At 46.8% G+C, this 144,179-nt stretch overlaps 1 protein-coding gene across 1 annotated transcript; it reads left to right on the forward strand.

Moving 5' to 3' along the window:
* The first annotated feature begins 9,556 nt into the window (after positions 1-9,556).
* Positions 9,557-102,455, forward strand: tusc3 (tumor suppressor candidate 3). Its single transcript, XM_071407891.1, has 10 exons — positions 9,557-9,702; positions 41,657-41,826; positions 44,682-44,799; positions 49,487-49,627; positions 51,132-51,272; positions 53,430-53,519; positions 82,092-82,155; positions 86,783-86,857; positions 101,141-101,231; positions 102,285-102,455. The coding sequence occupies exons 1-10, from the start codon at positions 9,598-9,600 to the stop codon at positions 102,298-102,300; spliced, it is 1,011 nt and encodes a 336-aa protein (XP_071263992.1). The 5' UTR covers positions 9,557-9,597; the 3' UTR covers positions 102,301-102,455.
* The last annotated feature ends 41,724 nt before the right edge of the window (positions 102,456-144,179 follow it).

The following is a 144,179-nucleotide window of genomic DNA, read 5'->3' on the forward strand; positions in this document are numbered from 1 at the left end:
CACTGGAAATGACGTGGAGCTTGTTTTACTGAATGGGATTATAGCCTTTGGGATGCAATACAAGTTAGGTATTTATGATCAAATGCATACGTTAATACATCGTTTTTATTACCGTAATTCACAGAAACATAAGCAATGCTATGGCCTTATAAACGTTGATTGATTCTGTGAATTTTTTGTTATATTTCAGGTTTAGCATATATTGTACATTGCCTCAATCACTCTCAAAATGCTACATAATTGTGAGGTATTTCTCTAGAAGAGTAAGCTATGTTTACCCTATGTTAGTCTGTTTCGTCCAGTCATCCATTCATCCCCCATCTATCTCCCCATTATCCAGCAGATTCCTTGAAATCAGAGTCAGTGTCGCCTTCTGTATGTATGCTCAATTCAACACGGTCCTCCATCGGTAGACAGCGGAACAGCTACCCGGAAATATTTACACGTTGGAGAGGGAATAGTAACCGAATGAATCGTGACTGGTTAGTGTCTGTAGGCTATATGTCGTTATCAATGTCACTGCAATTAATGGGATGGTAAAAGTAATGTTCAAAATAATTCGACAATGCAGACTACTTTTGAAGTGGCGATTCCCTATGAAACGCCTCTCGCTTCGTCTCTTCCTCACTGTCTCTCTTCTCTTCTCAAATGTTATTTGTCACATGCTTTTTAAACAACAGGTGCAGACTAACAGTCAAATAATTACTTACGGCCACCCAAGAATGCAGGAAGATAAATATAGAAAAAAGAATAACACTAAGAATAAATACTCAATGAGTAACGATAACTTGGTTATATACACAAGGCTGGGTACCAGTACTGAGTCAATGTGCAGGGGTACAAGGTAATTGAGGTAGATACGTGCCTACAGGTAGGGGTGAAGTGATTAGTCAACAGGATAGATAATAAACAGTAGCAACAGCGTACGTGATGAGCAGTGGTGGAAAAAATACTAAATTGTCATACCCGAGTAAAAGTAAAGATGCCTTAATAGAAAATAACTCAAGTAAAAGTGAAATTCACACAGTAAAATACCACTTAAGTAAAAGTCTAAAAGTATCTGGTTTTAAATATACTTAAGTATCAAAAGTAAATGTAATTGCTAAAATATTCTGAAGTACCAAAAGTAAAAGTATAAATCATTTCAAATTCCTTATATTAAGCAAACCAGACATTTTATTTCATTTATTTTATTTATAGATAGCCAGGGCACACTAAAACACTCAGACATAATTTAAAAAGGAAGCATTTGGTTTAGTGAGTCCACCAGATCAGAGGCAGTAGAGATGACCAGGGATGCTCTCTTGATAAGTGTGTGAATTGGACCATTTTCCTGTCCTGCTAAGCATTCAACATGTAACTAGTACTATTGGTTGTCAGGGAAAGTGTATGGAGTAAAAAGTACATTCTTTTCTTTAGGAATGTAGTGAAGTAAAAGTAAAAGTTGTCCAAAATATAAATAGTTAATTATTAAGTAAAGTACACATACACCAAAAAATGATTTAAGTAGTACTTTAAAATATTTTTACTTAAGTACTTTACACCACTGGTGATGAGCCAGAATAGTTAGTGCAAAGAGGGTCAATGTAGATAGTCTGGGTAGCTATTTGGTTAACTATTTAGTACTTATGGCTTGGGGGTAGAAGCTGTTCAGGGTCCTGTTGGTTCCAGACTGGATGCATCGGTACCGCTTGCTGTGCGGTAGCAGAGAAAACAGTTTGTGACTTGGATGGCTGGAGTCTGACAATTTTTAGGGCCTTCCTCTTACACCGCCTGGTACAGAGGTCCTGGATGTCAGGGAGCATTGCGGTCAGATGCGGTCGGATGCCAAGCAGTTGCCATACCAAGCAGTAATGCAGCCAGTCAAGATGCTCTCAATGGTGTAGCCTTAGAACTTTTTGAGGACCTGAGGGCCCATGACAAATATTTTCAGCCTGCTGGGGGGGAACAGGCATTGTTGAGCCTTCTTCACAACTGTGTTGGTGTGTGTGGACCATGTTAATTCCTTAGTGATATGGACACCAAAGAACTTGAAGCTCTCGACCCGCTCCTCTTCAGCCCCATCGATGTGGATGGCGTGGTCGGCCCTCCGTTTCCTGTAGTCCACGATCAGCTTCTTTGTCTTGATGAAGTTGAGGGAGAGGTTGTTGTCCTGGCACCACACTGATAGGTCTCTGACCTCCTCTATATAGGCTGGCTCATCGTTGTCGGTGAACAGATCCAGTTGCAAAGGGAGGTGTTCTGTCCCAGGGTCCTGAGAGGCAATAGAGATTGCGTCACCTGTGGATCTGTTGAGGCGGTATGCGAATTGGAGTAGGTTCACAGTGTCTGGGATGATGGTGTTGAAGTGAGCCATGACCAGCCTTTAAAAGCATTTCATGGCTACAGATGTGAGTGCTACGGTGTGATAGTCATGTAGACAGGTTACCTAGGTGTTCTTGGGCACAGGGGCTATGGTGATCTGCTTGAAACATGTAGGTATTACAGACTCGATTAGGGAAGACACCCGCCAGCTGGTCAGCGGCGCATGATCTGAGTGCACGTCCTGGTAATCCGTCTGGCGTCGCGGCCTTGTGAATGCTAACCATGTTTAAAGGTCCTACTCACATCAACTACGAAGAGCAAGATCACACAGTCATCCAAAACTGCATCCATCACATGCAAGTAAAACTAAATGCATGCTCTTCAACCGATTGCTGCCCGCACCTGCCCGCCCGTCCAGCATCACTACTCTGGACGGTTCTGACTTAGAATACGGTTCTGACTTAGAATACTACAAATACCTAGGTGTCTGGCTAGACTGTAAACTCTCCTTCCAGACTCACATTAAGCATCTCCAATCCAAAATTAAATCTAGAATATGCTTCGTATTTCGCAACAAAGCATACTTCACTCATGCTGCCAAACATACCCTCTTAAAACTGACCATCCTACCGATCCTCGACTTCGGCGATGTCATTTACAAAATAGCATCCAACACTACCCAACAAATTGGATGCAGTCTATCACAGTGCCATCCGTTTTGTCACCAAAGCCCCATATACTACCCACCATTGCGACTGTACGCTCTCGTTGGCTGGCCCTCGCTTTATACTCGTCGCCAAACCCACTAGCTTCAGGTCATCTACAAGTCTCTGCTAGGTAAAGCTCCGCCTTATCTCAGCTCACTGGTCACCATAGCAGCACCCACCCGTAGCACGCGCTCCAGTAGGTATATTTCACTGGTCACCCCCAAAGCCAGTTCCTACTTTGGCCGCCATTCCTTCCAGTTCTCTGCTGCCAATGACTGGAACGAACTGCAAAAATCACTAAAGCTGGAGACTCATATCTCCCTCACTAGCTTTAAGCACCAGATGTCAGAGCAGCTCATAGATCACTGCACCTGTACATAGCACATCTGTAATATAGCCCATCCAACTACCTCCTCCCCATACTGTATTTATTTTATTTATTTTGCTCTTTTGCACCCCAGTATCTCTACTTGCACATTCATCTTCTGCACATCAATCACTACAGTGTTTAGTTGGTATATTGTAATTACTTCGCCACTATGGCCTATTTATTGCCTTACCTCCCTTATCTTACCCCATTTGCACACACTGTATATAGATTTTTTTTATACTGTATTATTGACTGTATGTTTGTTTATTCCATGTGTAACTCTGTGTTGTTGTATGTGTCGAACTGCTTTGCTTTATTCTTGGCCAGGTCACAGTTGTAAATGAGAACTTGTTCTCAACTAGCCAAACTGGTTCAATAAAGGTGAAATGAAATAAAAAATAAAACCTTGCAGCGAGCATGGAAAGCATTTAGCTCCTCTAGTAGGCTCTCATCACTGGATATGTATTTAAGTATCAGCTAAGCACATTATGGTTGCGTTCCCTGCTCATACGTTGCATGCATCAACCAATGGTTGAGTGCCACGTCATCGACTCTGTCATCAACTGACCGATTGCTATAACATATGATGTGGTTAGCTGATACCTAAAATACCTATCCAGGCGTTGTAAGATCTGGCAGCAATGCCTGGGCAGAGGAACACGCCCCATATGTTATATGTCAGTCGATGACACAGTCAACGACGTACCACACAACCATTGGTTGATCCATGAAACGTCTGAGCAGGGGACCGCGGCCAACATGTAGGTCGCTTTCCACTGCTTAGACGTTGCCAGATTTTACAACGCCTGGGTAGTTTTTTTAACCTATCAGCTAACCACACCATACTGTATGTTATAGCAATCTGTCAGTCGATGACACAGTCGGCGAAGCGGCACGTAACCATTGGTTGTTGCGTCCACTTCGCCTTAGCTGTGGAATGCGCCCTAAATGAGCACATAAGCAGGCCAAATGGATCCTACAGTTAGGCTTAAGTTAAGTGTCCACATCACCAACAAACTATCATGGTCCAAACATACCAAGACAGTCGTGAAAAGGGCACGACAAAACCTTTTCCCCCTCAGGAGGCTGAAAAGATTTGGCATGGGTTCCCAGATCCTCAAAAGGTTCTACAGCTGCACCATCGAGAACATCCTGACCAGTTGCATCACCGCCTGGTATGGCAACTGATCGGCATCTGACCGTAAGTCGCTACAGAGGGTAGTGCGATCGGCCCAATACATCACTGGGGCCAAGCATCCAGGACCTATATAATAGTCAATGTCAGAGGAAAGCCCATAAAATTGGCAGAGACTCCAGTCAACCAAGTTATAGACTGTTTTCTCTGCTACCACACGGCAAGCGGTACCGGAGCGCCAAGTATAGGACCAAAAGGCTCCTCAACAGCTTCCACCCCCAAGCCATAAGACTGCTGAACAATTCATAAAAATCACCACCAGACAATTTACATTGACCCCCCTCCCTTTTGTACACTGCTGCTACTCGCTGTTTGTTTGTTACCTATGCATAGTCACTTCACCCCACCTACATGTACAGATTACCTCAACTAGTGTAAGGGCTGTCGTTCTCCTCATCCTCAGATGAGGTGAGGAGAGAAGGATCTTCGGACCAAAATGCGGAGTCAGGGAAATATGCCATCTTTATTTTTAATACGAAAACTGATGACACGAAAACAAACACTTTACAAAACTTACAAAATAACAAAACGACGTAGAACGGAACCTGAACATAAACTCACATGACAAACGTAAACTCACGAACAGGAACGTTACATCGAAACGTACGAACAGCCAAACAGCCCCGATAGTGAATAACATCGAACACAACGAAGACATCACAGGAGACAATCACCCACAAACAAACAGTGAGAATGCCCTACCTAAATATGACTCTTGATTAGAGGAAAACGCAAACCACCTGCCTCTAATCAAGAGCCATACCAGGCAAACCAAAACCAACATAGAAACGAATAACATAGACTGCCCACCCAAAACACATGCCCTGACCAAAAACACATAAAAACAACATAAAACAGGTCAGGACTGTTACAGTACCCCCCCCCTCAAGATGCGCACGCCGGGCGCACAAGCACAAAGTCCAGGGGAGGGTCCGGGTGGGCAGTTGACCACGGTGGTGGTTCCGGCTCAGGACGCTGTCCCCATACCACCATAGTCACTCCCCTCTTCTGTCTACCCCTTCTAATGACCACCTTAACACTACCTTCCCCTAAATAAACAGCTAGCACCGGGACAAGGGGCAGCACCGGGACAAGGGGTAGCACCGGGACAAGGGGCAGCACCAGAACAAGGGGCAGCACCAGGATAAGGACCAGCACCGGAATAAGGGGCAGCACCGGGACAAGGGGCAGCACCGGGACAAGGGGCAGCACCGGGACAAGGGGCAGCACCGGGACAAGGGGCAACACCGGGACAAGGGGCAACACCGGGACAAGGGGCAACACCGGGACAAGGGGCAGATCCCGGCTGAAGGACTCTGGCAGGTCCTGTTTGGACGGCTCTGGCAGGTCCATGCAGGCTGACGGCTCTCGACGCTCATGGCAGACTGACGGCTCTCTACGCTCATGGCAGGCTGACGGCTCTCGACGCTCATGGCAGGCTGACGGCTCTCGACGCTCATGGCAGGCTGACGGCTCTCGACGCTCATGGCAGGCTGACGGCTCTCGACGCTCATGGCGCTCTGACGGCTCTGGCTGCTCATGGCTCACTGACGGCTCTGGCTGCTCATGGCTCACTGACGGCTCTGGCTGCTCATGGCTCACTGACGGCTCTGGCTGCTCATGGCTCACTGACGGCTCTGGCTGCTCATGGCTCGCTGGCGGCTCTGGCAGATCCTGTCTGATTGGCGGCTCTGGCAGATCCTGTCTGGTTGGCGGCTCTGGCAGATCCTGTCTGGTTGGCGGCTCTGGCAGATCCTGTCTGGTTGGCGGCTCTGGCAGATCCTGTCTGGTTGGCGGCTCTGGCAGATCCTGTCTGGCGGGCGGCTCTGGCAGATCCTGTCTGGCGGGCGGCTCTAGCGGCTCCTGTCTGGCTGACGGCTCTAGCGGCTCCTGTCTGACGGATGGCTCTGGCCGGATACGGCGCACTGTAGACCTGGTGCGTGGTGCCGGAACTGGAGGCACCGGGCTAATGATAAGCACCTTCCTACTAGTGCGTGGAGCAGGGACAGGGCACACTGGACTCTCAAAGCGTACTCTATACCTGGTGCGTGGTACCGGCACTGGTGGCACCGGGCTGAGGGCACGCACCTCAGGACTAGTACGGGGAGAAGTGACAGTGTGTACAGGACTTAGGAGACGCACAGGTGGCTTAGTGCGTGGGGCTGGAACTGGAGGCACCGAACTGGATACACGCACTATAGGGAGAGTGCGTGGAGGAGGAACAGGGCTCTGGAAATGCACTGGTAGCCTAGTGCGTAATGTAGGCACTGTAGGTACTAGGCTGGGGCGGGGAGGTGGCGCCGGAAATACCGGACCGTGCAGGCGTACTGGCTCTCTTGAGCATTGAGCTTGCCCAACCTTACCTGGTTGAATACTCCCGGTTGCCCGACCAGTGCGGGGAGGTGGAATAACCCGCACCGGGCTATGTAGGCGAACCGGGGAAACCATGCGTAAGGCAGGTGCCATGTATGCCGGCCCGAGGAGACGCACTGGAGACCAGACGCGTTGAGCCGGCCTCATGACACCTGGCTCAATGCCCAATCTAGCCCTACCAGTGCGAGGAGGTGGAATAACCCGCACTGGGCTATGCACACGTACAGGAGACACCGTGCGCTCTACTGCGTAACACGGTGTCTGCCCGTACTCCCGCTCTCCACGGTTAGCCTGGGAAGTGGGCGCAGGTCTCCTACCTGCCCTTGGCCCACTACCCTTTAGCCCCCCCCCAAGAAATTTTTGGGAGTTACTCACGGGCTTTTCGGGCTTCCGTGCAAGACGTGTCCCCTCATAATTCCGGTTTCGAGCTTGAATCTCCGGCTTCCATCCACGTCTCCTAGCTGCCTCCTTAAACCACCGCTCCTGGGCTGTGGCTGCCTCACTCTTCTCACGAGAGCAGCGATATTCTCCAGTTTGCGCCCAGGGTCCTCTACCAGACAGGATCTCCTCCCAAGTCCAGAAATCCTTGTTGCTCCGTCGAGCATTCCCATACCGCTTGGTCACATTTTGTTGGTGGGTGATTCTGTAAGGGCTGTCGTTCTCCTCATCCTCAGATGAGGTGAGGAGAGAAGGATCTTCGGACCAAAATGCGGAGTCAGGGAAATATGCCATCTTTATTTTTAATACGAAAACTGATGACACGAAAACAAACACTTTACAAAACTTACAAAATAACAAAACGACGTAGAACGGAACCTGAACATAAACTCACATGACAAACGTAAACTCACGAACAGGAACGTTACATCGAAACGTACGAACAGCCAAACAGCCCCGATAGTGAATAACATCGAACACAACGAAGACATCACAGGAGACAATCACCCACAAACAAACAGTGAGAATGCCCTACCTAAATATGACTCTTGATTAGAGGAAAACGCAAACCACCTGCCTCTAATCAAGAGCCATACCAGGCAAACCAAAACCAACATAGAAACGAATAACATAGACTGCCCACCCAAAACACATGCCCTGACCAAAAACACATAAAAACAACATAAAACAGGTCAGGACTGTTACAACTAGCCTGTACCCCCGCACACTGACTCTGTACTGGTGCCCCCTGTATATAGCCTCGTTATTGTTATTCTTATTGTGTTACTTTTTATTATTACTTTTTATTTTAGTCTACTTGGTAAATATTTTATTCTTCTTGAACTGCACTGTTGGTTAAAGGCTTGTCAGGAAGCATTTCACGGTAAAGTCTACACTTGTTGTATTCCGCGCAAGTGACAAATACAATTTGATTTGAAGTTAGTAACGTCTGTAAGTCTGTGTAAAGTCAATGTTGCTGAAATGAATTGGAATAGTAAAACAACGGGGGAAATAATTCACAATAGCTTAACATTGCCTCCTTGGTTTGTTTGCATTAGGCTATGCACAGACAATTATTATTATTATTATTGGTCATTTAAATAATCAGGCTAAATGAAAAATGAACAGTTAATAGGGATTTATAATTTAAATAAATTAAATTAGCTATTAACCTACGTTATAGATAGAGTGGACTTTCATCGTTGCACCTGGCATCCTTGTATGCCCATCTCTGTTGAATTTATTTTCTTATTGTTAGCCCTAGATAATTTAATCAGCCAGGGTTTGCTAGAAATACACATTACATATATTCCATCAATGTATGAACTTTATAGAGAGCAACAGTAATGTTGTCTTTTTGTAGGAACTAACTCCGTCATGGTTCGTTGGACAAAGCTTATGGGAAGATTTTTGTAGGGTTTTTGGATAAATGCCGAAAATACGGAGGCGATCATGGACTACAGGAAAAGGTGGGCCGAACACAACCCCATTCACATTGACGGGGCTGTAGTGGAGCGAGTCGAGAGTTTCAAATTCCTTGGTGTCCACATCACCAGCAAACTATCATGGTCCAAACACACCAAGACAGTCGTGAAGAGGGCACGACAACACCTTTCCCCTCAGGAGACTGATAAGATTTGGCGAGGGTCCCCAGATTCTCAAAAAGTTCGAGAGCTGCACCATCGAGAGCATCATGACCGGTTGCATCAACACCTGGTATGGCAACTGCTCGACATCCGACTGTAAGCTCTTGTAAGGGCTTATAAGTAAGTATTTCCTTGTTGTATTCAGCGCATGTGACAAACACAGGCTTAGATCCTATATATTTTATTCTATGAGATAATCTCCCTCAGCTAACATCACTTTTTGTGAAATTTGAATAATTTATGTCATCAGTTAAAACACATATAGCACATAAAAGGCTTCATAATTCATAAAGGTCATGTTAACTGACTGATATTATCTCATAGAACAAAACGTATAATATCTCCTAAGCCTGTGTTAAACACACAGACCTTTTTTTCGGCATTTATCCCAAAACCCTATTCTTCCCTCAAAGGATTTTTCAGGTTTTAGGACTACAAGCGGGCGAGCTCTATTTATGGACTGCAACATCCATAAGACGCTTTCTCAGAAACTTCCTGATTGGCCCTTTCAGTAGCCAATCACATTCGAGAGAGACGTGTAGTGCAGCAAGAGCATCTTCCAACATGGCGTTTGTATCCTCGGGATTCCCTTTCAACCTGCCGGTTGCATCTCTGTTGCTGATCCTGCTGCTATGCCTGCATTCTGGGGGAGGCCAGAAGAAGAAAGAGGTAACGGCGTTTCTATATAAACACGTTTCAAAAGCATAACAGTATGAATATTCGGCGTATTTTGGACCAAGGTGCAGCAGAGCGATAGGCTACCTTTGCGGTCTCCAGAATGATGCTCGAGCCTAGATACAGACCGAGGCCGTTGTCCCAAATGACGCAAAATGTTTTCATTTATCGCAGCGCGTTCTCCAACTTTTCACAATAATGGATATATACGGAATTATACAGGCACATTCGATACAGTTGATTGTTTTAACAGAATGTATACATTTTTTGTTAGCCACAGATTATATTCTGATAGGCTATGTTGATCAACTCTAGTTGGAATACCTAGGATACGTCATCATAACACGGCAGGGCTGTATTCATTGCGCCGATTCTGTTTCATAAACGGAAGCAAACATAACGAAACGCGGAGGGACCTAGGTGAATTCAAATCAAATTGTATTTGTCACGTGCCCCGAATACAACAGGCTTAGACCTTACAGTGAAATGCATACTTACAAGCCCTTAACAAACAATGCAGTTTTAAGAACAATACCAACAAAAAAAAAGAAATAAAAGTAACAAATAAAAATATCGAGGCTATATACAGGAGGTACCGGTACAGAGTCAATGTGCAGGGGCACCGGTTAGTCGAGGTAATATATACATGTGGGTAAAGTTATTAAAGTGATGTGTGCATAGATAATAACAGAGTAGCAGCAGCGTGAGAGAGGGGGGGGCAATGCAAATAGTCAGGGGAGTCATTTGATTTAATGTTCAGGAGTCTTATGGCTTGGGGATAGAAGCTGTTTAGAAGCTTCTTGGACCTAGACTTGGCGCTCCGGTACCGCTTTAAAAACAAAATAATCCGTAGTCGTTGGTAATCAGGCCTGGCCGTGCAGTCATGAGTGAACAGGGAGTACAGGAGAGGACAGAGCACGTACCCCTGAATTGGTCCAATATTAATGATTACACCCCAGGTTGATGTGAATTAGGCATTTTCAAACCATTACTTATGCAGTTAACCATATATAGAATACTGTTGACACATTAGGCCTATTTAATTATTGTCTGTGTAACCTGCAGGATTTCATTCACAAATATCCAGAAACTAGAATACCCAATTAAATGTAACAAAGACCAATGTTGCTTTGTGTGTATCAGAAAAAGTAGATCCCTAATTAAGCTACTAAATCCAACCCCCCCCCCCCCATTATTAAAAAATATTTACGGTTTTCGGTTTCATTACATTTTTTTAACATTAAATGCATTGGTAAATAATGACATTACAATGATTTTAGAGCTTTTTTAATAGAAATCCCAAAGCCAAAAATTTTGAACATTCAATTGCTAAAACATTGAAAATATTCCATTGTCTCTGTCAGGTCCACATTAGAAATCAATAGGAAATTACTATGAAATAATTAAATATTTCAATTGTTTATATGACTTTTGTTTTATTTGACTATTTTTCATTCCTTAAAGTCATCATCTCTGCTCAGGCAGTAACAGTCAGCCATCCAGACCATCTAATGTTATCTACTCCCCATACTGTACTGTCTTTAGTCATTCTATTTAGCTCGGCTAGCCTGCCTAAGTATGCTGCAGAGCTGTCTGACCATCATTTTACTAGTTCTTCAAAGTAGATGAGGCATACTTTCTCGAACTGTCTCTGTCCCTCTAGTCATCGTGTACATTACTATCTCATGCGGTCTGTGTACATCTAACCTAACGTAGCAGGCGTAAAAGTGTATCTTTCCAGGGATCTGTATATAATGACGAGATGCTCACGTCTCCACCCTAGCAATGGGTGTCTTTGTATTAAAGGTGGGAAAGCAGGCGACAAGCTTAGGTCCAAAATAAGCCCATAGAAACGCATTAGTCTTATTTTGCACACATTTTGGTGAGACTCACTTCGTCTCTTCCTCTCTGGTCCGTCTCTGTCCGAGCCGTGAAAAAAAAGGCGCAATGGATTATGGTCATTGTAGTTATTTACCACGTTTCTGCACTGAACTAGGTTGAATATTTGTGTAATGAAACTACAACTCCCTTCAGCCTAGCGTCCCACAGTTCTTGACTTGATTTCTCTCACTAGAGAAACAGCGGGTTGGACTCTCCCCCAAAAATGACTAAATGGAATTCAAGTAATTGAACCGATGTAGGTCAATTAGTTGTTTAATAACCAGAAAAAAAACTATGTTGGTTAATCGCTTAGCACTACCTATTAATAATGAATGTTAATTAGAATTCAAGCTACATGTGTCCGACTGTAATTCATTTGAACTCACAACTGTCTGTTTGCTAGCCTGAATTCCAGTCTGCCTGTTTGTGCTATCATGCCAACTCATTGTCACTCATTGCTTGGTTTGACAACAACAGTAATGGATTGGCAAGGGCACAAATGGATCTGGCACCAGGCAATTTGTGATAACATAGGCCTATGCTAAAATATTTTCAATTTACAAGCCATAGTGGCAGAGTCTGTGTCTCTCAATATGTACTTCCCATTGAGACACATGTATATGTACAAAACTCCACTACTACCCTCTTGTTTCTACAACAGCTGTACATACCTCCCCTTCCTTCTTTCCTAGCTAGTCTCCCTTCATTTCTCTCTGCTGTGTTAATGCAGGGTGGCAGGCAGGCGGACAGGCGGCCCTGCGAGTTCGCTAGCTGCACGTTGGGGACTAGTGGAGAGAAATAGCGCCTTGTCTGGCTGTGAGAAAATATGATCTTTCTGTGACCTCCCTCAGGCGGAAACTGTGGGGGCGGAAGATCTTATTGAGCCCAAATGGGGTAAAGCGGCGAAGCAGCAACTTTGCATTCTGCTAGCTCGCCCCGGCGGCATCACGGCCCGCTCTCCAAATCGCCCCTGCGAGTGTTGGCGCGAGACCCCAGAGCGCTGAGGGCCGCAGTATTTCTGAGGCACTGTCTCAAAAGTCTTTAATATATTTGTTGAAAGCCCAGGTTTCACTTCTCCCTGGAGTGTTTTGGATAGAAGGGGGGGGGGGGGGCGGAGAGTATTGGAATGGACCAAAGGAGCGGAAATAGTCACAGTGAGGTATATATTTATGTCAGTTTGATGGTACACCGTTCATCACAGAAACTAAATATGATACTCCCCCCCCCCATTTTATGTCTGCCTAATGGAAATGGGGACTGAAAGGACACTGTAAGCAGTTCTGGCTCCCCGGGACCAGCTGGGGATTGGGATAAAGCACAGCGTCACTGTTTTTGTGCCATCACTTGTTTTTGTTTTCCCAGAGTAACTTTATAGGCCCTATAGCGGTGCTTTTCAATCCAATAGGGCTGCACCAGGCTCCACCTTTTCCTCCCAGCTCAGGTTGTAAAGGGAGGGTATGTTATGGGAAATTTTTGATGTTCATCAGTAAACTGACAGAATTTTAGGGATTTTCAATTTTGGGGGTAATTTTAACAGATGACATCTATTGGCCTTTTTTGGTACTTCAGATTATCTCTGGCCCTCTGAGTGGCCTGATCCATGTAAAATATATAACATAATCAAATTAGATGATTAAAAATTAAAGAAATAGAATGACAAAGCTGTAAAACATTATTCTACATAAATACCGTCAATTGAATACCGTTGGTGTTTAATATGAGGGTTTCTGCATGTCTCTGTTTTGGCGCCAAACTGGTGACAGTTGTGAAAAAAGTCAATGCTTGGAAGAGATGCAGAGTTCATTTTAAATAATGCCATTGTTGATTAATTGCTTTTTTCATTAATTAGCCTAAGCTATTGTCTCTTGAACCATATGGTCTATCCACTAGAAACTCATGGACAAAAAAAAAATGATTCCAGTGTAACTGACCAAAGTTACCATACATTACCTTCTAAGTACCAACACTACTGAGGATTCTGGTAACTTTGGTAAATTACCGGTAGCTTTTCAACCTTAGTCCCAGCCCCGGAGCAATACTGATCCACATAGCCTTATCAAGGGCTTGAGAACAAACATGTTCTCCCTATACATCCTGTATGTAGACTTAGACCTATGCATTACGTAATGCATAGGGGAATATAGGCCTTTCTCATCGCTCCAGAACATGATTGTGATTCGAGAGCCATGCTGTCCCGCTAGTCAGAACAATACGTTCGACTGCAGTCCTTCTCCCCAGGGACTCAGCCTTGGTCTGACACTGGAAAGAGTCTGAAGGAGGTTAAGATTATTGCTGTGGAAGAGCTAGAACAATGAGTCAACTTGAGTCCAACACACCTACGCACTAACTGTGTTTTCTCCTATTAGCAGATAGACATTACCCACTGAACAGTCGGGGAGGGAGGGACGTGTGTCCCAAATGGCACCCTGTTACCTATGTGTGTCCCAAATGACACCCTGTTACCTATAGGGATGTGGTCAAAAGCAGTGCACTATGTAGGGAATAGGGTGCCATTTGGGACACAGCGAGGGAGTGAGGGAGACCCTTTTCTCCTCTAAGAGCCGTATTGGTTGAAGCCTAGTCCATGCTGAGTCCATGCTTCCTTTGAGTGGTGCGCCTACTGGGTTTTGATGGAGTTAGTTAAATGCTAAAAGCAGAAACCGCCAGCGCTGTGTGATGCATGTGGTTGGACGCGCATGGACAGAGATTGGGTTTCACGCTGGTCTGGTCTCCCACGTTCTCCCATCTCTCTCTCTCTCTCTCTCTCTCTCTCTCTCTCTCTCCTCTGTTTTCTCTCATCTCTCACTCTCGCTCTTATCTTGCTTGCTCTCATCTCTCTCATCTCTTTCTCTCTCACTTTCTCCCTCCCTCCCTCTCTCCCTCCCTCTCAGCATGTTAGTCTCATTGGGCTGAGGTAGCATACAGAGTGTAGCCCCACATATACAAAAGTAGGATCTTAATTTGATCGTACTTTTGTTGATGAGAATTTTCCTGCATAGCAGGATTTGCAAACTTGTAGTGTAGTCAAGGTTTAAAAAGGCTTCTAAAGTTTGTCATTTCCACTTTAACATTTCACACATGATTTGCATTAACTTAAAATGTATCAACCCCTACAACCTATTCCATGTATTATAATCCACATAATAATTCACATTTCCTGTTGCTGAAGGATATTTTCCCTGCTGTAGCAAACGGGCCCAAATGAAGATCCTACATCTGTATACATTCTCATAATGAGACGAAGGACTCAGCACGATTGGAGTTATAAGTGCACCACGACTCTCTGCGTATTCATCTCCGGGCTCCGCAAACTCGTATGCCCGCTCAAAAATGATGACGTTGTGCGGGGGCGCCACACGGGGGCTGGCGTGTGGAGTTGATGGGTGAGCACGTCCGCGGTGACCCATCGAGTTGGTTTTGAGCTGTTGTAATTCTGTGAATGCAGCGTTAGGTTTGGTAAGGTTATTTATCATCTTTCTTTTCTACTCGCCCTCTCTTTATCTCTCGCTCTCTCTCTCTTTCTCTCTCTCTCGCTCTCTCTCTCTTTCTCTCTCCTCGGTCTCTGCCTGTCTCGTTCTCTCTCGCTCTCTCGCTCAGCGTAATAAATTAGTTATGATGGCCTAATGGAAACCTCTATGCTCTGACTGGACTCTGAAACATCAGCATCCCAGTGGTGCTGTTATTATTAGCATAGCTAATGCTAAGGTGTCTCGGCAGCCATGTTTAGGCCCTAGACAGAGATGAGGGATGATTTGTATTGTGCCCTGGAAGCATTGCGAAAAGGATTGTCCATGTCAGCAAGGCCTGGTGCCCCGGGCTATAGAGGGAAGTTACGTGATATATCAACATTACAGAGCGTGTCCCATTGCAGCGGCACCAGTGTTAAGAGGAGAATGATTCTGAACAGGGAGGAGGAAGGGCACACAGACATACACCCTCCACAACTAAGCCACAACAGTGCCGTTATTTTGGTCCTCGAAAGGCGAACCATCTGTAATTGGTTGTCAGAGGAGGGGAGGGGGGGTTGTTGTGATTTCATTACCTACCAGGGTTATGAATAATTGATAACAGTACATTGTCAGCCAGCCGTTCTGGTGATGGATGCTTTGAACCACAGACATTTCCGTTCCCACCTTTTTTTTTTGACATTTTCCAACTCATTTCCCTGGCAGTAACTCTGAATCGAAGGGAGGGGCCGGGCCCCTCTCTCTCGGTGGTGTGTGACTTGACATTCTTGCGAAAATGCGTTCTCTGGTCCGTTAATCAGAGAAGAACAGTCCTCCAAGTCCCGGAGATGAGTGGAAGAAGCCGTGAAGTGATTAAAGTGTATTTTTGATTTCAGGTTGGGTTTGAGGTTTGAGTAGGCACCCTGGCATATGTGGCTACCTTTTGATCATGCGACAATGATTTGGCCACTTCCCTATATTACCATTAATATCATTCAGCAGAATCTACTTCAAGGCCTGTTTGCTGGAACCAGATTAAGCCTGTTCCTGGACTAAAAATATTTTTAATTGAGAACGCTTTCTAGACCTGGTGAGGGAACCAGCCCTTGTTATTTAAACTGAGGGCCTGCGGGATTGAACTGGGGATGTCATTGCATTACCCGTATGAATCTAGTAGTACACACCCTTTTGATTCCATGTTTATCACATGTTGCTTCTGCCGAAGATTATGAAGAGCTTAAAGCCCCCTGCCATACCTCCATCTATATCCCTCCCTTCATCACCTGTCCACCCCTCCACTGATCTGCCCTTTCCCTCTGTCCCTCCCTCCTCTCACCCCTCCATCCACGCCGAAGCCCCCCCAACGACTCCGACCGCCACGTGACATCTTCGATCGCTTTTTATCTGCGCGTTGTCAACGACAGGACGTCATCACTCCCGCCGGGGAAAAGATGATCCCGGTCCCGACGGGAGGAAAAGACGTGGGTGCCGTTCCCCCCCCTGACGAAGACGGTCTGTCGAGCAGGATAAGGCGTGACGTCTTATCAGCCCGGCACCAGACACGCCGGGACAAGTCTCTGCGAGCCTCCAATGGGGCGAGAGACACATTAAAGTGTATACAAACTCTCCTTCCTTCCTCCATTCCTTCATTAGGGGGAGCATTTCTCCATTTCACAACCCAGGGCAGAGAAGAGCGACGGGGACGGGGGGTGAACCCAGTGCCCTGTGTCTCCTTCGTCCTGACTGTCACAGATATTTCCAATGATCCTTTATTCATCTCTAATGCTCTCTCTCCCTCTCTGCCTGCTCCGTTTACGCCGGAGCCAGAGAGGTTCTCAAGGCGGCCCTTATTGGAGGCACTTGAGAAGGCAGAGGTTAGGGAGAACTCCCGCTGTAGTTTAGCTAGCCTATGCTACAGCAACAGTGGTCATCTTAAGACCAAGCCCTGTTACCGTTACCGACCGGCCGGTCGACTGTCTTTGGAGCCAGAGCTGTCAGCGCCATAGTGCCGACATCCCAAAGACGTGTCTCTGGCACAGAGCCAGGGAGAGAGACGGGTGTGTAGGGGGAGGAAGGCAAGGCGAGTCCCCCTCCCTGGACTGATTGCTTTAATAATCACCTGCCTCCCCCAGAGGTGCCTGTCTGCCAGCCTGCCATGTCCTAAGAGTGACAGGCAGTTTTATGCGCCACACAAAGGCATATGCAAATCAAACATGATAAATTAGAGTTTGCATAAAAGGTTCAGGCGAATGCTAAATGCTAAATGCCACTTTGGTGCACCGAGCGACTCCCAATGAATGGGAAAATGCGGGTAACATTACGATGAATCTTCTAAAAGTAAGCGGTGACATTTTTGCCCGAGTCACAAAATAATAGATGAACGGCACTTGCATCGTTTTAAAACTTTTTTATTACTTTAGCTTTTTTGGTTAAATGGCGTTGACATTTCAGTTCCCATCAGGACTCAGGAGGGCCGAAGCTAAGTCTAAATAATTTTAACGTGATTAAAAGAACCCACGTTGTAAATAAGTGAGTGTTTATATTCTTTGGTAGGGTCTTATGTTTTTGTCTGTATCTCCACTCGATTGAATACTCAACTTCAGTTGATTAGTGTCTGTTAGAGACGGCATTATATCGCCTCCAGACAACTGTTAAATGACACTTCTAGTCTTCTGGCCTTGCGTTCGCTAATTGCCCCCAACACACCCGTTACCTAACTCATTTGTCAAGTCGCCTCTATTCAACAGCTAAAGGCCTTTAGTCTCCTCTTCCTCTTTTGAAATGTAAAGATGGACTTGGCCGTGAAACAATAGACTATAGCCTCCAAATCATAAATTGAGTTGCTTAGTATTTAATACTCTGAGGCGATGACCAAATCACAGCCACTAAGTCACATTCTGTAATTGGCCACGATAAACCTGCAGCCAACTGCAACTTCTCTTCCCTCCTTAGATTTGGGGCGGAGGGGAACTTGTTTGGGTCCAACACAAGGCTGTCTCTCTCTCTGCATCTTTATCACTTTACATATTTTTTTCTCCTATCGAGTTGTGGAGCCTTCGATAACAATGCTTTACTACACCCGGTCAAACGTTCATTTTGTCACGACTGCAGAATGTGTGTGCTGTGAGAGGTGATGCTTGTTACTTGTTGTGACTTTGTGTCTTTTAAAGCTGCAATATGTAACTTTTTGGTCGAACCGACCAAATTGACATAGAAATGTTAGTTATAGATATGTTAGTTATAGATATGTTAGTTATAGATATGTCATTCGCATTGAAAGCAAGTCTAAGACTCTGTAGATCTGTTCTATGTGTGCTATTTATATGCTTCCAGTTCTTAAGTTTAGTTTTTGTGTCTTTTACTTTCGGTTTTGTTCACCAGCTTCAAACAGCTGAAAATACACTATTTTTAGTTATTGGAAATATTTTTCACAGCGGTTTAGATGGTACAATGATTCTCTACACTATTCATTGCTTGTTTTGTGTCACAAACAGAAATTAGGCGAACTATTAGAATTTTAGCAACCAGGAAATGGTGGAGGATTTCTGCAGATTGCATCTTTAAGTTCCAATCTACAAACCTTGATGTAGAAACTAGGGCTGTGATGATATCGCAATATTTTTTCAATGGCAAAATTTTAAAAACAAAGAATGTATGTAAAATATTGTGTTATAGCTTGTTCGTTTGCAACGTTGAGGTTGTTTTCCCAAAGAAGTGAAATCCGCGTCACGTTTTGTTTCCTTGCCGTGATACTAACGAGTATCGCAATACGGGTGTTGTCCCGCCCCCGGTAAAAACAGTTTTGAGGTCGTTCTAGCATAGAAACCTCATATTAAAAGGTTAACTATTCTCAACCTACCGTTCTCTAATTGGTTACATACATGATTAAGCATTTGCTAAGTAAATGGTAATAATACATGGAATAAAGTCTAATTTGTGGCTTATGAGCCACTTAACATGTGCAATGTGCTTTATTCCCTATTCTCATGAATTAGCAGTGGAAGTGTATGTTCCATTGAGCTATAGGCAGGAATGTTGAAGAGGCTCTAGAATAGATTTTGGTTTGGGGAGCTTTGGACCCCGTCCGGTAAAATATCTATAGGAGAAACAAACATGGGCATCAGTGGGAAAACTCTCCCTCCTTCCTCTCGCTTTCTCTCAAGCCCTCTATTTAACTCAGTCTCTCTTGCGATGTTGCGTTTGCCGCCAAAGAAGCTCCTCCGTCCATTGCGTCCATCGACCTGCCACCTCAGCAGCAGATCCACCCTTCAGCGCCAGTTACCCCGAGCCTGGCCACCGCAGCCACCGTGTTTATTGAGCTCAACGGTTTGATTTTGTTATAAACGTGGCATAATAAAAGGATGGTCGGCGGCTACAGAGGGGGACTTTTATTGCAGCGGCGGCCAGTAATGGAGAGGACGAGTGTAAACAGACAGGGGCAAATGTGCTTCCCCTGCAATAATGGAAGAGCGCAGGAGGGAACGAGGGAGGAGGGAAATAAAAGAGAAGAGGAAAGTGCTGTCTACCAGGGACATCTCAACTATAGTCAAATCCCACCTCCGGGCCCTTAAACAAGCGGCACCGAGCACTGCGGGGACTCTCCCAATCCGCCACCACTACAAAGCTAATTGATTATGAGAGAGGTACGGTTGTCGTGTGGTTGTCGTACAGACAAAAGGCACAAGGAGCCATTTTGTGTCTGAGCGGAGCCCTAGAGATTGGCAGTTGTTTCAAAGTGCCATGTTTCCAGATAGGGGAAGGAATAAAAGCAACGAGGGTGTGAACTTCATCTCATGACAAAATGCACATTCATCAAGATAATCAAAGCGTTCTTTTCTCTCACATGCCCCGGAGGGTACAGGGAAGCACTTTTATCAAAGTGCTCGCAGTTAAAGAGAAGCATCTAAATAACATGACAGGCTACGATTTTTATTTTGTGTGTCATATTCACCCACATTGAGCTCTATGGATAAGGTTTCGAGTGATTTAAGGACAATGAAGTGGTACGATTTCATACTTCAAATGTTCATCACGATTCTCCAGAAGTTTCCTCTTCCTCTCTTATTTAATTAAGCAAAAGAGAAATGAACGATCTCCGAGAGAGACCAACAGCACAGCAGTCGCCATCAATATCAAATAAAACACACCTATTTTTTGAATTAGTCAATTCCCATAGCATCGGAATTGGACGTTGTGAGTCGTTTGTAATAAGGGTGCGCTAATTAAGGGCCGTGTCTATACTGTATGACCTCTCTGATGACCTGTACGTGCCACGGACTTCTGAAGAAACTAGGCATAATGAGGGACTTACAGGGCAGCGCCAGGCTGCTGAGCTCTCTGCTTCAGATTCTGAATTCAGTTGGTCTTACAGGAGGAAATGGGTTGGAAAGGAACGAGAGGGGGATGGAGAGAGAGGAGATATGGAGAGAGGCTGAGCAGGAATGGAATGGAGTAGATACAGGAGGGAGAGTGTAGAGATGGGGAGAGAGAGAGATGGATGGGGAGAGAGAGAAATGGAGAGCGAAGCAGGGCAGGTCTACCGTGGCGGACTGACTAGCAGCCTGTGGAGATGTGATGACCCAGCCGCACTGGGAAAAGCGATATCTCTTAAGTGTGTATGTGCGTGTGCGCGCTCATGAGCTTCCACTGCACAGAGGCCTGGGGGTTGGAAGATGGGTAAACCCAAGTAGCAGTTGACAGGAAGGTGAATAGTTAGCTGATGCCCTGGGAGGAGGAAGTACAGGAGAGAGGTGAAAGGGCAATGGAATACAAACACTGGATCAGGGAAGGAGGGAACAGACAGGCCTACTAGATGTAATTATCAGGGAGGGAGAGAGAGGGATGTGATTATCAGAGAGAGAGGGAGGAAGAGAAGGAGAGAGGGAACAGACAGGCCTAGTAGATGTGATTATCAGAGAGAGAGGGAGGAAGAGAAGGAGAGAGGGAACAGACAGGCCTACTAGATGTAATTATCAGAGAGAGAGGGAGGAAGAGAAGGTGAGAGAGGGAACAGACAGGCCTACTAGATGTAATTATCAGAGAGAGAGGGAGGAAGAGAAGGAGAGAGAGGGAACAGACAGGCCTACTAGATGTAATTATCAGGGAGGGAGAGAGAGGGATGTGATTATCAGAGAGAGAGGGAGGAAGAGAAGGAGAGAGGGAACAGACAGGCCTAGTAGATGTAATTATCAGGGAGGGAGAGAGAGGGATGTGATTATCAGAGAGAGAGGGGGGAAGAGAAGGAGAGAGGGAACAGACAGGCCTACTAGATGTAATTATCAGGGAGGGAGAGAGAGGGATGTGATTATCAGAGAGAGAGGGAGGAAGAGAAGGAGAGAGGGAACAGACAGGCCTACTAGATGTAATTATCAGGGAGGGAGAGAGAGGGATGTGATTATCAGAGAGAGAGGGAGGAAGAGAAGGAGAGAGGGAACAGACAGGCCTACTAGATGTAATTATCAGGGAGAGAGGGAGAGGGATATGATTATCAGAGAGAGAGGGAGGAAGAGAAGGAGAGAGGGAACAGACAGGCCTACTAGATGTAATTATCAGAGAGAGAGGGAGGAAGAGAAGGAGAGAGGGAACAGACAGGCCTACTAGATGTAATTATCAGGGAGAGAGGGAGGAAGAGAAGGAGAGAGGGAACAGACAGGCCTACTAGATGTAATTATCAGGGAGGGAGAGAGAGGGATGTGATTATCAGAGAGAGAGGGAGGAAGAGAAGGAGAGAGGGAACAGACAGGCCTACTAGATGTAATTATCAGAGAGAGAGGGAGGAAGAGAAGGAGAGAGGGAACAGACAGGCCTACTAGATGTAATTATCAGGGAGGGAGAGAGAGGGATGTGATTATCAGAGAGAGAGGGAGGAAGAGAAGGAGAGAGGGAACAGACAGGCCTAGTAGATGTAATTATCAGAGAGAGAGGGAGGAAGAGAAGGAGAGAGGGAACAGACAGGCCTACTAGATGTGATTATCAGGGAGGGAGAGAGAGGGATGTGATTATCAGAGAGAGAGGGAGGAAGAGAAGGAGAGAGGGAACAGACAGGCCTACTAGATGTGATTATCAGAGAGAGAGGGAGGAAGAGAAGGAGAGAGGGAACAGACAGGCCTACTAGATGTAATTATCAGGGAGGGAGAGAGAGGGATGTGATTATCAGAGAGAGAGGGAGGAAGAGAAGGAGAGAGGGAACAGACAGGCCTACTAGATGTAATTATCAGGGAGGGAGAGAGAGGGATGTGATTATCAGAGAGAGAGGGAGGAAGAGAAGGAGAGAGGGAACAGACAGGCCTAGTAGAGATAATTATCAGGGAGGGAGAGAGAGGGATGTGATTATCAGAGAGAGAGGGAGGAAGAGAAGGAGAGAGGGAACAGACAGGCCTAGTAGATGTAATTATCAGGGAGGGAGAGAGAGGGATGTGATTATCAGAGAGGGAGGGAGGAAGAGAAGGAGAGAGGGAACAGACAGGCCTACTAGATGTGATTATCAGAGAGAGAGGGAGGGAGGAAGAGAGGGAGGGGTTATACAACAGATACATGTACAGGCCTATGGAATGGCAGCAGAAGGAGAAGGAAGAGCCAGGGAGAGTCAGATGGTGTGGGGAGTGAAAGGTGAGGGAGACGTTAATACTAGCCTAGCCACAGTGTGTAATTATACTGTACATGACCTGAAAGAGTGACGCTCTTCCCCCTTCACTGTGTAACGTAGTCGGTTTAGTGAACCACGCTCATATTATGAGTAACCTTGTCTGAGATCTGAACACTTGCATTAGCTCCCCAGGTTAATGCCTAGGATGTAGCTCCCTGGAGAACAGTGTACGCCCAACAGCTCCTGTCAACCTGACATGGGCTCTGTCCTTTCCTGAGTCAGGTGTTATAGCCAGGGTTTCCCCTAAGATTGTTTTCTGCATCGGCGGCGGCGTGCATATAGGGGAAACAGGGATATCTATATTCGGTCTTCATGCTCCTCGGCCCCATTATGCCCCATACATCATCCGTGCTCCTAAATGTAATACGTATGTATTTGTTTATATTATATTAAAATAGATGTTATTTTTTGGAGGCGACAGTGCGTTGCGCCGTTGCTAAATGTAGATAGGGGAAACAGTGATATCTAAAGTACCAGTCAAAAGTTTGGACCCACCTAGAGTGTGCAAAGTTGTCATCAAGGCAGAGTGTGGCTACTTTGATCATTCTCAAATATAAAATACATTTTGATTTGTTTAACACGTTTTTGGTTACTACATGATTCCATGTGTGTTATTTCATAGATTTGATGTCTTCACTATTATTCTACAATGTAGAAAATGGTACAAATACAGAAAAACCCTTGAATGAGTAGGTGTGTCCAAACTTTTGTCTGGTACTGTATATACTGTCTTCATGCTGGCTCTCACGGGGAATTGCCGCCCCATTATGCCCCATACATCATCCCTGCCCCTAAATGTAAAGTGAATCATATGTAAGGGTTTTCACCTCAGCATGCTCCAAGTATCTACAGTCATTCAGGTACACTCTTCCCAGTGGCCTCTCTCTTCCGTATGCCATCCTCACCTCACACAGTCAGGCCCAGTCTCTTCCGTATGCCATCCTCACCTCACACAGTCAGGCCCAGTCTCTTCCGTATGCCATCCTCACCTCACACAGTCAGGCCCAGTCTCTTCCGTATGCCATCCTCACCTCACACAGTCAGGCCCAGTCTCTTCCGTATGCCATCCTCACCTCACACAGTCAGGCCCAGTCTCTTCCGTATGCCATCCTCACCTCACACAGTCAGGCCCAGTCTCTTCCGTATGCCATCCTCACCTCACACAGTCAGGCCCAGTCTCTTCCGTATGCCATCCTCACCTCACACAGTCAGGCCCAGTCTCTTCCGTATGCCATCCTCACCTCACACAGTCAGGCCCAGTCTCTTCCGTATGCCATCCTCACCTCACACAGTCAGGCCCAGTCTCTTCTGTATGCCATCCTCACCTCACACAGTCAGGCCCAGTCTCTTCCGTATGCCATCCTCACCTCACACAGTCAGGCCCAGTCTCTTCCGTATGCCATCCTCACCTCACACAGTCAGGCCCAGTCTCTTCCGTATGCCATCCTCACCTCACACAGTCAGGCCCAGTCTCTTCCGTATGCCATCCTCACCTCACACAGTCAGGCCCAGTCTCTTCAAAAGCCCTATTGCCCCCTATGATTTGATCTTCATTTGAAAATATATGGACCGAGTGCCGTTCTCTGCATGTCTAGCTAAGATGGATCCAGACATTGAAATGGACCCTTTTCATCCGGCCCAGATTTTCAGTGGGGTAGTGGTTTTAGGATGGCTAGTGGTCACTGCTGCTACTGGAGAGATACTGGCTTTGCAGGTTTTTGTTACAGCCTTGTTCTAACAGGACCGATTCAAATGAATCCACTGCTCATCAGGACCTTGATTGGCTGAATCAGGTGAGTTAGAAGGGCTGGAGCAAAAGCCTGCACACCCAGTAGCTCTACAGGAGGAGGGTTGGCCGTCCTTGTTTCAGAGGATGGCTGGCCGTCCTTGTTTCAGAGGAGGGTTTGGAGGTGCTGAGTGGAGGGATCAGTGGAGTGCTGAAATGAGAGTCCCAGGTGGCATCCCCTTCAGGGAAAGGATAAGGAATACTTTTGGGAATCCAGAGAATACTTTTTGGAATCCAGGTGCCAACCCAAGGTTACCGCGTCACTGCAGGAGAATAGAAATAAAAGGTAGAGAAGAAGCTACTTGGGTAGAGCGTGGCTCAGTTGGCAGAGCGTGGCTCAGTTGGCGGAGCGTGGCTCAGTTGGCGGAGCGTGGCTCAGCTGGCGGAGCGTGACTCAGTTGGCGGAGCGTGGCTCAGTTGGCGGAGCGTGGCTCAGTTGGCGGAGCGTGGCTCAGTTGGCGGAGCGTGGCTCAGTTGGCGGAGCGTGGCTCAGTTGGCGGAGCGTGGCTCAGTTGGCGGAGCGTGGCTCAGCTGGCGGAGCGTGACTCAGTTGGCGGAGCGTGACTCAGTTGGCGGAGCGTGACTCAGTTGGCGGAGCGTGACTCAGTTGGCGGAGCGTGGCTCAGTTGGCGGAGCGTGGCTCAGTTGGCGGAGCGTGGCTCAGTTGGCGGAGCGTGACTCAGTTGGCGGAGCGTGGGTCAGTTGGCGGAGCGTGGCTCAGCTGGCGGAGCGTGGCTCAGCTGGCGGAGCGTGGCTCAGCTGGCGGAAAGTGGCTCAGCTGGCGGAGCGTGGCTCAGCTGGCGGAGCGTGGCTCAGCTGGCGGAGCGAGGCTCAGCTGGCGGAGCGAGGCTCAGCTGGCGGAGCGAGGCTCAGCTGGCGGAGCGTGGCTCAGCTGGCGGAGCGTGGCTCAGCTGGCGGAGCGTGGCTCAGCTGGCGGAGCGTGGCTCAGCTGGCGGAGCGTGGCTCAGCTGGCGGAGCGTGGCTCAGTTGGCGGAGCGTGGCTCAGCTGGCGGAGCGTGGCTCAGCTGGCGGAGCGTGGCTCAGCTGGCGGAGCGTGGCTCAGCTGGCGGAGCGTGGCTCAGTTGGCGGAGCGTGACTCAGTTGGCGGAGCGTGGGTCAGTTGGCGGAGCGTGACTCAGTTGGCGGAGCGTGGCTCAGTTGGCGGCGGAGCGTGGCTCAGTTGGCGGCGGAGCGTGGCTCAGTTGGCGGCGGAGCGTGGCTCAGTTGGCGGAGGAGCGTGGCTCAGTTGGCGGCGGAGCGTGGCTCAGTTGGCGGCGGAGCGTGGCTCAGTTGGCGGCGGAGCGTGGCTCAGTTGGCGGCGGAGCGTGGCTCAGCTGGCGGAGCGTGGCTCAGCTGGCGGAGCGTGGCTCAGCTGGCGGAGCGTGGCTCAGCTGGCGGAGCGTGGCTCAGCTGGCGGAGCGTGGCTCAGCTGGCGGAGCGTGGCTCAGCTGGCGGAGCGTGGCTCAGCTGGCGGAGCGTGGCTCAGTTGGCGGAGCGTGGCTCAGTTGGCGGAGCGTGACTCAGTTGGCGGAGCGTGACTCAGTTGGCGGAGCGTGGCTCAGTTGGCGGAGCGTGGCTCAGTTGGCGGAGCGTGGCTCAGTTGGCGGAGCGTGACTCAGTTGGCGGAGCGTGGCTCAGTTGGCGGAGCGTGGCTCAGTTGGCGGAGCGTGACTCAGTTGGCGGAGCGTGGCTCAGTTGGCGGAGCGTGGCTCAGTTGGCGGAGCGTGGCTCAGTTGGCGGAGCGTGGCTCTTACAACGTCAGGGTTGTGGGTTGGATTCCCACGGGGGAAATGTATGTACTACTGTAAGTCGCTCTGGAGAAGAGCGTCTGCTGAATGACTAAAATGTACATTTAAAATGAGGGATAGAGGTGAAGGACAGATAACCCGAACAATGACACACTGAGAGAGACACACATGCTTTTGTTGACCGCTTATTCCTTGGCCCACTTCAGAGTCAATAGTCCACCCTCGTCACTTCTCAACCAATGTTGACTGATAGGTGTAGAATCCACGACAATGGCCGACCCAGTGAACGAACTACAAAAACATGATTGTTTTTCTCTCTGTGTGTGATTCCATCTTTCTCTCTGTTTGTCTGTTTGTCCATCAGCCCGTAAACCTCCCCACCTTGCTGCTGTTGTTGTATCTGACGTCTACTTGCTCCAGAGATTTGTCAAACCCATTTCCCAAGAATTTCTCCTTTGCCTTGAGAGATGAGGGTCAGGCCAGGTAAATAGGACGCTCTTACGGAGGGTAACGACCATGTTGGATTGTTTTCGTCACCTTTGGCCCTTAGTACCTTTGGGATGGGTAGGGGGTGGTTGGGGAGGGGGGGCAGGAAGGATTAACCTCTTTCTGCCAGATAAGGGGGGAATTGAAATGTGTGATCATGAGACCAACCTCCTTCCCATGCTTCCGTCCCTCCTTCCTCCCCGGTTTCTAAACGGTCTGGCTCAGTAGGATTGATGTCCTTTTGTGGTGAGTCATCCCGGGACAATTTCTCTAAATCCCCCCACTCAATAGGGAATTCCAAAGCCGGCACCGCTTTGACCTAGCCGTTTTCAATCACGCCGCTTGTAGTGCCCACTGCTGTTGTTGTCGTTGTTGGCCCAAGAGTAGAAAGAGATGGCAGGAGAGGGAGAGGAAGTGCTTGCTCTCAGTGTAATTTGTTCCCCGTTGCGGTTGCTCTGAGCAATAAATAGCCTCTCTGTCCGAGTGGCTTCCCAGGGATGTGTTCTTGTCTCTAGAGTGAGGTCATACTGTAGCTTCATTGTACCCCCAAGTAGGTCTTGAAATTAATCTCAGTTTAACAATACATTTTATCTAGAAATAACCAAGTACTTGGGCATTGCACCTCTCATATTGCCAGAAATCACGGCACACAATGACTGGCCTGATACAGTCTAACAACATCCACCTCAACATATGCGACGGGATTGTTGTTTTTGCATACTCCTGAATATTCATAAACGACTTTAATGCAGCTCCAAATCACATTTGCACTTGACGTCACGTGGTGCAGCAAACGGGATGATTGCAGTGTGTCAGTATGCGTCCGGCGTCCTCAGTCAAACATGTTAGCGATACGGTTGTGAGGGAGAGGGGGAGGAGTGAAGGCAAGAGAGGAGAGATAACTAATGCAAATGGCAGCAGAGAGGAATATGACAGAGTGGGTCACACAGGAAGGCTGGGTCTTCTACAGCTGTCCCAGTACTGCATGGGGCGACAGGAGGAGAGACGAGAACCACAGGAGGACAGGGATGGAGGGACGGGTTGAAGGAGGGACGGGAGATAACCGAGAGGAAGGAAGCGGTGGGAAAATAGATGGAAAGAAAGGAAGAGTGGTTGAGAGAGATTCAGAGAGAGTGAAAGAGGGGGAAGATATGAAGGGGAAGTGACTAGGAAAAGAGACGGAAAGAAAGGAAGAATTGTTGGGAAAAATAGCAGGGATATTGAGGTTTTCAGAGGACGACACCGCAAGAGAGAGAGAGAGAGAGAGAGATGGAGAAAAGTATGAGAGAGAGAGACCGCAGGGAGAGAGGAATTAACAGAAGGGAGATGAAGAGAGACAACTTGACAAGAGAGTCAGCGGGAGACAGAAGCCTTGTCTACACTTGACACTTCATGTAGCATTAGTATTCTGATCATGGAGTTCTGATCATGGAATTCCGAACGCGTCATGCGTCTACAACTACATTTAAATGTGTCTACCATGTCCACAGTGTGTCTGGATTCCCTTTTCCTGCGCTATATTACAACGCCAGTATGCATTCTACGAACAGTAGAATAGGCTAAATATGATAACGCAACAACTGATGGCAGTAGCTAACTACTGTAGCTAACTACTGTAGCTAACTACTGTAGCTAGCAAGGAACTCTAAAGGGATTGCAAACGGATGAACTCTTAGCCAAACAAAAACTTGTTTTTCTAAGTGAAAAGCTCGCTGGCTAGCATTTATGAGGCCAGCAGACACGTTCCTCAACGTATTTCCTCCAATTTTATAATGAAACGGTGCCTCTCGGTCCCAAAACACAAGTTTTCTGCAGACTTGTGGTAGGAGTGATGATGACGTCGCCCACTGTGTGCGCTTTCAGTAGCCTGATTGCGTCCAGACTGAGGAGAAATCCATACACAATGCAGTCCTGACCACCTCCTGAAGTGGTCAGACAGATCTGAACACAATCGCACCACAAAGCCACTTTTGTGTGTCTAGGCACGTCTTTTCAATGTGATCTTTGTATTCTGATAGCAGAAGTCGCATGTAAATGTCAAGCGTAGGCACGACCACTGAGAGCCGCCTAATGTCCCTCTAAGGCAGACATGCCCAACAACTGGACTCCCCAGTTATGTGACATTAACATAAACCAACTGAGGACTTCCTCCCAGTCAGCTCTCTAACTAGTTGATCGTCATGAAATGTATTTATATAGCCCTTCTTACATCAGCTGATATCTGAAAGTGCTGTACAGAAACCCAGCCTAAAACCCCAAACAGCAAGCAATGCAGGTGTAGAAGCACGGTGGCTAGGAAAAACTCCCTAGAAAGGCCAAAACCTAGGAAGAAACATAGAGAGGAACCAGGCTATGAAGGGTGGCCAGTCCTCTTCTGGCTGTGCCGGGTGGAGATTATAACAGAACATGGCCAAGATGTTCAAATGTTCATAAATGACCAGCATGGTGAAATAATAATAATCACAGTAGTTGTCGAGGGTGCAGCAAGTCAGCACCTCAGGAGTAAATGTCAGTTGGCTTTTCATAGCCGATCATTAAGAGTATCTCTACCGCTCCTGCGGTCTCTAGAGAGTTGAAAACATCAGGTCTGGGACAGGTAGCACGTCCGGTGAACAGGTCAGGGTTCCATAGCCGCAGGCAGAACAGTTGAAACTGGAGCAGCAGCACGGCCAGGTGGACTGGGGACAGCAAGGAGTCATCATGCCAGGTAGTCCTGAGGCATGGTCCTAGGGCTCAGGTCCTCCAAGAGAGAGAAAGAAAGAGAGAAGGAGAGAATTAGAGAGAGCATACTTAAATTCACACAGGACACCGGATAAGACAGGAGAAGTACTCCAGATATAACAAACTGACCCTAGCCCCCCGACACATAAACTACTGCAGCATAAATACTGGAGGCTGAGACAGGAGGGGTCAGGAGACACTGTGACCCCATCCGATGATACCCCCGGACAGGGCCAAACAGGAAGGATATAACTCCACCCACTTTGCCAAAGCACAGCCCCCACACCACTAGAGGGATATCTTCAACCACCAACGTACCATCCTGAGACAAGGCTGAGTATAGCCCACAAAGATCTCCGCCACGGCACATCCCAAGGGGGGGCGCCAACTCAGACAGGAAGATCACGTCAGTGACTCAACCCACTCAAGTGACGCACCCCTCCTAGGGACGGTATGAAAGAGCACCAGTAAGCCAGTGACTCAGCCCCTGTAATAGGGTTAGAGGCAGAGAATCCCAGTGGAGAGAGGGGAACCGGCCAGGCAGAGACAGCAAGGGCGGTTCGTTGCTCCAGAGCCTTTCCGTTCACCTTCACACTCCTGGGCCAGACTACACTCAATAATATGACACACTGAAGAGATGAGTCTTCAGTAAAGACTTAAAAGTTGAGACCGAGTCTGCGTCTCTCACATGGGTAGGCAGACCATTCCATGAAAATTGAGCTCTATAGGAGAAAGCCCTGCCACCAGCTGTTTGCTTAGAAATTCTAGGGATAATTAGAAGGCCTGCATCTTGTGACCGTAGCATACGTGTAGGTATGTACGGCAGGACCAAATCGGAAAGATAGGTAGGAGCAAGCCCATGTAATGCTTTGTAGGTTAGCAGTAAAACCTTGAAATCAGCCCTTGCCTTAACAGGAAGCCAGTGTAGGGAAGCTAGCACTGGAGTAATATGATCAAATTGTTTGGTTCTAGTCAGGATTCTAGCAGCCCGTATTTAGCACTAACTGAAGTTATATTTAATGCTTTATCTGGGTAGCCGGAAAGTAGAGCATTGCAGTAGTCTAACCTAGAAGTAACAAAAGCATGGATTAATTTTTCTGCATCATTTTTGGACAGAAAGTTTCTGATTTTTGCAATGTTACGTAGATGGAAAAAGCTGTCCTTGAAACAGTCTTGATATGTTCATCAAAAGATAGATCAGAGTCCAGAGTAACGCCGAGGTCCTTCACAGTTTTATTTGAGACGACTTTACAACCATCAAGATTAATTATCAGATTCAACAGAAGATCTCTTTGTTTCTTGGGACCTAGAACAAGCATCTCTGTTTTGTCCGAGTTTAAAAGTAGAACGTTTGCAGCCATCCACTTCCTTATGTCTGAAACACAGGCTTCTAGCGAGGGCAATTTTGGGGCTTAACCATGTTTCATTGAAATGTACAGCTGTGTGTCATCCGCATAGCAGTGAAAGTTAACATTATGTTTTCGAATGACATCCCCAAGAGGTAAAATATATAGTGAAAACAATAGTGGTCCTAAAACGGAACCTTGAGGAACACCGAAATGTACAGTTGATTTGTCAGAGGACATACCATTCAGAGACAAACTGATATCTTTCCCGACAGATAAGATCTAAACCAGGCCAGAACTTGTCCATGTAGACCAATTTGGGTTTCCAATCTCTCCAAAAGAATGTGGTGATCGATGGTATCAAAGGCAGCACTAAGGTCTAGGAGCACGAGGACAGATGCAGAGCCTCGGTCTGACGCCATTAAAAGGTAATTTACCACCTTCACAAGTGCAGTCTCAGTGCTATGATGGGGTCTAAAACCAGACTGAAGCATTTCATATATATTGTTTGTCTTCAGGAAGGCAGTGAGTTGCTGCGCAACAGCCTTTTCAAAAGAAATTGAGAGGAATGGAAGATTCGATATAGGCCGATTAGTTTTTTTTATATTTTCTGGGTCAAAGTTTGACTTTTTCAAGAGAGGCTTTATTACTGCCACTTTTAGTGAGTTTGGTACACATCCGGTGGATAGAGAGCCGTTTATTATGTTCAACATAGGAGGGCCAAGCACAGGAAGCAGCTCTTTCAGTAGTTTAGTTGGAATAGGGTCCAGTATGCAGCTCGAAGGTTTAGATGCCATGATTATTTTCATCATTGTGTCAAGAGATATAGTACTAAAACACTTGAGTGTCTCTCTTGATCCTAGGTCCTGGCAGAGTTGTGCAGACTCAGGACAGCTGAGCTTTGGAGGAATACGCAGATTTAAAGAGGAGTCCGTAATTTGCTTTCTAATGATCATGATCTTTTCCTCAAAGACGTTCACGAATTTATTACTGCTGAAGTGAAAGCCATCCTCACTTGGGGAATGCTGCTTTTTAGTTAGCTTTGCGACAGTATCAAAAATACATTTCGGATTGTTCTTAATTTCCTCAATTAAGCTACTGACTTTCCAAGCTAGTCGGAAGACTTCCAGTTTGGTGTGGCGCCATTTCCGTTCCAATTTTCTGGAAGCTTGCTTCAGAGCTCGGGTATTTTCTGTATACCAGGGAGCTAGTTTCTTATGACAAATGTTTTTAGGGGTGCAACTGCATCTAGGGTATGGCGCAAGGTTAAATTGAGTTCCTCAGTTAGGTGGTTAACTGATTTTTGTCCTCTGACGTCCTTGGGTAGGCAGAGGGAGTCTGGAAGGGCATCAATGAATCTTTGTGTTGTCTGAGAATTTATAGCACGACTTTTGATGCTCCTTGGTTGGGGTCTGAGCAGATTATTTGTTGCGATTGCAAACGTAATAAAATGGTGGTCTGATAGTCCAGGATTATGAGGAAAAACATTAAGATCTACAACATTTATTCCATGGGACAAAACTAGATCCAGAGTATGACTGTGGCAGTGAGTAGGTCCAGAGACATGTTGGACAAAACCCACTGATGATGGCTCCGAAAGCCTTTTGGAGTGGGTCTGTGTGAATATTAAAATCACCCAAAATTTGAATATTATCTGCTATGTCCTTTAATGTGTAAGTCCTCACAACTGATACCTTTTGTGTAGAGAGGTGTGTGTGTGTGTGTGTAGAGATGTGTGTGTGTGTGTAGAAAGGTGTGCGTGTGTAGAGAGGTGTGCGTGTGTAGAGAGGTGTGCGTGTGTAGAGAGGTGGGTGTGTGTAGAGAGGTGGGTGTGTGTAGAGAGGTGTGTGTGTGTGTAGTGAGAGGTTTGTGTGTGTGTAGAGAGAGGTGTGTGTGTGTGTAGAGGGGTGTGCGTGTAGAGAAAGGTGTGTGTAGAGGGGATGTGTGTGACCAAATCCTACCCACCCAAAATACCCTCCCTTGGTTAGCGTTGATGTTTCACCCGTGGGCCTGATTTTAAGACGGCTCTGACACGCCCATCTGTTGACTCACTGGTTACAGGGGTGGCTGGTGGGTAGAATGAGGGAAGGAGGAGGAGGGGAGAGATGACTGGCTCTGAGACTGCATGCTGCATCGTCCCGGTAACCTTATCTCTTGGCTACAGTCAGTTACCCCGACGCTTTACAGGCGTGAGCGCCGCAACGCCAATTAGACATCCTGTAATCCCGTCTTCCCAGGTTAATGACGGGGACCGGCGCTGGTGAGCTCTGCAGGGGGGTTGTTGGATTTTCAGCTTTCATTTTGAGGGGAAAGTGGCAGGGCTTGGTGACCTTGTGACCTTTGAATCGGACGTCATTGACCCTTGAAGGTCGATGGCCTTACAGTGGCCAGAGTTTGGATTGACCTCGGCTTTGTCCCAACTCCCAAATGGCTCCCTATTCCCTACAATATATTAACTGAAACACTTTTGGTCAGGTGTTAGGGAACACTATTAATAATATTCCTATACGGTGCCATTTCGGATTTGCCCCTGGACCAGTTGCAGTACTTTAGCTCTTGTACTTTGCAGTTACAAGTCACAGTTTGACACAAAATGGCTTCCCTGCTGCCAGAAATCCAAGATTATATTATATTGTTTCTTCTATTCAAGAGCCCCGAGGAGTCCTGGATGATGCAGTCAGGGCTTTCAGTGAGTCCGTTTGGCGTTCCCTCCCTCTCTTTTTCTCTCTCCCTCTTTTTTCTCTCTCTTTCTTTTATGACCTCTCTGGAGAAGCCACTTGCTACCTAAGAGTCAGTATGACTCTCTCTCTCTCTCTCTCAATTCAATTTAAGGAGCTTTATTGGCATGGGTAAATTGTGTTTACATTGTCAAAGCAAGTGAAATAGATAATAAACAAAAAATGGACACTAAACATTACACTCACAAAAGTTCCAAAGGAATAAAGATCTCTCTCTCTCCCCTCCTTCTCTCGTCTTGTCACACCTTCTCATATACCTCCCTGCCCTCACCTCGTTTCCCCTCCCTCACTCCTCAACAACATAATACATGTTTGAGTCGAGAGAGGTTTACTAAAGATTCAGTCCACTGCAGTGCCTGCAGTCCAGAAACAGTAGCCTCTAAGCCTGGAACATCTGACCTGAGACCTGAGGGGGAGTCAGGGCTTCAAATTCACCAAGCGTCAACAGGGAGGTGGGCGAACAGAAATGCACACTTACACATACACACTTACAGAAACATACACATACACACTAACGGAAATATCCACATACACACTAACGGAAATATCCACATACACACTTACAGAAAAATACACATACACACTAACGGAAATATACACATACACACTAACGGAAATATACACATACACACACACACACACACACACACACACAGAAATACACAGGCCACTGGAGCAGAACAGAACATATGCTGTTAAACACACACTGGTCCATGATTCACTAACTGCCCTATGTTGCCAAACCAGATGGAAGAGAGGACATGTTGTTAGCAGTAATGGTTAATGTTGTTTATAATGAAGAGACAATGTAGAGTGTTTAGACAATGTTTATCTGGAGATGGAGGTCGGTTATGTTGACCATGTTCATTAGATGTAGGTCGGTTATGTTGACCATGTAGAGTGTTAATCTGGCGTTATAGGTTGGTTATGTTGACCATGTAGATTGTTAATCTGGAGGTGGAGGTCGGTTATGTTGACCATGTTCATTAGATGTAGGTCGGTTATGTTGACCATGTAGAGTGTTAATCTGGCGTTATAGGTTGGTTATGTTGACCATGTAGATTGTTAATCTGGAGGTGGAGGTCGGTTATGTTGACCATGTAGAGTGTTAATCTGGAGGTGGAGGTCGGTTATGTTGACCATGTAGAGTGTTAATCTGGAGGTGTAGGTCGGTTATGTTGACCATATAGAGTGTTAATCTGGAGATGTAGGTCGGTTATGTTGACCATGTTCATTAGATGTAGGTCAGTTATGTTGACCATGTAGAGTGTTAATCTGGAGATGGAGGTCGGTTATGTTGACCATATAGAGTGTTAATCTGGAGATGTAGGTCGGTTATGTTGACCATGTTCATTAGATGTAGGTCAGTTATGTTGACCATGTAGAGTGTTTATCTGGAGGTGGAGGTCGGTTATGTTGACCATATAGAGTGTTAATCTGGAGATGTAGGTCGGTTATGTTGACCATGTTCATTAGATGTAGGTCAGTTATGTTGACCATGTAGAGTGTTAATCTGGAGATGGAGGTCGGTTATGTTGACCATATAGAGTGTTAATCTGGAGATGTAGGTCGGTTATGTTGACCATGTTCATTAGATGTAGGTCAGTTATGTTGACCATGTAGAGTGTTAATCTGGAGATGGAGGTCGGTTATGTTGACCATGTTCATTAGATGTAGGTCGGTTATGTTGACCATGTTCATTAGATGTAGGTCGGTTATGTTGACCATGTAGAGTGTTAATCTGGAGATGGAGGTCGGTTATGTTGACCATATAGAGTGTTAATCTGGAGATGTAGGTCGGTTATGTTGAACATGTTCATTAGATGTAGGTCAGTTATGTTGACCATGTAGAGTGTTAATCTGGAGATGTAGGTCGGTTATGTTGAACATGTTCATTAGATGTAGGTCAGTTATGTTGACCATGTAGAGTGTTAATCTGGAGATGGAGGTCGGTTATGTTGACCATATAGAGTGTTAATCTGGAGATGGAGGTCGGTTATGTTGACCATATAGAGTGTTTATCTGGAGATGTAGGTCGGTTATGTTGACCATGTTCATTAGATGTAGGTCGGTTATGTTGACCATATAGAGTGTTAATCTGGAGATGTAGGTCGGTTATGTTGACCATATAGAGTGTTAATCTGGAGATGTAGGTCGGTTATGTTGACCATATAGAGTGTTAATCTGGAGATGTAGGTCGGTTATGTTGAACATGTTCATTAGATGTAGGTCGGTTATGTTGACCATGTAGAGTGTTAATCTGGAGATGTAGGTCGGTTATGTTGACCATATAGAGTGTTAATCTGGAGATGTAGGTCGGTTATGTTGAACATGTTCATTAGATGTAGGTCAGTTATGTTGACCATGTAGAGTGTTAATCTGGAGATGTAGGTCGGTTATGTTGACCATGTAGAGTGTTAATCTGGAGATGTAGGTCGGTTATGTTGAACATGTTGATTAGATGTAGGTCGGTTATGTTGACCACGTTCATTAGATGTAGGTCGGTTATGTTGACCACGTTCATTAGATGTAGGTCAGTTATGTTGACCATGTAGAGTGTTAATCTGGAGATGTAGGTCAGTTATGTTGACCATGTTCATTAGATGTAGGTCGGTTATGTTGACCATGTAGAGTGTTAATCCGGAGGTGTAGGTCAGTTATGTTGACCATGTAGAGTGTTAATCTGGAGATGTAGGTCAGTTATGTTGACCATGTTCATTAGATGTAGGTCGGTTATGTTGACCATGTAGAGTGTTAATCCGGAGGTGTAGGTCGGTTATGTTGACCATGTTCATTAGATGTAGGTTGGTTATGTTGACAATGTTAATTAGATGTAGGTTGGTTATGTTGACCATGCTCATTAGATGTAGGTCGGTTATGTTGACCATGTTCATTAAATGGGCTGATTTTTGGGTGGTGAGATCATCATCTGATGGGATGTGTGATTGTCTGTGGAAAAATACCACATTCCTTTCTAATTCTGGGATTTGTTATTTATCGGCGACATATTTATATGTCTGTTCAAATATTGAAAATAGCTAAATGCCAGTGAGATACCAGATGCTTGCTGTACCTACGAGGTACCTTGGCAGTGAGTGCTGCCAGGGTACACTACCCACTGATACCCAGTCATAGAGCTATCCCATGAGTACACAATGTGTGTGTGCCCCCGCGCGTACTTCTGTGAGTGTGTGAGGATGGCGACACTTCCGACGGAGGAAATGTGTGCTTGGTCTCCGTGAAGCGGACGCTCACCAGGGATCAAGCTGTCAACAGTCTTCCGACACGTCACTTTAGTTAGCCACCTGGTGAAGGTGCCTGTGAGTGAGTGAGTGAGTGAGTGAGTGAGTGTGTGTGAGTGTGAACTGAGACACTGCAGAGACATTGCTGTGGGGGTGAATGAAGGTTGTTTAGTCAGTGCCTGTCAGACAGGGGAAGAGAGAGAGGTATCACATTGTGATGGTTTTGGTGGAAGATACTGCCCCTTGTGGCCAAAACAGAGTTTTATTTAATGGCTGCATGGTTAGAACTAGACTTGATTCAATTTGATAGAGAATGCTGACATTGGCTGGTCTTCTTTGTTGTTTGTGCAGCGTTTCCTCCTCCTCCATCTTTCTTTATTCTCTCTCTCCCTACTTCTCCCACCTCCTTTTATCTTTTGCTCTCTCTCGCCCACTCTATCCACTCCTCTCTTATTTTGTTTCTCTCTCTTTCTGTCTTTCATTTGATCCCTCTGGTTCTCATCTTCTGCCATCCCCTCTCTGTCTCTCTCTCTCCTATTGTCCCTCCATCTTTCCTCTCCAGTGCCTTTGTACTACTCTTTTCTACCTCCATCCCTCCTTCCATCGCTTGTCTCGTGTGTGTGTGTGTGTGTGTGTGTGTGTGTGTGTGTGTGTGTGTGTGTGTGTGTGTGTGTGTGTGTGTGTGTGTGTGTGTGTTGACCGGTGCATCATTAGCGCTGTGTGTGATTGGCAGCAGGCCTGACAGGGCCTCCTATGGGGGGAGGCAGTGGAGGGTACCTGTCGCTCTGCTCCGCAAGGGAAGACTGCCAAGTTTTCTCTCTCACACACTGAGACATGCATCCATCCATACACAATAATGGCATGTTGTGTCTCTATGCAGGGTTGTCTCGATGCAGGGTTGTCTCTATGCAGGGTTGTCTCTATGCAGGGTTGTCTCTATGCAGGGTTGTCTCTATGCAGGGTTGTCTCTATGCAGGGTTGTCTCTATGCAGGGTTGCCTCTATGCAGGGTTGTCTCTATGCAGGGTTGTCTCTATGCAGGGTTGCCTCTATGCAGGGTTGTCTCTATGCAGGGTTGTCTCTATGCAGGGTTGTCTCTATGCAGGGTTGTCTCTATGCAGGGTTGTCTCTCTGTCTTTGCCCCCTACTGTATCAAACATCCTAGTCTGTCAGAAACCTTTCACCCTCCCAGCAAAATACACTGCTCAAAAAAATAAAGGGAACACTTATACAACACAACGTAACTCCAAGTCAATCACACTTCTGTGAAATCAAACTGTCCACTTAGGAAGCAACACTGATTGACAATAAATGTCACATGCTGTTGTGCAAATGGAATAGACAAAAGGTGGAAATTATAGGCAATTAGCAAGACACCCCCAAAAAAGGAGTGATTCTGCAGGGGGTGACCACAGACCACTTCTCAGTTCCTATGCTTCCTGGCTGATGTTTTGGTCACTTTTGAATGCTGGCGGTGCTCTCACTCTAGTGGTAGCATGAGACGGAGTCTACAACCCACACAAGTGGCTCAGGTAGTGCAGCTCATCCAGGATGGCACATCAATGCGAACTGTGGCAAGAAGGTTTGCTGTGTCTGTCAGCGTAGTGTCCAGAGCATGGAGGCGCTACCAGGAGACAGGCCAGTACATCAGGAGACGTGGAGGAGGCCGTAGGAGGGCAACAACCCAGCAGCAGGACCGCTACCTCCGCCTTTGTGCAAGGAGGAGCACTACCAGAGCCCTGCAAAATGACCTCCAGCAGGCCACAAATGTGCATGTGGCTGCTCAAACGGTCAGAAACAGACTCCATGAGGGTGGTATGAGGGCCCGACATCCACAGGTGGGGGTTGTGCTTACAGGCCAACACCGTGCAGGACGTTTGGCATTTGCCAGAGAACACCAATATTGGCAAATTCGCCTTTGGCGCCCTGTGCTCTTCACAGATGAGAGCAGGTTCACACTGAGCACATGAGCACATGTGACAGACGTGACAGAGTCTGGAGACGCCGTGGAGAACGTTCTGCTGCCTGCACCATCCTCCAGCATGACCGGTTTGGCGGTGGGTGAGTCATGGTGTGGGGTGGCATTTCTTTGTGGGGCCGCACAGCCCTCCATGTGCTCGCCAGAGGTAGCCTGACTGCCATTAGGTACCGAGATGAGATCCTCAGAGCCCTTGTGAGACCATATGCTGACACCTGCACATTTGTGGCCTGCTGGAGGTCATTTTGCAGGGCTCTGGCAGTGCTCCTCCTGCTCAAAGGCGGAGGTAGCGGTCCTGCTGCTGGGTTGTTGCCCTCCTACGGCCTCCTCCACGTCTCCTGATGTACTGGCCTGTCTCCTGGTAGCGCCTCCATGCTCTGGACACTACGCTGACAGACACAGCAAACCTTCTTGCCACAGTTCGCATTGATGTGCCATCCTGGATGAGCTGCACTACCTGAGCCACTTGTGTGGGTTGTAGACTCCGTCTCATGCTACCACTAGAGTGAGAGCACCGCCAGCATTCAAAAGTGACCAAAACATCAGCCAGGAAGCATAGGAACTGAGAAGTGGTCTGTGGTCACCCCCTGCAGAATCACTCCTTTTTTGGGGGTGTCTTGCTAATTGCCTATAATTTCCACCTTTTGTCTATTCCATTTGCACAACAGCATGTGACATTTATTGTCAATCAGTGTTGCTTCCTAAGTGGACAGTTTGATTTCACAGAAGTGTGATTGACTTGGAGTTACGTTGTGTTGTATAAGTGTTCCCTTTATTTTTTTGAGCAGTGTATATTTCATTTAGCCTCACACTGACTAAGACAGTCAGTCTCAGTCCTTTTTGTCAACTTTGGACTCCTACAAAATCCAACCGTTAAATTATTCAGCGACTTCGCCGCTCGCCCTCTGATCCCTCCCTCTCTTGACGTGTCCATTTGATGAGGATTAATAGAAACCATATAAATCAGGAAATAAATACAGAAAAGTTGATGACAGCCCTCATCTGCTGTTAGAGAGAGAGGGGGGAGAGTAGCGAGAGGTGGAGAGACAGTAAAGAAGGAGAGGGGGAGAGAGGGAGGAGGAGGAGAGACAGAGTAAAGAAGGAGAGGGGGGAGAGAGAGAAGGAGAGACAGAGTAAAGAAGGAGAGGGGGAGTGAGAGGAGGAGATACAGAGTAAAGGAGAGGGAGAGAGAGAGAGCGAGGAGGAGAGACAGTGAGGAGAAGAGACCGAGTAAAGAAGGAGAGGGGGAGAGGAGGAGATACAGAGGAGAGGGGGAGAGGGAGCGAAGGAGAGACAGAGTAAAGAGGCGGAGAGAGGGAGGAGGAGACAGTGAAGAAGGAGAGGGGGAGAGAGGGAGGAGGAGGAGAGACAGAGTAAAGAAGGAGAGGGGGGAGAGAGAGAAGGAGAGACAGAGTAAAGAAGGAGAGGGGGAGAGAGAGGAGGAGAGACAGAGTAAAGAAGGGTAGGGGAGAGAGAGAGAGAGAGAGAGAGAGGAGGAGAGAGAGTAAAGAAGGGTAGGAGAGAGAGAGAGAGAGAGAGAGAGAGTCCTAGATGTCTTTCTGCAACACTGATGCTATAATTGAAGGTGCCATTACAGACAGGCGGTGACATGGACGCGTGACCCAGACACACAAACACACACACACACACACACATAAGAGACCAGGAGGTTAAGTATTAGGCTGTCTACAGAGTCTGGTTGGAGAGCACTTCTTCTTGTCTAGGCACCAGTGATATCAATCTGGTTCAAAGTTGTGCTGAGCAGTTGCTGAGGGCTGCCATGTCTCACTGATACCCTACCATTATACCTGTCAGGAAGTCTTCTGTTCACGTTGGACAGTTCAAATACTATCCCTCTGCATTATACAGTAACTATCCAGTTAGTGGCGCAGGACATTGGCTGGCTGTTGTCATGGCGACAGCAGGAAGTCTATTACTCCACAACTCTGAAGAGAACTGTTGAAAAAGAAGCATCTGTAATCTCCCCGTGTGAATTTGGAACTGTTTGGCCTTGAGTTGCTGGCCGTTGTGAGTGGAGTGAATGAGACTTCGAACGAGAGCGATGCCACGAGTTATTCAATGTTTTTTTTTTTAACTTTTACTATGAGTTTCTAGACTCTTAACACTAGCCTAAGTTGTTAGGTACAGCGCTTCTGTTCAGAGCTCGTATTCAGTGCACATGAATAAAACTTCAAATGAGAGACAGGCCGCAAAATAGTTTATCAACGTTTTCGACTTCTACCACAATGCCCTTTTGTGAAGGCATACCCTTGAACGTGTAGATTTTCAACAACAACAAAAATAATTCCGGGGGAGAGTTGTTCAGCACAATGGCTGTCACACATCACAACGTTTGATAGCACCCCCCCTTGAGATTCGTGTGTGTGTGTGACTCATTCATTCTAGAAAACACCAATTATTTCCTGGTTGACACCTAGTTTAATACCTGTTCATAATGGTTTCTCCTGTTTTCCTTACCCTCTATCTTTCACTCTTCCTCCCTCCTTTTCCCTTCCCTTTCACCCTTCCTCCCTCCTTTTCCCTTAACTTTCACCCTTCCTCCCTCCTTTTCCCTTCCCTTTCGCTCGTCCTCCCTCCTTTTCCCTTCCCTTTCACCCTTCCTCCCTCCTTTTCCCTTCCCTTTCACTCTTCCTCCCTCCTTTTCCCTTCCCTTTCACTCTTCCTCCCTCCTTTTCCCTCCCTTTCACCCTTTCTCCCTCCTTTTCCCTTCCCTTTCACTCGTCCTCCTTCCTTCCCTCCTTTTCCTTTCCCTTTCACTCGTCCTCCTTCCTTCCCTCCTTTTCCCTTCCCTTTCACTCGTCCTCCTTCCTTCCCTCCTTTTCCCTTCCCTTTCACTCGTCCTCCCTCCTTTTCCCTTTCCGTCTTCCTCTCGTCCTCCCTCTCTCCCTCCCTGGTTTCCCTGCTGTTCCAGAACATGTTGGTGGAGAAGGTGGATCAGATGATGGAGTGGAGCTCCAGGCGTTCCGTGATCCGGATGAACGGCGAGAAGTTCCGGAGGTTCGTCAAGGCCCCGCCCCGGAACTACTCGGTCATCGTGATGTTCACCGCGCTGCAGCCGCAGAGGCAGTGCTCCGTCTGCAGGTATGGAACTGCTCCGCCACACGACCACAGACAGGAGGCGCTATACTACACAACACTGTGTTGAGACCTGGTGAAATACACTTGAAATAAATAGTGATTTGATGATCAGGATGAGCTGTTTATTTGAATCAGGTATGCAGCAGGTAGCCTAGCGGTCAGAGGGTTGTGCCAGTAACCCAAAGATGGCTGGTTAGAATAGCCGAGCCGACAAGGTGAAAGACATGTTGATGATAGTTTGATCCAGGGGCGCTGCACTTCTATGGCTGACCCGGTAAAATAACACATTTCACTGCACCTGTCTGGTGTGTGTGACATTAAAACATAGATTTATTTTATTATTTTGGAACAAAATGATGCAAACACAGCAGCCCTTCAGAACTGGAGTGTCCCACCTCGGCCCCATCAGTCAATACATGATCATACAAATCAATCATACAGTTGATGAAAGAGACAACACAGAATAAAGAAAAGTATGATGACCTTTTGACCTCTAGTGATGACCCATCAACAACTCTACAGAACAGTCAGTCTAGATCTACGTTTGGGTATAGGGGGGAGTTTAAAGAGGGTGAAGTCATCATGCCCTTTTGACCTCTAGTCATGGTCCATCAACCTGCAAGTCTGTTCAGTCTAGATCTACGTTTGGGTATAGGGGGGACAAGGACATAGGCTGAAGTCATCATGACCTGTTGACCTCTAGTGATGACCTCCAGACAGTGATCTACTCTACATAACAGCCAGTGTGTTCAGTCTAGATCTCCGTTTTGGGGCCCAGTGTCTCACCAGAGTGTTTCTCTCCTCAAGGAGCCTTAACTAGGAGAACCCAGCCGTTCGCTTCATTGAATAAAGATGACGCCGACCAGGGAATAATCATGTGTATTACGGAAATAGAGGAAGTTAATTTAATCCACACTGACCTTTCCCACTCCCATCATCCTCTCTGTTCCCCGTGACCCATAATGCTTTTTTAATCATCTGCTGTCGACTCAAATCACTTAATTATTTATCTCTCGCTCTCTCTGTTCCTCTTGTTTTTTGATTTTCTCTCGCCCTCTCTTCCGGCTCGTAACGACGGCAGGGCCAACCTCGACGTATGCATTTATTTATCCATTTATATTAAAATGATTCATCTTAACAAGGAAACAAGGTTTCCTTTCAATTTGAGGATGTCACTCCGAAGCGCATTAGTTAATGTCACGCGCCACCTCTCTCTGCTTCTCAATTGGGACGGACCATTTACATAAACGATACAATCACGTCGCTAGTCAGCGGGCGCCCAAGACACATTTTGGGTTGTGACCCCCCCCGCCCCCCCGCCAGCGTTCAAAGTACAGACGGGCACCGGGAGGGACTGCTAATCGCCGGGGTCCTCGCACTGCCATCACTCTTTCTTTCATTCTTCTCGCTCTCTTTTCTATACCACTCTCTCTTTGTTTGTTTCCTTCTCTCCATCTCAGTTCCTCATGCTCTTTCTCCCTCTCCCTCCCTCCAATGACGGTACGATTTAAGGTGCACTGTACTGAAAGCTACTAATTGTTTACAGACTTTTATCACCAAAAGACCAACCAAACACAACGCCCTGTGAAGAGACACACTATACGTAGAGCACCGCAGAGCGCGTAACACTACAACCCATATCACTTATGTAGGAGCATGAATAGTACATGAAGGCAATGCAACATTGATGCAAGTCGACATGCAATTTATGGCAGTTGTGTTTAATTCCCACCAGAAAAGAGTGTTTTGTTACTTGTTTTATTCATGCTTTTTTGTTGTCCCGTTTGTTAATTCATGTACTCCAACGTGTGGCAGAGGACATTAAAGTTGTCAGAGGACATTAAAGTTGTCACCAGACGTTGGCGCTGCGACTTTACGAAGCCATCTGGAGTAAACACACTTTTATGAGGTTATTTGAGCTCTAAATGTGTGCCATGAAGCTTCAAGACTTCCACAGGCCCAAACTCTCTTTCCACTAGTTTTAAGTGTACTTTTAAATAGGGTTGCATAATTCCTGGAACTTTCAATACATTCCCTGGATTTTCCGGTATCCCGCTTGGAGAATTCCCGGAAACAGGAGGGAATAAGCAGAAAATCCAGAATCATCCAGGGAATTTATTGAATGTTTCAGGAATTTTGTAACCCTACTTTCAACTCTATTACGTCACATTATATAAAGAAGTTTGCTGTACATTCATTTTCATCTTTTTAGCCGCCACTGTGACAGACCTGGTGGGTCCACCACTGTCTTCGTGACAGGTTGAGTGGCTACGGCTCAATTTGCAAAATGTCTGCCGTAATTTCCCCTCTAATTGTCACATTTTTAGTTTTTTGTTGTTATGGTTTCCCCTGTCATGCCAGTGTAGGGGAACTGCGACAGGCATAAGAATTGGCAGCATCGCCAGAGTTTAAAGCGATGGGTAGAGAGATGGTGGTTCGTCGTGATGTTTTCCTCGTCTGTCCAGGACAGGATAGAGCAGCAGTAATTAGAGCTGTAGCCACGTTCTTCTCAGACACTCGTTTTCACGGCATGGCGTCGTTATCCTTCTCTCTGGGGAGGAACATGTGGCATGAGTATCTGTCTCTCGTCCGTCTCGTCCAGCTGCCTCCTCAAGCCAACGTGGCCATGATCATCACCAGCATTTACTCATCTGTTTCTTCTTCCCTCTTTCTCTCCCTCTCTTGTTCAATTTCCCTTTTGCCTTCGCCTCTGCCCCTCTGTCTTCCTCTCCTCTTTTCAACTCTATTTTCTCTCCCCTTCCCCCTCTCCATTTTCTCTCTTTTCTCTCCCTCTTTCTTTCTCCCTTTTCTCTTTCTCTCTCTTCCTCTCTTTCTCTCTGTCCCTGTCTTTTTAACAGACAAGCTAACGAGGAGTACCAGGTGCTGGCTAACTCCTGGCGCTACTCCTCAGCTTTCTCTAACAAACTCTTCTTCACCGTGGTGGACTATGATGAGGGGGCGGACGTCTTTCAGCAGGTAACCGTCTGGATCTACCCCCCCAGTCCCCCTCCATCCGTCCCCCTCTCCGTTCCCCCGCTCGCTCCCTCCATCCCCAAAGCCCTCATTTCCATGTTCATAGTTGCCTGTCAGCGTCGGCGCGGAGACACAGCATGCTAATTAGCACGCAGGTGAAGTTTTAAAGGAGAGATGAATCGTTGAAATAAGGTAAATAAATCAGAGGTGGCTGACAGGCTCTCTGCATGGTTTTATTTACCAGCGGGGGCTCGTTGTCCGGCGGCCGTTTTAAGCTCAGGCCACTTAGGGGGAGAGTTTGGGGTTTCACATCAGCTGAACATTGTTTTGGACGTGCCTCTGATTGTCAATTATATATATACGATCGTGTCGAATGACATTTAGTGAAGTACTCACATACACAAACACTCATGTACCTTGGATGTATAGTCTTGATTTATGTAGATGAGCTCTCTTATCCAACCCACATACTGTATTCATGACTCAGTCCATGCACACCCTGCATACAGTACTCTGAATGTATAATCCATATTATAAACTGAGTTTGTCGAGCCCTGAATTCTGATTGGCTGAAAGCGGTGGTATATCAGACCGTATGTCACGGGTATTACTGTACTAATTACATTTGTAAACAGTTTATAATAGCAATAAGGCACCTCGGGGGTTTGTGGTATATAGCCAATATACCACGGCTAACGGCTGTGTCCAGGCACTCCGCGTTGTGTCGCGCGTCAGAACATCCCTTAGCCGTGGTATATTGGCCATAGCAGCCACTGTCGTGCACTCACTGCAGGCTGGCCGCTAGATAAACACCAGTGTGGGAGATTGATACGAGTCGGTTCTGCACAAATAACCTCTTTCCCTGGGGTTGTCATTATTTTCCCAGGGTGCATCCATAGGTGGGCCGTGGGCGAAGCCCGTGTGGGCGTATGTGTGTGCATGTCACCGGGCACCGGAGTTTCTTACAGTACAGCACCGCCTGCTGTGTCACTCAGTGCAGACCTCGATACAGTGGGAAAACAACCGCTCCAACACATAAATAACATATTCCACATCGCCATAGCAACTCAGCACCAGAGAAACCCATAATAGAACTTTGGTTTCTTATCACTAACAGTCGTTTGCATGACAATAAACAGATGTGAAGCTTCCAACCGCCCATTACCATAGCCAATGAGCAATTAATCTGGGTTAAATACTCACCCCTGAGGTACGCCTCACACTCTCCACTCGAGCAATTATGCGATTACGGGCCTCTAAGATTAAAAGAACATGTAATTAAATGCAGATCACTTTGTCTAGCTTTTCTTTTGTTATAATGGAGAGAGTGCTTAATGTAGTCCTCCTAATGGGCGAATCACCTCTACGCTCCAGGGAGGATGCGGTGGGCTCCTTTCACGCAATTAAGAGGAATAACCTCCTGTAATGATCCTCACTTTGTTCTCTGTGAGTTTGGAATGGGGAGGAGGTGGGAATAGACCTGACTTTTTAGTTGATTTGAATTGCAGGAAGAGGGGTTTGGAAGGTAAACCAAGTGGAAAGAGAGAGACTGAGAATGACATAGTGGAGAGGTATTGACACTATGTAGATAGAGATATATCTAAGAGGGAAAGAGCAGCTCATTTTAGAGACAGAATCAGGCAAGACAGATAGAGAAACAATTGTGAGAATACTTTTGAGAGAGAGGGAATATCGTTGAGCGGGAGAGAGAGAGATTACTGTTGAAAGAAAGGGAGAGAGGGAGGAGGCAGACACCTAGCATAATAAGTACGCAGTGTGCATGCCTAACCATTCATTAGGCCTAATGGCCAGCCTGTGCAGAGGGAGAGTCTAGTAATTAGGTGTGTGTTAGTGCCACCAGTGAGTTCTCTGCCCCGTGCTCCTCCCTCCCTCGGTAGGTGGCCTCATGGTGGGCCCCCTGCTTGATCATAACACCACTGGGGAAAGTGAACTGTGTACAGGGGATGTTTTTGTAGGGGCAGTGGTATATATGCACACGTCATGTGGTGGGCCCCATGCTTGATCATAACACCACTGGGGAAAGTGAACTGTGTACAGGGGATGTTTTTGTAGGGGCAGTGGTATATACAGTGGGGAGAACAAGTATTTGATACACTGCCGATTTTGCAGGTTTTCCTACTTACAAAGCATGTAGAGGTCTGTCATTTTTATCATAGGTACACTTCAACTGTGAAAGACGGAATCTAAAACAAAAATCCAGAAAATCACATTGTATGATTTTTAAATAATTAATTTGCATTTTATTGCATGACATAAGTATTTGATCACCTACCAACCAGTAAGAATTCCGGCTCTCACAGACCTGTTAGTTTTACTTTAAGAAGCCCTCCTGTTCTCCACTCATTACCTGTATTAACTGCACCTGTTTGAACTCATTACCTGTATAAAAGACACCTGTCCACACACTCAATCAAACAGACTCCAACCTCTCCACAATGGCCAAGACCAGAAAGCTGTGTAAGGACATCAGGGATAAAATTGTAGACCTGCACAAGGCTGGGATGGGCTACAGGACAATAGGCAAGCAGCTTGGTGAGAAGGCAACAACTGTTGGCGCAATTATTAGAAAATGGAAGAAGTTCAAGATGACGGTCAATCACCCTCGGTCTGGGGCTCCATGCAAGATCTCACCTCGTGGGGCATCAATGATCATGAGGAAGGTGAGGGATCAGCCCAGAACTACACGGCAGGACCTGGTCAATGACCTGAAGAGAGCTGGGACCACAGTCTCAAAGAAAACCATTAGTAACACATTACGCCGTCATGGATTAAAATACTGCAGCGCACGCAAGGTCCCCCTGCTCAAGCCAGCGCATGTCCAGGCCCGTCTGAAGTTTGCCAATGACCATCTGGATGATCCAGAGGAGGAATGGGTGAAGGTCATGTGGTCTGATGAGACAAAAATAGAGCTTTTTGGTCTAAACTCCACTCGCCGTGTTTGGAGGAAGAAGAAGGATGAGTACAGCCCCAAGAACACCATCCCAATCGTGAAGCATGGAGGTGGAAACATCATTCTTTGGGGATGCTTTTCTGCAAAGGGGACAGGACGACTGCACCGTATTGAGGGGAGGATGGATGGGGCCATGTATCGCGAGATCTTGGCCAACAACCTCCTTCCCTCAGTAAGAGCATTGAAGATGGGTCGTGGCTGGGTCTTCCAGCATGACAACGACCCGCAACACACAGCCAGGGCAACTAAGGAGTGGCTCCGTAAGAAGCATCTCAAGGTCCCGGAGTGGCCTAGCCAGTCTCCAGACCTGAACCCAATAGAAAATCTTTGGAGGGAGCTGAAAGTCCGTATTGCCCAGCGACAGCCCCGAAACCTGAAGGATCTGGAGAAGGTCTGTATGGAGGAGTGGGCCAAAATCCCTGCTGCAGTGTGTGCAAACCTGGTCAAGAACTACAGGAAAAGTATGATCTCTGTAATTGCAAACAAAGGTTTCTGTACTAAATATTAAGTTCTGCTTTTCTGATGTATCAAATACTTATGTCATGCAATAAAATGCTAATTAATTACTTAAAAATCATACAATGTGATTTTCTGGATTTTTGTTTTAGATTCCGTCTCTCATAGTTGAAGTGTACCTATGATAAAAAATTACAGACCTCTACATGCTTTGTAAGTAGGAAAACCTGCAATATCGGCAGTGTATCAAATACTTGTTCTCCCCACTGTATGCACACGTCATGTAATTGGGGTTCTCACCACTTCTCTTGATTCTCTTTCTGCCTTTTCCACCTATGTCCCTCCCTCCCTCTCTCTCCTACCTACTGTATCCCTCCCTCCCTCCCTCCCTCCCTCCCTCCCTCCCTCTCCTCCTACATACTATATCTGTCCCTCCCTCCCTCTCTCTCTCCTCCTCCCTATTGTATCTGTCCCTCCCTCCCCCTCTCTCCTCCTCCCTATTGTATCTGTCCCTCCCTCCCTCTCTCTCTCCTCCTCCCTATTGTATCTGTCCCTTTCTCTCTCGCCTCCTACCTACTGTATCTGTCCCTCCCTCCCTCTCTCTCTCCTCCTCCCTATTGTATCTGTCCCTTTCTCTCTCGCCTCCTACCTACTGTATCTGTCCCTCCCTCTCTCTCTCTCTCTCTCTCTCTTCCTACCTACTATATCTGTCCTCCCTCCCTCTCTCTCTCCTCCTCCCTACTGTATCTCTCTCCCTCCCTCTCTCTCTCCTCCTCCCTACTGTATCTGTCTCTCCCTCCCTCTCTCTCTCCTCCTCCCTACTGTATCTGTCCCTTTCTCTCTCGCCTCCTCCCTACTGTATCTGTCCCTTTCTCTCTCGCCTCCTCCCTAATGTATCTGTCCCTTTCTCTCTCGCCTCCTCCCTACTGTATCTGTCCCTTTCTCTCTCGCCTCCTCCCTACTGTATCTGTCCCTGTCTCTCTCTCCTACCTACTGTATCTATCACCAATCCTTTCCTCTCTCTCTCTCTTCTTCTCTCTCCCGCCGTCTCCCTTGTCCCTCTCCCTCCATCCCTCTCTCTCTCTCTCTCTCTCTCTCTCTCTCTCTCTCTCTCTCTCTCTCTCTCTCTCTCTCTCTCTCTCTCTCTCTCTCTCTCTCTCTCTCTCTCTCTCTCTCTCTCTCTCTCTCTCTCTCTCTCTCTCTCTCTCTCTCTCTCTCTCTCTCTCTCTCTCTCTCTCTCTCTCTCTCTCTCTTTCTCTCCAGCTGAATATGAACTCAGCCCCTACCTTCATGCACTTCCCAGCTAAGGGAAAGCCTAAGAGGGCAGACACCTTTGACCTCCAGCGGATCGGCTTTGCCTCGGAGCAGCTGGCCAAGTGGATTGCAGACCGCACCGACGTACAGGTGACAATTCCTCCTTTAACGTAATACACCTGTGATGATTGTACAGGTGACATAAGACCCGGGTACAAATAGTATCTGATTTCTGTCAGCTGCGCCTGATCGGGCTTGCCTGGAGCAATGGAGCTAATGGAATTGTTCCAAAAGTGCAAATGCCACCAATTTAGCAGGCTCAATTGAACGCTCAACATATTTGAAAGACAACAAATACTCTTTAAACCCAGGCCTGCCTATCACATTTGAAAGCTTTTACAAAGTGCACACAACTATTTACCTGTCACAAAACAGACAAGCATCACCACAACATATCAGATATAATATTTGCAGCCAAACATGAATAGAATACCAAAGGTTATCATTTTTATAGCTGCGTCAGAGATGGCATCATCAGTTTCAGATCCATCTTAGAGATGCAAGAAGGACAAGATCACTTTGAGCACAACCTTTTACACAGCCCCAAAAACACAATGACCAGCTAATGGCTGTGGTATCCAATGCTTTCTATATGGTCCACTGCTCTCTGAGAATTCCAATGAGGTTAGAAACTGTTATCCTTATTAGATCCATGGCGTCCATTAAGGCTCCGAGGGGCTCCTTTTTTAAAGCCACCGTCCTCCATTACGGGGCGACGTCTCCACCAGTCGCCCATTAATCCTTTGTGCTCCGTCGTCCTGCGGATTTGAAAAACGCCGCTTGACAGTGGAGAGAAAGCGACTGGTACACTTTATAATGTTTTATTGTCACATGCACTGGACAGGTGCAGTGAAATGTGTTGTTTTACAGGGTCAGACATTGAGGTGCAACGCCCCTGGAGCATATTAGGGTTAAGTGCCTTGCTTAAGGGCACATCGACAGATTTTTCACCTTGTCGGCTCGTGTATTCGAACCAGCAACCTTACGGTTACTGGCCCAACACGCGCACACACTCTCCCTCTCGGTTCCACAAGCAGACTGAATTATGGGATATGTGGTTCCCTTCATTTGAGCTAATCGAATAGCATTAGAAGGCAAGGCCGGCGATCGACCAACAAGAAGACTCAGATCTGGGTTGTGTTCAAACTGAAGATAAAAAACGGACTGAAACAGTGAGGGGACTACCGGAACTTGTCCAATATGAAAAGCTCATTATCGTTTCCCAAAAGTTTTTCAACAGTATGTCCTAATGAATACAACCCTGGCCTACTAAAGCTCCACTACATTGTACTGAGTTCTATCATTCTAACATAGTTCTCTACCTCACCTCCTTTCACTGGGTCTCCCTCTACCTCACCTTCTTTCACTGGGTCTCCCTCCCTCTACCTCACCTCCTTTCACTGGGTCTCTCCCTCTACCTCACCTCCTTTCACTGGGTCTCCCTCCCTCTACCTCATTTCACTGGGTCTCCCTCCCTCTACCTCCTTTCACACACACACGCACTCTCTCCTCTTCTCTTCTCTTCTCTTCTCGCCCTCTCTTCTCTCCCTCCTCCTCCTCCTCCTCTCCTTCCCTCCCCCCTCTCCTCCTCCAGATCCGTGTGTTCCGTCCTCCTAACTACTCTGGCACCATAGCCCTGGCCCTGCTGGTGTCCCTGGTAGGAGGGCTGCTCTACCTCCGCAGGAACAACCTGGAGTTCATCTACAACAAGACTGGCTGGGCCATGGCCGCACTGGTGAGAGAGGAGCACACACACACACATCAGCTCAATCACACACACATACCAACATGTATGCATATGCAGACAGGCACACACATTCACACACACAATGGACTGGTGAAAGCACAACATCCCTGAAGTAGGTAAGCAGAATGTTCCTATGAACGGTTCTCACAGCGTGATATTGTCTTTCCTAAGTGTTCCACATAATGGTTTAGAACACGTCCGTTAACAAGCTATTGATGAAGCTGCCCACACCACACACGTTCTGCCCGCCTAGGGGGAGGTGCAATACCATAGTTACATATAAATATATATACACTGATCAAAAAAATAAAGGGAACACTTAAACAACACAATGTAACTCCAAGTCAATCACACTTCTGTGAAATCAAACTGTCCACTTAGGAAGCAACACTGATTGACAATAAATTTCACATGCTGTTGTGCAAATGGAATAGACAAAAGGTGGAAATTATAGGCAATTAGCAAGACACCCCCAATAAAGGAGTGATTCTGCAGGTGGTGACCACAGACCACTTCTCAGTTCCTATGCTTCCTGGCTGATGTTTTGGTCACTTTTGAATGCTGGCGGTGCTCTCACTCTAGTGGTAAGCATGAGACGGAGTCTACAACCCACACAAGTGGCTCAGGTAGTGCAGCTCATCCAGGATGGCACATCAATGCGAGCTGTGGCAAGAAGGTTTGCTGTGTCTGTCAGCGTAGTGTCCAGAGCATGGAGGCGCTACCAGGAGACAGGCCAGTACATCAGGAGACGTGGAGGAGGGCAACAACCCAGCAGTAGGACCGCTACCTCCGCCTTTGAGCAGGAGGAGCACTGCCAAATTTATTGTCAATCAGTGTTGCTTCCTAAGTGGACAGTTTGATTTCACAGAAGTGTGATTGACTTGGAGTTACATTGTGTTGTTTAAGTGTTCCCTTTATTTTTTTGAGCAGTGTATGGTTAGAAAAGCCTTTGTACTCAACTCAACTTCGGCAGAAAAGCACTTTGTGTACAGTCTACAAGGCAGTCTACAAGGCAGTCTACAAGGCAGTCTACAAGGCAGTCTACAAGGCAGTCTACAAGGCAGTCTACAAGGCAGTCTACAAGGCAGTCTACAAGGCAGTCTACAAGGCAGTCTACATGGTGGCAGTCTACACAAGGCAGTCTACATGGTGGCAGTCTAAGGCAGTCTATATGGTGGCAGTCTATAAAGGCAGTCTATAAAGGCAGTCTATAAAGGCAGTCTATAAGGCAGTCTATAAGGTCCATACAGGTCTAAGAATCTTCATCTGATCACCTTGTTGCAGGAAGTGTAAAACTTGTACTGTATTTGAGGTTTCAAAAGGCTTCTGAAGTTTCCACTTTTTCCACTTTGAAATCTCAGACTTGATTTCCCTCATGAAAAATGTTTCAACCCCTACAAAAATGTCCATTAATTATAGTCCACTAAATAATTCAAACAGGCTCAAGTTAAGATCCTACATCTGTATGTGAAACAATATAATGTAAATTCTGCATTTCTTCAGTGGTTTGTAAACTACAATCAATGAGCATGATCCAGCATGCTGGTCCGTCTTCATCAGCAGCAATGCTCTTATTGATAGTGAGGGCAGGCCGAGGCAGAGTGGACGAGGGTCCTATGTGTAGACAGAGAGGGTTGTTATCCCATATGTTAAGAGACAGGGAGAAGGCTGAGGAAGCCACAGAGAGTATTGATCGTAAAGGGAGCAGCGGGCAAGTCACGGAGGTCAGGTTCAATGTGGTTTTTACCTCTCCTCTGTTCTGTTGGAGTGGCGAGATGGATCGATGCGGGTGTGCAGCCTCTCTCTGTCTCTACTTCTGTCTTCTCTCTCTCTCTTTCTCTGTGTGTGTGTGACTGTGAAGAAATAGCAACAGGAGTGTTGATGAGTGTAGTAATTTCTACCTGTTGCTTCTGTAACTTAACTTTTCTCTGTCTCTGTCTGTTTCTATCTGTCTGTCTCTGTCTGTCTCTGTCTGTCTGTCTGTCTCTGTTTGTCTGTGTCTGTCTGTCTCTGTTTGTCGCTGTCTGTCTGGCGCTGTCTGTCTGTCGCTGTCTGTCTGGTGCTGTCTGTCTCTATCTGTTTGTATCTCTGTCTGTCCATCTCTCCCCATCCCTCTCTCTCTCTCTTCCTCTCTCCCTCCCTCAGTGTGTGGTGTTTGCCATGACGTCAGGCCAGATGTGGAACCACATCCGCGGCCCACCTTACGCACACAAGAACCCCCAGAACGGCCAAGTGGTGAGTCTGTCCACCTCTACATCCACTCCTGATTGACGTTTTTCTGGGGCTATATACACCGAGTGGACAAAACATTAGGAACACCTGCTGTTTCCATGACATAGACTGACCAGGTGAATCCAGGTGAAAGCTATGATCCGTCATTGATGTCGCTTGTTAAATCCACTTCAATCAGGGCAGATGAAGAGGAGGAGACAGGTTAAATAAGGATTTTTAAGTCTTGAGACAATTGAGACATGGATTGTGTACGTGTGCCATTCAGAGGGTGAATGGGTAAGACAACAGATTTAAGTGTCTTTGAACCAGGTATGGCAGTAAGTGCAGCGGTTTGTGTCACGAACTGCAATGCTACTGGGTTTTTCACTCTCAACAGTTTTCTGTGTGTATCAACAATGGTCCACCACTCAAAGGACATTCAGCCAACTTGACACAACTGTGGAAAGCCTTGGAGTCAACATGGGCCAGCATCCCTGTGGAACGCTTTCAACACCTTGTGGAGCCCATGTTCTGAAGAACTGAGCCGTTCTGAGGGTGAAAGGGGGTTCAACTGAATATTAGGAACATGTTCTTAATGTTTGGTTAATGTTGGGTATTGGCTCTCCTCTCATCCCTCCTCTCATCCCTCCTCTCATCCCTCCTCTCATCCCTCTCTTCTGTATACGTCGCCACGTCTAGAAATGAAGCGATGGGAAACGCTGACTTGTTTTCCCCAGTGAAAGACGGGACAGAGACGTCTCTCGTTGAGCTCCATGTTGGAACTTTCTGAGTATCAGACCTGACCACTCAATGAAACCGTAACCCTGTACAGTCACTGAATTAGCCACGGTCTTTTTAATTAGCACGACAATAACCAAGAGGATAATAGGCTTTCACACTGTGGTGAAATCCTTAACACTGTTCCACTGTAGCAAAAAGTGTTGAGACTTGGTCAGAATGAGTCTCACACACACACGCACGCACGCACGCACGCACGCACGCACGCACGCACGCACGCACGCACGCACGCACGCACGCAGGCAGGCAGGCAGGCAGGCAGGCAGGCAGGCAGGCAGGCAGGCAGGTAGGCAGGTAGGTAGGTAGGTAGGTAGGTACGTACGTACGTACGTACGTACGTGTCATAGGTGGAGAAATGTAAATAAAGCCCTATACCATAAGCACTGTCAGACAGGTGGTAACCACAAGGTTGTTATGTCTGATCTGAGTACTGTTCTTATTGCGCCTACTCTTGATCTCCAGTCTGTAGGGCTCTCGTCTATACTGGTCTCAGATCAGTGTTAAAGCCATCTATGGCACTCTAAGCCCCACCCTGGAACAGGGTTTCTGGGGACGGGGGGGTTGTGTGTGTGTGTGTGTGTGTGTGTGTGTGCGTGCGTGTGTGTGTGTGTGTGTGTGTGTGTGTGTGTGTGTGTGTGTGCGTGTGTGTGTGTGTGTGTGCGTGCGTGCGTGCGTGCGTGCGTGCGTGCACGCGCGTAGGCTTGAGTGTGGGTGTAATTATATATGTGTGGGTGTGTGTGCATGCATTTGTGTGTGTGTGAGCGGCCAGCTGGGAGCAGTCACAGTGGCTTTATGACAGTCCAGAGACACGTCAGGGTTGCTGTGTCCCAGACACTCAGACGGTTGTATGTCGACGTGTCCCGTCTGGACGATTACGAGGAGACTCAGCTAGGAAATACAATTTATGGGGGGGGGGAGAAGGCCATGACACACACTCAGACACACACGCACAGACACACAGACACACACACACACACACTCACTCACAGACAGACAGGGACAAGTAAAAACATTTTGTTCAAGATGGACTCACTCATCAGCAGTGACGTTTTAGATCCAGTTTGATATGTTAGTTCTAAGCCATAAGCTATAAGCTATATATATATATATATATATAAATGTAGTATAATATCTGTTTCTCCCAACAGTCAGAAAAGCAATATAGCATTAGGTAGAATGGATGGATGTAACATTGGAATGGCACATTAAGAGATGGACAGACAGATCGATAAATAGTTTTTAGTCTCCTATAGTCAGTTTTCTGAGAAAGAGGGGGAGAGCTTGACACAGTTAGAGGATTAGAAGAAAAATAGGTTCTCCTCTTGAAGAGTCGGTTTTCAGACAGACAGACAGACAGACAGACAGACAGACAGACAGACCACAGACCAGACCAGACCAGAACACAGAACACAGAACCCAGACCAGACCAGACCACAGAACCCAGACCAGACCAGAACACAGAACACAGAACCCAGACCAGACCAGACCAGACCACAGAACACAGAACACAGAACCCAGACCAGACCACAGAACACAGAACCCAGACCAGACCACAGAACACAGAACCCAGACCAGACCACAGAACACAGAACCCAGACCAGAACACAGAACCCAGACCAGACCACAGAACACAGAACACAGACCAGACCACAGACCAGACCAGACCAGACTGAAAGGAGCATTGTGGGATGACAATTAAGAGGAAGAGATAATTACTAATGGGCTATAAATAGTTAAACGACACATTGTGTGTCATTTGTGGGGTGTGAACAGAGTGAGAAGGTGGTGGACTGAATCAGAGAGAGGCTGTGGGTGGGTTGGTTCCTCTGTCCTTGTGGGGACCTATATTCCCCAAAGTCCCCACAAGGATAGTAAAATGTGACCGACCGCCTCGATTTGGTCTTATGTAGCAACATTTGAAATTGTGTTTTTTACATTGGATAAAAGTAGAGACTAGAAGATGGTATATCATACACTGCAGTTGAGGGACAATGGGAAAGTAATTCTGCTTTGAAAGTTGATAAGCTTGTAACCACACTTTTGAGAAAATGGCCCTTCAATATTTGGTACACCTAGTGGAGAGCTTTTCTTTGTCTACGCCGATTCAGCATCGTTCACACCCTCTTAAGCTTTAGCCCCACCCATCTCTTTAAGGATTCACATGTGGTAAACACACGCGGTATCAAATCAAATCTATGTTTATTTGTCACATGCACAGGATACAGAAGGTGGAAACAGTACAGTTATAGTACTTGCATAGTAGCAATATCAAAAACACAAAGTGTTAGGATAAAAATATTTTATAAATATTTTCTCGTTATTAGATGACGCTCACCCGACACGGTTGTCTAAATGGATGGGTCACGTGAAGGAAATGCTATAACCAACCCCCAGCCACATCTAGCTAAGTGGATGGGACACTATTGTCTAGACATGTACACATGTTCATTAAATACAACCGATGGCCGTAGTCACCCCCAGACACACCTGCTAATTTGATGGGTCATGTAATAATCCGGCCGAAGTCGAGTCTTTTGTTTAGACATTTAGCTAGCTAGCTAAACAATGAACCGGCATAACCTAAACTAATACTGCTACCAATACAAACATTGTCATAGCTGTAGTATGAATCTGCAAGTAGCTAAAGCTAACACATTATTTTCAATGTTAACTAGCTAATGTTAGGCTGTAACTAGCAATGCAAATTGATTGCTGATTCAAATAATATTACACAGATCATACACGTAACGTTAGCTAGCGAGCCAGAAAGCAAACGTTTGCTAGCTACCTAACAGTATGCTTTAACTTGCAATTGAAAATGACTCCCTGACAAAATTAGAAACGCATATCTGTAAAATGTCGCTACACTCTTACCCGTATACATGGATGAATGCTTCAGGGCAGATTGGAACCATTTAACGTTTTGTTTGTAGCTACATCTTGTTTGGCCAGCGTTGTGTCAAGTCACTCGGTTCACATTGACCGTGGCGTGTGCAGAAAGTAGCCCATCACTCCTACTGATCTGTCGATAGCGCCTGCTAAATTCAGGGCATCAATGTTGAGAAAAGTAGCAAAACGTTTGTAGTTCTCGATGGCTAACGTTATCTTTCAAAAACGGCACAGTAGAAAGGACTGTCAACACATACTGAACAGCTCACGTTATAGACAGAAACGGCTACATGGCAGACCAATCCAAACTCATCTCCCGGCATGTCCAGCCCATCCATTATCTCAGCCAATCATGGCTAGTGGGAAGGTTCCTGACTTTTTCTGTGGCTAAACCAACTAGGCTCATAATTTAACAATTTGATTTGTATTTATGAACAGATAGAACAGATATCATTAAGGTTTGGTCTAGCAACAGAGACGCATTGGCTGTTCAGATGTGTAGGAGGAGACTCGGCATAGGGGAAAGGGTTAAATATCAGTGCTTGTGTGGATGTCTTTTGTCTTACTCAGCTGTATCGACCCAGTGGGTGAATAAACTTGGTTTGAGCTTTATTAAGCGTCCGTGTGTTTTAATAGGTTCATTTAGAACCTAACAAGTGTTAGGTTTAGTGTTAGGTTTAGGGGTTAGGGAAAATAGGATTTTGAATGGAAATCAATTTTAGGTCCCCACGAGCATAGAAGAACAAAAGTGTGTGTGTGTGTGTTTTTTATCAGCGTCTGGAGCAGTTTAGTTCCAACAGATTTTTCAGGCTACAAAGGGAAGCTATTTCACACAGATATGTTCCCACCAAACTCTAAGCACCGGTTGTTGTTACTGGGCTTATTTACTGGGGAAATATTATTGTTGTCGAAAGTCAACCAAAAACTAAAAATAGTGCTCAAACTACAGGGTGTTTTTCCAGAAAGATTTCCCGCTCATCATTTATACTTGTGCATCAGAGTGTGAAATTAAAAAAACAGAGAAAAACATTTAGTGGAGAGGGAGGAGAGAAAAAACGCTGCCTTGATTTCCAAACTAAAAGCTACATTTGCATGAAATGATCCTCTTGTCAGACTACTGGATGTCCTTTCTGCATTTTCTTCCCCCTCTTTCTGTCCTCTCCTCCCTCCTTCATCTGGCCCATTCACTCTTCTCTCCCTTATCACCCTCTCCCTTCATCTCTGGCCGGGCTCAAAACCCTTTGGAGAGAATGAGAGAGAATGAGAGGGAGAGAGAATGAGAGGGAGAGAGAATGAGAGGGAGAGAGAATGAGAGGGAGAGAGAATGAGAGGGAGAGAGAATGAGAGGGAGAGAGAATGAGAGGGAGAGAGAATGAGAGGGAGAGAGAATGAGAGGGAGAGAGAATGAGAGGGAGAGAGAATGAGAGGGAGAGAGAATGAGAGGGAGAGAGAATGAGAGGGAGAGAGAGTTAGAGGAGAGAGAGTTAGAGGAGAGAGAGTTAGAGGAGAGAGAGTTAGAGAAGAGAGAGTTAGAGAAGAGGGAGTTAGAGAAGAGAGAGTTAGAGAAGAGAGAGTTAGAGAAGAGGGAGTTAGAGAAGAGAGAGTTAGAGAAGAGAGAGTTAGAGAAGAGAGAGTTAGAGAAGAGAGAGTTAGAGAAGAGAGAGTTAGAGAAGAGAGAGTTAGAGAAGAGAGAGTTAGAGAAGAGAGAGTTAGAGAAGAGAGAGTTAGAGGAGAGAGAGTTAGAGAAGAGAGAGTTAGAGGAGAGAGAGTTAGAGGAGAGAGAGTTAGAGGAGAGAAGAGAGAGGGAGAGAAGAGAGAGGGAGAGAAGAGCGAGAGAGAGAAGAGAGAAAGAGAGAGGGAGAGAAAGAGAGAGAGAGAGAGAAGAGAGAGAGAAGCCCATTTACATTCCACACAGATAACCCACAAATAGACCTCTTACAATCCTGTCTGCTTTTCTCTGTTTCCCTCTCTTACTATCCCCCCTTCTCTCTCTCTCTCTTTTACCTCTCGCTCTTTCTCTCACCTCCCCCTCCCTTTCTCTCACCTCCCCCCTCTCTTTCTCTCACCTCCCCCTCTCGTTCTCTCACCTCCCCCCTCTTTCTCTCACCTCCCCCCTCTCGTTCTCTCACCTCCCCTCTCTTTCTCTCACCTCCCCCCTCTCGTTCTCTCACCTCCCCCCTCTTTCTCTCACCTCCCCCCTCTCGTTCTCTCACCTCCCCCCTCTCGTTCTCTCACCTCCCCCCTCTCGTTCTCTCACCTCCCCCTCTCGTTCTCTCACCTCCCCCCTCTTTCTCTCACCTCCCCCCTCTCTTTCTCTCACCTCCCCTCTCTTTCTCTCACCTCCCCCCTCTCTTTCTCTCACCTCCCCCTCCCCCTCTCGTTCTCTCACCTCCCCCCTCTCTTTCTCTCACCTCCCCCCTCTCGTTCTCTCACCTCCCCCTCTCGTTCTCTCACCTCCCCCCTCCCTTTCTCTCACCCCCCCTCTTTCTCTCACCTCCCCTCTCTCTTTCTCTCACCTCCCCCCTCCCTTTCTCTCACCTCCCCCCTCCCTTTCTCTCACCCCCCCTTTCTCTCACCTCCCCCCTCTCTTTCTCTCACCTCCCCCTCTCGTTCTCTCACCTCCCCCCTCCCTTTCTCTCACCCCCCCTCTTGTTCTCTCACCTCCCCCTCTCGTTCTCTCACCCCCCCCCCCCTTTCTCTCACCTCCCCCCTCTCTTTCTCTCACCTCCCCCCTCTCGTTCTCTCACCTCCCCCTCTCGTTCTCTCACCTCCCCTCTCTTTCTCTCACCTCCCCCTCCCTTTCTCTCACCCCCCTCTCGTTCTCTCACCTCCCCCCTCTCGTTCTCTCACCTCCCCCCTCTCTTTCTCTCACCTCCCCCCTCCCTTTCTCTCACCCCCCTCTCGTTCTCTCACCTCCCCCTCTCTTTCTCTCACCTCCCCCCTCCCTTTCTCTCACCTCCCCCCTCCCTTTCTCTCACCCCCCCTTTCTCTCACCTCCCCCCTCTCTTTCTCTCACCTCCCCCCTCTCGTTCTCTCACCTCCCCCTCTCGTTCTCTCACCTCCCCTCCCTTTCTCTCACCCCCCCTTTCTCTCACCTCCCCCCTCTCTTTCTCTCACCTCCCCCCTCTCGTTCTCTCACCTCCCCCTCTCGTTCTCTCACCTCCCCCCTCCCTTTCTCTCACCCCCCCTTTCTCTCACCTCCCCCCTCTCTTTCTCTCACATCCCCCCTCTCGTTCTCTCACCTCCCCCTCTCGTTCTCTCACCTCCCCTCTCTTTCTCTCACCTCCCCCTCTCGTTCTCTCACCTCCCCCCTCTCTTTCTCTCACCTCCCCCCTCCCTTTCTCTCACCCCCCTCTCGTTCTCTCACCTCCCCCTCTCTTTCTCTCACCTCCCCCCTCCCTTTCTCTCACCTCCCCCCTCCCTTTCTCTCACCCCCCCTTTCTCTCACCTCCCCCCTCTCTTTCTCTCACCTCCCCCCTCTCGTTCTCTCACCTCCCCCTCTCGTTCTCTCACCTCCCCTCTCTTTCTCTCACCCCCCTCTCGTTCTCTCACCCCCCTCTCGTTCTCTCACCTCCCCCTCTCGTTCTCTCACCTCCCCCCTCTCTTTCTCTCACCTCCCCCTCCCTTTCTCTCACCCCCCTCTCGTTCTCTCACCTCCCCCCTCTCGTTCTCTCACCTCCCCCCTCTCGTTCTCTCACCCCCCTCTCGTTCTCTCACCTCCCCCTCTCGTTCTCTCACCTCCCCCCTCTCTTTCTCTCACCTCCCCCTCCCTTTCTCTCACCCCCCTCTCGTTCTCTCACCTCCCCCCTCTCGTTCTCTCACCTCCCCCTCTCGTTCTCTCACCTCCCCCCTCTTTCTCTCACCCCCCTCTCGTTCTCTCACCTCCCCCCTCTCGTTCTCTCACCTCCCCCCTCTCGTTCTCTCACCTCCCCCTCTCGTTCTCTCACCTCCCCCCTCTTTCTCTCACCCCCCCCCTTTCTCTCACCTCCCCCCTCTCTTTTTCTCACCTCCCCCTCTCGTTCTCTCACCTCCCCCCTCCCTTTCTCTCACCCCCCCCCTTTCTCTCACCTCCCCCCTCTCTTTCTCTCACCTCCCCCCTCTCTTTCTCTCACCTCCCCCCTCTCTTTCTCTCACCTCCCCCTCTCGTTCTCTCACCTCCCCCCTCTCTTTTTCTCACCTCCCCCTCTCGTTCTCTCACCTCCCCCCTCCCTTTCTCTCACCCCCCCTTTCTCTCACCTCCCCCCTCTCTTTCTCTCACCTCCCCCCTCTCTTTCTCTCACCTCCCCCCTCTCTTTCTCTCACCTCCCCCTCTCGTTCTCTCACCTCCCCCCTCTCGTTCTCTCACCTCCCCCCTCGTTCTCTCACCTCCCCCCTCTCTTTCTCTCACCTCCCCCCTCCCTTTCTCTCACCCCCCCTCTTTCTCTCACCTCCCCCCTCTCTTTCTCTCACACCCTCTCTCTCTCCCTCTTTTACCTCCCCTCTCGCTCTTTCTCACCTCCCCCCTCTTTCTCTTACCTCCTCTCTCTCAATTCAATTTAAATTAAGGGCTTTATTGGTATGGGAAGCGTATGGTTACATTGCCAAAGCAAGTGAAATAGATAATAAACAAAAGTGAAATAAACAATAGAAAAATGACAGTAAACATTACACTAGAAAGTTCCAAAAGAATCAAGACATGTCAAATGTCATTATGTCTATATACAGTGTTGTATTGGGGAAGATGCCAGAGCTGGGGAGGATGTTAGAGTTTAAGTATAGCCAATTGGAATTTGTGGTCTGTATATTTTATCATTTCATTTAGGAGACCATCAACACCACAGGCCTTTTTGGGTTGGAGGGTTTGTATTTTTTCCTGTAGTTCATTCTATGTAATTGTAGAATCCAGTGGGTTCTGGTAGTCTTTAATAGTTGATTCTAAGATTTGTATTTGATCATGTATATGTTTTTGCTGTTCGTTCTTTGTTATAGAGCCAAAAAGATTAGAGAAGTGGTTTATCCATACATCTCCGTTTTGGATAGATAACTCTGTGTTGTTTGTTTAGAATTTTCACATTTTCTAAGAAGTGGGTAGGTTCTCTGTCTGTCTCTCTTAACATCTCTCTCTCTCTCTCCTTTACCATCTATCTCTATCTATCTCTCCTACTCTCTCTCCCTCTGTCTCTCTCTTACCATCTCTCTCTTAACATCTATCTATCTCTCTCTATCTGAACAGAAAGGTACACCACAAACCAGGCTGGTCTGTATCCGTACAGCCTTCTCTGCCCACAGTCTTTTTTTGTTTGTATTTTTGGCTGCAGGCAGTTGGCTACCAGGCAGGATAATAACATTATAAAAAATGTCCCAATCCTGGAAGAGTATATTGAAAGAATTTGTCAATTGATGAATGGGAACCAAACAGGACTAAACTAGATTAAATTGTATCTGCTCGGTACCCAAGAACTGCTCTGGAGGATCCCGGATAATGAGAGATGTTGGTGACTAAACAAAGTCCATTTTTTAGTCTATGAGCAGTTTGAGATACTCCAGGAAGTTACGTTGCAGGCTAGCTCTAAAAACATCTTTATTTACAGGAAGATTGACCAGAAAGATCTGCATTCACTATAATGTGGGGCCTGTTTTCTGTACCGCGGTCAGCCTCCGTGGCTTCAACGAGAGGGGGCAGTCGTTCTCCCTTGGGTCAAAAGGAGATCTCCAACTGCCATTCAAGAGCACCAATTCGTAGAAGTGGACTTTCGTATCCAGGAACTTAAACTGTGGCATTAGATTGAGCCAAAATGGCTGAAGCAATCCCTCAGAGTGACTAGCCTTTCGCTCCAAAATGGCTGAAGCAATCCCTCAGAGTGACTAGCCTTTCGCTCCAAAATGGCTGAAGCAATCCCTCAGAGTGACTAGCCTTTCGCTCCAAAATGGCTGAAGCAATCCCTCAGAGTGACTAGCCTTTCGCTCCAAAATGGCTGAAGCAATCCCTCAGAGTGACTAGCCTTTCGCTCCAAAATGGTGTACCCAAGCAGTTCCAGAGGAGGATGCTCGAAGTAGACGTTGACACTAACCACAGATCTAGGATCAGAGTATATTAACTGCAATCTGAACCCTAGCTATGAGGGAGACGAAACAATATCTGACCCCGTATCTGTGGTTTGGTGGAACGTCACCTCAGCAGCCTAACAGACGGTCAGAAAAGGATGTTCAGAGCCCTGAGAACCTTCTTCTCTTGACCCCTTAGAAATATGTTTTACTTCAACGTTTGAGTCTAATGAAGCTCCATCTGGATGTTTTTGAGTTCCCCCTGACCGGATCCATCTGTGAAAGCGAGCCGCTGGGCGGCTATCTCCTCCGCCTACACATTAGCCACGCCTCACGTCCCATTCCCATATCATCCCAACCCATTACTTCATGAAGTTTGGCTGCACACAAACCTCCTCCGCCCTGCTTCCCAAAGACACGACTCAAGTATATATAAATCTCGTCTTTTTTTCATAATCCGAGCAGAACGTTGTCACTTTTATTGCGTCTTAGCAAATATTTAGGTTTTCTCCCGGAGATGTTCGGGGCGGGGGGGCTGAGTCTATATTAAGTGAATTGAACTGTGAACCAAAGGGGGGGGGCTGAGTCTATATTAAGTGAATTGAACTGTGAACCAAAGCGTGAAATAAAAGAACACTTCAGACAGGAGTTTTTTGTATTTGTATTTTGGGCCTTTTTCCAGGATGCTTAGCTCTCCATTCCAAGGGACTGGAGCATTAAAAATGAATGTTTGTGGCGAACGAGCGCCTTAATTAAGAATGGGGAGACCTAGGAGGGATGGAGGGAGGAAGAAAACAGAAGGAGAAAAACAAGCTGAAAACAAACGCTGATTAACTGTGAATGAATCACTTTGATGGAAAATGTTTCCTTACGGGGACCTGCAGTAGAAAACAACTAAAGGCTCGCCGGGAGCAAGAGGTAAATTATTTATATATATTTATTTATTTATTTAAATATGTGATTTTTTTTCTAAATATCTTTTTTTTAATGTGTGTTAGTGCTAGGCTGGAGCAAAAACCCTTCACACCCACCAGCTTCCCAGCCCAGAGAGAAGCCTTTTCTACTGTCTGGCACCAATGTTTTTTTACTGAGGTCTGAAGTAGATGATCAGAAGTGCTTCTCTATCGACAGTGGTTGCTAGGGCGGGAGAAAAATCTCCTAAACAACCCCTCCACCTGTCAATCATTCCCGGAACTCTCAACACAATTGGCTATCGTCTTCCCCCATTCACCTTAATGGACTTTAACCCGCTGGCTCCGTGTCTGTATCCATCTACCCACCCCTCTGTGGTCGCAACACTTCCTCCTCTCTCTCCCAGGCCATCTGTCTCCCAGCCCAGAGATTGAATCAATATGGCTGCATGTGTCAGCGGTATTGCTATATTGAATTTATGGGAGGTTCTTATTGAAATATTATAATGTGGCTGTATGAATTCCAGGCCTCCTGCTCAGCATACAGGGGCGCTGGCAGAATACAGCGTAACGTTTTATGGACCGGCTAATATTGGCCCCTGGAAAATCTCAGGGTTATGTGGACAATGACTTATGAGGATAGCGAGGACTCTCTGGGACTTTAACGCCACGTTTGAGACGTGCGGCGCTAGTGTCCTTATTGTATTGTAGTGTGTGTGTGTGTGTGTGTGTGTGTGTGTGTGTGTGTGTGTGTGTGTGTGTGTGTGTGTGTGTGTGTGTGTGTGTGTGATGTTTCAGGCGATATATTATATGATTATTGTGGTAGTGGTGATGATGATAACAGTGATGATGACAGTGAGGATGGTGATCTGGCATTGGTAATAGTGACATTACGATGGTTGATGATAAGAATGTGGACGGTTGACAAACTTTATCCAGATACCTTAGGATAGGACAGACAGAATATTTAGGTATTTTCTCTGACAGACAGAGACAGACAGGATTCCAAACATACTCCATTCATCTGAACTGTGTTTTCTCTCTCTCTCTGTTTCTCTCTCTCTCTCTCTCTCTCTCTCTCTCTCTCTCTCTCTCTCTCTCTCTCTCTCTCTCTCTCTCTCTCTCTCTCTCTCTCTCTCTCTCTGCCTCTCTGCCTCTCTGCCTCTCTGCCTCTCTCTCTCTCTCTCTCTCTCTCTCTCTCTCTCTCTCTCTCTCTCTCTCTGTGCTCTCTCTCTCTCTCTCTGCCTCTCTCTCTGCCTCTCTCTGCCTCTCTCTCTCTCTCTCTGCCTCTCTGCCTCTCTCTGCCTCTCTCTCTCTCTCTCTGCCTCTCTCTCTCTCTCTCTGCTCTCTCTCTCTCTCTCTCTGCCTCTCTCTCTCTCTCTCTGCCTCTCTCTCTCTCTCTCTGCCTCTCTCTGCCTCTCTGCCTCTCTCTCTCTCTCTGCCTCTCTGCCTCTCTCTCTCACACACAATGGGCCAGGCTCTGTGCAATATTGATCCTATACACCAGGCGTCCTACTCCTGAACAATGCCTCCGCTGTAGACCACATTCTGACTCTTATCTGAGGAATGCTACAGTGTCTGTCTGGAGACCAGTGAATGGGTAGACAGTGGAGAGGTACAGCTCACATGAGAGGCATTGTAACCTGTTAGAATACAGGGATCATTAATGGGTGATGGGGTGGCATTGTAACCTGTTAGAATACAGGCATCAGTAATGGGTGATGTGGTGGCATTGTAACCTGTTAGAATACAGGGATCAGTAATGGGTGATGTGGTGGCATTGTAACCTGTTAGAATACAGGCATCAGTAATGGGTGATGTGGTGGCATTGTAACCTGTTAGAATACAGGGATCAGTAATGGGTGATGGGGTGGCATTGTAACCTGTTAGAATACAGGGATCAGTAATGGGTGATGTGGTGGCATTGTAACCTGTTAGAATACAGGGATCAGTAATGGGTGATGTGGTGGCATTGTAACCTGTTAGAATACAGGGATCAGTAATGGGTGATGGGGTGGCATTGTAACCTGTTAGAATACAGGGATCAGTAATGGGTGATGTGGTGGCATTGTAACCTGTTAGAATACAGGGATCATTAATGGGTGATGGGGTGGCATTGTAACCTGTTAGAATACAGGGATCATTAATTGGTGATGGGGTGGCATTGTAACCTGTTGGAATACAGGGATCAGTAATGGGTGATGGGGTGGCATTGTAACCTGTTGGAATACAGGGATCAGTAATGGGTGATGGGGTGGCATTGTAACCTGTTGGAATACAGGGATCAGTAATGGGTGATGGGGTGGCATTGTAACCTGTTGGAATACAGGGATCAGTAATGGGTGATGGGGTGGCATTGTAACCTGTTAGAATACAGGGATCATTAATGGGTGATGGGGTGGCATTGTAACCTGTTAGAATACAGGGATCAGTAATGGGTGATGGGGTGGCATTGTAACCTGTTAGAATACAGGGATCAGTAATTGGTGATGGGGTGGCATTGTAACCTGTTGGAATACAGGGATCAGTAATGGGTGATGGGGTGGCATTGTAACCTGTTAGAATACAGGGATCATTAATGGGTGATGGGGTGGCATTGTAACCTGTTAGAATACAGGGATCAGTAATGGGTGATGGGGTGGCATTGTAACCTGTTAGAATACAGGGATCAGTAATTGGTGATGGGGTGGCATTGTAACCTGTTAGAATACAGGGATCAGTAATGGGTGATGGGGTGGCATTGTAACCTGTTAGAATACAGGGATCAGTAATTGGTGATGGGGTGGCATTGTAACCTGTTAGAATACAGGGATCAGTAATTGGTGATGGGGTGGCATTGTAACCTGTTGGAATACAGGGATCAGTAATGGGTGATGTTGTGGCATTGTAACCTGTTAGAATACAGGGATCATTAATGGGTGATGGGGTGGCATTGTAACCTGTTAGAATACAGGGATCAGTAATTGGTGATGGGGTGGCATTGTAACCTGTTAGAATACAGGGATCATTAATGGGTGATGGGGTGGCATTGTAACCTGTTAGAATACAGGGATCAGTAATTGGTGATGGGGTGGCATTGTATCCTGTTAGAATACAGGGATCAGTAATTGGTGATGGGGTGGCATTGTAACCTGTTAGAATACAGGGATCAGTAATGGGTGATGGGGTGGCATTGTAACCTGTTAGAATACAGGCATCAGTAATGGGTGATGTGGTGGCATTGTAACCTGTTAGAATACAGGGATCAATAATGGGTGATTGGTGAACTTCCTCCTCCTTCCTTCTACCCCGTATACAATTAGTATAATTAAGAATCATCTCTCTCCCTTTGCTTCTCGCCAACCAAAACACACACTCTCTGTTTCTCCCTGTTCCCTACTCCGCCTCTCCTTTCTGCTTGGTTAACTCCTCATTTATCTGGCTCCTCGAGCCACGTCTTTTGACCTTTGAAGACAGAGGCCGCGGAAACATTGGGTAAAAACAATGAACAGAATCATTTGTTAAAGGTTACAACACAAAACCCCATTAGGCACCAGCCGTGGCTCTCTGGGAAACTATTTGTTTGTGGAGCGCCGTCTGGAAAATAACAAGTTAACCGTGTTGGACTAGATGCTTTCTTCTTCTCAAGCTGTGAGTGTGAGCTCGCCGTCATTTACCAGATCAGAATTTGTATTACTAATTCATTGGGAACTTACTTTTAGTAACATGTACAGGTGTTTGGAGTGTCAGAGTGTTGAGATGAGATGGAGAACAGGACGTGTGTAGATGGAAACCTAAAGAGCCATTTCCTCAGTGTTCAGGGTCTATATGCATGAGAAGGAAAAAGACAATTGAAAAGACATTTGTTTGGTAGTTTTGAGAAAAGGTCTCTGTTATTTACAGGGTCACCTTAGCAGGTGTCTCCCACTGTAGATTGAGCCGTGAATTGATGTGTCTTGTCTATACTCCTATCTCTGTATTAAAAGGTTAAACCCGTAGTTTTATAGGATTATTTTAAACACGGAAAACCTGGGAGCTTTTATAAATGTCATTAGAAGTTTGTAGACCTTGTCAAGACTACGTGAGAGTTGATCTATGTAAATAAACCGAGTGCAGAACGTTAGGAATGTCTTTCCAGGAACACGGACTGACCAGGTGACTCCAGGTGAAAAGCTATGATCCCTTATTGATGTCACTTGTCAAATCCACTTCAATCATCGTAGATCAGTGGTCACCAACCTTTGAGTCGAGACCACTTTCTGAGTCAATCTGCAAACCAAGATCCACCGTTCAGTTTCTTTGAGTCGAGACCACTTTCTGAGTCAAACTGCAAGCCAAGATCCACCGTTCAGTTTCTTTGAGTCGAGACCACTTTCTGAGTCAATCTGCAAGCCAAGATCCACCGTTCAGTTTCTTTGAGTCGAGACCACTTTCTGAGTCAATCTGCAAGCCAAGATCCACCGTTCAGTTTCTTTGAGTCGAGACCACTTTCTGAGTCAATCTGCAAGCCAAGATCCACCGTTCAGTTTCTTTGAGTCGAGACCACTTTCTGAGTCAATCTGCAAGCCAAGATCCACCGTTCAGTTTCTTTGAGTCGAGACCACTTTCTGAGTCAATCTGCAAGCCAAGATCCACCGTTCAGTTTCTTTGAGTCGAGACCACTTTCTGAGTCAATCTGCAAGCCAAGATCCACCGTTCAGTTTCTTTGAGTCGAGACCACTTTCTGAGTCAAACTGCAAGCCAAGATCCACCGTTCAGTTTCTTTTTGTTAACGTGACTTTAAAAAACGTTAGCCTATGCAACATTAACCTATTCAAAACAGTACTGTAGTAATGAGGTTTGTGCAGTAGGCTATAGGCCCAATACATTATCACTGCATATGGACTTTTCTTGAATTGCCCTGCCCTTTGCAATGTTCTTCTCAGATCATTTTTTTAACATGCGAGGTAGGCTATATGATCACACCGGTAGTAGATCAGTTGTTGTATTACTTGTGAGGCACAGCAGACATTAAAATAACTCACTTTTTTTTTTTTTTTACTGGGTTGATGTTACCTCCATCTGATGGTCAGGCTCTCCCCTTCCTCCTCTGACACTGACCAAAAAGGGACACCGTCACCCAGCTGATGGTCAGGCTCTCCCCTTCCTCCTCTGACTCTGACCAAAAAGGGACACCGTCATCCAGCTGATGGTCAGGCTCTCCCCTTCCTCCTCTGACACTGACCAAAAAGGGACACCGTCATCCAGCTGATGGTCAGGCTCTCCCCTTCCTCCTCTGACACTGACCAAAAAGGGACACCGTCACCCATCTGATGGTCAGGCTCTCCCCTTCCTCCTCTGACACTGACCAAAAAGGGACACCGTCACCCAGCTGATGGTCAGGCTCTCCCCTTCCTCCTCTGACACTGACCAAAAAGGGACACCGTCACCCAGCTGATGGTCAGGCTCTCCCCTTCCTCCTCTGACACTGACCAAAAAGGGACACCGTCACCCAGCTGATGGTCAGGCTCTCCCTTCCTCCTCTGACACTGACCAAAAAGGACACCGTCACCCAGCTGATGGTCAGGCTCTCCCTTCCTCCTCTGACACTGACCAAAAAGGGACACCGTCATCCAGCTGATGGTCAGGCTCTCCCCTTCCTCCTCTGACACTGACCAAAAAGGGACACCGTCACCCAGCTGATGGTCAGGCTCTCCCTTCCTCCTCTGACACTGACCAAAAAGGGACACCGTCATCCAGCTGATGGTCAGGCTCTCCCTTCCTCCTCTGACACTGACCAAAAAGGGACACCGTCACCCATCTAATGGTCAGGCTCTCCCCTTCCTCCTCTGACACTGACCAAAAAGGGACACCGTCACCCAGCTGATGGTCAGGCTCTCCCCTTCCTCCTCTGACACTGACCAAAAAGGGACACCGTCACCCATCTGATGGTCAGGCTCTCCCCTTCCTCCTCTGACACTGACCAAAAAGGGACACCGTCACCCATCTGATGGTCAGGCTCTCCCCTTCCTCCTCTGACACTGACCAAAAAGGGACACCGTCACCCAGCTGATGGTCAGGCTCTCCCCTTCCTCCTCTGACACTGACCAAAAAGGGACACCGTCACCCATCTGATGGTCAGGCTCTCCCCTTCCTCCTCTGACACTGACCAAAAAGGGTCACCGTCATCCATCTGATGGTCAGGCTCTCCCCTTCCTCCTCTGACACTGACCAAAAAGGGACACCGTCACCCAGCTGATGGTCAGGCTCTCCCCTCCTCCTCTGACACTGACCAAAAAGGGACACCGTCACCCAGCTGATGGTGAAACTTGAGTCGCACCGCATTATATCTGCCTCATGAACGAATTCATGTTGTTACTCCTATGAACAGAGGAAGTGGCTTTTTCCTCAATAGGGAAAAAAGACCCAAGCCGCTAATAATAACAACACAAGCCTATAGATCCACTTTCCTACTCATTCATTACTGCTGCAGTGCTGGTTGTAGTCATTCATTACTGCTGCAGTGCTGGTTGTAGTCATTCATTACTGCTGCAGTGCTGGTTGTAGGGCGAGTGGAAATAGGAAGAACGCACATTTTATGGCGTATAAAAGTGTTGACTTGACAGTGCTGGGTGAGAACATGAAGTCACTCATAAAAACAGCAGCTCTTTGATGTATTCGTTGACTCTCAAAGTCATGGTTTTAAAAGTTTAGAAGTCTCACAGTATCTACTTTGCTGTAGATTTATTTTACGCCTGCCTAGTTACTGCAGACACGGTAATCTGAGCCATCCGATTGGCCAGTGGTAGGCCTATAGTGCACTTGATTTGCACCCCCCGGGAAGGCAGAGTTTGTACCTTTTTAAAACATATGTAAGGGCTGAAAATGGAAACACTTCGCCTACCCGTAGCGCAGGGCAACTGAATCCGGTGCGCCTACCGCCAACAGCGCGTGACAAATTAAAAAAAATTGGAATGCAAGGCTTTATCGTTGCGTTTTTACAGAAATGTTTGGTGATCGACTAGGAATGCCTTGGAGATCGACCAGTCTATCGCAATCGACCAGTTGGTGACCACTCGTTTAGATGAAGGGGAGGAGACAGGTTAAAGAAGAATTTTAAGCCTTGAGACAATTGAGACATAGATTTGTGTATGTGTGCCATTCAGAGGGTGAATGGGTAAGACAACAGATTTAAGTGCCTTTGAACGGGGTATGGTACTAGGTGCCAGGTTTGAGTGTGTCAAGAACTGCAACGCTGCTGGGTTTAACACTCAACAGTTTCCCGTGCGTATCAAGAATGGTCCATCACCCAAAGGACATCCAGCCAACTTGACAACTATGTGAAGCATTGGAGTCAACATGGCCCAGCATCCCAGTGGAACGCTTTCGACACCTTGTAGAGTTCATGCCCCGACGAATCGAAGCTGTTCTGAGGGTAAAAGGGGGGTGCAACTCAATATTAGTTCCTAATGTTTTCTACACTCAGTGTATATGTGTGTTTTTTAGTTATTGACCTCTTTGGGAACCTATTTTACATGTCATTGAACGTTTGTAGACATTGAAGATATGAACCTAATGTAAGCTTCCATTCTATGTAAAGGTGTGTAGTTACGGACTGTTTGCTGTAAGTTGTTGTTGCTGCATTCATCTTAAAGCCGGCAGCAGCCAATGAGGCGCGGCTCTTTAATCCCAGACGGAGAGGAATATTCCCTCTAATGAATTGAGGGAACAAAACCTAATCCATCAGATTAATTGGATGCGTCCGTGCGGCGTATTGCAGAGGTTTTTCAACCTGCCGTCCCACGCTCACGCTCTGCAATTCTGATTAATGTCGCCAGACCATTCTAGGGTTCAGCCTGTATTTCTGGGACTAAGAGTCGGGGGTTGGGACTCGGGAGCGACGGGGATGCTGGTTCAGCCTGTATTTCTGGGACTAAGAGTCGGGGGTTGGGACTCGGGAGCGACGGGGATGCTGGTTCAGCCTGTATTTCTGGGACTAGGAGTCGGGGGTTGGGACTCGGGAGCGACGGGGATGCTGGTTCAGCCTGTATTTCTGGGACTAGGAGTCGGGGGTTGGGACTCGGGAGCGACGGGGATGCTGGTTCAGCCTGTATTTCTGGGACTAAGAGTCGGGGGTTGGGACTCGGGAGCGACGGGGATGCTGGTTCAGCCTGTATTTCTGGGACTAAGAGTCGGGGGCTGGGACTCGGGAGCGACGGGGATGCTGTTCTGATTTCGTTGTTTTCCTTGATTGAGAATGAGATTAACCATCCAAGTGGAAAAATGGGGGAAATGAATTGAGAAACCGGGATGAGTAATATTTTATTGGGCGTGCCGATCGCGTGAGAAGACGATGTTATCAGGTTGCTTATCGCCAAGATGGATTTTCTCTGATGAGAAATCATCAACATAAATTCTGTTTGACAAATTCTCTCCATTAGTTTCTCTAGTTGGAAAAGCCAAAGCGATTTTGAAAGTGCAATGAGTGGAAATTTCTACTGAAATGTAGTGAAATAACCAGAGTAAGAATCATGTATTGTTGTTTAGTTAGCATGGAGACATATTCCCTATGGGCCAAATGAGGTCTACATACACACACTCAGTGTCTCTAGTCACTGGAAAAGTGATGGAGGCAGGTAGATCTGAGTTCCCAAAGCATACACACACACTCACGCGTAATACACCTGCATACACTTCCATCTGCATATTATGACTCCTATATCCCATTTCCTGTTGCTCAAGGGGTGTTTGGGGGTCAAAAGGTCATTATAATTTTACATTCCCTCCCATTAATCCGCCTACTGTGGTGTGTGTGTTCAGAGGTGAACAGGTTAACCTCCCCACCAACATCAGAGCCAGACAGACTCTGGGCAGCCTAATCTCTTCATTTTTCACCGGCAGACCGATGTGCGGGGAGAGATAGAGAGAGGGGAGTGTGAGAGAGAGAGAGGGTGTGAGAGAGAGAGAGGGGTGGGTAGAGAGAGAGAGAGGGGGGAGTGTGAGAGAGAGAGAGAGAGAGGGGGGGGGGGGTGTGAGAGAGAGATGGGTGGGTAGAGAGAGAGAGAGAGGGGTGGGTAGAGAGAGAGAGAGAGAGGGGTGGGTAGAGAGAGAGAGAGGGGTGGGTAGAGACAGAGAGAGAGAGGGGTGGGTAGAGAGAGAGAGAGAGATGAATGCAGGCCCCCTCCAGACACATGGTTCCATTACAGAGTGCTGCATTCACAGCACAAGGGTCTGTCGGGATGAAGAGAACTAGAAAGAGAGAGAGAAAGAGAGGGCAAAGGGAGAAGAGAGAGACTCACTCTCCAGAATTGGTAATCACTCGCTCTCGTCCATCGCACACTCTCCACATCCGTAATTTCCTCCTCCTCTCCTATCCTCTCCTCCAAATCTCTTTATTCAAATGAGTTCCTGAGATAATGTTGCCCAGACCCTTAAACTTATATTCTCTCTTATTTAGGAAAATACATTCAGCGTTTTCTCCTTCCAAACGAGGAAATATCTTCTCCCTCCTCCTTTAGTTTAGTTTATTTATTTTATTTTTACAGGGACAGTGCACATTAATCAACGTTTCAGTAAAAGTGCCGGTTTTAGCCAGCCGGCTAATTTTCAACCCCAGTCCCTGGGCAGGTTATCCTTCTCTTCTCTCTTCTCCCTCTTCTCTCTCCTCTTCCTCTCCTCTCCTCCTGTCCTCTGTTGTTCTCCTCTCCTCAGTTCTCTAATATACTGTTCTCCTCTCCTCAGTTCTCTAATATACTCCTCTCCTCTCCTCAGTTCTCTAATATACTCCTCTCCTCAGTTCTCTAATATACTCCTCTCCTCAGTTCTCTAATATACTACTCTCCTCAGTTCTCTAATATACTCCTCTCCTCAGTTCTCTAATATACTCCTCTCCTCAGTTCTCTAATATAATCTTCTCCTCTCCTCAGTTCTCTACTATACTCCTCTCCTCTCCTCAGTTCTCTAATATACTCCTCTCCTCAGTTCTCTAATATACTCCTCTCCTCAGTTCTCTAATATACTCCTCTCCTCTCCTCAGTTCTCTACTATACTCCTCTCCTCAGTTCTCTAATATACTCCTCTCCTCAGTTCTCTAATATACTCATCTCCTCAAATCTCTACTCCTCTCCTCAGTTCTCTTATATACTCCTCTCCTCAGTTCTCTAATATAGTCCTCTCCTCTCCTCAGTTCTCTAATATACTCCTCTCCTCAGTTCTCTAATATAATCTTCTTCTCTCCTCAGTTGTCTAATATAGTCCTCTCCTCAGTTCTCTAATACTCCTCTCCTCAGTTTTCTAATATACCCCTCTCCTCTCCTCAGTTCTCTAATATAATCTTCTCCTCTCCTCAGTTCTCTAATATACTCCTCTCCTCAGTTCTCTACTATACTCTCCTCAGTTCTCTAATATACTCCTCTCCTCTCCTCAGTTCTCTACTATACTCCTCTCCTCAGTTCTCTAATATACTCTTCTCCTCAGTTCTCTAATATACTCATCTCCTCAAATCTCTACTCCTCTCCTCAGTTCTCTTATATACTTCTCTCCTCAGTTCTCGAATATACTCCTCTCCTCTCCTCAGTTCTCTACTATACTCCTCTCCTCAGTTCTCTAATATACTCCTCTCCTCAATTCTCTAATGTACTCCTCTCCTCAGTTGTCTAATATAGTCCTCTCCTCTCCTCAGTTCTCTAATATACTCCTCTCCTCAGTTCTCTAATATAATCTTCTTCTCTCCTCAGTTCTCTAATATACTCCTCTCCTCTCCTCAGTTGTCTAATATAGTCCTCTCCTCTCCTCAGTTCTCTAATATACTCCTCTCCTCAGTTCTCTAATATACTCCTCTCCTCTCCTCAGTTCTCTAATATAATCTTCTCCTCTCCTCAGTTCTCTAATATACTCCTCTCCTCAGTTCTATATTATACTCTTCTCCTCAGTTCTCTAATATAATCTTCGCCTCTCCTCAGTTCTCTAATATAATCTTCTCCTCTCCTCAGTTCTCTAATATAATCTTCGCCTCTCCTCAGTTCTCTAATATACTCCTCTCCTCAGTTCTCTAATATAATATTCTCCTCTCCTCAGTTCTCTAACATACTCTTCTCCTCTCCTCAATTCTCTAATATAATCTTCTCCTCTCCTCAATTCTCTAATATAATATTCTCCTCTCCTCAATTCTCTACTATACTCCTCTCCTCAGTTCTCTAATATACTCCTCTCCTCTCCTCAGTTCTCTAATATACTCCTCTCCTCTCCTCAGTTCTCTACTATACTCCTCTCCTCTCCTCAGTTCTCTACTATACTCCTCTCCTCTCCTCAGTTCTCTAATATACTCCTCTCCTCAGTTCTCTAATATACTCATCTCCTCAAATCTCTACTCCTCTCCTCAGTTCTCTTATATACTCCTCTCCTCAGTTGTCTAATATAGTCCTCTCCTCTCCTCAGTTCTCTAATATACTCCTCTCCTCAGTTCTCTAATATAATCTTCTTCTCTCCTCAGTTGTCTAATATAGTCCTCTCCTCTCCTCAGTTCTCTAATACTCCTCTCCTCAGTTTTCTAATATACCCCTCTCCTCAGTTCTCTAATATAATCTTCTCCTCTCCTCAGTTCTCTAATATACTCCTCTCCTCAGTTCTCTACTATACTCCTCTCCTCAGTTCTCTAATATAATCTTCTCCTCCTCTCAGTTCTATATTATACTCATCTCCTCAGTTCTCTAATATAATCTTCGCCTCTCCTCAGTTCTCTAATATAATCTTCTCCTCTCCTCAGTTCTCTAATATAATCTTCGCCTCTCCTCAGTTCTCTAATATACTCCTCTCCTCAGTTCTCTAATATAATATTCTCTTCTCCTCAGTTCTCTAACATACTCCTCTCCTCTCCTCAATTCTCTAATATACTCCTCTCCTCAGTTCTCTAATATACTCTTCTCCTCTCCTCAATTCTCTAATATAATCTTCTCCTCTCCTCAATTCTCTAATATAATATTCTCCTCTCCTCAATTCTCTACTATACTCCTCTCCTCAGTTCTCTAATATACTCCTCCTCAATTCTCTACTATACTCCTCTCCTCAGTTCTCTAATATACTCCTCTCCTCTCCTCAGTTCTCTAATATACTCCTCTCCTCAGTTCTCTACTATACTCCTCTCCTCTCCTCAGTTCTCTACTATACTCCTCTCCTCTCCTCAGTTCTCTAATATACTCCTCTCCTCAGTTCTCTAATATACTCCTCTCCTCAGTTCTCTACTATACTCCTCTCCTCTCCTCAGTTCTCTACTATACTCCTCTCCTCAGTTGTCTAATATTGTCCTCTCCTCAGTTCTCTAATATACTCCTCTCAGTTCTCTAATATAATCTTCTCCTCTCATCAATTCTCTAATATACTCCTCTCCTCAGTTCTCTACTATACTCCTCTCCTCAGTTCTCTACTATACTCCTCTCCTCAGTTCTCTGATATACTCCTCTCCTCTCCTCAGTTTTCTACTATACTCCTCTCCTCAGTTCTCTAATATACTCCTCTCCTCTCCTCAGTTCTCTAATATACTCCTCTCCTCAGTTCTCTAATATACTCCTCTCCTCTCTTCAGTTCTCTAATATACTCCTATCCTCAGTTCTCTAATATAATATTCTCCTCTCCTCAGTTCTCTACTATACTCCTCTCCTCAGTTCTCTAATATACTCCTCTCCTCTCCTCAGTTCTCTAATATACTCCTATCCTCAGTTCTCTAATATACTGCTCTCCTCTCCTCAGTTCTCTACTATACTCCTCTCCTCAGTTCTCGAATATACTCCTCTCCTCAGTTTTCTACTATACTCCTCTCCTCAGTTCTCTAATATAATCTTCTTCTCTCCTCAGTTCTCTAATATAATCTTCTCCTCTCCTCAGTTCTCTACTATACTCTTCTCCTCAGTTCTCTAATATACTCCTCTCCTCTCCTCAGTTCTCTAATATACTCCTCTCCTCAGTTCTCTAATATACTCCTCTCCTCAGTTCTCTAATATACTCCTCTCCTCAGTTCTCTAATATACTCCTCTCCTCAGTTCTCTAATATACTCCTCTCCTCAGTTCTCTAATATACTCCTCTCCTCAGTTCTCTAATATTCTTCTCTCCTCAGTTCTCTAATATAATCTTCTTCTCTCCTCAGTTCTCTAATATAATCCTCTCCTCTCCTCAGTTCTCTACTATACTCCTCTCCTCAGTTCTCTACTATACTCCTCTCCTCAGTTCTCTAATATAATCTTCTTCTCTCCTCAGTTCTCTAATATAATCTTCTTCTCTCCTCAGTTCTCTAATATACTCCTCTCCTCAGTTGTCTAATATAATCTTCTCCTCTCCTCAGTTCTCTACTATACTCCTCTCCTCAGTTCTCTAATATAATCTTCTTCTCTCCTCAGTTCTCTAATATAATCTTCTTCTCTCCTCAGTTCTCTAATATACTCCTCTCCTCAGTTGTCTAATATACTCTTCTCCTCTCCTCAGTTCTCTAATATAATATTCTCCTCTCCTCAGTTCTCTACTATACTCCTCTCCTCAGTTCTCTACTATACTCCTCTCCTCAGTTCTCTAATATAATCTTCTTCTCTCCTCAGTTCTCTAATATACTCCTCTCCTCAGTTGTCTAATATACTCTTCTCCTCTCCTCAGTTCTCTAATATAATCTTCTCCTCTCCTCAGTTCTCTACTATACTCCTCTCCTCAGTTCTCTACTATACTCCTCTCCTCAGTTCTCTAATATAATCTTCTCCTCTCCTCAATTCTCTAATATAATCTGCTCCTCTCCTCAATTCTCTAATATAATCTTCTCCTCTCCTCAATTCTCTACTTCTCCTCTCCTCAGTTCTCTAATATACTCCTCCTCAATTCTCTACTATACTCCTCTCCTCAGTTCTCTAATATACTCCTCTCCTCTCCTCAGTTCTCTACTATACTCCTCTCCTCTCCTCAGTTCTCTACTATACTCCTCTCCTCTCCTCAGTTCTCTAATATACTCTTCTCCTCAGTTCTCTAATATACTCCTCTCCTCAGTTCTCTAATATACTCCTCTCCTCTCCTCAGTTCTCTACTATACTCCTCTCCTCTCCTCAGTTCTCTACTATACTCCTCTCCTCAGTTGTCTAATATTGTCCTCTCCTCAGTTCTCTAATATACTCCTCTCAGTTCTCTAATATAATCTTCTCCTCTCATCAATTCTCTAATATACTCCTCTCCTCAGTTCTCTACTATACTCCTCTCCTCAGTTCTCTAATATACTCCTCTCCTCTCCTCAGTTTTCTACTATACTCCTCTCCTCAGTTCTCTAATATACTCCTCTCCTCAGTTCTCTAATATACTCCTCTCCTCAGTTCTCTAATATACTCCTCTCCTCAGTTCTCTAATATACTCCTCTCCTCTCCTCAGTTCTCTAATATACTCCTATCCTCAGTTCTCTAATATACTCCTCTCCTCAGTTCTCTACTATACTCCTCTCCTCAGTTCTCGAATATACTCCTCTCCTCAGTTCTCTAATATACTCCTCTCCTCAGTTCTCTAATATAATCTTCTTCTCTCCTCAGTTCTCTAATATAATCTTCTTCTCTCCTCAGTTCTCTAATATACTCCTCTCCTCAGTTGTCTAATATAATCTTCTCCTCTCCTCAGTTCTCTACTATACTCCTCTCCTCAGTTCTCTAATATAATCTTCTTCTCTCCTCAGTTCTCTAATATAATCTTCTTCTCTCCTCAGTTCTCTAATATACTCCTCTCCTCAGTTGTCTAATATACTCTTCTCCTCTCCTCAGTTCTCTAATATAATCTTCTCCTCTCCTCAGTTCTCTACTATACTCCTCTCCTCAGTTCTCTACTATACTCCTCTCCTCAGTTCTCTACTATACTCCTCTCCTCAGTTCTCTAATATACTCCTCTCCTCAGTTCTCTAATATACTCCTCTCAGTTCTCTAATATAATCTTCTCCTGTCTTCAGTTATCTAATATATTACCAGTTACCTTCTCTTTCCGCATGTTGTTTTGGACCTGTCATGAAGTACGCGTGCTCTTCTTGCCGTGTCACATGTCGGCAGTGTAGGCGTGTTCTGGGACAGCTGAATGACAACAAGTTGACAGTGATGATGTGATTGCGTGAATCTAGGTGCTGTACATGGTTACAGGGTTTCTCCACTCTGAGGTAACTGGGGGGTGTATGCAGAGTGTACTCTGTGTATTTCTGGGTTGTGCTTGTGTCTTAGCAACCGGAATGACGACAGCCACTGTTATATTTTCAGACGAAGTTGGCGGCCCACTTCACTTGACTACGCTGGCGTGAAGTCTTGTACTACACACACACACACACACACACACAGAGGCATCTGTCTCTCCCCTGGTCATGTTCATCATCATCATTATACATTATGCACTCCACTTTGAGATTTGTTTTTCTATGAAAAGCATGTTATAAATTCTGTGGTTTGTTGTTATTGTTATTATTATTGTCATGGTAAACCTGTGTTAGCGATCCTGTGTTAACGATCCTGTGTTAGCGATCCTGTGGTAGCCAGTAAGATGCTGGAGGGCCATCATGACGACCGCCAGCCCACACTATGCAGACACGGAGCGGCTGAAACCCACACGTGTTACGTAGCCGAGCGGAGATACGGGGAATGGATGACTCACTCACACGCATACGACAGGAGTGCACACACACCCGCGGAAGTGCAGCGAGCGCCCGCACACACACACACACACACACACACACACACACACACACACACACACACACACACACACACACACGGACCAAATGAGGACAAAATGGCACTGGCACTAGTATCTATATGGCTGTTAAATGCCCATGTTATCAACCAATTCATCCTGTTTCTATGTTATCAACAGAACCTAATGTACTAGAAGGGAAACAGTAAGTAAATGGGGTGCGAAAACACTTAACCAACATTTCCTGCTTCTCCAGAAATACTGTTTGAAGATTCAGGAATTGATACTTATTCACTTCTGATTCAGGGAATTTTATTTCTTCCCAGGATTTCTGGAGAACTTGGGAATTTGGGGAAAGTGACCATAATGTTGCAACCCTAAAAATGGGCCCTCAGCTATTCTTCCTGGTGCTCACGATAGGCCCTCAGCTATTCTTCCCGGGGCTCACGATAGGCCCTCTGCTATTCTTCCTGGTGCTCACGATGGGCCCTCAGCTATTCTTCCTGGTGCTCACGATAGGCCCTCAGCTATTCTTCCTGGGGCTCACAATGGGCCCTCAGCTATTCTTCCTGGGGCTCACGATGGGCCCTCAGCTATTCTTCCTGGGGCTCACGATAGGACCTCAGCTATTCTTCCTGGGGCTCACGATAGGACCTCAGCTATTCTTCCTGGGGCTCACGATGGGCCCTCAGCTATTCTTCCTGGGGCTCACGATAGGACCTCAGCTATTCTTCCTGGGGCTCACGATGGGCCCTCAGCTATTCTTCCTGGGGCTCACGATGGGCCCTCAGCTATTCTTCCTGGGGCTCACGATGGGCCCTCAGCTATTCTTCCTGGGGCTCACGATGGGCCCTCAGCTATTCTTCCTGGGGCTCACGATAGGACCTCAGCTATTCTTCCTGGGGCTCACGATAGGACCTCAGCTATTTTTCCTGGGGCTCACGATAGGCCCTCAGCTATTCTTCCTGGGGCTCACGATGGGCCCTCAGCTATTCTTCCTGGGGCTCACGATAGGACCTCAGCTATTCTTCCTGGGGCTCACGATGGGCCCTCAGCTATTCTTCCTGGGGCTCACGATGGGCCCTCAGCTATTCTTCCTGGGGCTCACGATCGGCCCTCAGCTATTCTTCCTGGGGCTCACGATGGGCCCTCAGCTATTCTTCCTGGGGCTCACGATGGGCCCTCAGCTATTCTTCCTGGGGCTCACGATGGGCCCTCAGCTATTCTTCCTGGGGCTCACGATGGGCCCTCAGCTATTCTTCCTGGTGCTCACGATGGGCCCTCAGCTATTCTTCCTGGGGCTCACAATAGACATTTCTCTGCTATTGGGTTCTCTAGTAGAATCAGAATGGATTCTGTCCAACGGTCTGCAATTCAATTATTTACAGCCACTGTGGTTGGTAAACACACACACCCACCTGTGGCATCTTATCGGCGTAGGGAGATAGATGGTATGTACAGGGGCATGGGATGCCTTTTTCCCCCTCCATACCGTGTAGCTGGTGGGCCTCAGTTTGACCGCTCTGTCTCGTAAAAACACACACACACACCGTGGACAAGGATAGGAAATATATGTTTTCTTATCAGTGGAGACACAGGGTCCTTGTGTGAGGACACTTTCCTGGTAACTGAGTACACTGTCGTGTGCATTCTCTCCTCCTATTGGCTAAGGTTAGTTGGTAAAGAGTTGTGATTGGCCACGGTTAGTAATGCGTTGTGCCTTGACCTTGTGACAACAGGTCGACCAGACTTCTCTTCCATGGAGTTGTGAAAAGGCATAGGGCCATGATTGTTTTCCTGGAGTGAGGTGTGTGTGTGTGTGTGTGTGTGTGTGTGTGTGTGTGTGTGTGTGTGTGTGTGTGTGTGTGTGTGTGTGTGTGTGTGTGTGTGTGTGTGTGTGTGTGTGTGTGTGTGTGTGTGTGTGTGTGTGTGTGTGTGTGTGTGTGTGTGTGTGTGTGTGTGTGTGTGTGTGTGTGTGTGTGAGAGAGAGAGTCAAAGATGGGGAATAGGCATTGCTTATCTTGAAGCCACACAGCTAGCGAGTGTTTAGCACCGTTGTGAAATATGTGGCCATTGTGAGGGGATTTTTACCCATTTCATTTGTACATTTTTTATCTTGGCCTTTTCCCCCCTCTCTCTCATTCATGGTCTATAGCTCACGTGCTGTACGTCTCTCCAATTCCATCTCTCTCCCTACCTGCTTTTTCATAATAAGGGAATTTTGACCAATTGTGACTAACATTTTAACTTCTCACTCTCTCCCTCTCTCTGTCTTTCTCTCTCTGTCTTTCTCTCTACCTCTCTCTCCGGTTCTACCCCCCCCCCTCTCTTTTTCAGAGTTATATCCATGGGAGCAGCCAGGCCCAGTTTGTAGCTGAGTCCCACATCATCCTGCTGCTCAGTATCCTTAAGACGAATGCCTCATGGGAGAACTGAGGATTAACTAATGGGAAGCCTGTATTCACTACTTCCTCTATATGATACAGAGGAGGAACCAATGGGAAGCCTGTATTCACTACTTCCTCTATATGATACGGAGGAGTAACCAATGAGAAGTCTGTATTCACTACCTGTTCTAGAGCCAGATTCAGGAGGCATTTGCACCTGAACACCAACAGGAATTCTAATCCTGAAGCTTCATGATATCACACATTATACTACACTATTTACTCTGTATTTACAGTTGACCGTAAAAGCGTATTACTTCACATAAACCTCTAGCAATATCTCCTCTGCATAGAAAAACAGGTGTGAACTTTACACCTGTTGCAAACGCTTCATATATACAGTTGAAGTCGGAAGTTTACATACACTTAGGTTGCAGTCATTAAAACTAGTTTTTTAACGAACTCCACACATTTCTTGTTAACAAACTAATATAGTTTTGGCAAGTCGGTTAGGACATCTACTTTGTGCATGACACAAGTCATTTTTCCAACAGTTGTTTACAGACAGATTATTTCAGTTATAATTCACTGTATCACAATTCCAGTGGGTCAGAAGTTTACATACACTAAGTTGACTGTGCCTTTAAACAGCTTGGAAAATTCCAGAAAATGATGTCATGGCTTTGGAAGCTTCTGATAGGCAAATTGACATAATTTGAGTCAATTGGAGGTGTACGTGTAGATGTATTTCAAGGCCTACCTTCAAACTCAGTTCCTCTTTGCTTGACATGGGAAAATCAAAAGAAATCAGCTAAGACCTCAGAAAAAAATTGTAGACCTCCACAAGTCTGATTCATCCTTGGGAGCAATTTCCAAACACCTGAAGGTAGAACGTTCATCTGTACAAATAATAGTATGCAAGTATAAACACCATGGGACCACGCAGCCGTCATACCGCTCGGGAAGGAGACGCGTTCTGTCTCCTAGAGATGAATGTACTTTGGTGTGCGAAAAGTGCAAATCAATCCCAGAACAACAGCAAAGGACCTTTTGATGATGCTGGAGGAAATAGGTACAAAAGTATCTATTTCCACAGTAAAACGAGTCCTATATTGACATAACCTGAAAGGCCGCTCAGCAAGGAAGAAGCCACTGCTCCAAAACCGCCATAAAAAAGCCAGACTACGGTTTGCAACTGCACATGGGGACAAAGATTGCACTTTTTGGGAGAAATGTCCTCTGGTCTGATGAAACAATAATAGAACTGTTTGGCCGTAATGACCATTGTTATGTTTAGAGGAAAAGGGGGAGGCTTGCAAGCCGAAGAACACCATCCCAACCATGAAGCACGGATGTGGCAGCACCATGTTGTGGGGGTGCTTTGCTGCAGGAGGGACTGGTGCACTTCACAAAATAGATGGCATCATGAGGGAGGAAAATTGTGAATATATTGAAGCAACATGTCAAGACATCAGTCAGGAAGTTAAAGCTTGGTCGCAAATGGGTCTTCCAAATGGACAATGATCCCAAGCATACTTCCAAAGTTGTGGCAAAATGGCTTAAAGACAGCAAAGTCAAGGTATTGGAGTGGCCATCACAAAGCCCTGACCTCCAATCCTATAGAAAATTTGTGGGCAGAACTGAAAAAGTGTGTGCGAGCAAGGAGGCCTACAAACCTGACTCAGTTCCACCAGCTCTGTCACGGGGAATGGGCCAAAATTCACCCAACTTATTGTGGGAAGCTTGTGGAACATTTGACCCAAGTTAAACAATTTAAAGGCAATGCTACCAAATACTAATTGAGTGTATGTAAACTTCTGACCCACTGGGAATGTGATGAAAGAAATAAAAGCTGAAATAAATCATTCTCTCAACTATTATTCTGACATTTCACATTCTTAAAATAAAGTGGTGATCCTAACTGACCTAAGACAGGGAATTTTTACTAGGATTAAATGTCAGTAATTGTGAAAAACTGATTTTAAATGTATTTGACTAATGTGTATGTAAACTTCCGACTTCAACTGTATCCTACAGTGTCATTCTAGTCCGTAGTGTATCGCCGTAGAGACCTACAGTGTCATTCTAGTCCGTAGTGTATCGCCGTAGAGACCTACAGTCATTCTAGTCCTTACTGTATCCTACAGTGTCATTCTAGTCCGTAGTGTATCGCCGTAGAGACCTACAGTGTCATTCTAGTCCGTAGTGTATCGCCGTAGAGACCTACAGTCATTCTAGTCCGTAGTGTTTCGCTGTAGAGACCTACAGTGTCATTCTAGTCCGTAGTGTATCGCCGTAGAGACCTACAGTCATTCTAGTCCTTACTGTATCCTACAGTGTCATTCTAGTCCATAGTGTATCGCCGTAGAAACCTACAGTCATTCTAGTCCGTAGTGTTTCGCTGTAGAGACATACAGTCATTCTAGTCCTTACTGTATCCTACAGTGTCATTTTAGTCCATAGTGTATTGCTGTAGAGACCTACAGTGTCATTGTAGTCCGTAGTGTATCGCCGTAGAGACCTACAGTCATTCTAGTCCGTAGTGTATCGCCGTAGAGACCTACAGTCATTCTAGTCCGTAGTGTATCGCCGTAGAGACCTACAGTCATTCTAGTCCGTAGTGTATCGCCGTAGAGACCTACAGTCATTCTAGTCCGTAGTGTATCGCCGTAGAGACCTACAGTCATTCTAGTCCGTAGTGTATCGCCGTAGAGACCTACAGTCATTCTAGTCCTTACTGTATCCTACAGTGTCATTTTAGTCCATAGTGTATTGCTGTAGAGACCTACAGTGTCATTGTAGTCCGTAGTGTATCGCCGTAGAGACCTACAGTCATTCTAGTCCTTACTGTATCCTACAGTGTCATTCTAGTCCATAGTGTATTGCTGTAGAGACCTACAGTGTCATTGTAGTCCGTAGTGTATCGCCGTAGAGACCTACAGTCATTCTAGTCCTTACTGTATCCTACAGTGTCATTCTAGTCCATAGTGTATCGCCGTAGAGACCTACAGTCATTCTAGTCCTTACTGTATCCTACAGTGTCATTGTAGTCCATAGTGTATCGCCGTAGAGACCTACAGTCATTCTAGTCCTTACTGTATCCTACAGTGTCATTCTAGTCCATAGTGTATCGCCGTAGAAACCTACAGTCATTCTAGTCCATAGTGTATCGCCATAGAGACCTACAGTCATTCTAGTCCTTACTGTATCCTACAGTGTCATTTTAGTCCATAGTGTATTGCTGTAGAGACCTACATTGTCATTCTGGGGGGTGGGGGTTGGATGGGACATATGTGGGATATAGACACCAGTGAAAACACAAAGGCACACATACGTCAGGCAGCATCTGTAAAGGACCCATACAAACACACTGACATGATGCACAGCTGTACACAAAACACAGTTCCACCCACATGCTCTACCCTTTCTCTCTGGTTCACATTCAAACACTGCATCTGTAGCTCTCACACACAATCAATGGAACACATGCTAAAAGGCTTGAGAGCAGCAGCCTTGAGAATGAGGCCTGAGACTCTCTCTCTCTCTCACACACACACACACACACACACACACACACACACACACACACACACACACACAGCTGGCAGTTGTCTTCTTTTTTTCATTAGTACTATCTCCAGTCTCTTCCAGTTTTAATTCCACTTTAATTAGAATGGTTTGTTTGCTCCGTGTTGGCTCTGTCCAACCCCCACACCCACACACCCACCCACCCACCCACACACAGACTCACACACTGCTTGGGGAGATGAGAAGCCGATGCCTGGCAAGCAGGGGACTGTGTGCGTGCGCAGGTGTGTATGTCTCTAGGCCTGGTTCTCAAGGACCCGTTGGCATAATCACACATGCTGTTGTCAAGCTTCTCAACATCACGATGTGTTCCATCTAAGGTGGCCTAGTTTAGTTATGGAAGTGGCCTTTCAAAAAGATACATGATTTCCATATGCATGAGAGCCCGTGCACAAGGAAATGGCTAGACTTGCTTTAGGTATGACTGTAATACACAACAAGTTGTTTTGATAATATTTCATTTTCCTTATTTTACTGGTCATAATACCAGACACTTCTATCCAAAGTGACTTACAGTTGACAGTGACAGGTAGTGTTCAGTATATGGTATGTGACCCATGCGGGAGTCAAACCCACGACCCTGGCGTTACCATCACTACACTCTAACCCGCTGAGCTATTGGAACTTCCTAAATAGGCGTCAAGATGAGTGCAGCCAGTGATCCGAACCTCAGCCACCTTGTGGCTACAGAGTCTTTATGTCTGGGTGGTCCACACGACGCCCCTGTCCACAGCTAACGTCGTAGTCCATCGGCATCTCTTCTCCTCCTGTTCTCTAGCCATCTCCTATCCATCGCTAGCAATGCCTGTACAATAGCTACAGTAGCCGAGGAGTTGATTAACCATTTATCCCTCAGTAATCGCTACGTTCACAGTCTGGAGTTAACGGCTCACTGCTCACACTGAGTGAAAACGCACTGCGGCTAAATATACTTTTGACTTTTGGAAGATTGACATTGTCTGGGTTATACACAGTGCACGCACACACTATCACAAGCATACACTTACAGCACACACACTGTGGTTGGTCCGTTTCCTTGACAACTGCCCACAGACGCCGCCATCACCATGGGGATGGTCCTGCTCAACGAGGCGGCGACGTCCAAAGGAGATGTGGGAAAGAGGAGAAGTGAGTGATTCCTTATTTGTTACTGTATCACGGACTCTATTACAGGGCCATTCAACTGCCGGGCCCCCGAGGGCCCAAGTACTGTACTGCTGCTTTCCTCCTCTACCTGCTAGTCAACTGGTGAACTGTCAGGTGGTTGGTCAGGGCTGTCCCAGGTCCCTGATTAGAAGCAGGAAATGGCTCCAGGACTGCAGTTGAATAGTCCTGCTGCTGCGTTGTAATCTCTGTAGTATGAGGGGTGTGCTGGTTGTGGTTAGTATAGAGAGACTTTGTATGGAAATGAGAGGATCTCTTGTTCCACTGTCAGTGATTGGGTCACCTGCGTTTGTTTGTGTGTGTCTGAAAACTCAGTCACACGCAGCATGAAACTATCATCCTGTTGATAATTGTTACGCTGAGAATACTGATGAGATAACGTCCTGGTCTTTGACATCAGACACCCAATCCCTCTTCAGCTCTACTGTTCTAGCTGCTGAGGAGTGTTCAGGCACAACTTCTCTACCGAGCATGACCCAGATAAGTAAACCTAAAAACTAAATGGTGGTTAAAGGGGTGTATTATCCCCTTAATGTAAAGTAAAGGCAAATACCCGTTTTTCATCGTTACCGTCATAAGCATTCCTTTTAGCGTCAACCGCTAACAAGCCTTTGAAATGCTAATTAGCGCGCTAGGATCATGCTCCTATTATGGGGCTTAGGCCAGTGGTGGAATCGGAGGTTGGCTGAACTTTGATCTCGCGTGCTAATCCTGAAAGCACAGCCCAAACCAAGCTGCGTAGCTAATGAGGGAAATTATAATCAGGGCTTAAATGAGCTCTCACGAAGAAACAAACAGGCAGCGCCATGAAACAGATGGATCAGCCGGTTCCCTGGTCCGGGATCAGATTTACTTAAGCGCACGAGTACACGTTGAACAAAATCAATTAAAAGGACTGATAAGATAATATCTTTAAATGTTCTCTGTAATGAGTGAAAATCTTTAAAAACACTTAGCAATATTAACTGAAGGAGTGATGCAGGGATTTATCAAATTTCTATTAGGGGGCAATCACTGACCTTTATTGCAAGTATGCAGACAGAAGCACAAATAACCGGATGTTGCGTTAATATGCAAGCCACACACACACACCCTTCCACCATTGTTAGCATGTGTGTGTGATTGCGGTGGCTGATCAACTTGCAGTGGCTCAGTGAAAATACACACACGCACAGTGAAAACAGTGGCAGCTGCTGGGTGAAATGAAAGCTAATGGGGGCGCCATCAAACCCAGTTAACCCCAGTCTGACGAAGGCCACCGCCAATAACAGGATCAGCAGCACTGGAGCCCACCCAAATGATACTGTTCAATCACATAGTCACACACTGTCACTCACTACTGTTCAATCACATAGTCACACACTGTCACTCACTACTGTTCAATCACATAGTCACACACTGTCACTCACTACTGTTCAATCACATAGTCACACACTGTCACTCACTACTGTTCAATCACATAGTCACACACTGTCACTCACTACTGTTCAATCACATAGTCACACACTGTCACTCACTACTGTTCAATCACATAGTCACACACTGTCACTCACTACTGTTCAATCACATAGTCACACACTGTCACTCACTACTGTTCAATCACATAGTCACACACTGTCACTCACTACTGTTCAATCACAGTCATACAGTCACACACAGTCACTCACTACTGTTCAATCACATAGTCACACACAGTCACTCACTACTGTTCAATCACATAGTCACACACTGTCACTCACTACTGTTCAATCACATAGTCACACACTGTCACTCACTACTGTTCAATCACATAGTCACACACTGTCACTCACTACTGTTCAATCACATAGTCACACACTGTCACTCACTACTGTTCAATCACATAGTCACACACTGTCACTCACTACTGTTCAATCACATAGTCACACACTGTCACTCACTACTGTTCAATCACATAGTCACACACTGACACTCACTACTGTTCAATCACATAGTCACACACTGTCACTCACTACTGTTCAATCACATAGTCACACACTGTCACTCACTACTGTTCAATCACATAGTCACACACTGTCACTCACTACTGTTCAATCACATAGTCACACACTGTCACTCACTACTGTTCAATCACATAGTCACACACTGTCACTCACTACTGTTCAATCACATAGTCACACACTGTCACTCACTACTGTTCAATCACATAGTCACACACTGTCACTCACTACTGTTCAATCACATAGTCACACACTGTCACTCACTACTGTTCAATCACATAGTCACACACTGTCACTCACTACTGTTCAATCACATAGTCACACACTGTCACTCACTACTGTTCAATCACATAGTCACACACTGTCACTCACTACTGTTCAATCACATAGTCACACACTGTCACTCACTACTGTTCAATCACATAGTCACACACTGTCACTCACTACTGTTCAATCACATAGTCACACACTGTCACTCACTACTGTTCAATCACATAGTCAAACAGGCTGACACACCCTGTCACTCACTACTGTTCAATCACACACACTGTCACTAACTACTGTTCAGTCACACAGACTGTCACTCACTACTGTTCAATCACACTTCAGTCACACTTCAGTCACAGACTGTCACTAACTACTGTTCAATCACACACACTGTCACTAACTACTGTTCAGTCACACACACTGTCACTAACTACTGTTCAGTCACACACACTGTCACTAACTACTGTTCAGTCACACACACTGTCACTAACTACTGTTCAGTCACACACACTGTCACTAACTACTGTTCAGTCACACACACTGTCACTAACTACTGTTCAGTCACACAGACTGTCACTAACTACTGTTCAGTCACACAGGCTGTCACTAACTACTGTTCAGTCACACAGGCTGTCACTAACTACTGTTCAATCACAGACTGTCACTAACTACTGTTCAGTCACACACACTGTCACTAACTACTGTTCAATCACACAGACTGTCACTAACTACTGTTCAGTCACACAGACTGTCACTAACTACTGTTCAGCCACACAGACTGTCACTAACTACTGTTCAGCCACACAGACTGTCACTAACTACTGTTCAGCCACACAGACTGTCACTCACTACTGTTCAGTCACACACAGACTGTCACTCACTACTGTTCAGTCACACACAGACTGTCACTCACTACTGTTCAGTCACACACAGACTGTCACTCACTACTGTTCAGTCACACAGACTGTCACTAACTACTGTTCAGTCACACAGACTGTCACTAACTACTGTTCAGTCACACACACTGTCACTAACTACTGTTCAGTCACACAGACTGTCACTAACTACTGTTCAGTCACGTAGTCACATGCACACATGGATGCAAGCTCACACATTTTTAATTACATTTAAATGAATCAGCCTCAAACTGGAGCTACACACATCTCCCAGTGAAAAACACACAGTCACACACATTATGCCAACAGGTCCATGAGAATGAGCAATAACACACACTTAATGAGTCACCCACAAAATATCCTGGTGTCACCTCTCCCTGTCTCACCACTTATCTCTCTCTCGCTCTCTCTCTTTCTCTCTCCTCTCTCTCTCCCCTCTCTCTGTCTCATCTCTCGCTCTCTCAATTCAATTTCAGTCTGTCTCTCTGTCTCACTCTCTGTCTCTCTCTCTGTCTCACTCTCTCTCTTGCTCTCTGTCTCTCTGTCTTTCTGTCTGTCTCTCTCTGTCCTTCTGTCTCTCTCTCTGTCCCTCTCTCTCTGTTCTTCTTTATTTCTGTCTCTCTCTTTCCCTCTCACACTCTCGCTCTCTCTGTGAGTCTCTGTCTCTCTGTCCTCTCTCATTCAATGCATACTTCAAAGGAGTGCGATTCCATTCTCGTCTTTAGAAATCACCACGGTGTGAACAAGCCGAGGACCAGATAGTTGTTCTTCAATGCCAGAAGTCATTTCTCTCTGCTATTAACAGTACAGTAGAGATAAATATCAGGACGTTCCAGACATGCTGTACTGCTTGGAGGAATATGTAAACTGGTGTACAGGGCAATAACATGGTGAACAATACAAAGCACATTCGTCTCAACACTGTACTGTTGCCAATGTCAGAATATGTGATTTTTTTCTGAGCCCATCTCTCTCTGAGGGGGTGTGAATATGATTTCCAGAAGGACATCCCCCATAAGCACATGTAGGAACAGAAACACACATTTGTCATTGCCTCACAGCATCTAATCCTTGATCTCTCACACACACATACACACACACACACACACACACACACATACTGTATGCAAACATTTTTCATCTCCCACATGAAGCATACGCACATGTATACACAAACACTCCTCCTTCCTCCTCTCCTCCTTCCCCTGCTCCTCTCTCCTCCTTCCCCTGCTCCTCTCCACCTTCCCCTGCTCCTCTCTCCACCTTCCCCTGCTCCTCTCTCCACCTTCCCCTGCTCCTCTCTCCACCTTCCCCTGCTCCTCTCTCCACATTCCCCTGCTCCTCTCTCCTCCTTCCCCTGCTCCTCTCTCCTCCTTCCCCTGCTCCTCTCTCCTCCTTCCCCTGCTCCTATCTCCACCTTCCCCTCCTTCTCTCTCCACCTTCCCCTGCTCCTCTCTCCACCTTCCCCTGCTCCTCTCTCCACCTTCCCCTGCTCCTCTCTCCACCTTCCCCTGCTCCTCTCTCCACCTTCCCCTGCTCCTCTCTCCTCCTTCCCCTGCTCCTCTCTCCACCTTCCCCTGCTCCTCTCTCCACCTTCCCCTGCTCCTCTCTCCACCTTCCCCTGCTCCTCTCTCCACCTTGCCCTGCTCCTCTCTCCACCTTCCCCTGCTCCTCTCTCCACCTTCCCCTGCTCCTCTCTCATCCTTCCCCTGCTCCTCTCTCCATCTTCCCCTGCTCCTCTCTCCTCCTTCCCCTGCTCCTCTCTCCTCCTTCCCCTGCTCCTCTCTCCTCCTTCCCCTGCTCCTCTCTCCTCCTTCCCCTGCTCCTCTCTCCTCCTTCCCCTGCTCCTCTCTCCTCCTGCTCCTCTCTCCTCCTGCTCCTCTCTCCTCCTGCTCCTCTCTCCTCCTTCCCCTGCTCCTCTCTCCACCTTCCCCTGCTCCTCTCTCCACCTTCCCCTGCTCCTCTCTCCACCTTCCCCTGCTCCTCTCTCCGCCTTCCCCTGCTCCTCTCTCCACCTTCCCCTGCTCCTCTCTCCACCTTCCCCTGCTCCTCTCTCCACCTTCCCCTGCTCCTCTCTCCACCTTCCCCTGCTCCTCTCTCCACCTTCCCCTGCTCCTCTCTCCACCTTCCCCTGCTCCTCTCTCATCCTTCCCCTGCTCCTCTCTCCACCTTCCCCTGCTCCTCTCTCCTCCTTCACCTGCTCCTCTCTCCACCGTCCCCTGCTCCTCTCTCCACCTTCCCCTGCTCCTCTCTCCACCTTCCCCTGCTCCTCTCTCCACCTTCCTCTGCTCCTCTCTCCACCTTCCCCTGCTCCTCTCTCCACCTTCCACTGCTCCTCTCTCCACCTTCCCCTGCTCCTCTCTCCACCTTCCCCTGCTCCTCTCTCCACCTTCCCCTGCTCCTCTCTCCACCTTCCCCTGCTCCTCTCTCATCCTTCCCCTGCTCCTCTCTCCACCTTCCCCTGCTCCTCTCTCCTCCTTCCCCTGCTCCTCTCTCCACCGTCCCCTGCTCCTCTCTCCACCGTCCCCTGCTCCTCTCTCCACCTTCCCCTGCTCCTCTCTCCACCTTCCCCTGCTCCTCTCTCCACCTTCCCCTGCTCCTCTCTCCTCCTTCCCCTGCTCCTCTCTCCTCCTTCCCCTGCTCCTCTCTCCACCTTCCCCTGCTCCTCTCTCCACCTTCCCCTGCTCCTCTCTCCACCTTCCCCTGCTCCTCTCTCCACCTTCCCCTGCTCCTCTCTCATCCTTCCCCTGCTCCTCTCTCCATCTTCCCCTGCTCCTCTCTCCTCCTTCCCCTGCTCCTCTCTCCTCCTTCCCCTGCTCCTCTCTCCTCCTTCCCCTGCTCCTCTCTCCTCCTTCCCCTGCTCCTCTCTCCTCCTTCCCCTGCTCCTCTCTCCTCCTGCTCCTCTCTCCTCCTGCTCCTCTCTCATCCTTCCCCTGCTCCTCTCTCATCCTTCCCCTGCTCCTCTCTCCACCTTCCCCTGCTCCTCTCTCCACCTTCCCCTGCTCCTCTCTCCACCTTCCCCTGCACCTCTCTCCACCTTCCCCTGCTCCTCTCTCCACCTTCCCCTGCTCCTCTCTCCACCTTCCCCTGCTCCTCTCTCCACCTTCCCCTGCTCCTCTCTCCACCTTCCCCTGCTCCTCTCTCCACCTTCCCCTGCTCCTCTCTCATCCTTCCCCTGCTCCTCTCTCCACCTTCCCCTGCTCCTCTCTCCACCTTCCCCTGCTCCTCTCTCCACCGTCCCCTGCTCCTCTCTCCACCTTCCCCTGCTCCTCTCTCCACCTTCCCCTGCTCCTCTCTCCACCTTCCCCTGCTCCTCTCTCCTCCTTCCCCTGCTCCTCTCTCCTCCTTCCCCTGCTCCTCTCTCCTCCTTCCCCTGCTCCTCTCTCCTCCTTCCCCTGCTCCTCTCTCCTCCTTCCCCTGCTCCTCTCTCCTCCTTCCCCTGCTCCTCTCTCCTCCTTCCCCTGCTCCTCTCTCCACCTCCCCCTGCTCCTCTCTCCTCCTTCCCCTGCTCCTCTCTCCACCTTCCCCTGCTCCTCTCTCCACCTTCCCCTGCTCCTCTCTCCACCTTCCCCTGCTCCTCTCTCCACCTTCCCCTGCTCCTCTCTCCACCTTCCCCTGCTCCTCTCTCCACCTTCCCCTGCTCCTCTCTCCTCCTTCCCCTGCTCCTCTCTCCTCCTTCCCCTGCTCCTCTCTCCATCTTCCCCTGCTCCTCTCTCCATCTTCCCCTGCTCCTCTCTCCACCTTCCTCCACCTTCCCCTGCTCCTCTCTCCACCTTCCCCTGCTCCTCTCTCCACCTTCCTCCACCTTCCCCTGCTCCTCTCTCCTCCTTCCCCTGCTCCTCTCTCCTCCTTCCCCTGCTCCTCTCTCCTCCTTCCCCTGCTCCTCTCTCCTCCTTCCCCTGCTCCTCTCTCCATCTTCCCCTGCTCCTCTCTCCATCTTCCCCTGCTCCTCTCTCCTCCTTCCCCTGCTCCTCTCTCCTCCTTCCCCTGCTCCTCTCTCCTCCTTCCCCTGCTCCTCTCTCCTCCTTCCCCTGCTCCTCTCTCCTCCTTCCCCTGCTCCTCTCTCCTCCTTCCCCTGCTCCTCTCTCCTCCTTCCCCTGCTCCTCTCTCCTCCTTCCCCCTGCTCCTCTCTCCTTCCCCTGCTCCTCTCTCCCTCCTGCTCCTCTCTCCTCCCCTGCTCCTCTCTCACTCCCCTGCTCCTCTCTCCTTCCCCTGCTCCTCTCTCCACCTTCCCTGCTCCTCTCTCCTCCTTCCCCTGCTCCTCTCTCCATCCTTCCCCTGCTCCTCTCTCCACCTTCCCCTGCTCCTCTCTCCACCTTCCCCTGCTCCTCTCTCCACCTTCCCCTGCTCCTCTCTCCACCTTCCCCCTGCTCCTCTCTCCACCTTCCCCTGCTCCTCTCTCCACCTTCCCCTGCTCCTCTCTCCACCTTCCCCTGCTCCTCTCTCCACCTTCCCCTGCTCCTCTCTCCACCTTCCCCTGCTCCTCTCTCCACCTTCCCCTGCTCCTCTCTCCACCTTCCCCTGCTCCTCTCTCCACCTTCCCCTGCTCCTCTCTCCTCCTTCCCCTGCTCCTCTCTCCACCGTCCCCTGCTCCTCTCTCCACCGTCCCCTGCTCCTCTCTCCACCGTCCCCTGCTCCTCTCTCCTCCTTCCCCTGATCCTCTCTCCTCCTTCCCCTGATCCTCTCTCCTCCTTCCCCTGCTCCTCTCTCCTCCTTCCCCTGCTCCTCTCTCCTCCTTCCCCTGCTCCTCTCTCCATCTTCCCCTGCTCCTCTCTCCTCCTTCCCCTGCTCCTCTCTCCTCCTTCCCCTGCTCCTCTCTCCACCTCCCCCTGCTCCTCTCTCCTCCTTCCCCTGCTCCTCTCTCCACCTTCCCCTGCTCCTCTCTCCACCTTCCCCTGCTCCTCTCTCCACCTTCCCCTGCTCCTCTCTCCACCTTCCCCTGCTCCTCTCTCCACCTTCCCCTGCTCCTCTCTCCACCTTCCCCTGCTCCTCTCTCCACCTTCCCCTGCTCCTCTCTCCACCTTCTCCTGCTCCTCTCTCCACCTTCCCCTGCTCCTCTCTCCACCTTCCTCCACCTTCCCCTGCTCCTCTCTCCTCCTTCCCCTGCTCCTCTCTCCTCCTTCCCCTGCTCCTCTCTCCTCCTTCCCCTGCTCCTCTCTCCTCCTTCCCCTGCTCCTCTCTCCATCTTCCCCTGCTCCTCTCTCCATCTTCCCCTGCTCCTCTCTCCATCTTCCCCTGCTCCTCTCCACCTTCCCCTGCTCCTCTCTCCACCTTCCCCTGCTCCTCCCTCCTCCTTCCCCTGCTCCTCTCTCCACCTTCCCCTGCTCCTCTCTCCACCTTCCCCTGCTCCTCTCTCCTCCTTCCCCTGCTCCTCTCTCCTCCTTCCCCTGCTCCTCTCTCCACCTTCCCCTGCTCCTCTCTCCACCTTCCCCTGCTCCTCTCTCCACCTTCCCCTGCTCCTCTCTCCACCTTCCCCTGCTCCACTCTTCTCCCACTCTGTGTGTGTGTGTGTGTGTAGGGTGTCTTGTCCTCACAGCAGGGGGAGGTAGGCATGTTCCCCCAGCTAATGTTTTATGACTGAGTGGTGCCCCCCCATACACACACACAACAGCCCCTTCCCCTTCCAGTCCGCTAGACTCACTGAGGTAGTTCCAGTGGAACTCACATGCTGCATACATAATGACATGACATTATCATTTGTATAAGCATGATGGATATTTGCATAACTGTCAATTAAGTCTGGCAGATGTGAAGAGGCCGTCACTCAGTCCACTGTTCCTTTAATTAACACCAGAGAGATGAACCCTGACCCCCACGGTGTGTGTGTTTGTGGTGCGTGCGCGGCACAGCACAAAAGGCCAACCTCGTGTGTGTGTGTGTGTGTGTATGTGTGTGTGTGTGTGTGTGTGTGTGTAATGTAAGCATGATTAATACAGAGGTTCAGAGGCCCACTGTTGTAGTTCTACTGAGACCGGACACACACATGCAGGTATACACACACACACACACACACATGCATGTACACACACACACACAGTTGTGCAAAAGCAGTTATCCTTGAGATAGCGTTAATTAAAATGCAAAACAAGGTGTTTGTAACGTGTCCAGTAACAGTCCTTCATCCGTCTGCAACGTGTCCAGTAACAGTCCTTCATCCGTCTGCAACGTGTCCAGTAACAGTCCTTCATCCGTCTGCATCGTGTCCAGTAACAGTCCTTCATCCGTCTGCATCGTGTCCAGTAACAGTCCTTCATCCGTCTGCAACGTGTCCAGTAACAGTCCTTCATCCGTCTGCAACGTGTCCAGTAACATTCCTTCATCCGTCTGTAACGTGTCCAGTAACAGTCCTTCATCCGTCTGCAACGTGTCCAGTAACGGTCCTTCATCCGTCTGCAACGTGTCCAGTAACAGTCCTTCATCCGTCTGTAACGTGTCCAGTAACAGTCCTTCATCCGTCTGCATCGTGTCCAGTAACAGTCCTTCATCGTCTGCAACGTGTCCAGTAACAGTCCTTCATCCGTCTGCATCGTGTCCAGTAACAGTCCTTCATCCGTCTGCAACGTGTCCAGTAACAGTCCTTCATCCGTCTGCAACGTGTCCAGTAACAGTCCTTCATCCGTCTGTAACGTGTCCAGTAACAGTCCTTCATCCGTCTGCATCGTGTCCAGTAACAGTCCTTCATCCGTCTGCAACGTGTCCAGTAACAGTCCTTCATCCGTCTGCATCGTGTCCAGTAACAGTCCTTCATCCGTCTGCAACGTGTCCAGTAACAGTCCTTCATCCGTCTGCAACGTGTCCAGTAACAGTCCTTCATCCGTCTGTAACGTGTCCAGTAACAGTCCTTCATCCGTCTGCATCGTCTGCATCGTGTCCAGTAACAGTCCTTCATCCGTCTGCAACGTGTCCAGTAACAGTCCTTCATCCGTCTGCAACGTGTCCAGTAACAGTCCTTCATCCGTCTGCAACGTGTCCAGTAACAGTCCTTCATCCGTCTGCAACGTGTCCAGTAACAGTTCTTCATCCGTCTGCATCGTGTCCAGTAACAGTCCTTCATCCGTCTGCAACGTGTCCAGTAACAGTCCTTCATCCGTCTGTAACGTGTCCAGTAACAGTCCTTCATCCGTCTGCAACGTGTCCAGTAACAGTCCTTCATCCGTCTGCAACGTGTCCAGTAACAGTCCTTCATCCGTCTGTAACGTGTCCAGTAACAGTCCTTCATCCGTCTGCATCGTGTCCAGTAACAGTCCTTCATCCGTCTGCAACGTGTCCAGTAACAGTCCTTCATCCGTCTGTAACGTGTCCAGTAACAGTCCTTCATCCGTCTGCAACGTGTCCAGTAACAGTCCTTCATCCGTCTGCAACGTGTCCAGTAACAGTCCTTCATCCGTCTGCATCGTGTCCAGTAACGGTCCTTCATCCGTCTGCAACGTGTCCAGTAACGGTCCTTCATCCGTCTTCAACGTGTCCAGTAACGGTCCTTCATCCGTCTGTAACGTGTCCAGTAACGGTCCTTCATCCGTCTGCAACGTGTCCAGTAACGGTCCTTCATCCGTCTGCAACGTGTCCAGTAACGGTCCTTCATCCGTCTGCAACGTGTCCAGTAACGGTCCTTCATCCGTCTGCAACGTGTCCAGTAACGGTCCTTCATCCTTCTGCATCGTGTCCAGTAACGGTCCTTCATCCGTCTGCAACGTGTCCAGTAACGGTCCTTCATCCGTCTGCAACGTGTCCAGTAACGGTCCTTCATCCGTCTGCAACGTGTCCAGTAACGGTCCTTCATCCTTCTGCATCGTGTCCAGTAACGGTCCTTCATCCGTCTGCAACGTGTCCAGTAACGGTCCTTCATCCGTCTGCAACGTGTCCAGTAACGGTCCTTCATCCGTCTGCAACGTGTCCAGTAACGGTCCTTCATCCGTCTGCAACGTGTCCAGTAACGGTCCTTCATCCGTCTGCAACGTGTCCAGTAACGGTCCTTCATCCGTCTGCAACGTGTCCAGTAACGGTCCTTCATCCGTCTGCAACGTGTCCAGTAACGGTCCTTCATCCGTCTGCAACGTGTCCAGTAACGGTCCTTCATCCGTCTGCAACGTGTCCAGTAACGGTCCTTCATCCGTCTGTAACGTGTCCAGTAACGGTCCTTCATCCGTCTGTAACGTGTCCAGTAACGGTCCTTCATCCGTCTGCAACGTGTCCAGTAACGGTCCTTCATCCGTCTGCAACGTGTCCATTAACGGTCCATCATCCGTCTGCAACGTGTCCAGTAACGGTCCATCATCCGTCTGCAACGTGTCCAGTAACGGTCCTTCATCCGTCTGCAACGTGTCCAGTAACGGTCCTTCATCTGTCTGCAGCGTGTCCAGTAACGGTCCTTCATCCGTCTGCAACGTGTCCAGTAACGGTCCTTCATCCGTCTGCAACGTGTCCAGTAACGGTCCTTCATCCGTCTGCAACGTGTCCAGTAACGGTCCTTCATCCGTCTGCATCGTGTCCAGTGACGGTCCTTCATCCGTCTGCATCGTGTCCAGTGACGGTCCTTCATCCGTCTGCAACGTGTCCAGTGACGGTCCTTCATCCGTCTGCAACGTGTCCAGTGACGGTCCTTCATCCGTCTGCAACGTGTCCAGTCACGGTCCTTCATCCGTCTGTAACGTGTCCAGTAACGGTCCTTCATCCGTCTGCAACGTGTCCAGTAACATTCCTTCATCCGTCTGCAACGTGTCCAGTAACGGTCCTTCATCCGTCTGCAACGTGTCCAGTAACGGTCCTTCATCCGTCTGCAACGTGTCCAGTAACGGTCCTTCATCCGTCTGCAACGTGTCCAGTAACGGTCCTTCATCCGTCTGCAACGTGTCCAGTAACGGTCCTTCATCCGTCTGCAACGTGTCCAGTAACGGTCCTTCATCCGTCTGCAACGTGTCCAGTAACGGTCCTTCATCCGTCTGCAACGTGTCCAGTAACGGTCCTTCATCCGTCTGCAACGTGTCCAGTAACGGTCCTTCATCCGTCTGTAACGTGTCCAGTAACGGTCCTTCATCCGTCTGTAACGTGTCCAGTAACGGTCCTTCATCCGTCTGCAACGTGTCCAGTAACGGTCCTTCATCCGTCTGCAACGTGTCCAGTAACGGTCCATCATCCGTCTGCAACGTGTCCAGTAACGGTCCTTCATCCGTCTGCAACGTGTCCAGTAACGGTCCTTCATCCGTCTGCAACGTGTGCAGTAACGGTCCTTCATCCGTCTGCAACGTGTCCAGTAACGGTCCTTCATCCGTCTGCATCGTGTCCAGTGACGGTCCTTCATCCGTCTGCATCGTGTCCAGTGACGGTCCTTCATCCGTCTGCAACGTGTCCAGTGACGGTCCTTCATCCGTCTGCAACGTGTCCAGTGACGGTCCTTCATCCGTCTGCAACGTGTCCAGTCACAGTCCTTCATCCGTCTGTAACGTGTCCAGTAACAGTCCTTCATCCGTCTGCAACGTGTCCAGTAACATTCCTTCATCCGTCTGCAACGTGTCCAGTAACAGTCCTTCATCCGTCTGCATCGTGTCCAGTAACAGTCCTTCATCCGTCTGCAACGTGTCCAGTAACAGTCCTTCATCCGTCTGTAACGTGTCCAGTAACAGTCCTTCATCCGTCTGCAACGTGTCCAGTAACAGTCCTTCATCCGTCTGCATCGTGTCCAGTAACAGTCCTTCATCCGTCTGCATCGTGTCCAGTAACAGTCCTTCATCCGTCTGCATCGTGTCCAGTAACAGTCCTTCATCCGTCTGTAACGTGTCCAGTAACAGTCCTTCATCCGTCTGTAACGTGTCCAGTAACAGTCCTTCATCCGTCTGCAACGTGTCCAGTAACAGTCCTTCATCCGTCTGCAACGTGTCCAGTAACAGTCCTTCATCCGTCTGCAACGTGTCCAGTAACAGTCCTTCATCCGTCTGCATCGTGTCCAGTAACAGTCCTTCATCCGTCTGCAACGTGTCCAGTAACAGTCCTTCATCCGTCTGCATCGTGTCCAGTAACAGTCCTTCATCCGTCTGTAACGTGTCCAGTAACAGTCCTTCATCCGTCTGCATCGTGTCGAGCGACAGCACATGGAGAAAACAACACCTTTTTAAGTTCATCTCTCAGCTGAACCGCCGGGCCGCTGAATCAGCAGAAACACCCATCATTCACGTTGCATTAGACTCACACAGCATGAGTCCCAAACGGCTCCCTGGTCCCTCCCTTTGGGCCTTGGTCAAACGTAGTGCGCCCCAAATAGGGAACCATTTGGGACGATGTCGTAGTGACTCATTTTAATAGAAACCCATCATTTAAAAAATATATATATATGATATGATTATAAAAACCACAGGCTGGTAAACGTCAGAATATAAGCCTTAGTGATGATTACGAAGAGCTTACATTACACTGCTTACATGCCAATTTGACAAGGACATTAGTTCCCCTCAGCCCTGGCTTCAGCCCATAGCTCAGTAGAGGACTGTTGAAGGATCTCAGTGGTGACATCAAATCCATCCAATAGGCCCTCCACACACCCTTTACAGTTACCACTGTCTTCTAGCTAATTATACTACCAGACAACACACTGCAGTGGGGAATATGGCCAACCTAGAGAGGGGGAGAGAGAGAGAGAGAGAGAGAGGGAGAGGGAGGGGGAGAGAGGCAGGGGAGAGAGAGCGAATCATTCTCATCTTTTGTCATTGAGGTGTTTTTAACCGTCCCGTCATCTTTTGTCATTGAGGTGTTTTTAACCGTCCCAAAATAACTAAATTGCCTCGTTAGCATACTAAAGGGGCGAACACGTGTGTGTGTGCTTGTGAGGGGTGGTATGTGTGTGAGTGGTTGTGTGTTTGGTTGTGTGTGTGGTTGTGTGTGGTAGTGGTAGTGTGTGTGGGAGTGTGTGTGTGTGTAATGTTGTGTTGTGTGTTTCAGTTATCTGCCTGGTGGGACTGTGTGTGTGTGTGTGTGTGTGTGTGTGTGTGTGTGTGTGTGTGTGTGTGTGTGTGTGTGTGTGTGTGTGTGTGTGTGTGTGTAATGTTGTGCTGTGTGTTTCAGTTATCTGCCTGGTGGGACTGTGTGTGTGTGTAATGTTGTGTTGTGTGTTTCAGTTATCTGCCTGGTGGGACTGGGCCTGGTGGTGTTCTTCTTCAGCTTCCTGCTGTCCATCTTCAGGTCCAAGTACCACGGCTACCCCTACAGGTAACACACATACCTGGACTTCACCATGTTACCAATGGCATTCACACAATTAGGGCCAGGAGTTTTCCTGGACACGTGACTTAACCATCAAAACGTCTGTGCCCAGAGTTTTTCAGTTGAGGTGGTCTGGATAAACTCCTGGCCCTACATATTGAATGAATAGAGTACTTCAGTCCAGGTCTCCAGGGTTTCTACATTGAATCAGGGGTGTCTAAGTTCACACCATCCAGCCTCTAACATGGAACACACCCAGACACTTTTCACCCAGAACATTGTGTTGCATTTTTTCCTAACCGAGCGAACTCAAACTGCCCTTGGAAGTCAACTTTACCCACTTTTGAACGTCGTCAGCTGAGTCGTCAGCTGAGTCGTCAGCTGAGTCGTCAGATGCTTTATCCCAAAAAAGAAGCTCAGTGATGGATTTTGTCAGCCTCAGGTCGAATCAACGGCTTCGCCCCAAATAGCGCCCTTTTTTTCTTTTGAGCATTACTTTTGTCCAGGACCCATAGAGATCTGGTAGGGTACCATTTAGGACACGTCCAGATTCTCCACCTCTCAGAATATAGATGCCTTCAAGTAACGCCCTTTATCATCAAAACAACAGTTAGCAGCACACAGTCCGAGAGATCTTCTGAACAGCATTTAATACAGTCACAATGACATCTACTGAACGACACTTAATACAGTCAGATCACAATGAAATCTACTGAACGACACTTAATACAGTCAGATCACAATGAAATCTACTGAACGACACTTAATACAGTCAGATCACAATGAAATCTACTGAACGACATTTAATACAGTCAGATCGCTAGGAAATCTACTGAACGACATTTAATACAGTCAGATCGCTAGGAAATCTACTGAACGACACTTAATACAGTCAGATCGCAATGAAATCTACTGAACGACACTTAATACAGTCAGATCACAATGAAATCTACTGAACGACACTTAATACAGTCAGAACGCAGTTGACTTTGTCACACATTAACTAGCGAGCGCTCTGTAATCACACGCTCTGTCTCTCTCTCTCTCTCTCTTTTTCAGCTTCCTTATAAAGTGAGTCTGAGGCGCCGTCTTCAGAGTGAAGGGTGAAGAGGCTACTTGCTGCTAGCTGAGAGGCTGCAGACACCGGGACAGGGTGCATGGGGCGGGGGGGTCATTTCAACTGCTGTACTCAATCTACTTAATAAATGATCATGTGACAAACTGAGAAAAGAGACACTCCTACCTATGTGATTAGTACAGTTATATCACACACACCTGTTCTGAAGGAGTTTAGCTCTTGAGGTCTGAATGTGTTTTATTTGATAGTGTCTGACCAAATGACAGAGATGGAGAGGAAAGAAAGAGAGACATGCTGAGGAGAAGAGGAAAGAAAGAGAGACATGCTGAGGAGAAGAGGAAAGAAAGAGAGACATGCTGAGGAGAAGAGGAAAGAAAGAGAGAGATGCTGAGGAGAAGAGGAAAGAAAGAGAGAGATGCTGAGGAGAAGAAAGAGAGACATGCTGAGGAGAAGAAAGAGAGAGATGCTGAGGAAAGAAAGAGAGAGATGCTGAGGAAAGAAAGAGAGAGATGCTGAGGAAAGAAAGAGAGAGATGCTGAGGAAAGAAAGAGAGAGATGCTGAGGAAAGAAAGAGAGAGATGCTGAGGAGAAGAGGAAAGAGAGAGAGAGATGCTGAGGAAAGAAAGAGAGACATGCTGCGGAGAAGAAAGAGAGACATGCTGAGGAGAAGAAAGAGAGACATGCTGAGGAAAGAAAGAGAGAGATGCTGAGGAAAGAAAGAGAGAGATGCTGAGGAAAGAAAGAGAGAGATGCTGAGGAAAGAAAGAGAGAGATGCTGAGGAGAAGAGGAAAGAGAGAGAGAGACATGCTGCGGAGAAGAGGAAAGAAAGAGAGACATGCTGAGGAGAAGAGGAGAGAGCGAGAGACATGCTGAGGAGAAGAGGAAAAAGAGAGATAGAGACATGCTGAGGAGAAGAGAGAGAGAGACAAGCTGAGGAGAAGAGAGAGAGAGACAAGCTGAGGAAAGAGAGAGAGAGAGAGACAAGCTGAGGAAAGAGAGAGAGAGAGAGACAAGCTGAGGAAAGAGAGAGAGAGACATGCTGAGGAAAGAGAGAGACATGCTGAGGAGAAGAGGAGAGAGAGAAGCTGAGGAGAGAGAGAGAGAGAAGCTGAGGAGAGAGAGAGAGAGAAGCTGAGGAGAGAGAGAGAGAGAAGCTGAGGAGAGAGAGAGAGAGACATGTTGAGGAAAAGAGGAAACAGACATGCTGAGGAGAAGAGGAAAGAGAGAGAGAGAGAGACATGCTGAGGAGAAGAGGAAAGAGAGAGAGAGAGAGACATGCTGAGGAGAAGAGGAAAGAGAGAGAGACAAGCTGAGGAAAGAGACATGCTGAGGAAAGAGAGAGAGAGACATGCTGAGGAAAGAGAGAGAGACATGCTGAGGAGAAGAGAAGAGAGAGAGAAGCTGAGGAAAGAGAGAGAGAGAGAGAAGCTGAGGAGAGAGAGAGAGAGACATGTTGAGGAAAAGAGGAAACAGACATGCTGAGGAGAAGAGGAAAGAGAGAGAGAGAGAGACATGCTGAGGAGAAGAGGAAAGAGAGAGAGAGAGAGACATGCTGAGGAGAAGAGGAAAGAGAGAGACAAGCTGAGGAAAGAGACATGCTGAGGAAAGAGAGAGAGACATGCTGAGGAAAGAGAGAGAGACATGCTGAGGAGAAGAGGAGAGAGAGACATGCTGAGGAAAGAGAGAGAGAGAGAGAAGCTGAGGAGAGAGAGAGACATGTTGAGGAAAAGAGGAAACAGACATGCTGAGGAGAAGAGGAAAGAAAGAGAGAGACATGATGAGGAGAAGAGGAAAGAGAGAGACATGATGAGGAGAAGAGGAAAGAGAGAGAGAGAGAGACATGCTGAGGAGAAGAGGAAAGAGAGAGAGAGAGAGACATGCTGAGGAGAAGAGGAAAGAGAGAGAGAGACATGCTGAGGAGAAGAGGAAAGAGAGAGAGAGACATGCTGAGGAGAAGAGGAAAGAGAGAGAGAGACATGCTGAGGAGAAGAGAGAGAGAGAGAGAGACATGCTGAGGAGAAGAGGAAAGAGAGAGAGAGACATGCTGGGGAGAAGAGGAAAGAGAGAGACATGCTGGGGAGAAGAGGAAAGAGAGAGAGAGACATGCTGGGGAGAAGAGGAAAGAGAGAGAGACATGCTGAGGAGAAGAGGAAAGAGAGAGAGACATGCTGGGGAGAAGAGGAGAGAGAGAGAGAGACATGCTGGGGAGAAGAGGAGAGAGAGAGAGAGACATGCTGAAGAGGAGAGAGAGACATGCTGAGGAAAAGAGGAAAGAGAGAGAGAGACATGCTGAAGAGGAGAGAGAGAGAGAGACATGCTGAAGAGGAGAGAGAGACATGCTGAGGAAAAGAGGAGAGAGAGACATGCTGAGGAGAAAAGGAAAGAGAGAGAGAGACATGCTGGGGAGAAGAGGAAAGAGAGAGAGTGACATGCTGAGGAGAAGAGGAAAGAGAGAGTGACATGCTGAGGAGAAGAGGAGAGAGAGAGACATGCTGAGGAGAAGAGGAGAGAGAGAGACATGCTGAGGAGAAGAGGAAAGAGAGAGAGAGACATGCTGAGGAAAAGAGGAAAGAGAGAGAGAGAGATGCTGAGGAAAAGAGGAAAGAGAGAGAGAGAGATGCTGAGGAAAAGAGGAAAGAGAGAGAGAGACATGCTGAGGAAAAGAGGAAAGAGAGAGACATGCTGAGGAGAAGAGGAGAGAGAGAGAGACATGCTGAGGAAAAGAGGAAAGAGAGAGAGAGACATGCTGAAGAGGAGAGAGAGAGAGAGACATGCTGAAGAGGAGAGAGAGACATGCTGAGGAAAAGAGGAGAGAGAGACATGCTGAGGAAAAGAGGAGAGAGAGACATGCTGAGGAGAAGAGGAAAGAGAGAGAGAGACATGCTGAGGAAAAGAGGAAAGAGAGAGAGAGACATGCTGAGGAAAAGAGGAAAGAGAGAGAGACATGCTGAGGAAAAGAGGAAAGAGAGAGAGACATGCTGAGGAAAAGAGGAAAGAGAGAGAGACATGCTGAGGAAGAAGAGGAAAGAGAGAGAGACATGCTGAGGAAGAAGAGGAAAGAGAGAGAGAGACATGCTGAAGAGGAGAGAGAGACATGCTGAGGAGGAGAGAGAGACATGCTGAGGAGGAAAGGAAAGAGAGAGAGAGACATGCTGAGGAGAAGAGGAAAGAGAGAGAGACATGCTGAGGGGAAGAGGAAAGAGAGAGAGAGACATGCTGAGGGGAAGAGGAAAGAAAGAGAGACATGCTGGGGAGAAGAGGAAAGAGAGAGACATGCTGGGGAAAGAGAGAGAGAGACATGCTGGGGAGAAGAGGAAAGAGAGACATGCTGGGGAGAAGAGGAAAGAGAGAGAGAGACATGCTGAGGAGAAGAGGAAAGAGAGAGACATGCTGAGGAGAAGAGGAAAGAGAGAGAGAGAGACATGCTGGGGAGAAGAGGAAAGAGAGAGAGAGACATGCTGAGGAGAAGAGGAGAGAGAAACATGCTGAGGAAAGAGAGAGAGAGAGAGACATGCTGGGGAGAAGAGGAGAGAGAGAGAGACATGCTGAGGAGAAGAGGAAAGAGAGAGAGAGAGACAAGCTGAAGAAAGAGAGAGAGGGAGAGACATGCTGAGGAGATGAGGAAAGAGAGACATGCTGACGAAAGAGAGAGACATGCTGAGGAGAAGAGGAAAGAGAGAGAGACATGCTGAGGAGGAGAGGAAAGAGAGAGAGAGACATGCTGAGGAGAAGAGGAAAGAGAGAGAGAGACATGCTGAGGAGAAGAGGAAAGAGAGAGAGAGAGAGACAAGCTGAAGAAAGAGAGAGAGGGAGAGACATGCTGAGGAGAAGAGGAAGGAGAGAGAGAGAGACATGGAGGAGAAGAGGAAAGAGAGAGAGACATGCTGAATAAAAGAGGAAAGAGAGACATGCTGAGGAGAAGAGGAGAGAGAGAGAGATACATGCTGGGGAGAAGAGGAAAGAGAGAGAGAGACATGCTGGGGAGAAGAGGAAAGAGAGAAGGTTAGTTAGGTGTGTGTGTGAGAATCAGCTGCAGCCGATGATCAATGAATGAACGTAAGTAAACGTCATGATGGGGGAGTGATGTAGAAGGTGTGTGTTTCTCATTTACTGTTCTAGACAGTAGAGCTGCAGCACTGGGGGCTGCTGAGGGGAGGTCGGCTCATAATAATGTGAAAACCACGTGTTAGATACCATTCCATTGACTCCGTTCCAGCCATTACTATGAGCCGTCCTCCCCTCAGCAGCCTCCACTGACACAGCATCACTAGTAGTTATAGAGGTGGCAGTGATACAGTCCATATTACCACAGTACCACATCAAATCACATGTTATTTGTCTCATGCTTCGTAAGCAACAGGTGTGGACTAACAGTGAAATGCTGACTTACCCAACAATACAGAGAGAAAAACAACAAATAATAACAAGAGCAATAAATACACAAGTAATGATAACTTGGCTATATTCACGGCAAAGGAGGCTGCTGAGGGGAGGACGGAGCATAGTAATGGCCGTAACAGAACAAATGGAATGGCATCAAACACATGGAAACCATGTATTAAATACCATTCCCCTCCAGCCATTACCATGAGCCTGTCCTCCCCAATGAAGGTCCAACCTACTGTGATACAGGGTACCAGTACCGAGTCAATGTGCAGGGGTACGCGGTAATTGAGGTAGATCGGTACATACAGTGCATTCGGAAAGTATTCAGACCCATTGACTTTTTCCACATTTTGTTACGTTACAGCCTTTTTCTAAAATTGATTAAATCGTTATTCCCCTTATCAATCTACACACAATACCCCATAATGAAAAAGCAAAAACACATTTTTAGACATTTTTACACCCAAAATGTTATGAAATATCACATTTCCGTAAGTATTCAGACCCTTTAGTTAGTACTTTGTTGAAACACCTTTGGCAGTGATTACAGACTTGAGTCTTCTTGGGTATGATGCTACAAGCTTGGCACATCTGTATTTGGGGAGCTTCTCCCATTCTTCTCTGCAGATCCTCTCAAGCTCTGTCAGGTTGGATGGGGAGCGTCACTGCACAGCTATTTTCAAGTCTCTCCAGAGATGTTTGATCGTGTTCGGGCTCTGGCTGGGCCACTCAAGGACATTCATAGACTTGTCCCAAAGCCACTCCTGCGTTGTCTTGTCTGTGTGCTTAGGGTTGTTGTCCTGTTGGAAGGTGAACCTTCGCCCCAGGCTAAGGTCCTGAGTGCTCTGGAGCAGGTTTTCATCAAGGATCTATCTCTACTTTGCTCCTTTCATCTTTCCCTCGATCCTGACTAGTCTCCCAGTCCCTGCCGCTGAAAAACATCTCCACAGCATGAAGCTGCCACCACCATGCTTCACCGTAGGGATGGTGCCAGGTTTCCTCCAGACGTGACGCTTGGCATTCAGCCCAAAGAGTGCAATCTTGGTTTCATCAGACCAGAGAATCTTGTTTCTCATGGTCTGAGAGTCCTTTAGATGCCTTTTGGCAAACTCCAAGTGGGCTGTCATATGCCTTTTACTGAGGAGTGGCTTTCGTCTGGCCACTAGTGGCCACTCTGGCCACTACCATAAAGGCCTAATTGGTGGAGTGCTGCAGAGATGGTTGTCCTTCTGGAAGGTTCTCCCATCTCCACAGGGGAACTCTGGAGCTTTGTCAGAGTGACCATCGGGTTCTTGGTCACCTCCCTGACCAAGGCCCTTGTCCCCTGATCAAATCAAATGTATTTATATAGCCCTTCTTACATCAGCTGATATCTCAAAGTGCTGTACAGAAACCCAGCCTCAATTCCCAAACAGCAAGCAATGCAGGTGTAGAAGCACGGTTGCTAGGAAGAAAACCTAGAAAGAAACCCAGAGAGGAACCAGGTTATGAGAGGTGGCCAATCCTCTTCTGGCTGTGCCGGGTGGAGATTATAACAGAACATGGCCAAGATGTTCAAATGTTCATAGATGACCAGCAGGGTCAAATAATAATAATCACAGTAGTTGTCGAGGGTGCAGCAAGTCAGCACCTCAGGAGTAAATGTCAGTTGGCTTTTCATAGCCGATCATTAAGAGTATCTCTACCACTCCTGCTGTCTCTAGAGAGTTGAAAACAGCAAGTCTGGGACATGTAGCACGTCCGGTGAACAGGTCAGGGTTCCATAGTCGCAGGCAGAACAGTTGAAACTGGAGCAGCAGCACGGCCAGATGGACTGGGGACAGCAAGGAGTCATCATGCCAGGTAGTCCTGAGGCATGGTCCTAGGGCTCAGGTCCTCTGAGAGAGAGAAAGAAAGAGAGAAAGAGAGAATTAGAGAGAGCATACTTAAATTCACACAGGACACCGGATAAGACAGGAGAAGTACTCCAGATATAACAAACTGACCCTAGCCCCCCGACACATAAACTACTGCAGCATAAATACTGGAGGCTGAGACAGGAGGGGTCAGGAGACACTGTGGCCCCATCCGATGATACCCCCGGACAGGGCCAAACAGGAAGGATATAACCCCACCCACTTTGCCAAAGCACAGCCCCCACACCACTAGAGGGATATCTTCAAGCACCAACTTACCATCCTGAGACAAGGCCAAGTATAGCCCACAAAGATCTCCGCCACGGCACAACCCAAGGGGGGGGCGCCAACCCAGACAGGAAGATCACGTCAGTGACTCAACCCACTCAAGTGACGCACCCCTCCTAGGGACGGCATGAAAGAGCACCAGTAAGCCAGTGACTCAGCCCCTGTAATAGGGTTAGAGGCAGAGAATCCCAGTGGAAAGAGGGGAACCGGCCAGGCAGAGACAGTAGGGGCGGTTCGTTGCTCCAGAGCCTTTCCGTTCACCTTCACACTCCTGGGCCAGACTACACTCAATCATATGACCCACTGAAGAGATGAGTCTTCAGTAAAGACTTAAAAGTTGAGACCGAGTCTGCGTCTCTCACATGGGTAGGCAGACCATTCCATAAAAATGGAGCTCTATAGGAGAAAGCCCTGCCTCCAGCTGTTTGCTTAGAAATTCTAGGGACAATTAGGAGGCCTGCGTCTTGTGACCGTAGCGTACGTGTAGGTATGTACGGCAGGACCAAATCGGGAAAGATAGGTAGGAGCAAGCCCATGTAATGCTTTGTAGGTTAGCAGTAAAACCTTAAAATCAGCCCTTGCCTTAACAGGAAGCCTATTTCTTGGTAGTCTAACCTAGAAGTAACAAAAGCATGGATTAATTTTTCTGCATCATTTTTGGACAGAAAGTTTCTGATTTTTGCAATGTTACGTAGATGGAAAAAAGCTGTCCTTGAAACAGTCTTGATATGTTCGTCAAAAGAGAGATCAGGGTCCAGAGTAACGCCGAGGTCCTTCACAGTTTTATTTGAGACGACTTTACAACTATCAAGATTAATTATCAGATTCAACAGAAGATCTCTTTGTTTCTTGGGACCTAGAACAAGCATCTCTGTTTTGTCCGAGTTTAAAAGTAGAACGTTTTCAGCCATCCACTTCCTTATGTCTGAAACACAAGCTTCTAGCGAGGGCAATTTTGGGACTTCACCATGTTTCATTGAAATGTACAGCTGTGTGTCATCTGCATAGCAGTGAAAGTTAACATTATGTTTTCGAAGGACATCCCCAAGAGGTAAAATATATAGTGAAAACAGTAGTGGTCCTAAAACGGAACCTTGAGGAACACCGAAATGTACAGTTGATTTGTCAGAGGACAAACCATTCACAGAGACAAACTGATATCTTTCCGACAGATAAGATCTAAACCAGGCCACAACTTGTCCGTGTAGACCAATTTGGGTTTCCAATCTCTCCAAAAGAATGTGGTGATCGATGGTATCAAAGGCAGCACTAAGGTCTATGATTGCTCAGTTTGGCCGGGCGGCCAGCTCTAGGCAGAGTCTTGGTGCTTCCAAATCTCTTCCATTTTTAAGAATGATGGAGACAACTGTGTTCTTGGGGACCTTCAATGCCGCAGAAATGTTTTGGTACCCTTCCCCAGATCTGTGCCTCGACACAATCCTGTCTCGGAGCTCTTCGGACAACTCCTTCGACCTCATGGCTTGGTTTTTGCTCTTACATGGACTGTCAACTGTGGGATCTTATATAGACAGGTGTGTGCTTTTCCAAATCATGTCCAATCACTTTAATTTTCCACAGGTGGACTCCAATCAACTTGTAGAAACATCTTAAGGATGATCAATGGAAACAAGATGCACCGGAGCTCAATTTCGAGTCTCATAGCAAATGGTCTGAATACTTATGTAAATAAGGTATTTCTGTTTTAAATTTGTAATAAATTTGCAAACATTTGTAAAAGCCTGTTCTCGCTTTGTCATTATGGGGTATTGTGTGTAGATTGATGACGAAAAACTGTATTTAATCTATTTTTGAATAAGGCTGTAAAGTAGCAAAATGTGGAAAAAGTCAAGAAGTCTCAAAACTGTAGATATACCCCAACTCCTCTCCATGCACTGTGTAAATATACCCCAACTCCTCTCCATGCACTGTGTAAATATACCCCAACTCCTCTCCATGCACTGTGTAGATATACCCCAACTCCTCTCCATGCACTGTGTAGATATACCCCAACTCCTCTCCATGCACTGTGTAAATATACCCCAACTCCTCTCCATGCACTGTGTAGATATACCCCAACTCCTCTCCATGCACTGTGTAGATATACCCCAACTCCTCTCCATGCACTGTGTAGATATACCCCAACTCCTCTCCATGCACTGTGTAGATATACCCCAACTCCTCTCCATGCACTGTGTAGATATACCCCAACTCCTCTCCATGCACTGTGTAGATATACCCCAACTCCTCTCCATGCACTGTGTAGATATACCCCAACTCCTCTCCATGCACTGTGTAAATATACCCCAACTCCTCTCCATGCACTGTGTAGATATACCCCAACTCCTCTCCATGCACTGTGTAGATATACCCCATCTCCTCTCCATGTACTGTGTAGATATACCTCAACTCCTCTCCATACTGTGTAGATATACCCCATCTCCTCTCCATGTACTGTGTAGATACACCCCAACTCCTCTCCATGCACTGTGTAGATATACCCCAACTCCTCTCCATACTGTGTAGATATACCCCAACTCCTCTCCATGCACTGTGTAGATATACCCCAACTCCTCTCCATGTACTGTGTAGATATACCCCAACTCCTCTCCATGCACTGTGTAAATATACCCCAACTCCTCTCCATGCACTGTGTAGATATACCCCAACTCCTCTCCATGCACTGTGTAGATATACCCCAACTCCTCTCCATGCACTGTGTAAATATACCCCAACTCCTCTCCATGCACTGTGTAGATATACCCCAACTCCTCTCCATGCACTGTGTAAATATACCCCAACTCCTCTCCATGCACTGTGTAGATATACCCCAACTCCTCTCCATGCACTGTGTAGATATACCCCAACTCCTCTCCATGCACTGTGTAGATAAACCCCAACTCCTCTCCATGCACTGTGTATATATACCCCAACTCCTCTCCATACACTGTGTAGATATACCCCAACTCCTCTCCATGCACTGTGTAGATATACCCCAACTCCTCTCCATGCACTGTGTAGATATACCCCAACTCCTCTCCATGCACTGTGTAGATATACCCCAACTCCTCTCCATACACTGTGTAGATAAACCCCAACTCCTCTCCATACACTGTGTAAATATACCCCAACTCCTCTCCATACACTGTGTAGATATACCCCAACTCCTCTCCATGCACTGTGTAGATATACCCCAACTCCTCTCCATGCACTGTGTAGATATACCCCAACTCCTCTCCATGCACTGTGTAGATATACCCCATCTCCTCTCCATACACTGTGTAAATATACCCCAACTCCTCTCCATGCACTGTGTAGATATACCCCAACTCCTCTCCATGCACTGTGTAGATATACCCCAACTCCTCTCCATGCACTGTGTAGATATACCCCAACTCCTCTCCATACACTGTGTAGATATACCCCAACTCCTCTCCATGCACTGTGTAGATATACCCCAACTCCTCTCCATACACTGTGTAGATATACCCCAACTCCTCTCCTTGCACTGTGTAGATATACCCCAACTCCTCTCCATGCACTGTGTAGATATACCCCAACTCCTCTCCATGCACTGTGTAGATAAACCCCAACTCCTCTCCATGCACTGTGTAGATATACCCCAACTCCTCTCCATACACTGTGTAGATATACCCCAACTCCTCTCCGTGCACTGTGTAGATATACCCCAACTCCTCTCCAAAGTTTTGAGCTCAGTTTTCTGTCAAGTCCAAACACTTTTCACCAGCTCCAACATAAGGGACTTCCAGTCTCTACAACTCATTATTATCATTTCACTGTTGTTGTTGATGTTTTCTCTTGTACCTGTTCTGGTTGGTGTTGCATCGGGACGGCAGGACGATGCCAAGTTAGCGGCGAAACAAACATCTAATCAAAGCGCCCACGTTACATGAGAAGGAATAACACCATCTGTCGTAGGACTGACGATCTGTCAGCGGACGTTATCAACATCCGCCTGATCTGTTGTTTACCACTGAAATCTGTTTATTCATTTATCTGCCTCTTTCTCTCTCTCACTCCTCCCCCCACCCGGCCGTGTCCGAAATCTGTCTTACCTACTACTTATTAAAACTGCCTACTACTGTGTACTAATCGTACTACATACTATTTAGAATGTTCTGTTTAGTGAGAACGAATGCAGTAAGCGACACAAATCATCAAATCAAGGCAAGGGCACTTGTTCATTTTTGTGAAGTGCGTCCCCTATTCTGATTTTATCAGCTGTTGTGAAGAAAACAACATGTAGGTGTGAAAAGACGATTACTCTTCCTAAATAGTGTGCAGTGAATTCTACTTGATGATAAGCCGAAAAGAGTATGACATCCTGGCATTTAAAGCATACTTGATTTTTAAAGTTTCACATACTATAAAACATTAACATTTTTGCATACCCCAAAGTCATACTATTTAGTACGGTTATTCGGACACGGCCTCTCTCTCCTCCCTCGTCCCCCTCTCTCTGTCAGTACTGTAGAATGAGGGACCGTCAATGACGTAAACGAAGCAAGACGGTTCTGTCAGTTTCGCTGTCAATCACACAGACTAGGGTGTCAGATCTTCTCCACTTAATGCCTGAGGAAAAACAGATTTGAGTCAGAACCAAAGCAGCCCAGCTTGTGAGTGATAATCACAGCCCTGCCATGCTAGTTATTCCTTCTTGGAAGATCATCACCGTAGCTTTTACAGCATATTGCAGTACTGCTAGATGTTCGGGCTGCTGGTACCTACTTTAAAAGGGCAATCTGGAATTCAAACCACAACAAAGCGGTTACCCCATCACTTTTTCTGGTAATCAGATGAGGGATAGGGCTGGAGAAATGTAAACCCTCTCAAATTCATTGATGCATTTCTACGTTTATTGATAAGATATATTCTTTAAGAATCAGTTTAGCATTTAAATCATTCATTTAAAAGTGAAACGACGTTTGACCAATCCCAGATTTCCCCTTTAAAGTGTTGCATGTACTGTATCTAAGAATAGTTGTTTTCTTCAGGTTTGTGAGCTGAAATGTACTGTAAAAGAGGTCAGTGGTGTTATACATTGGTATACAGTTCAGGTCCTAGTGGGATCATTTTACACGCATATGCGCCGAAATATGTAGCTGTGCGACCTGGAATGCCTAGAAAAATAAAGGATTCTATCTTTATTATCTCAAATATTTTTCATTGTGCTCCTAAATTTCTTTGTGTGCGCCTACATTTTCCAACTTAGGCACGCACGTGCTCCTCGTAAAAAAGGTCAGCGCAGAGGTCTGGGTGAGTGATATACATTTCAGGTCAGTGGGATACCTTTAACCCTCTGAGACCAGACACTATAGAAAAAGATAGATGTGAAGATTCAACGGGGACTTTGTAAACATTCGGCAGCAAGGCATTTTTCAAGACAAGTTTTCTACTTTTTGAACTACTCACCCGCGTCTGGGATTTAGATTCATCCATCTCCACGACTACGTCTGCTGGGAAATCTATTGGTGACCAATGACAGAGAAGGTTTTGTAACCAAACTACATTACCAAAAGTATGTAGACACCTGCTCGTTGAGCATCTCATTCCAAAGTCATGGGCATTCATTTGGAGTTGGTCGACCCTTTGCTGCTATAACAGCCTCCTCTCTTCTGGGAAGGCTTTCCACTTGATGTTGGAACATTGCTGTGGGGGACTTGCTTCCATTTAGCCACTAGAGTATTAGTGAGGTCAGGCACAGATGTTGGGTGATTAGGCCTGGCTTGCAGTCGGCGTTCCAATTCCTCCCAAAGGTGTTCGATTGGGTTGAGGTCAGAGCTCTGTTATGGTCAGTTAAGTTCTTCCACATCGATCTCGACAAACTATTTCTGTATAGACCTCGCTTTGTACATGGGGGCATTGTTCTGCTGAAACAGGAAAGGGCCTTCCCCAAACTGTTGCCACAAAGTTGGAAGCGCAGAATCATCTAAAATGTCATTGTATGCTTTAGCGTTAAGATTTCCCTTCACTGAAACTAAGGTGCCTAGCCCGAACCATGAAAAACAGCCCCAGACCATTATTCCTCTTCCACCAAACTTTACAGTTGGCACTATTCATTTGGGCAGGTAGTGTTCTCTTGGCATCCGCCAAACCCAGATTCGTCCGTTGGACTGCCAGATTGTGAAATGCGATTCATCACTCCAAGAGAACGCGTTTCCACTGCTCCAGAGTCCAATGGCGGTGAGCTTTACACCACTCCAGCCGACGCTTGACATTGCGTATGATAATCTTAGGATTGTGTACAGTTGCTCGGCCATGGAAACCCATTTCATGGAGCTCCTGACAAGCAGTTCTTGTGCTGACGTTGCTTCCAGAGGCAGTTTGGAACTTTGTAGTGAGTGTTGCAACCGAGGACAGACGACAAGACCTTATTATGTGGTCACTCACATTTCCATGGAAACTCCTACCAGACACAAGTGCAGTGGCCATCTTATTTTGATCCTTATTTTATCCTCTAGGGGAGTCGAGGAAAAACAGCGAAAACAAGGCAATTATATAACTCACAAACACAATTTGCATTTCCTTCTCATGTCCTCTAAATATAACTTTCAAAAGTAACGTTTAATTGCACACTTTTTTGTATTTTTTATTTCCGCTGCATTGCGGCGGAGGGTTTTTGAAGTCGCTCAGGCATTTTGTATATATTTTTCTTCTTCTAGGGCTGTAATTACACACATTGATCTGAGAAGTGGAGAGACACTTTCTAGCACTCCCATTTAAACACATGTACCTGGAGCCTCGGTTAAAAACATCAATCACCTCACCTAACTCTCAGCATTAGAAAGATGGTTGGAAAACATGAACTATGTTCAATTTGGCGCTTTTTTGACAGTTATTTTCATATTTTTTAATAAAGATATGTTCATTTTTTGGACTAGGCATTATATCTGATATGATCAGACTTGGCTTCAAATACTATTTGAAAATCTTTCAAATACTTTTTTTGCCTGTCTGGTGGACGAGGTTTGACGTTTTGAGACTATTCGATTGGTTCATTAAACCAGGCCAGCTCAATCAAGCATACATACACTTTTTAATGATTTAGAAATATTATTTGACTGGATATGATGTTGACTAGCTGTGGCAATAACATACAGTAACTCTCTCTCTCTCAGGACAAAGTAAATAAAACAATCATGACTCATCACTTTTCAATTAGCGGTTTAATCGGCGCTAATTCAGTAATTAATTTAAGTGCTCAGGTGGAACCATACACTGCCTGAAGCGGATCCCCAGGGGAACCAGAAGGGCGCAACACCACTCAAACAGCTCTCCTCTGGAGTTTCAAACAGGAACCAAAATAAGATGGCAGAACACGAGTTTTGATCATTCCGTGAAACACCAGCCTATTTCCCCCTTATAAACACATCATCAAATGGCCCTTTAATTAATGAAGGGAAAAACATCCTCTCTAAGTCTAAGTTACCATCCACTGGTACTGTGCAACTTTAAAGAGCCACTGTTTTAGTCAAGATGCTATCGTTGAACAAATCCTTAAGTCAGAATAATTGAATTCAAGGGAAGGCCCCTCCAGTGCCGCCACCTACCTAATCAAGGAAGATGACGTTAAACTTATTTCTTTATGAATATTTTTATCCTCTGGAAAACGTCATCCAGCCCTCATCTTAGTCTTCGAGCCCATATCCTTGGAAAGGCTTCTTTAACCACCAGAAGCGTCAGAGACGGCAACAGCCGCGTTGCCGCAGGGACCACAGCTCTTGTGCTTAGTCGGGTGTGTTCGCCAAAAATAGCCCAGTGGAGACGTTACAGGGGCGTTGCCGGGGCGACGGGCTATTTTATACCTGACTCTAACAAAGAGCTCGGCTCCGGACAACCTTAGAAGAAAGCCAGTGCCAGAGGTTAGCGCGGTTACAGAGGAAATCAAGGCCTCGTTTGCATATCCCATCCCTCCCTTGTTGTGGTCTCCGCAGAGATGAGTCGAGTGAATCGCAACTTTTTTCGCGTTCCTTTGTGTGTAACTCACAGGAAAAAAAAGACATTTATTTTTAGTTGTCTTTGAACATAACAGTAGCTGCAGGTGTGGCTGCACTGTGAGCGCCAGCCGTGCCGTAAATGTATACATCAATATATATATATATATGCAGACCCCACCTCGTCGGTAAAGCAACAAACACCATCTCCCAGGGTGGGATGTCATTAAAATAAATTGCTGTGTACAACGGGCGGAGACGCGGAGCGGCGCGCTGGGCTGCGAAACAAGGGATGTTTAAGACACGCACCCAGAGCCTCTGTGTCCCCCTGAGGAGAGTGATGCGGCTTTGAGGGAAAAACACACTTTGTACGCTGTAATTAACACCCCGCTGGGTTGTGTGTGTGTCTCTCTCTCACGACTCACTGCCATTCTCCCAACTACCATCTCCACCACCTCTGGGTCTGGGCCCAGTTGGTCATGTGACGCAGGTTAAAAACCCAGGAAGCGGTGGTTGAGGTCAGCTGGGGCGCCATCATTTTGTGTGCCCAGTTGGGACGCAACAAAGTTCCCACCTACGCATTTCAACCATAACTGAAACAGTGATTTTACATTACTGAACTGTATTCTTATGACTGTCAGACTGTGGCATAGAGAAACACACGCTGCCCCTGCCGCCATGGTTACTTCATAAAAACAAACCCTTATTATAATCATCCTATAATATATTCTACTCAAATCTCCTCTTCTCTGTTGTCGTGTTACAATAGCTGTCTCTGCAAGCCTTCAACGTGACCGAGCCCATCTATTGTGATTAGAGAGGATTTGTTTCCTAACCAACTTCTATAAAACGTATTAAACTCACCACACTGAGACTCATTAGACAGTGAATATCTTGTCTCCATCTATACACACCAGACAGAAAGCATATTGTTTTCATTCGTTTAAAATATCACCGGAGTGATGAGAATAGCAATGTCGGTAGGGGCTGGAGGGAATCAGCCAACGAAGAGTAAAAAAAATAGTTGGAAAGCAGCCACGGAAGGCGAGAAGAAGAGATGTATTCATTTATTTTTTATAATAACATCCTCTACAGGTATTGTACTATCCTCCACCATGCCCCACCTCGGCCATTTTATCATTAGCCAGTTGATAGCAAATGGCTCTTTTGAGAGAGAGTGAGTGAGAGGGAGGGAGAGAGAGGGAGTTAATTTTTGAGCATGGTGTTAACTGTCCTCTCCTGAGCAGCAGCGTGGTGGAGAGACATTTTCAGGGAAGAGATGTAGGAGTCATTCCCTCTCACAACTGTCAAGAGTCAATTTACGCTTTAACACTTTCTGACTGAGAGACGGTGGAGGACCAGGGTTTTATATACTGGGGAATGGATAGTACTGAGGTTCCACTGTCCCTGACTGGACCAGGGTTTTATGTACTGGGGAATGGATAGTATTGAGGTTCCACTGTCCCTGACTGGACCAGGGTTTTATGTACTGGGGAATGGATAGTATTGAGGTTCCACTGTCCCTGACTGGACCAGGGTTTTATGTACTGGGGAATGGATAGTATTGAGGTTCCACTGTCTCTGACTGGACCAGGGTTTTATGTACTGGGGAATGGATAGTACTGAGGTTCCACTGTCCCTGACTGGACCAGGATTTTATGTACTGGGGAATGGATAGTACTGAGGTTCCACTGTCCCTGACTGGACCAGGGTTTTATGTACTGGGGAATGGATAGTATTGAGGTTCCACTGTCCCTGACTGGACCAGGGTTTTATGTACTGGGGAATGGATAGTATTGAGGTTCCACTGTCCCTGACTGGACCAGGGTTTTATGTACTGGGGAATGGATAGTACTGAGGTTCCACTGTCCCTGACTGGACCAGGGTTTTATGTACTGGGGAATGAATATCACTGAGGTTACACTCTGTCCCTGACTCGTTTTTTCCTCACTTTGCTGCGGAACTACTCAATTGTCTGTGTCCCAAATGGCACCCTATTCCCTATATATTATAGTGCACTACTTTTGACTAGAACCCTATGGGCCCTGGTCAAAAGTAGTGCACTAAATAGGGATTAGGGTGTGAGTTGGGACACAACCCAGAGTATGATGAAGCCCTATATAATTTTCCTCTTTTGGTAGAATTGGTGGATTTCACAGTAGAATTCTACTTAATATAATACATGTACATACTGGTCAAAAGTAGTGCACTCAATGGAGAACGGGGGGTGCCATTTGGGATGCATGCCGAGACTGAATCATCAGCCTGAAGAATATCCAACTCCCCTTCAGATCCCATTAATAATGGATGGCCATGAGGGGCTGTAGAGTTATCTTCACTAGACTGATGTATGGTGGCTGGGGTGTCATGAATCAACACGTTGTGCAATAAAACCAGCACCGCTAAAAGCATGTTATTTTATATGGGGCCGCGAGCTGACTTCTGGTCATGTGATATCTCTGACAGACTCTTATCGGCCAGGCTTTAGGGTCTCTGAGTAGTTGATATTTCATGTTAGGGACATAGCGAGAGAGGGCGCGACTCAAAACAATGTTAATATTCAGAAGAGATCATCAATTTTGACCCGAGGGCAGTGAATTAAAAGTCATTTTGTGGAAAAAATACCAGTTATACCCTCATAAAAATGCAGCCTCTTCTGGTGTTGTCTGAATAAAAAAAAAACTTTTGTGCTCATTAGAGAGCTATTGTCTTAATAAAGAAGTAGGTTTTCTCATGCAGAGTTCTAGTTTTCAATAGCATGGTTTACAATGGGCCGTGTAAACTGTGGTGAGTCTTGTTCCGTTCACCACGGTTGCGTCCCAAATAGCACCCTATTCCCTATATAGAGCACTGCTTTTGACTACAGTCCTATAGACGGGTTAGCTGACAACCTTAGGAAAACAATGCGCGCGTCAGTGGGGCAGAATGCCGTGTGTTGTTATGGTTCTGAATGGCCAAATCCCCCCCAAAAATTACAAGAAACGACCATCGTAGGTGACTCGTTTCAGCTAGTTTTATCGTGTTCTTGATACCATGTCTTGTTTTGAGGAGTTTTGACTGGTGTCACGTCTATGCTAACATGGCAAAAATATTTGCTAGCTAGCTAACCAACAACTGTAACGATGTATTTGAGAGACAACAAGTGCTCGTTGTGCAAATGTATTTATGTTTTCAATAACCATCGGAGACTAAATATAGTTTACATTTTGTCAACATTCTAAGCCAACCCTGTCTGTTTTGCCCCATAGTTGCGCACGCCTCGGTGTTGTTGCTAACCAACCATCCCGTCTATGGAACCTTGTCAAAAGTAGTGCACTACAAAGGCAAATGGCTGCCATTTGGGACATAAATCATAAAATGCTTCACTAGCATATTATTCTAGCCCGCTAATATTGGCACGTGCCATGGGTTTCTCCCTTAAATGTAATCTAACAATAAAGTAGAGGCTGGAACGGTCACGTAACGTTTAACAAACCTGTTATTATTTTAGAAGTGTTTAAATTCCTGGGCTACATTAAAAAAAGATGATTGTTCTTGCAAGTAATGAAAAAAAAAAGATATTGCCCCCAAGTTTAGTTATTGCTATTCTTAAAGTGTATCTGTTGCAGCTAAACTCTTGGTCTTATTGGAAGAGGTCTGCAGTGTGGGAGAAACTAGGAAAGATTGGAGCTCCGGACAGTTGGACATTAGGCTTTAGTGTAGTGGTGTTTCTCTCTCTCTCTCTCTCTCTCTCTCTCTCTCTCTCTCTCTCTCTCTCTCTCTCTCTCTCTCTCTCTCGCTCTCACTCCCGCTCCCGCTCTCTCAATCTCTCTCTCTCTCCAGCTCTCCCTGTCTCCATCTCTCTCCATCTCTCTCCATCTCTCCCTCTTCATCTCTCTCACTACAGCCTTTGCAATGCGTGGGCTGTATTTAAAGATGGCCTCCCGTAAAATCTTGAAACGGTGATAATGGAAACTGCCTGGGGGTGGCAGTTTGACAAACAAGTGTTATTAAAGAAATGGTTTTATCAATGTGTTTATGGCTTACGCTGCCCTGCCACATTACAGGGGTTGGGGATATGAGTCTGTACCAATAAATGTGTTTGTTTTTATCGTCCTTCTCTTTTGTTCTTTCTGAAAGTCTGCGGTGAATATAAGGGAAAAGGAGGGAGGGGCGGGTCGACCCAAGCATTAACTTCATCCCTTGTTTTGTTCTTGGTTTTTCATTCATGCTGCAACTATCCTCAGTTGATTTCTCAGTCAACAAAAACCCTTGCTGTGTTGGTATGGCTGCTAATGATGACCGGTGAAGATAGTTTTTCTTATTCTTTTGTTTATTTTTTTCTTCCGTGGCCATTCCACCTTCCTGCCTGTCTGGCCAGTTTAACAGTCGTTAAATGACTGGCGCTTCCTGAGGAGTCTGGGTAATGTGGTCCCCGCGGCCCACTTCCTGTCAGTCCTGTCGTCTGGGATGTCATGTTTTTGACACGTGTTTCCGCGAAAGGGTCGCACCTTATCGATAAGCCATGTGCAGCCTTGGACAGTTCTGATAGATAGGTGATGGGTGGCGGAAGCGACGTGGGCGTACAGGCGGGCGATTTTGAAGCGCGACGCTAAGGAACTGACTGGCTGGCTGACTTGACTGACATTCATACTTTTACTACTAAAGCTTCATCTCCTTGCTCAACATGCAACCCCACCCACCTCAGTAATGGAAGCGCGGTTCCTCCTTTGAGACAAATTGTATGAATGTCAAACGTAATTAAACTTCTATCCACGGACATCACCCGTTTAATTGCCGCAAATGACGGCGGATTATGAAGTTTAATCGATTATTTTCCAACGGCTGTAGAGCACTTCAGGTTCTTTGCCTTAATAGTACGAATATTAAATGATGAATTAGAAAGGAAATTATAAAGAGGCTGCCGGTCGCAGCACTATGGGAGAAATACAGGCCAGGCCGTCCTTGTAACTCCCCACGTAATCTCCCCAACACTAGCCTGCATAGGGTCACATTGAGTAGAAGAGGCAATGTTGTGCTATTGACCGTTAGTGTTTGTGTAAGCCCTCTTCTCTGTGAGGCGAGGTGTCCTTACGCTGCGTGATGTATCACTATCGTCAGCGAACAGCAGGGGTAGTGATGAGGTGGAGGACCTGAGGAGAACCTGGAACACTGGAAATGTACTTTTCTCATCCCCTGGGCTTTGTGCAAGGAACCAAGAGGGGAATGGAGATGACCCCTGAAAGTAATAGCATACAGACAGACAGACAGACAGACAGACATGCAGACAGACAGACAGACAGACAGACAGACAGACAGACAGACAGACAGACAGACAGACAGACAGACAGACAGACAGAGACAGACAGACAGACAGACAGACAGACAGACAGACAGACAGACAGACATGCGCGTCAGTGCCACATGGCGCCGGCCGACAGTGCAGAGAATGTACTGCATGAGGTCACATGTAAACACGCATACACTTTCCCAGAATCACACACGCATCACTATCATTCATTCACATAGGGTCTGTCAAACATGTATAGGACACACACACACACACACACACTGATAGGTAAGAGAAGGTGAGGACGTTGAGTGGGCCTTTTAAAAGTCGGCTGGAGGACTATGCGGTCCTTTCCCAAAGGGAGAGCATAATCACCAGGAGATCATCTATCATGGACGTCACTGTGTTACTCTGCATGTCTACAGACACACACACACACTCTCAAACAGTCTCTCATTCTCACACACACGCGTTCTCTCTCTCTTACCCACACAACCAAGGTCCAGCTCAGTAGGCCTGTTATGTAGCTGTTTGGAATAAATCGACAGGCCAAAAATGAACCTTTTAATTAAAGTTTTATAGGATCATTAAGCCGCACTTAAACCGTGATTTATAAATGTTTACAAAGGGCTCCGGAGTGTGTCGGCTAATATTAAAATGGACTTATAGAGATGGACAATGGTATTTGTATGATCTATAACAGTCATATCTGTCCGTCTCTATATATCAACCGCTCAACGACATAATGGTGATCCTGATCTTGCCCCGCAATCTTGTCATTAGCATAATCAACACAATGTCTCATGGGATATCGGACCAGTGGGAATAGATGTTTGCTGTAATTGCCTCTTGTCTGAAGATGGACTCATTTGTAGTTTGTTATTCTAGCCTTTCGTTTCAGGAGCTAGTTACCGTTTGTCTCTGCAGGGAACGTTCTCACAGGTTCATCCAGGAAAAGATTACATTGCAAATGTACTCGTTAAATAATGAAGACTTGAATAACCAACATGGTCTTATTGAAATATGTGAAATATGGGGATATTTAACCCTTGTCGTTATATGTCACCTATGCTGACGTATCTGGAATAACTTAAAAGTGAAGAGATGGTGTTCAAGTGTTGAAGATGGTGCTATTGTTTTATACAATTGGTCTCATCAGCAGCTATTCAGTGTGGGGCCCTTTTTGTTCTTTCCTAGTAGTACTTCGTTAGCCCAGCACCAAGTTTTTTTAAGGATGTGCGTATGACCACAAACTTCATCAGCAGCTTACAATGGTACAACACGGGTCTAATACCGAAGGGAGAAAACCTACAGCGTCTTTGGTTTCGGTTTTGTCATTTATGTATTTTTACTACTTTATTTCTCCTGCAATCTGTATTAGGTTTCAGCATCTGTTGCCACACAGGTCAGGTGGACAAAGGACAGGTTAGGACTGGGGGGATAAAATGACAGGTTAGGACTGGGGGGGGGGAAGGACAGGTTAGGACTGGGGGGGACAAAGGACTGGTTTGGACTGGGGGGGACAAAGGACTGGGGGGGTAAAATTACAGGTTAGGACTGGGGGGGGGAAAGGACAGGTTAGGACTGGGGGGGACAAAGGACTGGTTTGGACTGGGGGGGACAAAGGACAGGTTTGGACTGGGGGGGACAAAGGACTGGGGGGGAACAAAGGACAGGTTAGGACTGGGGGGGACAAAGGACTGGTTTGGACTGGGGGGGGACAAAGGACTGGGGGGGAACAAAGGACAGGTTAGGACTGGGGGGGACAAAGGACTGGTTTGGACTGGGGGGGGACAAAGGACTGGGGGGGAACAAAGGACAGGTTAGGACTGGGGGGGACAAAGGACTGGTTTGGACTGGGGGGGGGCAAAGGACTGGTTTGGACTGGGGGGACAAAGGACAGGTTAGGACTGGGGGGGAACAAAGGACTGGTTTGGACTGGGGGGACAAAGGACAGGTTAGGACTGGGGGGGACAAAGGACAGGTTAGGACTGGGGGGGACAAAGGACAGGTTAGGACTGGGGGGGGGCAAAGGATTGGTTTGGACTGGGGGGGAACAAAGGACAGGTTAGGAACAAAGGACAGGTTAGGACTGGTGGGGACATAGGACAGGTTTGGACTGGGGGGACAAAGGACTGGTTTGGACTGGGGGGGAACAAAGGACAGGTTAGGACTGGGGGGGAACAAAGGACAGGTTAGGAACAAAGGACAGGTTAGGACTGGTGGGGACATAGGACAGGTTTGGACTGGGGGGACAAAGGACTGGTTTGGACTGGGGGGGACAAAGGACAGGTTAGGAACAAAGGACAGGTTAGGACTGGTGGGGACATAGGACAGGTTTGGACTGGGGGGACAAAGGACTGGTTTGGACTGGGGGGGACAAAGGACAGGTTTGGACTGGGGGGGGGGACAAAGGACTGGTTTGGACTGGGGGGGAACAAAGGACAGGTTAGGACTGGGACACTATAGGACACTATATTAGGCCCAGCCTTTGGAACTTTGGTTTTCCTAGATATGGCTATTATATTGTGATCACTACATCCTATGGATTTGGATACTGCTTTAAACTTAAAGCAAACATCTGCAGCGTTAGTAAAAATGTGATCAATACATGTTGATGATTTAATTCCTGTGCTGTTTGTAACTACCCTGGTAGGTTGACTGACAACCTGATCCAGGTTGCAGGCGCTGGTTACAGTCTGAAGTTTTTTGCTGAGTGGGCAGCTTGATGATAGACAGTCAATATTTAAATCACCCAGAAAATATACTTCTCTGTTGATATCACATACATTATCAAGCATTTCACACATATTATCCAGATACTGACTGTTAGCACTTGATGGTCTATAGCAGCTTCCCACAAGAATGGGCTTTAGGTGAGGCAAATGAACCTGTAGCCATATTACTTCAACAGTATTTAACATTAGATCGTTTCTAAGCTTTACAGGAATGTGGTTCTGAATATAGACTGCATCACCGCCTCCGTTGGCATTTCTGTCTTTTCGGTAGATGTTATAACCATGTATCGCTACCACTGTATCATCAAAGGTATTATCTAAGTGAGTTTCAGAGATAGTCAGAATATGAATGTCGTCTGTTACAGGCAAGTTATTGACTTCATGGACCTTGTTTCTTAGGCTACATATGTTAATATGGTCTATTTTTAGCACTTTTCTGGGATGCTTGATTGTTTTTAATGCTTTACTGGGAAGCTTATCAGAGGTAGACTTACTCATGTTATTTACATTGGAGCTGATAGTGCAGGGTGAGCTTCATAAAGTGGTCTTGATGGGTAGCCTGGTCCCAGACCTGTTTGTGCGGACATAACAACAACCATGGAATTTGGCACCACAACTGCACAAACAGATTTGGGACCTGGCTAGTTACCGGGGAACTGATTTCTGAATTCACGGGCCAATTTGTGAGAAGCGAAATAAGTACCCTGCACTTAAGCACGCATTTCCAACAACTGTATCTGCCTAAACAACTGTCACGACTTCCACCGAAGGTGGCTCCTCTCCCTGTTCGGGAGATGCTCCGTGGTCGTCGTCACCGGTCTACTAGCTGCCACCGATCCCTTTTTCCTTTCTGTTTCTTTTGTCTTGATTGTTTTCACCTGTTGCTCATTTTGGTTCATTATTTTGTCTATTTAAACTTCTAGTACTCGCTTGCTGTAGTGTGGACTTATCTTTACTGTCAGTGGGGCTGTTGGGTTTTTTCGCCTGCGTATTGTGTTGTATGTTCTTTCCCTGTTTTGGAGACATACGTGTTCTATGGTCATTGCCTGTTTGTTTGGCTAGACCACGCGCAATAAACGCATTTCTTTGGAAGTTTGCTCTCTGCGCCTGACTCTACACCCACCACTCCTAGAAATACGTGACAACGGCTCTATTCAGCATTTTATTATATTCACATTTATCAACTGAGGTAATTCATGTAACATCATTCCTGTCTCAGTGCTACCTACTGGAGGTTACGCAAAGTAATCTCTACATGAGGCACTCGGTTACTTTGGTCTGGAATAAATGGCAGAGGCTGTTGTTGTTTTGGCTAATTCAGCGGCGGCCATCTTTGCATCCCATTTGTTTCTGAGATAAATTGCCGCTGGGGTTCTATGTGGAGATGGTGTCTTCTAGCACTGCAGAGGGAAAAGGAGAACACTTAAGAAAGATGTATCTGACACGGAATGAAACCCATTACCTCGGCTGGTACCGACATTTCATGGGAGTGAAACTAAAATGTTTGATATATATGCTTTTTACAGGTTCAGCCAAGGTAATGGAATATAAATAAATTCTGTTTACTCTAATTAAAGTTTTAAAATGGTGGTTTTCTCACAGTCAATTACAGTAAATGAGCAAAGAGTTTTTGAAGGTAATCGAAACGAGCTCTAAAAAGGTAATTGGTTCGATGATGTATTGCTCTTCTCAGAGCTTGGCAGAAGTGGCCATTTTTCTCTCACACACAGAAAGCCCTGCGACATGTTGGAGGCCTAGTGACACACTACCTTATAATATGGAGGGATTTAGCTTTCACCTTTCCTCCTTTACAGCGCTTTTGTATTTCTTTCATTAAAGAGACCACCTCAATACAGCCATTCAGTTCTACTGTCAGACCATTATTCTGAAGAGGGAAGTATATTTGTTGTCTTAGGGTGAATACTGCAAGTATTCTGTATTGTGCCACTGTTCTGCATATTGTGGTCCTTTTTGACTGTTGGGCTTTAATGGATAGTGCACAGATAGTGTCCGGGTTGGATTGTTTTTTTATTGAGGAAAGTCTGCACAGCAGGGCTCTCTTACCCTGTTCCTGGAGAGATACCATCCTGTACAGCAGGGCTCTCCAACCCTGTTCCCGGAGAGATACCATCCTGCACAGCAGGGCTCTCCAACCCTGTTCCTGGAGAGATACCATCCTGTACAGCTGGGCTCTCCAACCCTGTTCCTGGAGAGATACCATCCTGTACAGCAGGGCTGTCCAACCCTGTTCCTGTAGATATACCATCCTCCAACAGGGTTGGAGAGCCCTGGCTTACAGTAGGGTATAGCTCTCCAGGAACAGGGTTGGAGAAACCTGGGTTACAGTAGGGTATAACCCTCCAGGAACAATGTTGGAGAGCCCTGGGTTACAGTAGGGTATAGCTCTCCAGGAACAGGGTTGGAGAGCCCTGGGTTACAGTAGGGTATAGCTCTCCAGGAACAATGTTGAAGAGCCCTGGGTTACAGTAGGGTATAGCTCTCCAGGAACAGGGTTGGAGAGCCCTGGGTTACAGTAGGGTATAACTCTCCAGGAACAGGGTTGGAGAGCCCTGGGTTACAGTAGGGTATAACTCTCCAGGAACAGGGTTGGAGAGCCCTGGGTTACAGTAGGGTATAACTCTCCAGGAACAGGGTTGGAGAGCCCTGGGTTACAGTAGGGTATAACTCTCCAGGAACAGGGTTGGAGAGCCCTGGGTTACAGTAGGGTATAACTCTCCAGGAACAGGGTTGGAGAGCCCTGGGTTACAGTAGGGTATAGCTCTCCAGGAACAGGGTTGGAGAGCCCTGGGTTACAGTAGGGTATAACTCTCCAGGAACAGGGTTGGAGAGCACTGGGTTACAGTAGGGTATAACTCTACAGGAACAGGGTTGGAGAGCCCTGGGTTACAGTAGGGTATAACTCTCCAGGAACAGGGTTGGAGAGCCCTGGGTTACAGTAGGGTATAACTCTCCAGGAACAGGGTTGGAGAGCCCTGGGTTACAGTAGGGTATAACTCTCCAGGAACAGGGTTGGAGAGCCCTGGGTTACAGTAGGGTATAACTCTCCAGGAACAGGGTTGGAGAGCCCTGGGTTACAGTAGGGTATAACTCTCCAGGAACAGGGTTGGAGAGCCCTGGGTTACAGTAGGGTATAACTCTCCAGGAACAGGGTTGGAGAGCCCTGGGTTACAGTAGGGTATAACTCTCCAGGAACAGGGTTGGAGAGCCCTGGGTTACAGTAGGGTATAACTCTCCAGGAACAGGGTTGGAGAGCCCTGGGTTACAGTAGGGTATAACTCTCCAGGAACAGGGTTGGAGAGCCCTGGGTTACAGTAGGGTATAACTCTCCAGGAACAGGGTTGGAGAGCCCTGGGTTACAGTAGGGTATAGCTCTCCAGGAACAGGGTTGGAGAGCCCTGGGTTACAGTAGGGTATAACTCTCCAGGAACAGGGTTGGAGAGCCCTGGGTTACAGTAGGGTATAACTCTCCAGGAACAGGGTTGGAGAGCCCTGGGTTACAGTAGGGTATAACTCTCCAGGAACAGGGTTGGAGAGCCCTGGGTTACAGTAGGGTATAACTCTCCAGGAACAGGGTTGGAGAGCCCTGGGTTACAGTAGGGTATAACTCTCCAGGAACAGGGTTGGAGAGCCCTGGGTTACAGTAGGGTATAACTCTCCAGGAACAGGGTTGGAGAGCACTGGGTTACAGTAGGGTATAACTCTCCAGGAACAGGGTTGGAGAGCCCTGGGTTACAGTAGGGTATAACTCTACAGGAACAGGGTTGGAGAGCCCTGGGTTACAGTAGGGTATAACTCTCCAGGAACAGGGTTGGAGAGCCCTGGGTTACAGTAGGGTATAACTCTCCAGGAACAGGGTTGGAGAGCACTGGGTTACAGTAGGGTATAACTCTCCAGGAACAGGGTTGGAGAGCCCTGGGTTACAGTAGGGTATAACTCTCCAGGAACAGGGTTGGAGAGCCCTGGGTTACAGTAGGGTATAACTCTACAGGAACAGGGTTGGAGAGCCCTGGGTTACAGTAGGGTATAACTCTCCAGGAACAGGGTTGGAGAGCCCTGGGTTACAGTAGGGTATAACTCTCCAGGAACAGATCAAAATGGCACTGTCGTGACACCTGAAAGGAAGAATCATGATCCATTTGAGTCATCAGTTATGACTCTTCCTGCGTCTCTATGGCTGTAGGAGTTGGGAACTCAAAGAGCATTGTTCAATATTGGCTTTTAGAAACTAGATTTCTCATTGGTCAACCCCCAGAATTAAAGGAATGCCTTTAAAACCTGCTGAAATGGAAATAATGGCCTGCGCTCCCCCAGATTCTCTTGGAAATTGATAGATCATTGGGAAATTTTTACAGCGGGGCTGAAAGGCGATATATCTTATCTTCAGTCACCAAGCAACTGAAGCTTAATCTAAGCTCGGAGCTTGCGTTCCCTTCATATATCATTGAGGACGTTTTACAATAAACTGCACCGCTAAACGCATGTTGCGTTCCCATCGTGACAAATCACCCATCAGAGCAAGCCGTTCTCAGGCTGCTGATCATGAGATCATGTGATCTCATCTCCGGCCTCTGATTGGCTGAGGAGAAGTTCCTGGGTAGCTCGATATTTTACTGTGAGAGATGGTGTCTCCAGCTATGTTTGCATCCAAGGCTTAGATGCTCATCCATCCTGACAACCCCCCAGGCCCTCGATGGAAGAAAATACATTCATTTTGAGGAATACAAGTAATGGACTCATAAAAATGCAACATTAAAGGGGATATGTTTGAATGAAAAGGGACTTAGGTTACTTTTTGTTCTGGAGTTTTCCACTCTCTGTCAGGTTTTGGCCAGGACTGTTCTGGTTTTTTGTCACTAGATGTCCCCATTGCACCTTTTTTGTACCTTTTGTTTTTCCCTTGCTCTATTATTGTTTGCACCTGTATGTCGTTCCCTTGTTAGTATTTAATCCCTGTGTGTTCCTTAGTTCCTTGCTCAGTGTTTGTATGTTAGCACCCAGCCCCAGCCCAAGCCTTGTTGTGAACATATATTTTTCTCTTGTTGGATTTTCCAGAGGTTCTCTGGTTTTGTTCTTTTGTATTTTGGATTAGTCTTTTAGGTTTGTTTTTTCCCTTGCTGTTTTTACCACTTTGTGGATTTTCTTTGTATTTTGGAAGTTATCTATTTTTTATTAAACCACCATCTCTAGTACTGCTGTGTCTGCCTCATCTTCTGGGTTCTGCCGATTTAGTGACTGTTTCTCGCACCGGGTCCTGACACTCTCGAGTTCGTTTGGGACTGATTTCTCCTCTGGCGCGTTGCCGCTACCATTATGAACTCTCTAATGTGGGTTGGGCTTTCACCATAAGTCCTCCTCTCATATCTACTTGGCGAAGAACTCCACTGAAGGAATAATTGAATTCCGTCTGTGAATGCTTTTACCTCATTTAAAAAATAAACAACTTTTTCCGTCTACCCACATACCGATTGCTTTAGAATTGGACACAAACATAAGGAAGGTTTCGATCCGTATGCATTATCTATGCACAACGCTTGCAGACCCAGCAACTAGAAACAAGCCTCCAGAAAGACATGTTTTTCTTCAGGTACCTTCATAAGAAAGTGTTGAAACAGTGTTTTCGGTGCCTCAGGGCCCAGCCTCCATGGATTATATAAGGCTGCAGTGTTTCATTGTGAGACAATGCCTCATTTGCCTTGGGGCTCTGTGCTGTCAGTCATTAGACAACCATGTTTTCTGCTTCTGATGGAAAACAAACACCTACTAAGGTCATCCCAGGGAACCTGCTGGGGGTGGGTGGGTGTGTGTGTGTGTGTGTGTGTGTGTGTGTGTGTGTGTGTGTGTGTGTGTGTGTGTGTGTGTGTGTGTGTGTGTGTGTGTGTGTGTGTGTGTGTGTGTGTGTGTGTGTGTGTGTGTGTGTCGCTCACTCTCCTATGTGTGTTTTTCTAGCTCCCCCAGGCGAGTGCATTGGGAGGGCACCCCATATGCTAGGCCATACGGGACAACGGGGCTCTAGTCTATGGGGATAGAGTAAACATGTCTGGGCCTGCAGCGCCGGAGACGCTATTTATAGACCCTATCAGTTACAGACATAAAGGCAGAGATATACTGTACAGGCATACAGCCGGAGTCTCAAATGGCACCCTATTCCCTACATAGTGCAGTCCCCATAAGGCTCTGTTCAAAAGTAGTGCACTATGTTGGGAATAGGATGCCAGTTGGGACGTATGCTGACTGATTCACCACTAGGAAGATAACGATAGGATGCCAGTTGGGACGTATGCTGACTGACTCACCACTAGGAATGGAACGATAGGATGCCAGTTGGGACGTATGCTGACTGATTCACCACTAGGAATGGAACGATAGGATGCCAGTTGGGACGTATGCTGACTGATTCACCACTAGGAATGGAACGATAGGATGCCAGTTGGGACATACAGTATGCTGACTGACTCACCACTAGGAAGGGAACGTACTTACTAGCATCTGTTTGTATGCAGAGAGGATTTGGGTGAATGCCTTGTGGGTGAATACCGACTGAGTACATTGTGCCTTTGTTTACATATTGTATGTATAATATATGCTGTTCTTTGAATATTTACTGATGTTTCAGTAAAGGCTGCAGGTAGGGGGAGATGGAGATTGCTTGCCTCAGTTTTTGCACTTGATTTTAGCAACCCAGCAGGGATATATGGTCCATCACAGTGGTAGTTGGTCTTCATACACAGACAGTGTGGTGTAGTCTGTTCTGCCACTCTCTGGTAACATCCACCTGCATGGACATCCCACCCCGTTCAAAAGCACCCGCCGCTGGGTACCGTTAGCTCCGAGTCCCCCCTCTCTACTACTTCTCAGAACCAGCACCACCACACACACACACAAAAACACACACACCCTCCACCTCCCCAGGGCTCACCAGCTGCTCTGTCTTCCACCCACCATCTGTAGAGTGGGAGTTCTGTCAGTCCACCCACCACGGCCTACGGAACCAAGGACTCAAACTAACACGTTCACACAGACATGAACATCATGGAAAAACAAGACAGAATCTCTATCTATCTCTCTCTCTCACACTCACACACACACACACACAAATGCACATGACCAATGAACACACAAATACGCCTATTGCACATACGGTAGAGTCAGAAACACACACAGCTTGAAGGTTGAGAGACTGTTGCGCCACTTGGCAGGACGTTGATACATTCGGGAACACCATCTGTTTGGGTGTTTTCTGCTTGTAGTCTAACAGATTTTAACTAAGATGTAGGCCTACCCACACATAGATTACCATATATTCAAATGCTATAATAAAAAGTATTGACATAATTCTAGATAATAATAATTCGAAAGTACCTACTTGATTTCCCATCGACATTTCATGACGGTTCAGTATTAATGTTCACATAATAACCCATTCATTCAGATGGTGATGGTTACATCAAAGCAGGGGGACATATTACAACAGTGGATCATATGAATCTAGCCTATACGTCTTCCAGAGGAGGCTGCTGAGGGGAGGACGGCTCATAATAATGGCTGCAACGGAGCCAATGGAATGGCATCCAACCATATTTTTGATGTATTTGATACCATTCCACCTATTCCGCTCCAGCCATTACCACGAGCCCGTCCTCCCCAATTAAGGTGCCACCAACCTCCTGTGACGTCTTCATCTAAACCAGCCTCAAGCCTGCCTGGAACATCTCCTTCCACCAATGAAAATCCAACATGTCCTCCTCCAGAAGTCCCCTCGTCAGTATTATGGAGCTGAAGGCCGAACTCCTTTATGCCCTATTTACATTCATGTACAATACCAACGGAATGAAACCTGCAGGGCCGGTACGCACACACACGCACATGCACACACACACACACATTCTCTCTCACTCTCATGCACGCACACACACACACGCTCACACACACATCCCAGAATTTACGGCATCCGTAACCGAGGGAGACGGTGATGAAACCGTGGCAACGGTGGTTTTGCTGTATGCTCTAATTAAAATGCTGCAGCCTGAGACTGATGGGTATGGCCAATCGCTAGGCGATGGAGGCATAAATCACAGGCCAAACATCTGGAGAGGGAGAGAGAGAGAGGTGGTGGCATTTGATTGCCACAACACACACACACCCATACTGCGCACACACACACACACACAATCATGCACGCATATTTACACACACTCCATTGACATACACACACTTATATGCATACAGAACAGTGGAGGCTGGTGAGGGGAGGACGGCTCATAATAATGGCTGGAACGGAGCAGATGGAATGGCATCAAACGCATGGAAACCATGTGTTAGATGTTGTTGATACCATTCCAACTATTCCACTCCAGCCATTACCAAGAGCCCATCCTCCCCAATTAAGGTGCCACCAACCTCCCTGTGATACAGAAACTGTATGGACTATTCATACACACTTCAAACATCCAACACCCTCATGCAAAACAGTACATGTACACTCACTCCATTCACACACACACACGCCCATCTCCTTCAGCCATCTCCTCCAGCCTCCCTCTGCCCCTATACAGGATGACCCCCTGCTGACGTGTGCTCGTGTTGGAGAGATTAACCAACAGCAGAGTTATTAATCCAGAATGTAAGGTGCCTGTGAAACATAAAGCGCTACCACATGCAGCTGGCGTCGCCTGTGTATTATTACCCACAATTCCCTGGGGGCACACGCCTCTTTAGAACCTCTTGAGGCCCGGCAAGGCTCAGAACGCCTTAAAATACACCCCGATGCAAGTTAATTACAGGTAAATAAAGACATGCAAACCTTGGATCAAATGGGCAGTTTGAATGAACTGTGTTTCAGGAAACTGTTTATGCGCATGGGGTTCTTTGGCTGCTATTTTGGATGGAGGTTGACTAATGCGATTAGGGTGTAAAGCTTGCCAACGTTTTAATGGTGTCACTTTCATCAGCTTTACATTTGTAGGTAGAAGTACATTGTTTATTCATTGGGAGAATAAGAGAGAAGAAGTTGAGAGACAGAAAGTGAATAGTGTGTGAGAGAGAGGGAGTGAGAGGAGTTGAGAGAGAACAACTGGGTTACAAATCTTTGACAGTGAGTGAACATTTAACGTACAGCTGTCCTTGAGCTACTCCAGCCTTGCAGGTTATTTTCTGGATTGCTGGCTTTGGTCAGGGAAGGGAGGGCTAAGGGCATTAGGGGATGAGTTCTCATTGATTTCTCTACTCTCCTAGGGAAGACGGCAGGGCTGCATCTCAATAGTCTGAAGTCGTGTCCCTTCCTTTCCTCCTAGGGAAGACGGTGGGGCTGCATCTCAATAGTCTGACATGGTGTCCCTTCCTTTCCTCCTAGGGAAGAGGGTGGGGCTTCATCTCAATAGTCTGAAGTGGTGTCCCTTCCTTTCCTCCTAGGGAGGACGGTGGGGCTGCATCTCAATAGTCTGACGTGGTGCCCCTTCCTTTCCTCCTTTTACTTATTTTCCTTATGTCTTATACCTGCACTGATATTTTTGTACTATACATTTTTTTAATTGAACCTTTACTTAACTAGGCAAGTCAGTTAAAAAGTATTATTTACAATGACGGCCTACCGGGGAACAGTGGGTTAACTGCCTTGTTCAAGGGCAGAACGAAAGATGTTTACCTTGTCAGCTCGGGGATTCGATCTAGCAACATTTTGGTTACTGGCCCAACGCTCTAACCACTAGGCTACCTGCCGCCCCAAATATAAGCAAATGGTTTATTCTCTCAAACGAGTTCCTACTGGGAACCTACTGGGTGCGTCTTAATAGTCCTGATGTGAAGGAACAGGACAGGTAAGGACAGGTAAGCTGGAACAAAAGCCCAGTAGGCATCTGTCACGTTGCTCTCACCAATCCCTGTGTTTTAAGAATCAGTGCAGATGGAGGAGAAGGAAAAACACTTTAGACTATTAAGATGCATCAGATCCCAGTAGGGTCCCAGTAGGATCCCAGTCGGGTCCCAGTAGATTCCCACTAGGGTCCCAGTAGGATCCCAGTAGGGTCCCAGTAGGATCCCAGTAGGGTCCCAGTAGGATCCCAGTAGGGTCCCAGTAGATTCCCACTAGGGTCCCAGTAGATTCCCAGTAGGGTCCCAGTAGGTTCCCAGTAGGGTCCCAGTAGAACCCAGTAGGGTCCCAGTAGGTTCCCACTAGAGTCCCAGTAGATTCCCAGTAGGGTCCCAGTAGGATCCCAGTAGGGTCCCAGTAGGTTCCCAGTAAGGTCACACTAGGTTCTCACTAGGTTCCCACTAGGGTCCCAGTAGGTTCCCAGTAGGGTCCCAGTAGGGTCCCAGTATGTTCCCACTAGGTTCCCACTAGGTTCCCACTAGGTTCCCAGTAGGGTCCCAGTAGGGTCCCAGTAGGTACCCAGTAGAAACTCGTTTGAGAGAATACACCATTTGCTTATATTTCTTTGTCATAGTCAGGATTTAATCATTCAATGCAGTGGTTTTCTCAGTAACGCTTCAGGTGTCTACTTTAAAGTGTGGGTGGGTGTGTGTGTGTGTGGGTAGGTAGGTGGGTGGTCTGGTTTGGCAGGCACTTAGTTTTCTCCCACTTCTCAGGGCCTGGGGGGCTACAGGTTGTTTAGGAGTCTCATTTTTAGTCTGTAGAGCCAAGATGGTGACTTTAGAACCACGCCATCGGTGCACTATTGATTTCCCTCCATCGTCTGCTATTGAAAGTGTTCATCATTATTTAGTGTGTGTGCACATTTGTGTGTCCATTTTGTCAGTGTGTTTTTATAACACACCCACCACTGACATGTTTTACAGTGTTCTGACACATGCTAGCTTATTTAGCATATGTTCAGCCTATTGTGTCTATTATACAGCCAGTCAATCAATCATGTTCCAAACCTCATGTGACAAGGCGGTAGGAATCTCACACCTTCATCCGTGGGAGGAATCTGCTGTTGTGACATCACTCGTTCCCCAACACTCAGAATAAGGCCTCAGCCCAGGCGTGAAGGGGATTGGGTTAGAAAATCTATTGCAGCATGACACGCTACAACACGTTTTAGGGATGGTTCAGTCCACGGAAGAGCGTTCAATAAATCATCTCAAAAGCAGAGAGGGGCGCCCCCGAAAAATGGTGGTAAATAAATGGGAGGGAAGAAAAAAGGAAGGAAAATCTGGGCTTTATGAGCGAGCATCTCGGAGCGCATTGTAATGCACGGAGCCGGCATTCAGACTCTTCCGAGGCACATTTCTGATCTATTATAGATGTGCCCTTGTGGATCCGGCTACTCTAGTCGGAGCCCCGAGAACAGCTCCCCTGTTCCGAGAAGGATAAATTCAGGAGATATGGGAGAGAGATGATGTGGCATGATAGATTGGCAGATGGATTGATATAGAGAGAGAGAGAGAGAGCGAGAGAGAGAGAGAGAGAGAGAGAGAGAGAGAGAGAGAGAGAGAGAGAGAGAGAGAGAGATGGATGGGAAGGATCAGAGCAGTCTGAATAACTGGAAAGAATGAGTGACAGATAGTTGAGCCAATGCAATAAGTCTTGATTGCTCTTTCAGTTTGTGGTTTGTTCTACTTGGGATGAGTTAAAATGGTGGAAGAACATTTCTACTGCATGAGAAAAGCAATGTGAAGCTCACATTTATTAATTCTATATTCAATACTGAATACTTGTAATGAACATGGAGGACTCTTTTCCCAAACCTTTCCTTGAGTTCCCCCGCTTATTTGATGCACCTTCTCTGTTTGCCGTTGTTGTTTCTCACATGGCGACGGCAGAGAGAACGAACAGATCGCCGCGGTAACCACCACCGGCGACGCTACACTGCCTGGAGGCCACACAGAGAAGATGAGGGGGTGGGGGGGCAGAGGGGGATCGAGGGGGGAGGCAGGTGTGGCAGATGGTGTCTACCTCTAGATAGATAGGGGGAGAAAGAGGGGGAAGGGGGACACGGGGTAAAAGGGTTCAACACCCCCCCCCAGGTGTGTCATTGTAACCAATCAGAAAGGCTGATAGAGGTGTAATTGGTGGTAGTGATTGTTTGGGTATTTTGGTGGGTGGTGGTTTTCCATGATAGTGTTGTAGATTCTATATCTGTTTTCCATCCCGAACTATTAAGATCGAACATGGATCTAACTGGGGGAGATGATCAAAGTTATCTGATTGCTGTCCAACTGAATGTATTTAACTGAAATGTGTCTTCTGCATTTAACACAACCCCTCTGAATCAGTTCCTCCAGTGTTCTCTATGGGGACTATAAGATCTTAATCTGCAATCTTAATTTGACCAGTTTCTCACAGCAGGAAAATAATCCTGCAGCAAATGGAAATGTGAATTATTATTATTATTCATTATTATTATTATTCGTGGACATGTTTGTGGAGGGAAAATCAAGTTGAACATTTTAAAGTGAAAAACGACAAACTTTAGAAGCCTTTTTAAACTTTGAATACATTACAAGTTTGTATTTCCTGCGCTGCGGGAAAATCCTCGGCGACAACGGAGTGATCAAATTAAGACAGAACATCTGTAGGATCAGATTCCTCTCCAGTTCAGTGAAGTGCAGGCCACTACTTCTGCAGAGCTTTCAACTAGGCACTGAGAAATGTTGACCCAAATTAACAATTCCATGAAACGCACTCATTTTCATGAGCCATTAAGCCAGTAGATTCAATTTAAGCTCCAAAAAATCTAATACATTATACATCATTTGAATAGAGAGTAGTAATAGTAGGTGAAATGAGAGATTGGCGGAATTGGGGTATATTTAAATAATATCCAATAGGCGAATCCAATGCATATCGAATGGATTTATCCAAGACAATCTATCCCAGCCAAATCTGTCTACATCTAGGGTAGAAAAAAGTATTAATTGGCACTTAGTCATAATTTATGCAAATCTTTTCACACCAGTCATTACAGTTTGGGTTCATTCCCTTCCTGAAAAGTTCTTTCCAAGTCAATGTACCCAAAGCTAAACACGTCTTTGATTTATCATTTTAAGAAGAAAGATGATTTATTTGATGAAATTATTTAAATATCCATTTGATAATGAGGAGAGGTCCTGAGGAGAGGTCCTTTAATTGGTCCCCCATCACCTTTTTTTAACCTCCGCTCTCTCTGTTTCTTTCTGTCGCCCTCTTTCCATTGCCCCTCAGTCCCCCCTTTCCTCCCCATCCCTTCCTCCTCCCTGTCTCTCCCCCTCCCTCCCTCTCTGTCTTCCTTACCAACTTAATTCAATTCGTATAATCAAGGTGATAAAAATGTATTACGAATCCCCTGAACTCTTGAACCCCTGAGTCGGGCGTATGCACATTAAATTGGGGCGAGGAGAGGAAACTTTTCATAACGCTGCAACCTCAGCAAAACCTCACTATCCACCAACCACCTGCCCAGTATTTCATATTGATGTTAAGATACCCCACCCCACCCCTCCCTTCTGCCTCTCATCATGATACAACACATACACACACACACACACACACACACACACACACACACACACACACACACACACACACACACACACACACACACACACACACACACACACACACACACACACACTGATCTTGATACAAGGCTGTGTCAGGCTGGAAAATTGACGGTAACAAATGCAGCAGGTAATGATATTTATCAGGCCAGATGAGAGGCGCAGTGTGAGACTCTTCCCTGACACGCATCAATAAAATAGTCCTGCAGAGCTGAACCAGAGCTGAAGCAGAGCTGAACCAGAACTGAACCAGAGCTGAAGCAGAGCTGAACCAGAGCTGAAGCAGAGCTGAACCAGAGCTGAAGCAGAGCTGAAGCAGAGCTGAACCAGAGCTGAACCAGAGCTGAACCAGAGCTGAAGCAGAGCTGAACCAGAGCTGAACCAGAGCTTAAGCAGAGCAGAACCAGAGCTGAACCAGAGCTGAAGCAGAGCTGAAGCACAACAATCTCTCACATCGGAATTAGACGTTCATCCATGTTTTTCAAATGTCAAATTTGAGAAACTTTTGAGAAGTTGTTTCAAACGTTACATTTCTATGTGTTTAAGGTTCCGAATTTTTAAGTTTAGGCATTAAAGGGATAATCCACCGCAACAAATTTTTCATTTTGTGGTTATAAGGTTGGTAGAAACATGAGAAAACAGTTTTTGGAAATCTGTTTCAACTCAGGTCTACAACAAAACCCGCAATGCCCTCTCTCTCTCTGGGCTGGCTAGCTAGCTAGGTGGCTAGCTGTCATGACTTCTGCCGAAGTCGGTGCCTCTCCTTGTTCGGGCGGCGCTCGGCGGTCGGCGTCACCGGTCTACTAGCCATCACCGATCCACTTTTCTTTTTCCTTTGGTTTTGTCTTTGTTTTCACACATCTGTTTTCCATTTCACAGTGATTTGTTCCTGTATTTAAACCCTCTGTTTCCCCCATGGTGTTGTGCGGGATTATTACATGTTCAGTTAGGTTTATTTTGATGGCTGTTTTTTTGACGGGTGCTGTGTTCACCCGTGCGTTATCTTTACCGTCTTGTTTTGGTCAAGTGTATTTGTTACCTTGTGCCTTGTTGAGTAAAGTACGTTGCTCACTCATTCTGCTCTCCTGCGCCTGACTTCATGCACCAACTACACTCACCTTCTGACAGAATCCCGCACCACATATGGAGTCAGCAGGAGCAGACAACCCCGGATTTGGGGTCGATGAGCGCGTCCAGCAGCAGGCGGATATGACACAACATCTCGGCATCGCCATGGATCTTGTCCTGCAGAATCTGGAACGCTGGGAGAGAAGAGGACTCATTCTGCTCTCCTGCGCCTGACTTCATGCACCAGCTACACTCACCTTCTGACACTAGCTCGAAAACATAGCTGCACACAATAATACCAAAATCCATATCAGCATGTGAAGTAGGATCCTAGCTGTAAAATGACCTAAACAAACTGCGCTATCAAGGAGTCTTTTAGGAGTCTTACTCACCAAGTTCAACTTGCAGTTCGTCTCTGCCATTGAGCTATAAATGGCATCTCTGCCCAGAGCAACGTTGCTTTCCCGCAGAAATACTTTTGATGAGTTTCAGTCTGAAGTGGTTATGAACATTTGATTCCTCATCCACTCTTGAGAGAGAGGATGTTCATCTCTTTTAAAAGCGTTAGGAAATGTGATAGGGGATAACAAACAATCTCCAGTCATGAGAATGATTATGAGATACTGATAAAAAAAATAGGCTTTTACCAAATTGACAGGAGTTTCATGATTTTTAGATCTGGGGGTGGATTATCCCTTTAACTCTGAATGGTAAAGGGTTAAGGTTTGGGATTAAATCTGAATGGTAAAGGGTTATCCCCATCCACAACCAGCGCCCATCTGCCATCCCTATCCACAACGCCCTAGCAAAACAACAGCTCTCACTGTTGCCCCTAGAGGCACATCATCTGCCAACAACCTCAGACATGGATAAACGTCCAATACTGACTTGTATCACGGGTGACCTGCCTGCTGAGGCCACCATAGATATTATAGTCCTGCAGAGCTGAGGCCACCATAGATATTATAGTCCTGCAGAGCTGAGGCCACCATAGATATTATAGTCCTGCAGAGCTGAGGCCACCATAGATATTATAGTCCTGCAGAGCTGAGGCCACCATAGATATTATAGTCCTGCTGAGCTGAGGCCACCATAGATATTATACTCCTGCAGAGCTGAGGCCACCATAGATATTATAGTCCTGCAGAGCTGAGGCCACCATAGATATTATAGTCCTGCTGAGCTGAGGACACCATAGATATTATAGTCCTGCTGAGCTGAGGCCACCATAGATATTATAGTCCTGCTGAGCTGAGGCCACCATATATATTATAGTCCTGCAGAGCTGAGCCCACCATAGATATTATAGTCCTGCTGAGCTGAGGCCACCATATATATTATAGTCCTGCAGAGCTGAGGCCACCATAGATATTATAGTCCTGCAGAGCTGAGGCCACCATAGATATTATAGTCCTGCAGAGCTGAGGCCACCATATATATTATAGTCCTGCAGAGCTGAGGCCACCATATATATTATAGTCCTGCAGAGCTGAGGCCACCATAGATATTATAGTCCTGCAGAGCTGAGGCCACCATAGATATTATAGTCCTGCAGAGCTGAACCAGAGCTGAGGGCCAACAGGAATTATAGGATACTGCCCACAGGGTAACACAGAGACAAATACTCTAAAATATACACACTCACATAAATGTTAATTCATGTACACACACGCACACAGAGTGGAAAAAACATTAGAAAAGCTATGATCCCTCATTGATGTCACTTGTTAAATCCACTTCAAACAGTGTAGATGAAGGGGAGGAGTCAGGTTAAAGAAGGAATTTTAAGCCTTGAGACAATTGAGACATGGATTGTGTATGTGTGCCATTCAGAGGGTGAATGGGCAAGACAAAATATTGAAGTGTCTTTGAACCAGGTATGGTAGTAGGTGCCAGGTGCACCAGTTTGTGTCACAAACTGCAATGCTACTGGGTTTTTCACTCTCAACAGTTTTCAGTGTGTATCAAGAATGGTCCACCACTCAAAGGACATTCAGCCAACTTGACACAACTGTGGAAAGCCTTGGAGTCAACATGGGCCACCATCCCTGTGGAACGCTTTCAACACCTTCTAGAGTCCATGTTCTGAGGGTTAAAGGGAGTGGGGAGCGTCTTACAGGAACAATTGGGGTCAAGTGCCTTACTCAAGGGCACATCGGCATATTTTTCACCTAGTCTGCTCAGGGATTCAAACCAGCACCCTTTTGGTTATTGGCCCAACACTCTTAACCACTAGGCTACCTGCCACCCCAAAAATGGACATTGTACATTGGACTATTCACAGTCATGTTGGTTTGCTCACCCATCCTTCAATGATGTACTCCGCGTACCCCATCCAGTACATGGACATATATGCTACAGTCACTCCAACGACACTCACAATCACACAAAACTCTTCAAGACAAACATCCTGATATCATGACCGGTCCCACAGACCCTACACAAGCAAACAATAATATACACACTTGAACACACCCTTTCTCTCTCTCTCTCTACTGTACCTCTCTCAATTCAATGTGCTTTATTGGCAGGACGTGACAATGTACATATTGCGAAGGCTTACTTTGGAGATTTACAATATTAACAAAATTAAAATAATAATAACATTGTCAACGGGACAACAGTAAGAACAATATTCAAGGGTCAAAATAACCATACGTTGAACAATAACAATATGCATAGAGGACATTTGCAGGTTGGTTGGTCTGTCAGACACTGTCCCTCATCTTATGGCAGGCAGCAATGTAGTGCGCTGCCAACCCACAGCTCTCTGCGTCTTCCCCCAACAGGACGGGTAGCCTATTCTCATCAGAGAGGTCTTTGTTTATTCTGACTGATTGGATGTTCTGGTCCTGAGTCTTCAGTGTGTTAGTAGAACAGGTTTGTGAACTCAGCCCCAGGACCAGCTGGATGAGGGGACTCTTCTTTGCTCAGCTTTTGGCATTGCAGAGCTTGGTAATGATATGAGAGGGGGTCAATGTATATTAGATTTTTCCAAAACGTAATTGCTTAATTACTTAACAATTGTCTTTCCTCTACTTGCCCGATGAATAGCAATTTCATTTATCTTTCTCTCTCTGTCTCTCTTTCTCCCACTCTACCTCTCAATTCAATTTCAATTTAAGGGGCTTTATTGGCATGGGAAACATATGTTTACATTGCCAAAGCAAGTGAAATAGATAATAAACACTCTCTCTACCTCTCTCTCTCTTCCTCCCTCTTTCTCTCTCTCTACCTCTCTCCCTCTCTCTCTACCTCTCTCTCTCTCTCTCTCTCTCTCTCTCTACCTCTCTCTACATCTCCCTCTCAATTCAATTCAGTTTAAGGGCTTTATTGGCATGGGAAACATATGGTAAGTAGATAATAAACAAAAGTGAAATGAACAATAAAAATGAACAGTAAGCATTACACTCACAGAAGATACAAAATAAAGACATTTCAAATGTCATATTATGTGCAAATGGTTAAAGTACAAAAGGGAAGATAAATAAACATTTGGGTTGTATTTACAATGGTGGTTGCCCTTTTCTTGTGGCAACAGGTCACAAATCTTTCTGCTGTGATGGCACACTATGGTATTTCACCCAATAGATATGGGAGTTTATCGAATCTGAGGGAAATATGTGTCTCTAATATATTCATGCATTTGGCAGGAGGTTAGGAAGTGCAGCTCAGTTTCCACCTCATTTTCTGGGCAGTGTGCACATAGCCACATAGTCTTCTCTTGAGAGCCCGGTCTGCCTACGGCGACCTTTCTCAATAGCAAGGCCATGCTCACTGAGTCTGTACATAGTCAAAGCTTTCCTTAAGTTTGGGTCAGTCACAGTGGTCAGGTATTCTGCCACTGTGTACTCTCAGTTTAGGGCCAAATAGCATTCTAGTTTGCTCTGTTTTTTGGTAAATTCTTTACAATGTGTCAAGTAATTATCATTTTGTTTTCTCATGATTTGGTTGGGTCTAATTGTGTTGCTGTTCTGGAGATCTGTGGGGTCTGTTTGTGTTTGTGAACAGAGCCCCAGGACCAGCTTGCTAAGGAATTGCTTCCTTTTAGGTGGTTGTAGAATTTAACGTCTCTTTTCTGGATTTTATTTTTAGCGAGTATCGGCCTAATTCTGCTCTGCATGCATTATTTGGTGATTTACGTTGTACACTGAGGATATTTTTGCAGAATTCTGCATGCAGAGTCTCAATTTGGTGTTAGTCCCATTTTGTGAATTCTTGGTTAGTGAGCTGATCCCAGACCTCACAACCATAAAGGGAAATGGGTTCTATAACTGATTCAAGTATTTTTTGCCAGATCCTAATTAGTATGTCGAATTTTATGTTCCTTTTGATGGCATACGAGGCCCTTCTTACCTTGTCTCTCAGATCGTTCACAGCTTTGTGGAAGTTACCTGTGGCACTGATGTTTAGGCCAAAGTATGTATAGTTTTTTGTGTGCTCTAGGGCAACTGTGTCTAGATGGAATTTGTATTTGTTGTCCTGGCAACTGGACCTTTTTTGGAAAACCATTATTTTTGTTTTACTGAGATTTACTGTCAGGGCCCAGGTCTGGCAGAATCTGTGCAGAAGATCTAGATGCTGCTGTAAGTATGTCGATACGTCATCAGATACGTCATCGGCGCGCGCAACAGAATATTATACTGTCTACCCTCGGTTTATTGTTTATATTAAAATTGTTTCATTAAATCAATTTTAATCAGAACTAAAGTTTTGTTGCTAAGGATTCCACGACGCGGATAGCCTTTACGGCTGGGACTGCGTTCCATTTTTTTGCGTGGA

The sequence above is a fragment of the Salvelinus alpinus genome, chromosome 6 (assembly GCF_045679555.1).
Source record: "Salvelinus alpinus chromosome 6, SLU_Salpinus.1, whole genome shotgun sequence".
Classification (NCBI taxonomy): domain Eukaryota; kingdom Metazoa; phylum Chordata; class Actinopteri; order Salmoniformes; family Salmonidae; genus Salvelinus; species Salvelinus alpinus.

Bases quoted from the DNA above. Each gene is read 5' to 3' on its own strand.
- tusc3 (XM_071407891.1), top strand. From the start codon at position 9,598: ATGGCGTTTGTATCCTCGGGATTCCCTTTCAACCTGCCGGTTGCATCT. The intron at 53,520-82,091 runs GTGAGTCTGTCC...TCTCTTTTTCAG, and splicing joins ACCCCCAGAACGGCCAAGTG to AGTTATATCCATGGGAGCAG. The intron at 86,858-101,140 runs GTGAGTGATTCC...TGTGTGTTTCAG, and splicing joins AGATGTGGGAAAGAGGAGAA to TTATCTGCCTGGTGGGACTG.